General features: G+C 47.1%; 1 protein-coding gene across 1 annotated transcript; it reads left to right on the top strand.

Moving 5' to 3' along the window:
- The first annotated feature begins 5,673 nt into the window (after positions 1–5,673).
- On the top strand, positions 5,674–113,665 carry DTD1 (D-aminoacyl-tRNA deacylase 1). Its single transcript, XM_032606629.1, has 6 exons — positions 5,674–5,806; positions 11,027–11,117; positions 12,836–13,071; positions 31,443–31,549; positions 104,615–104,782; positions 113,093–113,665. Exons 1-5 carry the CDS (start codon positions 5,764–5,766, stop codon positions 104,765–104,767), a joined length of 630 nt encoding a protein of 209 aa, XP_032462520.1. The 5' UTR covers positions 5,674–5,763; the 3' UTR covers positions 104,768–104,782; positions 113,093–113,665.
- Positions 113,666–121,896: the final 8,231 nt, after the last annotated feature.

The following is a 121,896-nucleotide window of genomic DNA, read 5'->3' as shown; positions in this document are numbered from 1 at the left end:
AATCTTGGCTTAAATAGGCCTTTGTGGACTAATCTAACAACCAAAATATAATTTAAAGTGTTCTTCTGGGAGAAGGTTTTCAGAATTCCAAACGTCTATCTTGCAGGTGCAGTTGGAACACGGTCTGTTCAGAAGTTGGAAATCACCCATTGAAGGAGAGTTTGTAGGATTGGAAATAAGTTTCCCGAAATTCTGAGGTCTGGTAGTATTTAGAGGGAGTGGGTTTTCTTTTTCTTTTTTTTAAGATGTATGTATCTCCGGGGCGTGCGCCCCCTTCCTGACATCCGTCCAGCTGGAGGAGCCATTGGGGACCATTCAGATGAAAAGGACTCCTGAGGGATAGTGGAGCAACAAGAGAAGAGGAATTGGGTTTTCCGGCCCTGTGGAGTACCACACAGCCCAGGACTTTAGAGAGAAAGAATCAACTTCTAAGTAGTTTAAGCCATTGTGACTTTGGGTCTCTGCTACGGTTGATGTAACCCTAAGCAAATCACATCTCCCTATTAATTTCTTTATAAAAGTGGTACCTAACTTTTCATGATAGAAAAATCCCCTGTGTTTTCTGAGCTTTGGTTTCTTTTGAAGAAGAGGTATAATATCTAGCCTGTCTACTAATAGGGTTGTGACTGTCAAGTGAGAAAGTGTTTGTGCACACATGATTATTCTTAGGAATAGAATGTCTTAGCTACTCCTGGAAACGAGGCGTGGAAGGCCTTCTTTCTGGTGATAAATGCAGTCTGCTTCTGTCGTCCTCCAGCTGCTTTGCTTTCTTCCCTGTGGCTCTCCAGGGAGTTACCTCGTCACAACTGGCCTGTCCTCTGAAAACAGGGCTTCCATGGGTAGCAACTTGCTTCTTCAGCACAGCAGGTTAGCAGCGTGTATCAACATGGAAAATGGCACATCCTTTGATCCGGCAATCTCACTTTCAAGAATTTGGGAGATTCCTGAAAAGATTTAGGAAGATGCCTCTTCAACATCACTTGTTCAGCATGGCCTCGAGCTGAAACAACCTCTTGGTCGACCGTGCCGATTGCCTTCCCAGCACCCACTGATCCCACTCCTCTTTTATAACAGACCCTGAGCTCACCCCGTCAGGTGCTCCAGGGGGACTGGCCCAGGTCCTGATTGGTTCAAGTCAGTGTTTCTCCAGGGGGCGCTGCAGCCTCCGTGGGTGTGACAGTCCATTTTGTGGGCTGCCCCAGGTGTTGCAAGAGCTTTAGCATTTCAAGTTCCTTGGGCACTAAATGCCTGTAACAATCTTCACACCTTGTGACAGCTTCAGACACCCCTCCCCACACACATTTCCAGTAACCCCTGGGGGGCTCTATGCCCCAGGTGAGAACCTCTTATCTGAGCCAGTCAGGAGGAGTAGGTCCCATCTCCCTTGCTAGTGATTGGGTTAAGCATGGTCATGTGATCTCACTCTGGCTAGTGAAACTCGAGGGGCTTCTGGGCAGGGTGTCCCAGCCTCAGAGGAAGCACTAGGAGGAGATAGTCTCCTGTACTTCTGAACATTGTGTCTGGATAGGATGCCCGGGACAGCCACAGCCATACTGTAAATCTATGACCCCCTGTTAGTCAAAGAATCAAGTTCACACCTGTATTCATTCAGCAATGTTATCTGAGCTTCAGGCAGTGTGCTAGATGCTTAGGATAGAATGGTAAGCACGAGACACTAATAGAGCAAATTATGGGGCACTGGAGTGATTGGAAGTTGCCAGGAAAAAAAAAAAGTCGCCAGAAGATTATGAGGGAAAAACCATAGGATAGCGATGGAGAATAATGGGGAACCAGGACTCTTAACTTTGTGTGGTCAGAGAAGTTCTCTCCGATGAGGAGGCGTTTAAGCTGAAAATGAAAGGAAGGAGGGGAGCGAGATGGACAAAGAATGGGGGAAGAGCATTCCAGGTGGAGGACCAGCAGATGCTGAGGTCCCGAGGTAGCAACAAGTGGATTACCTGAGCAATTTAAAGAAGATCAGAGTCTGGAACGTGAAGACTTTATATTCCAGAAACCACTTTTACGTCTTATGGAGAATGGATTGGGTGAAGACAAAAGTGGCAGTAAGGAGACCACTGAGCAGCTGTAGTAGATGCAGGTGAGAGATGACGGGCCATGGAGCGGGATGGCACTGGGGCTGGAGAGAAGAGGGCACGTGGGGTTCGTTTGGGGGAGTCAGGAGGTTTGTTGATGGACTAGTTACTCAGGGAGAGGGAAAGAGCAATCATGAGTCGCTTATGGCTGGAGGAAACAGTGGAGCCATTGATTTGAATCAGGGTGGCCCAGCTGGCGGAGTGTGGGGGGCTTGGGGGGATTGCACTTCAGTCCTGGCACTAACCACCCAGACTTAGCACAGACCCTGCAAGTCTAAGGGCACGTCCCCAAAAGGGCAGCCCTCAGTTCAGATGCCAGGTGCACCTTGGGGGTCGCCAAGCCACCTTTACTTCCGACCAACTGGCTACAAATTTGGGAGTTTTTTTATGACTCCTACAGGTTAGATAACTTACTGCAATGACTCACTGAACTCAAGAAAGCCTTATACTTACAGTTTTATTATAAAGGATACAAATCAGGACTAGCCAAACGAAGGAACACATCAGGCAAGGTCTGTGAAGGTCCACAACAGAGAGCTTCACTGCTCTCTCGGTGGAACCAGGGTGCAGGTTCCTCATCTGTGTGTTCACCAGCCAGGACGCTCTGCTAAGGTTCAGTGTCCACAGCTTTTATTGGGGTTCCATCTCATATGCACAACTGATGGACTCATCTGCTGTGTGACTGAACTCAATCTCCAGCCGCATCCCACCGCCCCTCCTCAAAGTCCCACCCTCTAACCACATGATTGGTCTTTCTGGTGACCGGCTCCCACCCTGAAATGTTTCATTAGGAACTCCTATCCCTTGGGAAATTCCAAGGATCTTAGAAGCTCCATGCCAGAAACCCAGAACAAACACCAAATTCTTTTTTATACGGCAGGGGTGGAAAGCCTGAATCCCATTTTCAGCCTGTTAATTTGGTTCGTGGAAGTGGAGAGGTCAAGAAGGCATTTGGAAGCACAAGCACAGAGGATGTGTTGGGAATGGAAATGAAAATGTGTGAGTCAATAGCACAAGGTGGAATTCAAAAACGTGAGGAGAGTGGTGATTTAGAGGGCAAAGGAGAGCGTGCAGAGGGAAGGAGGCACCGCAAGAGGGGCTGCTGGATGCTTCTGCCTCCTGATACTGACCTTTTCGAGCTCAATAAATATGTAAAAAGAATCCTGGTATTTTGGTATATTTTTAAAACGTTTTATTTTGAAATAAGTTACCTTCACTTATAGCCCAAGTGGTCAACATTTTACTTTGCTCTATCACTCTCTTTATTTTCTCTGTATATATCATTCTTCACCAGAACTGAAAGTTGCAGATATGTTGTCCCTTTACCCCTAAGTACATGTGTGTATTTCCTAAAAACGAGGATGTTCTCTTACATAAAAATCAGGAAATTAATATTGGTTCAATGCCATTATCAACTCCAGCAGTTCTCAAAGCGTTCTCTGAGATCCTCCTTAGAGGAGCTGAGATTTCCACCTATTTTTATAATAACAAATAGACAATATTTGACTTTTTCATTCCTATTCTTTCAAGAGTGTACAATGGGGTTTTCAGAGGCTTCATGGTAAGTCATGATCTCATTGCTCTAATGTCAGTATATAATGGATTTATTATTGTCATTTAAAAAATTATCATAAGTCAATATTTAACAATTTTTCTAGGTTGTAATTTCTAGTACAAGTAAAAATCTTAAGATATAAGCTATTTGGGGTGTTCAATAATTTTTAAGAATGTAAAGGGGTCTTGAGATCAAAATGTTTTGAGATATGTTGATTTGATGCAAAATTAAACAAAAATATTTACCAATTGTCCCAATATGCACTTCTTTCTTTTTATTTTTTTCTGGCTAGGATAAAACTCAGTTCCTGTATCACGTTTAGTTTTCCTGTCTCTTTAAAAGTCCCCTTTAATTTGGAACAGTTCTTCAGACTTCCTTTTTCTTGACATTTTTGAAGGATCCTTCTAGTTATTTTGTAGAGTGTTCCTTAATTTAGGCTTGTCTGATGTTTCTTCATGATTGGATTCAGATTCTACATTTTTGGCAGAAATACCACAAAAGTGACATGGTGTCTTTCTTGGTGCAATATCAGAAGTATATGATGTTTGTTTATCTCATTACTGGTGATGCTATCTTTGGCAATTTAGTGTGCAGTATTTAACACTCAAGTATATTAGTATAGTCTTTTCTGGCCAAATGACTGTTCCTTGTTCTCCATTTGAAGCTTTTTCTTGTAGGAGAGGAAAAAGGTTTTCTCACTCTCTTGAGGTCCCTGGCTGGGTCTGAAAATTAGAGTGACAAAGACAGATGAACAAGAGAAAAGCATACAAATTTATTTAAGTTTTACATGACGTGAGAGCCTTCATAAGGAGATGAAGACCCAAAGAAACAGACCTGTGTAATTTTTGTTGTTAGGTTTGACGAAGCATGAGTAGTCATGGAGGAACACGATAGGTTAAGGAATATGAGGTAGGCAGAGTAAACTGGGGGAAATTTAGCAAGGCCTGTTGGTTCAGATTCTTCTTGGTGTGCTTTTGTCTTTGGAGATAAGGCTGCTCCCTCCCTCCCAGTATAGATAGGGCACCTCTCACATTTATGACCTGTTTCAGGAGAGAAGCGTGGGGACCTGGGACCCTCTACCTGAGCACTTGCACCTGGACAAACATTTCCTACAGCAACCGATACAAAGAAACTATTAAGAGACTGCAGATAACTGCACCCATGCACAGTCACAGGGGCAGTTATGAACAATAAGACACAAAAAGGCCACAAACCAACTGCCACTTCTGAGGTGCCAGGAGGAAAAGCAGGGTAGAGCAGACCCAAGTTTGGTTCGGGAACATCCTCAACTCCCTCCCTCTACACCCACCAGCACTATTAGGCTGTAAGAAGAAGACACACTGAGAAGGGCTTGTTTTTATCAGTGATAATAATTTGTTAGGGTAATACTTGTACAGTCCTTTGCAGATTTCTAACACTTTTGCACAGTATATATTATTCAAATCTTCTAACAAGTCTGGGAGAGGGGCCAAGTATCAGTATTAGAGGAGGAATTACAGTTACAGAATCACGTATCTGCGCACTGCTGGGACGCGGCTAGGTCAAATGAATACCTAAACAGTTAAATGGCTATTTTAGGCAGCAGATACTCTCCTGTCTGGTTTCTGAGGAGTTACAGAGGCAGGAAAACAAGGGAAAAAGAATTTGGGAGAATCTGGGGGCAGAAGGGTGGAAACATGGAAGGAGGCACACGATTAGGATTAGTATTCAGGACAAAGCTGGGATTCAGGGATGACTGTCTCTCAGGCCGGGGTTTGTGAAAAGAAACCGGGGCAGAAACTACTGTCTGGGCACCAGTGAGTCGGGCTGGGGTGTGGGGACGGGGAAGGGGGTTGCGGGACTCCAGCGTCCGGGCGGGGCTCATCTAGCTGTACGAGGGACAGGACCAAGAGTGGGCGGGGCCTCTCGCGGGGGCGGGGCCACACGGAGAGCTCAGATGGGCGGGGCCAACCAGTGGTGGGCGTGGCCGACGTGGGCGGGCCGTCGACTCGCGGGTTCAGGGGGTCGGGGCGCGCTTCCAGGTGTCCCCGGCAGAGGGCGCGGGGAGCTGCGCAGCCCGCGGAGTCCCGAGGCCGGAAGCCGCGCGGCGCCGCCCCGCTCGCCCCAGCCGTCGCCATGAAGGCCGTGGTGCAGCGCGTCACCCGGGCCAGCGTCACAGGTCAGTCGGGCGGGGCCGGGCCGGGCTGGTCGCCCCCGGGCCGCCGCCGGCCGCGCGCGAGCCCGGCCCCCGCCGCCCCGAGTCCCCGCCGTCCCGGGGCGCCGTCCACGGGCTGCAGGGTCTCCGCTTAGTGTCGCGGTGACCGCGCCTCGTCGTCTTCTGCAGCGTTTCCTTTAGTCCGGAGCGCAGGTGGCCTCCTGCATCCCCCGACCGTCCCCCGAGCATCCCCCGGCTCGCCCTTCCACGCGGTGTTAAACAGACGACGCGTGGGAGCGTTTCCGGGGCACACACCCCTTCCCCAGCCTTCTGCCCCGCGTCTCCCTTTCTTGCCGGTTTTCTCCGTGTCCCGGTTCACCTGGAGCTTGACTCCCCTAAGGTGCCCGCTCGTGACAGGTGCTCGTAGGGGTGGGTTCTGACCGTGTCTGCCCACGTGACCCGGGTGGGAACCCAGAGGATCCAGGATGAGATGCTTCTCTTTTCCACCAGTTTCATGTGAACCGAGCCACGCAACCATCAGTCATGGCTTGAACTCTGCGGTCTAGTCTGAACATCAGGGGTCCGGATGATTAATAGGTAGAAGGAAGTCCTTTTAAAAACTCAAGCCAAGATAAGCAGAAATAGAGACACAGAAGTAGAGAACAAACGAATGGACACCAAGGGGGAAGGGGTGGGTGGGATGGATTGGGAGATGGGGATTGACATATATACACCTACACTATTGATACTATGTATAAAATAGATAACTAATGAGAGCCTACTGTACAGCACAGGGAACTCTACTCAATGCTCTGTGGTGACCTAAATGGGAAGGAAATCTAAAAAAGAGGGGATATATATATACACATATAGCTGATTCACTTTGCTGTACAGCAGAAACTAACACAACATTGTAAAGCAACTATACTCCAATTTAAAAAAAAACCTCGAGTGAAGATAGTATAGATGTTAAAATTTTTTTGAATGATTAACTTTACATTGTCTTCTAGTCTTTCCTATTTTTATTGGCAGAATTCTAATATTGTTTCAGTTCAAGTAGTTCTAGATATCCTTTCCTTCAAGCCTATACCAAATGTGTGTTTCTATGTCCAGGAGAGTATAAATCTAAGAACGAAACAACAAAATCCCCTAAAGAAACAATCAGACTCAGTAAAACCATATATTTAGATCCGAGATTCTACTTTTCAGTCCTGGCTAATGATTTCTAAGCTGTTCTGATAAGTGATTTGGGATATCGTCCTGGAGTAATAGGGAATAGTATAGCTCTGGAATTTATGAAATTTTAAAACAAAGTGGGCTTTTTTTTTTTTTAGTATTTTAGTTAATATGTAACTTCACTAAAACTGGGAAAATTCATAGATGAAAAGAATTTCTTGCTTTTTTTGAGAAGAATCTTGCAGCCTGCCCTATGTGGTCATGATGGCCAGTGAACAGACTTTGGAGAATGTAAATTTTGATCAGAATGGAGAACTCTCCATTGTGCTGATCTGGAATATCAAAAACACATTTCTGTGAGATTAGCTGAATAGTTTGAATGATCTTACTTTAGTTTGAATGAACTTACTTTAAGTTGTATGCTTTTAGTTAAAAACAACAAATTAACTGTCTGAAGGTGTTAATAAGATGGAATTCTCTCACAGTGCTGGAGGAAACTTTGAGTAGCCTTGCCTTCTACTTGCATTGTAATGGGGAGAGGTTTTCTGATTCCTTTAGAATGTGACTGACAGGCTTCACTTCCATGTGGCCTTTCTCGAATGGCATTTTATTTCAAAGGTTCTAAAATGTCACTTCCAGTTTTATAGGTGGGACAGAGTATTAAGAGTCACATATTACGTGGCAGGCTCGCTTTATGAGCTTGGTCAAGCACATTTGATGCCTTAGCATGGTTATTGTGATAATCTAATTTTAAAAGCTTTTTGACAGAACACTTCAAACATATTCATGTGGTTACACACATGGAATAGTACAATAACCCCCATGTCCATCACTCAGCTTTATAAGCCGAAATCTGAATAGAATCATAGAATGTTGGGAAGAGATTGGTTGGGTTTGAATGCGTTAATTTGCGAGCTGGTGAATTCTTCTCAAAGAGGAAGTCTTGGGTGATGCCACTATACGTGGCATCAAATAAACGTTGACCAAATAGCTCAGGTCTCTTCTAGCCCTGTGACCTTTTGTCTAAAATGGTGATTCTCAAGTTTTTCCCCTTGGAAATCCGTTTGTCTATAATAAAACATCTCTTTAACCTCCTAATTCTTCTGCCTGAAGGAGGGACAAAACTTCTCCAAAATAAGAGAGCGAATTGTGTCATCTCAAGGCTTTGGTGCATAATTCATTTCTTATTAGGATAATACCACATTATAAAAATATTGAAACTGTTCAAATAGTGATTTGAATCACTTCAAATAGTGATTCTATTTTTGAGAATCTATTCTAAGAAGATAATCCTAATTATAGAAGAAGCTTTAGAGGGGTGAACAGGTGGAGCACAGAGGATCCTTAGGGCAGTGAAACTACTCTGTACGATACTGTCATGGTGGATACATGTCATTACATTTGTCCAAACCGATAGAATGTCCAACACCAAGAGTGAGCCCTCATGTAAACTGTGGACTTGGAGTGATAATGAGGTGTCAGTGTAGGTTCATCATTTGGAACAAATGTACCATCTGGAGGGGGATGTTGATAGTGGGGAGACTGCATGTGGGGCTGGGGTATATGGGAAATCTCTGTGCCCTCTGTTCAGTTTTGCTGTGAACCTAAAACTACTCTATACACGAAAGTATATTTTAAAAACCCCAAAACTTTAGTGTATAAAGATTTTCACCACAGTGTTACTTATTGAAGTGAAAAAATTTAAAACAAGCCATTTATCCAGCCAAATAGGATGGTTAGTCCATCCATGGATGGAATGCAAATGTTCCACTGGATGGGCTGCAACTATTAAAAGATGCTTAGGAAAAGCTCATAATGTGGAAAAATCCTTATGAGATGTTAAAAGATGAGACACAAAAATTTATACACAATATTACTATGGTAGTTGAGAACAAATATGAAGTAAAATCTGTGAATAGAGGAAATATCAAAAGGAAATCAGTAATATCAAAAGGAAATCAGTAACATACTAAAGTGCTTGTCTTCGGTGGTTCTTTTTGCTTTCCTGTTTCTTTTATTTTTTAAAGTTTTTCTGTACTGCATGTGCATTACTTTTAATGGTGGACATAGTTCAACCATCATTCTTTTTTAAGTTTTTAAAATATACTCTGGGGAAAATTTTAAAAATATCTTGATACTGTAAGAAAATAATATTGACTTACTTAAAGAACAAATAAAGCCACAGTTTTCTAAAGCACTGCAAACAGGCAAGCAAGCCCAGCTGTTTACTGCTTATGTCAGGATAGCTGATTTCTGTTTCAGATTTTTGAGTCAGTGGCTCAAAGGACAGTAAATCACTCATAGTCCATTATAAAAAAAGCAGCACAGAAGAAAATATTAAAATATTTGTGTTTTCTTAATCATAAAACTAAGAGAAGTTAAGCTTTAATAAGAATTATTTCAGGGACTCCCCTGGTGGTCTAGCGATTAAGACTCCGTGGTCCCAGTGCAGGGGGCTTGGGTTTGATCCATGGTCAGGGAACTAGATCCCGCATGGCGCAACTAAGATCCTGCGTGCCGCAACTAAGACCGGCTCAGCCAGAATAAATAAATCAGTAAATATTCTTTAAAAAAGAGTTATTTCAGGAACAAACTGATGCTCGTGCTCCCCTCGTGTCTGTCAGATGGTCCCTTGTCAGACACCTGCAGGGAGAGGGTTTCTCCCTCTTCCCTTAGCTTGCAGGATGTGGCAACATGGTACCGTCTGTGATGCCTTGTCGGGTATATTTGTAAATATTATTATCTAGCAGAAGCAAATAACAAGAAAATGGCAGAGTTGACCTTTCTCCTGATTGGAACATTAGGTCAGTATACGATAAAATAACCAAGCGTCAATAATCTAATGAGCTTTGGCAAAAAGTTGGCCAAAAAAATTGAAAATCATGAAGATCAACATTTGAAATATGGATTTAGTTTCATCACCATAATGATGTGTCTTGACCTAAGTACTGTGCCAGCACTGAGATACTGTCTAGTGGTAGTAGAGTGTACGTTTGATGCTAAATACATATGCAGATGTTTGGAATAGGAATCTATGTTCAAAGAATATTTTTTATGCATGGGGTGCATCACTCAAGATGATTTGGAGGGCATTGGCTTAGGATGCAACCTTAGTAATAAACTGGGAAATAATAGAAGTTTGCTGACTTGAAGCTTAACTTTTATTTCTTTAAAAGTTTATTCATTTATTTTAAATTAATTAATTAATATTTTATTTTTGGCCGCGCTGGGTCTTTGTTGCTGTGTGAGGGCTTTCTCTAGTTGCAGCAAGCGGGAGCTACTCTTCGTTGCGGTGCGTGGTCTTCTCATTGCGGTGGCTTCTGTTGCCGAGCATGGGCTCTAGGCGTGCAGGCTCAGTAGCTGTGGCTCACGGGCTCTAGAGCACAGGTTCAGTAGTCGTGGCGCACAGGCTTAGTTGTTCCGTGGCACGTGGGATCTTCCCGGACTAGGGCTCAAACCCGTGTACCCTGGTTTGGCAGGCGGATTCTTAACCACTGTGCCACCAGGAAAGCCCGTGGAAGCTTAAGTTTTAAACTGTGTTTTTTATGTATGATATATTTATCTTTTCTGCAGTAAGTAGAGAAATCATTTCTTTATTTTTATGACATAAATGTTTTCCATTGTGCGTTGTTTATTACGTTATCAGGTTTGCTGCTTTCCAAGAAGAGCAGGCATCTCCTTTTTGAGAATTACCATAGCTGAGCTGGATTCTCTGGGGAGAAAAACTTTTGTTGTTACAGACTGGCAAACTCATAGAAAGTTTCAGGGGTCTCAACCAAGGTAGCACAGATGAAAACGTGGCCTGAAAATCCCACGTAATGGTTGTTCACTTCACAACTCATTCATTCCAAACGTAAAGTCAGAATGGACAAAGTATGACTATCATACTGCATCGACGTAACCCCTTTCACGTTTCAGTACCTACTGACTTTGGCAAAGAAGTTACGAGAAGTATGTGTGATGTTCAGACTTTCCTGTGGATGCTCAGATGTGCTTCACGGCACCTGTTTGGTTTTCCCTTTTGTTTCATTTCCCTTTTGTCTCTTTTCCCTTTTGTTTCCTTTCCAGTTGGTGGAGAACAGATAAGTGCCATCGGACGGGGCATCTGTGTGTTGTTGGGTATTTCCCTGGAAGATACGCAGAAGGAACTGGAGCACATGTAAGAGGCGGATTTCCACGTCACTGCCTTTCTAGTGGGACATGTGCTGGTCATCTAGCTGGCTGGCTAGCTATTTAAATAAATTATATATGTATATATATATATATATATATATATATGGAACTTCCATAGTATTTTGCTCCTATAAAGTGAGACTCTGTCAGTTTTACCCATGTCTCTTTTGATGCAGTGTGGTTATTTCTGTGTCACAGATGGGGAGAGCGAGGAAGAGCCGTCACCCAGTAAGTCAGCGACAGGGCAGGACCACAACTTAGCCTCTGTCCCTATTTGCTGCTGCAGCCTTGAACCATTCCCTTGGTGTGAAAACCAAGCCTCTTTTCATAGGAATGTTTTATGTTTTCAGTTTGAGCAGTATGATCTGGGCACTGTTTACACATGTTAAGAATGCCCAGTTGTTCACCGTTCACAATAGGATGTGGAGCTCAGAGAGGTTACATTACCTGCCGGAGGTCATGAACACGTCCTTAGCAAAAAGCCTGACTCCAGGTTAGAACCTAGGCCACCTGGCCTGGAAGCCAGTGCTCTTTTTACTAAGGTGGGAGGTTTGTCATTGCTCTTGGCCCTTAGTACAGGCAGCCTCCCCTCCTCATGTTCACTCTCGCCCGCACCACTTCGCACATGTACTTCAGATGCTTGGATCCATTTTCTCTGCCCCTGGTGCCCAGAGCCTACATGTGACGGTTGCTCAGTTGTCCCTTTTGTATTAGGTTGAAAACCAGGCTTGGAACCAAGCTCCCGCTGAGGTGTTGATGACTAGTTCAATAACACTCACGGATGTTGGTATTTTAAAAGCTGTCCCCTGGATTTGCAAAGAGGGAGCGAAGTGGTGTAGTGGTTAAAAGCCGGGGGACTGGTCTGAATCTCTCCGTGGCTCTGACGAAATGGAGAGCTAGTACCTAACTTGGTTAAGAGCAGTGACTCAACATAAGGCAGACCCCGCTGTGGAGAAGGGGTGATGAATAGCGCCCACCGCAGAGGGTGCCCATGTAAGGTGTCAGCGAATGAGTATTTGTTCAGGCTTTGAACATGTCTTCAACGTCATCCAGAAAGGTGGCTTCAAATGGTGGAATTGCACCTTTCACGGAGGTAGTTCTTTGTCATTCGTCTCAAGTCTGACCTTATAAATGCTACCTGGTCCTCCTCCTTGCCAGGGTGGCCATCCTTTGTCATCCATGTGTATAGGGAAAGCCCCACTGGGGCGTAAGGAGCATGTGACATAATTGTCAAGGTGTCTTTCCCCAGATCGTTTTGCATTTCTGCAATGACCATGAGTTTTCTCCAGGGTATTTGCTGAATTGTTCATTTTGAGAAGTTCCAAGAAAGGGTGTAAAAGCGGGGCATCATTTATTCCAGTGTAAAGATGGAATTCTGTAAAAATTCAGAATTGAGCCCATGTTTTGACACATCCGGTTCCCACCGGAAGCTGCTGTGAATTGGAGGGGCTGACAAAAAAAAAAAAAAAAAAAAGCAAATCACCAATCAACGCTAAGAGGTAGGAAGGACTATTATTACCCCTATTACAGATGCAGAAACTGAGGCACAGAGTAGAAAGTAACTTGCCTATGGTCACCCCTGCTGTAAGTGATGGAGCCAGCACAGTGTCCCTAGTCAGCAGGGTGCTTGTGACATTTGGGGGTGTGGGTGTGTCTGGGGGGCTTATGATTCTTCAGGTAGCGCTCACCCCTGTTTTCCCCCAGGGTCCGGAAGATCTTAAACCTGCGTGTGTTTGAGGATGAAGGTGGGAAACACTGGTCGAAGAGCGTGATGGACAAACAGTACGAGGTGCTGTGCATCAGCCAGTTCACCCTGCAGTGCGTCCTCAAGGGGAACAAGCCCGATTTCCACCTGGCGATGCCCTCAGAGCAGGCGGAGGGCTTCTACAACGGCTTCCTGGAGCAGCTACGCAAGGCATACCGGCCAGAGCTTGTCAAAGGTAGGGGGGAGCCCAGCGCTCAGGAGGGCGTCCCCTGGACACTTCCTGGCAGGGGAAAGGCAATCTGCAGATGCAACATTTCCTTTTCCAGAAAGTTCACTGTTTACGCTTATTACTTTCTTAAAACAGCATAAGGGCCGCTGCCGCCGCCGCTCTTGTGCATGTCCTCTGAATGCCCCAGTACCGTTTACCCTTCTTTATTCTTCTGTCCACATTTGGAATGTTTAGCAACCCAGCAGTGTGCTTGATATAGTGGTGGTTCATTTCGGTTGCTTATCGTGCCCAACAGAGAAATACACCTGCCAGACGCCGATGGGAGCCATGTGTCATTTTAAATTTCTAGGAGCCATATTAAAAAAAAGAAAAAGAAACAAGTGAAATTGATTTTAAAACTGTAATTCATTTAGCCCAGGATATCCACAGTATTCTGATTTCACCCTGTTGTCAATGTAGAGTTATTGATGAGATAACTCACGTTCCTTCTTCCTACTGAGGTCTTTCATTCTCACAGTGCATCTCGATTCAGACCAGCCACATGTCCAGCGCCTGGTGGCCGTGTGTGGCCCTCGGCTGTCATTTGCACAGAGCAGGCTTAACGGCTTGTCGTGGGGACTGCCAGCCTAGCCTGACTGATCAAGATTAAGCCTAGAAAACGCCTGAGAAGAGTGGGCCTGGTTTGTGGGAGGATTATGAATCGGAACTTACGAATCTTCTTAAGAGGGGGTGTTTCTCGTCTGTTTTCATGTTCCTAGTGTGCTTTTCCTTCAGAGCTACTGGGAAGCGTATTTAGCCTCCTTTGGTGACGCACCTCAGGGTGAGAACTCGCTCAGCAGGGTGTCTTCTTCCGAGTCTGCCTGCAGCTGCTCCTGCTGCTGTCGGACTCTCGTAGCTGTTGAGTAGTTGTTAGTAGTTGACTCTGTAGTGCTTCCTACACTTTAACTTTCTCTCAGTGGGTTAGACAAACCCAGGTCCCTTTGTTATCGGGCCTGTTTTCAACCGTAAGTAATAAAAGTCACGACATGACTTTGGAGCTCTGTAGCAGAGCCCCGCATCTCTGAGGGTCGTCAGCTCCTCAGGTGGCTCTGTGTTCTGAGGAGTGATGTTCCAGCCCCTCACTGGTATTTCCTTTCATTTTAATTCTCCTCTTACTTGTGTCAGGTGTCCATTTGCCAACAGGACAGATGGATTCTATGTGATCAGGACCCTCCTGCCTTAAATCAAATCCTGCTCTTTACTTGGGTCCTGGTAGAGCAGAATATATTCGCTTCTTCTGGGAGCATCCAAGTTTAGAACTCTATTGACACGTCCGATCGTGGATGTCCACTGGGGTCCTCTGTCTGTCGTGGATTTGCTGCAAACAAGGTTCTTCCCAGAATTAGCAATTAAGTCAAGTGCTTTGAATAATAATTTTTCTTGGCTGAGACAAGGATTAATGCTGCCAGCATTGTCTTCTCTGCTTGATGTTTATAGAATCATCCCATTTCTGAGTAATCTCAGACGTATTTGGGGATGCATTGAAGTCCTTTGAAGGATGAGCAGAAGGAATATCATGAAAGGCTTCCCTGGTGGTGCAGTGGTTAAGAATCCACCTGCCAGTGCAGGGGACACGGGTTCGAGCCCAGGTCCGGGAAGATCCCACATGCCGCAGAGCAACTAAGCCCATGTGCCACAACTACTGAGCCTGTGCTCTAGAGCCCACGTGCCGGAACTACTGAAGCCTTCACGCCTAGAGCCCGTGCTCTGCAACAAGAGAAGCCACCGCAATGAGAAGCCCGCACACCACAACGAAGAGTAGCCCCTGCTTGCCGCAACTAGAGAAAGCCTGCGTGCAGCAACGAAGACCCAACACAGCCAAAAATAAATCAATTTATGTATAAAAAAAGGAATATCATGAAAGCACAGGTGAGGGCCCTTTCCATGGGAGAACAATGATGGTCGTGAAGGAATGCTTGAGTGAAAACAAAACCACTTTCGTCTAAAGCCTTAAAGAGGAGCATTTTATTATGCAGTGCTTTGTGTTCCTAAAAACACCTTTTACGTTTTGAAAAAAATCTGTATTCCATCCAGGTAATTATATGAAGTGCCTGAAGCAATGTACTGTAAACAGTATAATTTTATAATGGGAAGCAATGTACTGTAAACAGTATAATTTTATAATGGATCAGAATTTAAGCTCATGGGATATGATGCCTCTGGTCATGTTGATGAAAAATCAACATGAATTATGCCACGGGTTTTCATCAGAATTTATTTTCTGCTCCTTTGGGCTTTCAGAGGCACTGCAGTGATTTCCCAGGGCCTCACTCACTCTTCGCCTTTTGTCTCCTTTATGGTCTCTAGTGGAACCAAGTGCAGGGAGCGTGTTTTACGTGCTTGCTGTCTTTTGGTAAATTTTGAGATTCTGGCTTCCAGCTCCGGTACGGAAAGGCCTCTGTGACCTGGAGGGAAGATGGAACACAGACTGCTAAATACGTTTTCTTTCTTTTAGGATTTTCAGGACCTCTTTAGTGACTTTAAGACTTAAAGGAGTTTAATTCGAAAATTAAAACATTTAACCCTAACCCTAAAAAATTTTAAAAACTTTCCAGTTTTATTGAGGTATAATTGACCTCTAACACTCCATTAGTTTTAGTTGTACAACATGGTGATTTGATATACACATATATTGTGAAATGATCACCACGATAAGTTAACAGCCATCACCTCACATGGGTTGACAGTTAAGGTAAGGATGCTGTACCTCACATCCCCAGAACTTAGTTATCTTCTAATTGGAAGTTTGTACCTTTTGACCACCTGCACCCTCCAACTTTGGCAACCACCAGTCTCTTCTCTGTATTTATGGGTTTGTTTTTTTTTAGGTTTCGTAATATAAGTAAGATCAGACAGTGTCTTTCTTTGTCTAACTTTTTTCACTCAGTGTAAAGCCCTCATGGTCCATCCATGTCGTCACGAATGGCAGGATCTCCTCCTTTTGTGGCTGACTGGTATCCCACTGTGTGGCTAGACCACATCTTCTTTATCCCTTCATCACCAGTGGACATTTAGGTTGCTTCCATGTTTTGGCTGTTAGTTTAATTAGACATTAATTTTCACTCCCTTCCTCTTTAATGACTGAAACTTTAATTTCAAATGCGTATTTAATTTGCTTCTCTTACTTGTTGTTAAGGGCTGGATGGAGGGTGTAAACTCTTCCTATTTCCCCTGCTGAAAGATTCAGACTTTTCTTTTTATCCTGAGTTATTTCAAGTCTTTGGACAGTGACAACAGTGAAAGGATTTTCTTTCCGCCTATACCTGTATCTTCTTTATTATTATTATTATTTTTGCGGTACGCGGGCCTCTCACTGTTGTGGCCTCTCCCGTTGTGGAGCACAGGCTCCGGACGCGCAGGCTTAGCAGCATGGCTCACGGGCCTAGCCGCTCCACGGCATGTGGGATCTTCCCGGACCAGGGCACAAACCCGCGTCCCCTGCATCGGCAGGCGGACTCTCAACCACTGTGCCACCAGGGAAGCCCACCCCTAGCTATTCTTAATTGTTATTCTTCTATATGCATTTTAAAATCAGCTTGTCTAGTTCCAGAAAATAATCTCTTATTTTTATTTGATTTGCATTAAATTTATAAATTCATAATTCCTTTGTTTCATGATAATAATTACTCTTAGCATATTTCCTTACCTCCCTTAACTGTTTTTTGGGACAAACTGCAGCCCTGGCAGGACGCCAGCCTCAGCCTAACCTGGGCCCGTGCAGCTGAATGTGGCTGGAGACAACGTCCAAATCAACTGGTCTCACGGTTATGACCTTGACCTGCAAGGTGGCTCAGCAATTGTGATACATCGGCCTGTTCATTCACTCGACTGTTCTCTCTCCTGAAAGCTCCATCCTCACCTTAGCTATTGACCTTACTTCCCATTTTCCTGAGAAAACGGAAGCACTCAGAACTTCCAGAATTCCGTCTGCTCCACCTGCTGGCACCTGCACCAGGAACCAGCCTGCCTTCCTTCGAGGTGGCTGACCCCATGCTCTCACCTGTGCAGGGACTGAGCAGGGACGTTCTTCTGCCCCCTCTTCTGTCTCTGAGTCAGTTTTGCTCCCCCATGCCCAGACCATGCCCACCAGCTTGCAGATCTGCTGTTGGTCCTCCCATTGTGGAGACAGCCTGTCAGCCCCACCTCCAGCTCCTGCCCCAGTTCTCTGCTCCACTTGACTGTGTGGCCTGTGGAGGGCTGTCTGCCCCCATCCCACTCCAGTCTGCCTTTGCTCCTCTCACCGCTGTAGCTGCTCTTGGCAAGGCACCATGCCCCCCACTTGGTCAGGTTAGTTCTCATCCTCAGCTCAGCGGCCCATCAGCAGGTTTAGTCCTGTTGCTTCCTCCATCCTCTGTGGGACAGTAGTCCTTCACTGGGCGTTTAGGACTCCGCACTCTCCTGCTTTTCCTCCTGCTTCACCGAGTGCCCCTTCTCAGTCCTTGGTTACTTCCTTCTACTTCCTCGGCTTTGTAACATTAGAGGGCTCTGGCCTTTGAACTTTTCTCATTTACACTGGGCCCTTGGGCATCTTGTCCAATGGCTTTTAAAAGCCATCTAGGGAATTCCCTGGTGTTCCAGGACTCCACACTTCCATTGCAGGGGGCACAGGTTTGATCTCTGGTCAGGGAATTAGGATCCTTCAAGCCGCATGGTGTGGCCAAAAAAATAAAATAAAAATTAAATTCCTAAAAGCCATCCATGTGCTGGTGACTCCTGAATTTCTCTTCCAGCCTGGACCTCCCCAGCCTTTTTGTTGCTTTTCTTTTTGCCATGCTGCACGGCTTGAGGGGGTCTTGGTTCCTAGGCTGGGGATTGGGCCTGAGCTCCTATACTGGGAGCACTGAGTCCAAACCTCTGGACTAACAGAGAACCTCAGACCCCAGAGAATCTTAATCGGTGTGAGCTCTCTCAGAGGTCCACATCTCGGCACCAAGACCTGGCTCTGCCCAACTGACTGCAAACACCACTGCTGGGTGCCTCAGGCCAAACAACCAACAACACAGGAACACAGCCCCACCCATCAAAAAAAATGAGATGACAAAAAATATGTTACAGGTGAAGGAGCAAAGTAAAAACCTACAAGATCAAATAAATGAAGAGGAAATAGGCAATCTACCTGAAAAATCAGAGTAAGGATAGTAGACAAGATCCAAAATCTCGGAAATAGAATGGGGGCATGGATCAAGAAAATACAAGAAATGTTTAACAGGGACCTAGAAGAACTAAAGAACAAACAAATAGTGATGAACAACACAATAACTGAAATGAAAAATACACTAGAAGGAATCAATAGCAGAATAACTGAGGCAGAAGGACGAATAAGTGAGCTGGAAGATAGAATGGTGGAAATAACTACTGAGGAGCAGAATAAAGAAGAAGAATGAAAAGAAATGAGGACAGTCTCAGAGACCTCTGGGACAACATTAAAAGCACCAACATTCAGATTATAGGGGTCCCAGAAGGAGAAGAGAAAGAGAAAGGGTCTGAGAAAATATTTGAAGGGATTACATTCATAAACCTAACATGGGACAGGAAATAGTCACCCACAAGTCCAGGAAGCTCAGAGAGGCCCATATTGGATAACCCTAAGGAGAAACATGCCGAGACACATATTAATCAAACTAACAAAAATTAAATTCAAAGAAAAAATATTAAAAGCAACAAAGGAGATAAGCCTCTTAGATAGCCTCATCCACCAGAGGGCAGACAGCAGAAGCAAGAAGAACTACAATCCTGCAGCCTGTGGAAAAAAAACCACATTCACAGAAAGATGGACAAAACGAAAAGGCAGAGGACTATGTACCAGATGAAGGAACAAGATAAAACCCCAGAAAAACAACTAAATGAAGGGGAGATAGGCAACCTTCCAGAAAAAGAATTCAGAATAATGAGAGTGAAGTTGATCTGGGACCTTGAGAAAAGAATGGAGGCAAAGATCGAGAAGATGCAAGAAATGTTTAACAAAGACCTAGAAGAATTAAAGAACAAACAAACAGAGATGAACAATACAATAACTGAAATGAAAACTACACTAGAAGGAATCAACAGCAGAATAACTGAGGCAGAAGAACAGATAAGTGACCTGGAAGACAGAATGGTGGAACTCACTGCTGGGGAACAGAATAAAGAAAAAAGAATGAAAAGAAATGAAGACAGCCTAAGAGACCTCTGGGACAACATTAAATGCAACAACATTCGCATTATAGGGGTCCCAGAAGGAGAAGAGAGAGAGAAAGCACCCGAGAAAATATTTGAAGAGATTATAGTTGAAAACTTCCCTAACACGGGAAAGGAAATAGCCACCCAAGTCCAGGAAGCGTAGCAAGTCCCATACAGGATAAACCCAAAGAGAAACACGCCAAGACACATAGTAATCAAATTGGAAAAAATTAAAGACAAAGAAAAATTATTGAAAGCAGCAAGGGAAAAATGAAAAATAACATACAAGGGAACTCCAATAAGGTTAACAGCTGATTTCTCAGCAGAAACTCTACAAGCCAGAAGGGAGTGGCATGATATACTTAAAGTGATGAAAGGGAAGAACCTACAACCAAGATTACTCTACCTGGCAAGGATCTCATTCAGATTCTATGGAGAAATCAAAAGCTTTACAGACAAGCAAAAGCTAAGAGAATTCAGCACCACCAAACCAGCTCTACAACAAATGCTAAAGGAACTTCTCTAAGTGGGAAACACAAGAGAAGAAAAGGACCTACAAAAACAAACCCAAAACAATTAAGAAAATGGTCATAGGAACATACATATCGATAATTAACTTAAACATGAATAGATTAAATGCTCCAACCAAAAGACACAGGCTTGCTGAGTGGATACAAAAACAAGACCCATATATATGCTGTCTACAAGAGACCCACTTCAGACCTAGGGACACATACAGACTGAAAGTGAGGGGATGGAAAAAGATACTCCATGCAAATGGAAATCAAAAGTAAGCTGGAGTAGCATACTCATATCAGATAAAATAGACTTTAAAATAAAGAATGTTACAAGAGACAAGGAAGGACACTACATAATGATCAACGGATCAATCCAATAAGAAGATATAACAATTATAAATATATATGCACCCAACATAGGAGCACCTCAATACATAAAGCACCTGCTAACTGCTCTAAAAGAGGAAATCGACAGTAACACAATAATAGTGGGGGACTTTAACACCTCACTTACACCAATGGACAGATCATCCAATATGAAAATAAATAAGGAAACAGAAGCTTTAAATGACACAATAGACCAGATAGATTTAATTGATATTTATAGGACATTCCATCCAAAAACAGCAGATTACACTTTCTTGTCAAGTGCTCACAGAACATTCTCCAGGATAGATCACATCTTGGGTCACAAATCAAGCCTCAGTAAATTTAAGAAAATTGAAATCATATCAAGCATCTTTTCTGACCACAACGCTATGAGATTAGAAATGAATTACAGGGAAAAAACCGTAAAAAACACAAACACATGGAGGCTAAACAATACATTACTAAATAACCAAGAGATCACTCAAGAAATCAAAGAGGAAATCAAAAAATACCTAGAGACAAATGACAATGAAAACACGATGATCCAAAACCTATGGGATGTAGCAAAAGCAGTTCTAAGAGGGAAGTTTATAGATATACAGGCCTACCTCAAGAAATGAGAAAAATCTCAAATAAACAATCTAACCTTACACCTAAAGGAACTAGAGAAAGAAGAACAAACAAAACCCAAGGTTAGCAGAAGGAAAAATCATAAAGGTCAGAGAAGAAATAAATGAAATAGAAACAAAGAAAACAATAGCAAAGATCAATAAAACTAAAAGCTGGTTCTTTGAAAAGATAAACAAAATTGATAAACCATTAGCCAGACTCATCAAGAAAAAGAGGGAGAGGACTCAAATCAATAAAATTAGGAATGAAAAAGGGGAAGTTACAACAGACACCGTAGAAATACAAAGCATCCTAAGAGACTACTACAAGCAATTGTATGCCACTAAAATGGACAACCTGGAATAAATGGACAAATTATTAGAAAGGTATAACCTTCCAAGACTGAACCAGGAAGAAATAGAAAATATGAACAGACCAATGACAAGTAATGAAATTGAAACTGTGATTAAAAATCTTCCAACAAACAAAAGTCCAGGACCAGATGGCTTCACAGGTGAATTCTATCAAACACTCAGAGAAGAGCTAACACCCATCCTTCTCAAACTCATCCAAGAAATTGCAGAGGAAGGAGCACTCCCAAACTCATTCTATGAGGCCACCATCACCCTGATACCAAAACCAGCCAAAGATACTGCAAAAAAAGAAAATTACAGACCAATATCACTGATGAATATAGATGCAAAAATCCTCAACAAAATACTAGCAAACAGAATCCAACAACACATTAAAAGGATCATACACCATGATCAAGTGGGATTTAACCCAGGGATGCAAGGATTCTTCAATATATGCAAATCAATCAATGTGATACACCATATTAACAAACTGAAGAATAAAAACCATATGACCATCTCAATAGATGCAGAAAAAGCTGTTGACAAAATTCAACACCCATTTATGATAAAAACTCTCCAGAAAGTGGGCATAGAGGGAACCTACCTCAACATAATAAAGGCCATATATGACAAACCCACAGCAGACATCATTCTCAATGGTGACAAACTGAAAGCACTTTCTCTAAGATCAGGAACAAGACAAGGATGTCCACTCCTACCACTATTATTCAACATAGTTTTGGAGGTCCTAGCCAGGGCAATCAGAGAAGAAAAAGAAATAAAAGGAATACAAATTGGAAAAGAAGAAATAAAACTGTCACTGTTTGTAGATGACATGATACTATACATAGAGAATCCTAAAAATGCCACGAGAAAACTACTAGAGCTAATCAGTGAATTTGGTAAAGTTGCAGGGTACAAAATTAATGCACAGAAATCTCTTGCATTCCTATACAGTAATGATGAAAAATCTGAAAGAGAAATTAAAGAAACACTCCCATTTACCATTGCAACAAAAAGAATAAAATACCTAGGAATAAACCTACCTAGGGAGACAAAAGACCTGTATGCAGAAAACTATAAGACACTGATGAAAGAAATTAAAGATGATACCAGCAGATGGAGAGATATACCATGTTCTTGGGTTGGAAAAATCAATATTGTGAAAATGACTATACTACCCAAAGCAATCTCCAAATTCAATGCAATCCCTATCAAATTACCAATGGCAGTTTTTACGGAACTAGAACAAAAAATCTTAAAATTTATATGGAGACAGACAAGACCCTGAATAGCCAAAGCGGTCTTGAGAGAAAAAAACAGAGCTGGAGGAATCAGATTCCCTGACTTCAGACTATACTACAAAGCTACAGTAATCAAGACAAAATGGTACTAGCACAAAAACAGAAACATAGATCAATGGAACAAGACAGTAAGCCCAGAGAGAAACCCACGCACCTATGGTCAACTAATCTATGACAAAGGAGGCAAGGATATACAATGGAGGAAAGACAGTCTCTTCAATAAATGGTGCTGGGAAAACTGGACAGCTGCATGTAAAAGAATGAAATTAGAGCACTCTGTAACACCATACACAAAAATAAACTCAAAGTGGATTCGAGACCTAAATGGTAAGACCGGACACAATAAAACTCTTAGAGGGAAACATAGGAAGAACACTCTTTGACATAAATCACAGCAAGATCTTTTTTGATCTGCCTCCTAGAGTAATGGAAATAAAAACAAAAATAAACAAATGGGACCTAATGAAACTTAAAAGCTTTTGCACAGCAAAGGAAACCATAAACGATGAAAAGACAACCCTCAGAATGGGAGAAAATATTTGCAAATGAAGCAACTGACAAAGGATTCATCTTCAAAATATACAAACAGCTCGGGCAGCTCAATATCAATAAAACAACTGAATTGAAAAATGGGCGGAAGACCTAAATAGACATTTCTTCAAAGAAGACATACAGATGGCCAAGAGGCACATGAAAAGATGCTCATCATCACTAATTATTAGAGAAATGCAGATCAAAACTATAATGAGGTATCACCTCACACCAGTCAGAATGGCTATCATCAGAAAATCTACAAACAATAAATCTGCAGAGGGTGTGGAGAAAAGGGAACCCTCCTACACTGTTGGTGGGAATGTAAATTGATACAGCTGTTATGGAGAACAGTATTGAGGTTCATTACAAAACTAAAAATAGAACTACCATATGACCCAGCAGTCCCATTACTGGGCATATACCCTGTGAAAACTATAATTCAAAAAGACACATGTACCCCAGTGTTCTTTGCAGCACTATTTACAATAGCCAGGACATGGAAGCAACCTAAATGTCCACCAACAGAGGAATGGATAAAGAAGGTGTGGTACATGTAATTGAGTTGGCCAAAAAGTTCATTTAGGTTTTTCCGTAAGATGTTATCAAGCCTGAACGAACTTTTTGGCCAACCCAATACAATGGAGTATTACTCAGCCATATAAAGGAACGAAATTGGGTCATTTGTAGAGATGTGGATAGACCTAGAGACTCATACAGAGTGAAGTTAGTCATAAAGAGAAAAACAAATATATTAACACATATATGTAGAATCTAGAAAAATGGTACAGATGAACCTATTCGTAGGGCAGGAATAGAGACGCAGACATAGAGAATGGAGATGTGGACGCAGAGGGGGAAGGGGAGGGTGGGACGAATTGGGAGATTAGGTTTGACATAAACACACTACCATGTGTAAAATAGCTAGTGGGAGCCTGCTGTATAGCACAGGGAACTCAGCTCGGTGCTCTGTGATGACCTAGATGGGTGGGATTCGGGGTGGGGGGTGGGAGGGAGGTCCAAGAGGGCGGGGATATTCACTTCATTGTACAGCAGAAACTAACACAACATTGTAAAGCAATTATACTCCACTTTAAAACAATAGTGTATTTCCTCCAGCTTCTATTGATAATATTTGACATGGCCACAGTGCACTTAATAAGACCAGGAAATTAACTTTGCTGAAGCACTGTCGAGTGAACTACAGACCTTGCTTGAATTCTGTCAGTGTTCCCACTGGCGTCGTTTTCCTGGTCCCAGGATCCAGTCCAGAACCCACGTTGCACTTGGTCGTTGCGTCTCTTCCTTAATCTCTTCCAGGGGGTGACGGTTCCTGGGTCCTTCCTTGTCTTGTGGCCACTTCTGAAGGGTGACTTGTTTGGTCAGTTTGTCTGTCCGTGTTCCGCAGCATGTGTTTGCCTGAAGTCTTCTCGACGTTAGGTTCGGGTTGTGCGTTTTGGCAGGAACACCACAGAGGTGATCTTGTACATTAGATCCTGGGTACCTGCTGTCGATCAGTCTGCTTATTTGGCAGATTTCTCTCTGGTCAAGTTATTCTTTTCCTCTTTGTGTAAATATCCTGTGTGGAGATACTGTGAGACTGTGCCAATATCCTGATATCCAACACACCCCGCCCACTGATTTTATCTTCATCCCTGGTCTTTGCTGCAGCAGTTATCACTGAGGTGTTCGCCCAGTCGGTCCATCTTTTTAAGTGTCAGCTGTGCTGCCTGGGAGGCGGGGAAGGTCATCAGGGTGCCTTCGTTACCCGACTGTGAAAAAAGCAGGTCACCACATAGTCTTTCTCCAGTTCAAAGGAGCGAACTTCCCTTGCTAGCCAAGTGTTTCATTTTTAAAGGAAGGGGAGTTGAATTTTTTCCAGTGTCTTTTTCTCTAAGTGTTAACCTGGTGAATGCCCTTCCTAATCAGGAGCTGTGCTGACTCACCCTTCACTGGTCACTGCACCGTGTTCCTCTGGTGTGTGTGCCTGTGAGAAACTGCCCACACGTTCCTGTACAGTTTTTTGCCTCTGTATTCAAAGGGGAAAGTGGACTGCTTTTTTTTTTTGTATATCCAGTTTCTATATTAGGGTAATACTAGCCTTGCAGGATAAATTGGAAGGCTTGCAGGATAAATTGGAAGGCTTTTCATCGTTTTCCGTTCAACAGGAAGTATCTGTTTTTGTTTTTTTTTTCCCTCCGGTACGCGGGCCTCTCACTGTTGTGGCCTCTCCCATTGTGGAGCACAGGCTCCGGACGTGCAGGCTCAGTGGCCATGGCTTATGGGCCCAGCCGCTCCGCGGCATGTGGGATCTTCCCGGACCAGGGCACGAACCCGTGTCCCCCGCATCGGCAGGCGGACTCTCAACCACTGCGCCACCAGGGAAGCCCCGGAAGTATCTGTTTTAATAGATCTTGTTGGACCAGCCCTTTGGGTGGCCTTCCTTGATCACGGCCCTGGTCAGGATTCCCAGGACCCTTGAGCCCCTGTAGGCAGTTTGCCTGTGTCTCCTATCCGTCTGGAGTTTCAAATGCATCAGGAGGAAGCGTACAGATTTTTTTGCGGGGTGATTTAGAACGATCTCTGCATCTAGAATCATACCCTTTTCTCATTGTGGTTTGTTAGATGTATTTTCCCCCTTTGCTCTCTATCAGAGTTTTTAATATTTTTTCAGAAAACTAGCTCTTAATTTATCAAGTCTGGTTATATTTTTTTGTTTGATATTTTATTATTTTCCCTTAATCTTCACTTTCGAAATTCTGCATACCTTTTGTGTGTGTCGTTTATTTGGCTTCTTTTCCTGGTTCCGTATTTCACGTACTTTCAGTCTTCTTTCCTAACAGGCGCACTTAAGGCCCCAAACTTCACTTTTGCTTGGCTCCTCTTTCCCCCATCAGCAGCTCCCACAGGCCTGACCTTTGACATGCACACAGAATCCAGCAGCTACACACGGCGTCTGCGGCCCCCGGCCCGGCTGCCGCCTCTCCTCCCACCCAAATTGTCGCGACAGCTCCCTAGTGGGTCTTCCGCCTCCACAGCAGCCCGAGTGAGTCACTTCCCCATGGATGCTGATCCTTAGGTTAGAACAAGCTTTCAGGCTTGGGAAATGTTTTGGGATTCCCTCTGTCTTCTCAACAACAGATACAAGAACCATTACATATATAGGTGTCCATGGGGGTGGGGGGCTTGCCGGCCACTTGAGCCCTGGGGCTGTAGCCCAGGAGGTGGTGGGAGCTGATGGCAGGTGGTCCGGAGCAGAGGCTCCCTCTGGATGAGGGTCAGAGTTTACAGGCTCAGTCCTTTGAATCCATCTTTAAACACTGAGGCTGCTCCTGCTGTGTGTCTTTTGTCCCCAGAGCCCCTGAATTGGGTCAGAACCTTGCTGTGAAGCCCCTCCAGGGCCACTCTGCTCCCAAGGTGAAAGACTTCTTCCCTCGTCTGTGTCCTATACCGTGTCCAGCCTTGGCCCGGCCCAGCACACGAGAGGTTCTGCAGTGAGGTGAAGTGACGGTATTAATATATTCCAATAATAAATACATGAGAAACTCATAATAAAAAGCCAACGACATGGAGAGGACCTGAGCTTATCTATAAACCCTCGCCCATTATCACAGTCCCAGGGAAAAGTTACAAATCAAGTTTAAGTTCTGTGTCATATTCAAGTCTAAAGGAGTTAAAGTCTGAAATCAGACCCCGTGGCTGGACGAGCTCAGAAGCTGCCCTCCTTGGTTTCTCACTCAGCTGCTCTCGGTGGAGGGGAGTCTGCCTGGTGGAATAGGTTCTTTCAGAGCCCTGGCCTGGCTCTGTCACACACAGGTCCACTTGGGCCCTTCAGGGCCCCAGACACTGCATCGTTCTCTCACGCCTCAGTGAGGAGACCGGGCAGCCTTGGACACAAGTGTTCCAGGCAGCAGGACGCCGAGGACACTGGCAGAGCCCGGGTAAGTCTGAGCAAAGCTGGTGGTCAGGGATGACCTTGCCTTGAGCCTCCCTGTCGTGCAGGATGGGCGACATCAGAGCTTCAGCTAGGACGAGAATTTAACCTCCCAGCGAGGGGTTAATTTTGGTCCTAGACATTTACCATCTTAATGTCCGTTTCCACAGAAGCTGCCCCTGTAGGTCTGCGGTTTGGAATTGGGGACGCCCCTTTGGGGACAGGTGCCCTCACTTTCCATCCTGGGCCACAGGGCCAGTCCCCCAGTGTCTCTTGCTGTGGAGTCCTGGTCCCCGGATGCCTGCTGCCTAGAGTGGGTGTCTCCCTCCAAGGCCTGAACCACCGTAGAGCCAAGCAGAGACCGGCAGTTGGGAGGGACTTGGGCCCAGGGAGAAGCCTCAAGATTCTGGTCAAGGTTGCTGTTCTGCAGCCTCTGTGACCCTGAATGTGGCATGGAGTCAGGTGGTGGTTCTGACGTGCCCACCTGGGCCTGGCCCTCGTGCTCTGAGAAATCCAAAGGGCCTGGAATGCACCCTGTTTCTGACAACTGAGTATTTCCCCAGCCAAGGTACTTAGGAGATGCTGTTCCTTGAGCCCTGGTCTCTGCTCTCCAGGCCCCCTCGAGCTAGATCCTTACCCCAGTGGTGGTGCCCCCCTGGGCTGGGTTGAGCTCTCTGGGGAGCCGGGGGCCAGGAAGCAATCGGACTCTGTAGAACGGACAGAGCTGCCCTAGCGCCATGCGTCCCCCAGGGCCACACTCCCACGGGGACCAAACTCCTCCAGCCCCATGGCCCTAGCCTCACCACCTGCTTATTTTGAGCCCCCAATTCCATACGTTTGCTTGATTTCTTGGTCCCCAGCCTGTCACTCGATGTTGGGGTCCCCATCAGTAACCCCTCTCCCCTGCGTGCCCAGGCTCAGAACAGGTTGAAAGGAGAACAGAGAGGAAGACTGGGCGGTGAGGATGCATCCTGACGGCAGAGGGAGCCGCCTTTAGTGGGGAGCTTAGATGGGCGGGCCTGAGGCTCAGTGTCTGGTGCGGGTGTCCAGGACCGTCTGCGGAGGTGGGCCGAGCCCCAGTTGGAGAACAGAGAACACTTCTGTGCAGGGCCTTCTGCTCTCCCCAGTTTTCTTCAAAAGCATCTTCTTCAGTTGCGTTTTCTGCTATCCCCCCCCGGCCCCCCACCTTTTGTTCATATACTCCCCCCGCCCCCCCGCCCCTTGGCCCATATACCACATGGACAGTGGTAGGAGTGATAGCAGTGATAGGGACCAGGTTTCCTGCATGCTGACTGCTGGGCTCTGGGCCTGGTGCCCTGCCTGTACTAACTCACTTGCACCCTCCTTGTGGTGACCGGCCTGCTGTCATCCTGCAACAGACTGGGTCACAGAGAGGCAGCGCAGGGCTTCTCGTTGGGTGGTGGCAGGCAGTCAGCCTTTGCAGGTAAATGGGGCGCTCTGGTTTGGGGCTGGTAGAGCCCTTGGACCCTGCAGGGTTGGCCCCAGTGGGGAGTCTTCCTGCTGGAAACATGTGGGACTTATATTTAAGAGTGACTTGGTTATGTCATCACTGGAGCCTAGATGTAGTTTTGTAGATATGTTTCTGTCTTTTAAGATTATTTAAAACAATGTTTTTATTTTCCCTGGCCAATGTAATTTTTCTTGGGAGCTTTCCTCTTTGATGTGGACTGGAAAAGAATGTTACCATTTTAAGATCTCTCAAAACATCTCTCTTTGGATTTGTTGTCCATACAAATGGAAATTCAGATAATAGTTCTGTTCTTAACTGAAGAAAAACAGGAAAAGAAAATAAATTTCTTGCTACTTGGAATGATAAACACGGTGAAGCATATGCCGTATATCCTGACAACAGAAATTCAAGGTCGGAAATAATTCCTTTCCTCCTGAGTCTGCCTTCAGCTTCCCTGAGGAGTGCAGGAGCTGAAATTTGCTCCTAATTGTAGCCGTAATTTTAGCCTGCAATTAAACACATGATTTCATCCCAGCTGATGTCTTTTTAGCTCTTCTGACATGCATAACACGAAAGCTCTGTAGATTTGAGCGGCCACTTTAATCTGATGGGAGGTCACAGGAAGTCACCGTTATCTGAGCACGACTGGCTGCCCAGTGGGAACTAGATTCATCTTGCCTCTAAAAAGGGCACACAGCTCGTCTTCTCTCGGTTTCCAGGGCTACTGTCTGTGCCTGTTCTGCTGAGACCCTCTGTGAGGTCAAGGGTCATCAGAGCGAGTGCCAGCAGGTGAGGCGGTGTCGAGCTGGTGGGAGTCCCTTGCTGCTGCAGCGGGTCTGGTATCCAGAGCCCCGGAGCCGAGCTGCTCTGAGGAGGGAGCTGGAGGGGCTCCTGGTTCAGGCCCGTCCTGAGCTGCTCTTCTCGGCCTGTCCCCCAGAGATTGGCCTGTCCTCCGGAGGTTGGCCTGTCTCCTTGGAGGTCGGCCTGTCTGCCCAGGGGTCAGCCATCTCCCTGGAGGCCAGCCTGTCTCCCCAGGGGTCGGCCTGTCCCCCAGGGGTTGGCCTGTCTCCCCAGAGGTCGGCTCTCTCCTCAGAGGTGAGCCTGTCCCCCAGAGGTCGTCCACCCCATGAAGTGAGGGCTCCCTGCCCAGGGGAGCGTGGGGAGCACCAGAATGAAACAGGTTTCCCTCCTCCAGGTCCTGAGAGCCCATCCTTGCTGCGGTGCATGGTGACCCCCAGGGCCGGCATGCAGGCGTGGTCCCCGAGTGTGCTGCTGAGAGCAGACCCTGATTCTGCACAGGCACGTGCCGGCCGCGGCCCTGAGCGCTTCTGTGCTCGGTCTCCTTGAACTTTCACCATGACCCAGGGCTTCTCACTGGTCTCCCTGTGGTGCAGTGTGGTGCACTCGGAGCTGGTTGGGGGCTGGGTCCAAGTCTTGTTGCCCTTCACATCCTGAAGCCGGTGGAGCCTCCTCCAGGGAGCCCCTCTGCTTCCCTCCTCATCCCCTAAGGGGGGGGACTCTGACCTCCAGGGTCGGGATTCCTCAGGGTTGAACGGCGCCGCATCATCACCACCCTGCACCCACCTGTCGCCTGTGAGACCCTGGGCCATGAGTGCTGGGCTGTCCGCGCCCCTGAGCTGAGCAGGGTCTTCTGGTCTCCAGCAGTGAGCCTGGCGCTTCATTGCTGTGAGTTAATCTTCAGCGGGGCATGGATCTTGCCCTCTCTCTACTCCTTCATGGTGGGAGGTAGCAGAAGGGCTCACACTGTCTTTACGCTGTGGACCCGGCACCTTCTCCCTGTTGGGTTGATCAGGAGCGGTGTGCAGCCACTCGAGCAGGTGTCCGCATGTGTCATCGGCTGCGTTTGGACCCAGTGCACATCAGAAGTTCTCGGGTGGATGGAGGCAGCGTTCGGATGATTGCGTGGCACCAGCTCTCAGAGCATGTGCTGGGCTTTCTTTACAAACGTCGTTTGTGAAGAACGTCGTTCAGCATTCGGGGGTTGATTAGATACAGTTTGATTGATCGGACACAGTTGGCATGGGTTTGGGTTAGAAGGTTCGGAATAGGACATGGAGAGGCACTCATTTCTGGGGCGGTCCGTGGCCACTTTGAGGATGCACCCCGGGAAGCAGGATGGCTCTGCAGCCTCGCTGGGGTGTCCCCTCGGTTCTCTGGCCTGTGGGACCTTCTGTAGGCTGACCTGCCTTTTGGCCTCACAGTGAGGGACCCCCCTCCGCGTCTTACACAGAGGGGCCCGCCGGCCGCTCACAGGGCCGTGTATGAGGTTGTTCTGGGGGAGCCTCCTAAGCTCTTTGCCTACTGTGTTTGGTTTGTTTAAAAACATTCGTTAGGAAACATGCAGAGAACAGACACCGGGGGCTCACTGGCCAGGCAGTCTCGTGCTTCACGTGTCTCTCAACTGCCCTGCCCCCCCGCCCGTGTGGAGGTCGCTACCGCCCTGCCTTTGCTGTTCGTCTTCCTGCCGTTTCTTCATGCATCTCTCTCCACAAGTGATAGAATTTGTTTTGGTGTTTGAACATACCATCTAAATGGTGTTGCACTGATGTGTCCTTGCCACCGTTTAAAGATCACATTGTGGGTTTGAGATTTGCTGCGTTGACAGGTGTGGCCGCCGAATGGTATTCTGTGGGAGAATTCAGGCAGAGATTCTGCATTGGTTCCCCTCCAGGACAGTCACACTGGGTTCACTTTCTTATAAACACTGCCAGAGTGAACACCCTTGGCTGTCTCCTTTTGGATAAGAGATTCTAGAGCAGACGCCCCAAAGTGCAATTCCAGGCTTGTAGGGTTTGTTCAGCTTGAACTTGACCTCCACAGTGGTTGTACACTTTACCTTCTCAGTGTCTCACAGGCCTGTTAACCCACGTTTTCCCTGACCCTGCCCTCTTGCCAGGTCTGCAGAACATGCGGAGGCCCTCTGCCGTGTGGTTTTGTGTTTTCCTTACTTGGGGGCGCAGAGGGGGGAGTTGGGCGGTCCTGCTCCCGGGTTTCTGTTTACACTGATCGAGGTTAGCTTTAATCTGAGGTCTCCAACTCTTGTGACCGTTGGAATTGCTCTTACAGACGGCAAGTTCGGTGCCTACATGCAAGTTCACATTCAGAACGATGGGCCTGTGACCATTGAACTGGAATCTCCGGCTCCTGGTGCTGCTACCTCCGACCCAAAGCAGGTAAGCCCAGAGTCAAGGGTCGGGTCTGTCTCCTGGGAGCCGGTAACATCGTTTGACCTTGATTTATTTCCTGGAGCACTTCTGAGTCTGAGGTGGAGAAAACGCCTCATCGTAGTAACCTAGAGTTTATTCGCTACATCCCTTCCCGAGAACGCACCTGTCGCCCTGCGTCTTCGTACTGCGGCCTTGCCTCCACCTGACTCCATTCCAGAGCCCAGTCCTCCGCTAGGCTGGTCCTGGGCGAGGTGCCTGGGCGTGCACAGGCCACTGGGTGGCAGCAGAGGAGCGGCACGGCTCCCCTCGGCCGGACCCGGTTCCTGAGTGTGGAATGGTTGCGTGGAGTGGGTTTATCCCAGGTGTGGGTAGATGTGCCACCTGAGGGTCTTTGTAAATCCTTATTTTTCTAAAGCAACGTCTGACCTGGATTTGCTGCCAACTCTGTAAGCTTTCAGAAAAAATTTAATTAAACTAGAGAAAGGAAATCTGTGCTAGTCCTTGTGAGCTGTGTGCTTCTCATAGGTGCTTAGCACTTCTGAAGGCTTTAATTAATGCAGCTGCTCTGTGGCCTTTGAGAGGCAGGAGGGCAGGAGGAGTGAGAGCTGGGGGCGGGCAGCCCTGTTCTCCCCCTTCCCCCGCCTTCTGGGACACTGAAGTGGAAGGATGCAGGGGTGGCGGGGAGCATTATGTAAACGTAAAGCTCTGTGACCTGTTCAAAGTCATCATTTCCAAGGGGAACAGACCTTTTCTTTCATGTTACTGATTCTTTGGATGATAGAGAAGCAGGAACACATCTGGTGCAGTAGTGCTGGGCTTGAAAGGTGATAATTGAGCTTCCTGGAATTACTGATAACATGAAAGAAAATCACAAGTGAAAAGTCCACATGAAAAATTAAACTTTTTATTTTGATGTAACTTGAGACTTACAGGCAAGTTGAAAAGAGTCAGAGTTTCCATACGCCCTTTACCCGGTATCCCCTAAATTTCCCGTTTTATGTAATCACAGTCTGCTCATCAAAATGTTGACATTGATACAATACTGTTGGCGACGCTACAACCTTACTTAAGTTTCACTAGTTTTCTCTAGCGTCCTTCATCTGTTTCAGGATAATCTGGGATCCCATGTGGTGTTTACGGCCTTTCCCGGTCCTCGTGGCTTTGGTCTGCTGCTTCTGTAGAATGTTCCTCGGTTTCCTTCCCTGTGGTTACACTGAGGTTATGCATTTGACTGGTTCATCTTTACCTTGTTTTGCAGGATACCGGCCTGTCCCGGTTTCCTCTGCCCCTGGCTGTTCTCCCTCTGCTTTTATTTGATCACTGTTTCGTTGTTTTGATTTATTATTCTGCTTCAACTGTATTTGGAGAGAAAATTTAGTCAAGTTTTTTTCATTCTAAATATTTTTCTAGAAGTGATAGAATAATACATGAAATCTTTAGGCTCTTCAACCTTCTTGAGCAAGCACCCCCTCTTTTCTTCTTTACCATAAAGAAAAAGACAACTTTTTTTTTTTTTTTTTTTGTGGTACGCGGGCCTCTCACTGTTGTGGCCTCTCCCGTTGCAGAGCACAGGCTCCAGACGTGCAGGCTCAGCGGCCATGGCTCATGGGCTCAGCCGCTCTGCGGCATGTGGGATCCTCCCAGACCAGGGCACGAACCCGTGTTCCCTGCATCGGCAGGAGGACTCTCAAACAATGCGCCACCAGGGAAGCCCCTAGAGACAACATTTTTTAAATTTATTAACAGGCCATGCTAACTTGTTACAATAAGAAAGTTAGTTTCGTTAGTTCTGAATCTTTTAGGAGCTTTGTCTTCAAATGCAGGAGTGGTCCTGAGTCAATTTCAATTACTTGTTCTAGTTAATGGACTCCAGAAGCCTCAGACCCTATAAACTGCCCAGATCTCTGTCCCCGAGCTGTCAGGAGGTACTGGTAGGCAGGCACAGGGGGCTCTGGGGTGGCCTGTCTGCCTTCCCCCTTTCAGTAAGAACAGGCTTCCTCTTCGGGCTTATGGCTGAGTTGTTCACTTTTGTGTTGTGTTTTAAAATACAGGTTCTTTAAACCTGAACAAATGAGCAGTGTGTATGTGTGTGTGTGCTTTTTTTTTCCTAATTGAAGTATAGTTGATTTGCAATGTTGTGTTAGTTTCTGCCATACAGAAGAGTGATTCGGTTATACATATACATATATCTATTCTTTGTCATATTCTTTTCCATTATGGTTCATTATAGGATGTTGAATATAGCTCCCTGCTCTACAGTAGGTCCTTGTGTGTGTGTGTGTGTGTGTGTGTGTGTGTATGTGTGTGTGTATTTAGGCATCAGGGTCTTTTTAGTGTGTGACAGTGTGTTGGGGGAGGAGGAAGTGCCGTGACCCAGTCCCTGCTCCGGGGACAGATTCAGGGCAGCATAAACCAGGAAGGTTCTTGACAGTGACGGGGGTAAAGGACAGTGTCCGACAACTTGGGACACATCACAAGGATACCACTTCATGCTCCGCCTTAAACCCCTCAGTGCCTTCCAGAGACATCTGGGTTCCAACCTGAGCCACGTGCCTGGCTGCTGTGGCTCGTGGCCTGCTCTGCACTAGCCCCCTCAAGACCCCCACTTCCCCTGCCTCTGGACTCTGGTCTCAGTGTTTGTCTCCTCCTTGGAGGGTATCCTCTGACCCCTCAACCCCAGTGAGCCCCCGTCAGCCACTTGTCCTGTTGCTCTGAGTCTTTTTCACTGCCTGGGGCTGAGCCTGGGGTGCACTTTGTTCTGGAGTCGTGTGTCCTGGGCCCGTGAGCTGTGTGTCTGTGAATGTCCTTCTGGCACTGCCGTCGGCACAGAGCTGGCCTGGACTCCCAGGGGACTGGTGGTTTTGCTGACCTTTAAGGATGTGAGGTGGGGGGAGGAGGCATTCTAAGTTGTTGTTCCCAAACTTGCACTTGAAATAGGGCTAAATTCCTGTTTTTAAGAGTCCCAGAGCTCTATTTATGGGTCATGCAGCTACTGCTGGTGAAGACTGGGCTTGTAAAGGCAACTCGTTGTGTGCCTGCCTTAACCAGGTCTCTGCTTGGGTCTGGAAGTGGCAGCCCCTGCACATTTCCCATGGCTGCATGGGCACCACACCCAGCGCAGTAGGGGCTGCAGTGTGGGTCCCCTGATGTTCCTGATGGAGAGAAAGTGGAAGAAGAGGGGTAGTGCTCGCTCTGAGGGACATCCCTCAAAGAACAGGGGGTGGAAGCAGTAGCAGAGCCACCAGACAGAAGACAGAGGCTGTCTTCCCCATTGCACTTTTGTGGAAGAACATGGTTCTGGTAGGAACATCCTGATTATAACCTAGAGAAGGTCGCTAGTCCGTGAGTTCTTCTGTGGGTGGCTAGATACAGGGAAATTGCAACACCCTTGCCAGCCCGGCCTGTGGGGAGAAACTTACTGTTGCTCTTGTTTTCATCTTAATTGCTTTCCCTTGGTGGGGGGTGTTTTCCTGAGTCTCACATGGTTGGGGTTGCACGTAGTGAGAGCAGGTGGGGGCTCCCCCCTCCCCCACCCAGGAGGGCATTTCAGTAATTGGAGGGCTCTTTCCTGGGGCCCAGGGCTCACCTAGTTCACAGTGTTGCCATTAAGTATTTATATTTTCACTGATTTAGTGGGCTTGTAAACCTCACTAAATGAAAGGCTGGAATGAGCTGAAAAAATGAACTTTCAAATACACATCCTTGAGTTGGCTCATGGGTTTACTGACAGACCTCTGGGATAAGCTGACCAGTGAAGAATGGTGCCAGAGCTTTTCATTTCATGCTTCTCTGATTATCACCCTAACTTCACCTGTAACTTTCTCTGCACTCGTCTTATCAGCAAGCACCCATCCCTTTGCCCTGAAACCTTGGGACGTCGAGATTGAGACACTGGTGGCTTCTGTAGGGTCAGGAGGAAATGTGTGGGCTAGAAGGGGGGTGCGGAGGGAGCGCCGGTCAGCTTCATTTACCCGTACTTTTCAGTAACATGTGCTGCAGAATCCAGAAGGTGAAGCAGAGGACAGGCCAGGACACAGGTGGCAGCCCCCCTGCAGGTGCACAAAGGTGGGTCTGAGTTACCGCACAGTTCAGTATGAGGGACGGTCTAATGAGAAGTGTTCTGAATATAAGAAAGAGTTATACTGATGCCCATACGTTTGCATTTCTTCATGGAAGAACGTTTATTTAAATGTACGTACTCCCTTTTTCGTCCTGTTTCAGGCTTGAACTCTGGTGCGAACTCCCCGGTCTCTGTTGGTGTCAGTGTGAGGTTTTGCATGGCCTGAGCTAGGCCACAGAGCAAGCTTGTGGGTCTGGTTGCCACAGTGGCACTGGATCCTGTCCTTCACTCCAGTTGCTGGTTCATTGTGTCACATTGATTTATTGGACAAATGTTGACTGAGGGTCCCGCCTTGTTTATACTGAAGTGTAAGTAAGACAAAAGCGGGAACTTAGCAAGAGCTTCATCACGGAGTTTTTGTTGCTGCTCGTGTTCATCTTCGTCACCGTTTCACCGTGGGTGTGCTGGTGACCTTGGGTCCCGGGACCTCACCTTGTACGGAAGCCTTCCCGATGGGGCAGTGCTGGCACCTGCCAGACCGCTGGGGCTGCGGGCATGACTGCTGGTTTTCTCATCCGTTCAGCGCGAACATCCACTTTCCTGCATAACCATCTGGCCAAGGGTCGGGTTTGGAGGCTGGGGGACTTCTCTGCTCGAGCAGCCAGGGCCCCTGCTGAGTACCATCAGTGCATGGGCGCCCTGCCCGGGGCATGTGTGTCTGGCTGGTCGGAAGGGTTGGGAGCCTCATAGAAGTTTCCACCCAGGCTGGCTTCTTCTGAGTTGGGGAGCTGCAAGGGCTTGCTTTTGTTTTAGCATTTTAATTTGCTTTTATATAGATGGTTGTCCTAACTCAGTATATACCATAGAGTTAAAAAGAAGCCTTTCCCAGAGATACATGACTGGCTCTGCCTGGAGACCCACTGATGAACTGGCCAGTCGACAGAGCTTCATCTTTGCTTCTTCAGTCCATAATGGGTCACTGAAATGTGAAAACTGAAAAGAGTTTGTTTCCTGCTATTGGAATATGGCTGGTAAATTAAAAACTGCAATCTTCTCCTCTTCCACCTTTGATACACGCAACATTTCTTAATCTCCAACTAGAGAAAAACATCTGTTTTGCTTTAAATAACTCTCTGGGCACTAACGGGTTAGTACGTTTAAGGCTTACGGGTTTTGTTTGTTCCTGTGAATGTGTTTTGGGCAGATTCTTAGTTATTTTAATCTTCTAATCTCATTTGGGGATGCGCTAGAAAGACAAAACTCCTTACGTTACTGAGTTGGCCTACTGAAGATGAACTAGCGTCTTTCTTTATTCCCGAGGGAGGGAGGTAAAGTTTATCCTGCCGGGGATTATACATTGAGCACAGCAGTAATGTCATCATCCAGACTGAGGATTATCGTTGGGAATTCTTAGCTTTTTAGCTAAGTTATCCGGAGCTTCATAGTCTCGGGTAACTGTACAAAAATGTTCGGCCCGTCAGCAGTATTTTGTAGAAAGCCTTGTTCAAACATCTGCGTTACTAACAGAGAGAGAATGATCTGGAAATGAAGGAAATAAAAAGTGAAGCTCTTCCTATAAATTTTTAAAAATTATATCAAATAATTATTTAAAAAATTATAAAAATTTATAAAAATTATAAAAAATTTATAAAAATTATAAAAAATTATAAAAATTATATTTATTATATAATAAAAAATAATTATTTAAAAAATTATAAAATATAAATATAAAATATAAAATATATTATATTTATATAAAAAATTATATAAAATAAAAATAAATAAAACCCTTAACTACCCAGAGGTGTTTTGCCAACATTTGTCAGCCTGACTGACCAAGGGTTTATCTTTTTTTAAACCTGATTGCTCTTTAAGATAAGATATAAGGTCAAGATGGGAGGGTGGGGTGTGAATTGGGTCACGTGGGCTTTTAGGGGTTCATGAACCACCCTGGGCTCACCCAGGTTTTCTTAGTGCCTGTGCGCGCCAGTGCTTTTGCTGGGAGGTTCCAGGGCTTTCCTCAGACCCTCCGAAGGCCCCAAGGAAGTGAAGATGCTTGGGGGGTGCTGGGAGCAGTTGGGTTCAGGGATTACTGTTCTCTGTCCACCAGAGTCACTCAGGACCACCCACTGTAAGTGCTGAGGGTTTGTATTAAAGGGAGGAGTCTTGGACGCCACCCCACCCCACCCTCCGCCCCCAGGTTTTCTGAATCCGAGTTCCTGGCGTGTCTGGACGTGGAAGGCCGAAGAGTAGCAGGTTTGTGTTTTTATCCAGTTCTTCCTGTGCCCTCCAAGGACACTGATGTAGAAGAACTGCTGGGCCGGAGGCAACTGGACAGTCGGATGTTGCCATTTTAATCTGCTCCAGGCGTTGGTCTCTTCTGGACCACGCTTCATCCCCAGCTGAAATGTCTAAAAATACTTTACAACCTGTGTTACTGCAGCTGCCAGGAAACAGGCTGGCTGGGCTTGATTATTGAGGTCACATACGAGGCCGCTGGCATTCATCACCGCCCCTCAGTACCCATCCCCCACCCGCCCAGCGGTGATGGAAATATTCCCAGGGCACGGGGCCTTCTCGACGCAATTACAGATGTGTCAGGAAAAGTCGATAGAGCGACAGCAGCTCAGCACGTTAGTGACGTATGACAGGCCCTCTGCTGAGCGGCACTGAGGCCTGAGCTAGTGGAATAACTTGTTTCTTAAGAGAGATGAACCCGAAGCGTGGGCGTGATTGTAGTGCTGTAGCCTCTTAGAGTTTTTAGTTGAAAAGCAATTTATAGTTCTCTTGGCTTTTCGGGTACCAGACATGGAATGCCTTACTCACTGGTCGGCTTATTGATTAGACTAGAATAAAAACCGGGGATGATCAGCACCTCAGTCTGTGCTTGGAGAATTGCAGTTTAGTGAAATGCATGATGTTGAGGCTTCATGGGCAGTTGACTAATCACTTTTGTTTTAAACACATGTGGGACATTGTTAAACGTTCATCTTTTATGGTGCATTACTTGTTGGGTTTATGGTAAAGGCTTTTCGCATTGAGCTGTAGGACTCGTTTCCTGCAGGTTACTCACTGTTTCTTGAATGTTGTGTTTCTGTTCATCCCCCTGAAATGAATTCCCTCTCTCTTTACCTGTTGCTGTCCTCCCCATCTTTAAGGTCTGTTTCAGACAGTGCTTCATCCGAGGTGCTCACCTCAGTGCCATCCAGGCAAGGCCTTCCTGCCTTTGAGCCCTCACTGCGTGGTGTGGTCCACGGACTGAATACTCGCCATGTTTCTCCTTTGTTAGTTTGTTTGTTCATTTCTCCATCTATCCTTCCACCCTTGTGTCCATCCATCTGTCCAGTCCCCTACCTACCACCCACTCATCTGTCCACCCAGCAGGTATTCACAGGGTGCGCGCTGCTGCTGGCCTTGCATCGCGAACAGCGCTGGACCAAGTTGTGCACTCATGGTGCTTGCATTCTAGTGCGAAACATACACAAGCAAGTATAATTTAAAACTGTAATATTATAAAGAAATCAAAGCTGGGAGAAGTGTAGACAGGGCTGCTGGGAGGGGCCACCTCAGGCACAGGAGCTGGGGGGCCGCTACGTGGAGATGGGGAGGAATGTGCTGGACGGAGGGGCTGGCGGGTGCAGAGCCCTGGGGAGTGGTAGGGGGAGGTCGGGGGTGCAGGGAGAGAGTGGACACGAAGGCAGAGCCATGACCCCAGCCTCATGGCCAGGGTGAGTAGTGTGGGTTTTAGTGGCAGCGAGCTGGACGGTTACTAGAGGGTTACGTGTGTGTGTGTGTGTGTGTGTGTGTGTGTGTGTGTGTGTTCACAGAGCTGGCTGACACTGGATTGTAGAGCTGGCCGGGGCAGAGGTGGCGGGGGGCACTTAGGAGGTCCTACAGCAGGTGGCGAAGAGCTGTGGACAGGATCTGGATGGCCCTGGAGGGTCTCGGCCGCCCTGGTGCTCTGCTACCCCCAGCAGAGCTTCCCTAGAAAAGACTCGTGTTGGAAATCTTTTATCCCGTGGTATGAGCGTCAGGACACTCCGCAAAGTCCAGCCCCCACTGGTCACTACAGGAAGGACCCTATTCCTGCCTTCCGTGCAGGACGGTGAGGGGATTCCGAGCTTCTTTGAGTTTCTAGGTTAAGATCAGACATTTCGACATCAAGGGGTGTGACACTTGCCCTGGTCCTGAGTGACCCTGGGCACAGGCTGGATGCTAAACCAGAACCTCTTTTTGATGTGGTTCAAAAGGAGCAGATTTTAGGGATTCAGTTCCCTGTCTTCAGGTCAGCGTGATGCTTCTCTATGGCCCAGCTCTCCCCTTAATGCAAAAAACTTTAATTATAAGAAGAAATTGTGAAAATCCCAAGAATCAACATTTATATTGAATTTGATTTATATGTACCATTTTAGCTTATATTGTCAGGGCAGTTTCTAAGCGTTCAGGGCTTGTCAGGGAAAAGAAAGGATTTATTTTTGGAAGAGTGTGTCCCCTGGTGTTCACCGCTCTTAGGAATTATGGGGAGTAATTGTCAGGAGGGCGCAGCAGCTCCAGGGCTGGAGGAGGCTGGCGGCAGATCCAGAATCTCACAGCGGCTGCTTTTGCCTGCCTCGTTCCCCAGCCTTCGTTACTTTTGTCAGTATGAAACGCAGAAGAATAGCTCTTCCATGAAGATTCTTCACACAAAATGTATTCCTTTGACGACTTTCCATAGAATGTGAAGTCAGTTTCTTTTTCCATTTTTAACTGTGAAAGTGCAGCCTGCAGCTTCCGTTTCTGTGGGACAGGAAGAGCTGATTTGTGGCCTTGTTTGCATTTCCACCCTTCCTGCCCCGGGGGGTCGCGGTGCCCATGGCGGGGCCGAGCCAGAGTCTGTCAGGGAGCCAAGGCACTTTGACGACTCGGAGGGCAGAGGCCTCTGTTAACTGTCGATATCGTTGCTGGCTTATGAGACCTTGGGGGATAAGGACAGTTTCTATAAGATTCATTTCAAAGTCCAGACTTCATCTGGCCTTATGCCCTGTGGATTCTTTTTTTTTTTTCTTTTTCCATTTCATGTCGTCCCTTTGCCCTCTTCATTTTTCTACAGGGAAGAGTCTCTTATTGTCATTTTAAAAATTTCATGCCAGTAGTGTATTGACTGGAAAGTACCAGGTTAGAAATGTTATCATTATTATTTTTAAAAAATTTTATTATTTTTTATTTTTGGCTGCGTTGGGTCTTCATTGCTGTGCGCAGGCTTTCTCTAGTTGTGGCGAGCGGGGGCTACTAACAGACTTTTATTATTATTTTTTAAATTTGAAATATTTCAAACATGCTGAACATATGGAGAGTAATATAACAGTACTCAACTTCAGCCAGTGTGAATGTTGGGTCTAGAATCTTTAAGTTGGTAAAGTTGTCATCCCAGTCAGTAAATGGGAGTTTTACTGACACTTGCTCAACGTTACTGTCTCACTGAGTGAGAATTATTGTTAATGATGAAATTGTCTCAAAAGTGTGTAGCTTTAGGGACTTCTCTGGCGGTCCAGTGGTTAAGACTCTGAGCTTCCAGTGCAGGGGGTGCGGGTTCCATCCCTGGTTGGGGAACTAAGATCCCACATGCTGTGCAGTGCGGCCAAAAAAAAAAAAGTGTGTAGCTTTATTAAGAGAGAGGTATTTTGGGAAAACCAGTCAGACTTAAAAAGCAGAAAATGTGGGCCTACCACCCAGAAGTGAACTGGGAATAAACTACCACATAGGTGCAGCCAACTTTCCTTTTAGTCTTTCTTCATGTGTCTCTTAATAGAATTTAATGAAACAAGACAGGAGGAGGAATCACCGGAGGTTAAGGATAATGGACCTGAAAGACTTGCTTGGCCCCTGGGGAGACTCACGTCTCAGCTGGGCCCGTTCCTTGGCTGTGGCGTCAGGTGATGTGAAAAGTGCCTTCAGGAGTTCATTTCGAGCCTGCTTCAGGCCCCAGCATAGACCTGTGATAAATCAGCTCTGTGCTCACGCGTGACGTTTGGCAAATCAAGGGAAGGAGAGGGAGGGAATCAGGTCAGAGCCCAGCTGGCTTCACAAGCCACGGGAAACCGGATTCTCCGAAGACAAATAAGCCCATACATTCAGGGCTTAGAGGGACGCGGCAGCAATAGGCAGCCTCTTGAGTTTTGTTGAAGCGTCTCCTTTTTCACCTGTGGAAATGGAAGCACGCTGTCTCCTGGTCCCCACCCACACCTCCAGGGAGAGCTCTGAGGGCCACCCTGGACTGCAGAGTCCTCGACTGCTTACAGCCTCGGCCGGAAACAAGCGTGTGGCCGGCTGTGTCTTCCCACCAGGAGTGGAAAAGCGTGATCCACTCAGACACCAGCTCCTACAAGTTTAGGAGAGAGACATGGTCTCAGTACCTTAGAAGTGAAGTCTCTGTGTTCTGTCGGTGGGTGTTTCCTGGGTTTTGCTTTTAATGCTAAATAACATTCCTCCTGGCCTGTCTATTAATAGTGGAGTAAAGGGAACCACGGAGGTTTCCTAACATTTAAACTGCTTTGGACTCCTGTTCCTGGCTGAAGTTGTATTTGGTGGGAATGTGGCTTTCACTTTTTAAGTTCTGATACGTGGATTGTGGGTAGAAAAAGGAGGAAAAGGCGCACATCTGAAAGACAGTGGCAGCAACGGTAACCACAGCCAGGAAGCTCATTTGGGATTCTCGGGGATTCATTTTCCGTGCTGTTGGAAGTTCTGTGTCAGCATTTGCTACAATGCTGTCCACAGCAGAGTGGACATCACTTGTTTCAGTCATCACATGAGGATTCCGGTCCCGACGGTTTTTCCTGCATCCTTTCTAGGGATGCAGAGTGTTCGGCCTTTGAAGTGATGCCGTCTGGGACCTCAGGCTGCTGCTGCAGGTCTGTAGGCCGGGAAGTGCCAGTGTAATGGGTACCTACTCGCATGTGTCCCCAAGGCCCTGAAAGAGACCAGGGCGGAAGTGAGCCCTCTCTGGACAAGGGTGAGAGCAGAGTGGCCATGTCAGACCTTCACCTTAAACACCATTACCTGCTTTCTGCATTCAAAGCAAGTTCTGGTTCAGTAGGAATCGTGGCCTCTCTGGGCTGTCAGCACCCCGCTTCCTCAGTCCTGGACCTGACATGCTCACCTGACACCGTGTGCTCCAGGATGCTGTGTGCGGATGGGGCGGCAGACACACGTCGTGTGCACATCTGCCCTGCTCACACGCATGCTCCCTTGTCCCACTGGACTCTGCTGCAAAACACAAGAGTCGAAGATAAAATTATTAAGAATTTCACGATGGCAGTGGCAGAGCAGTGGGCCAAGTGCAGGTCCTCTGAGCACGAGGCCCCATGTGCCTGCTGTGATCACACGCCGGTGAAGTCAGCCCCACGCCCTCTGTCACATTGCAGTCTGCTCTTCTTCTTCCTCCCCGCAGCGCCCACACTCCTGGCCCAGCATCATACTGCAGCCTGCCCCTGACCCCAGCCTGCTCTGTTCTTCCAGGGCCTCCTACCTGCCCCACTTCTTTTTTTTTTTTTTCCCGGTATGTGGGCCTCTCACTGTTGTGGCCTCTCCCCTTGCGGAGCACAGGCTCTGGACGCACAGGCTCAGCGGCCATGGCTCACGGGCCCAGCCGCTCCGCGGCATGGGGGATCTTCCCGGACCGGGGCACGAACCCGTGTCCCCTGCATCGGCAGGCGGACTCTCAACCACTGCGCCACCAGGGAAGCCCTGCCCCACTTCTTGCTCTTTTTTTAAAGATTTATCACCTTCTAAAATATTATAACTGTAGCTTTTGGTTACCTAAAAAAATTATCGTTTATTTCCCCTGCTAGAATATAAGTTCCCAAAGGGCAGGGATCTTCCACCAAATAAGGGAAGGCAGTTCAGAATTGAATATTTGATATTTACTGTGCAAGAATATGATGTGTTATAAAGTAGGCATTACACATTAATGGCAGAGGAAGGATTTCACAATAAGCAGTAATTGGGCAACTGGTTGGCAATTATGGAAAAATTAATCATTTTACAGCCTTACTTTTTACTATACCTTAAAAAAATTCCAGTGGAATTAAAGAGATAAATGTAATTTAAAAAAATCTCACTGAGTGTACTGGCCTTCCTAGGTATAAAATGTATTACAGCATTATAGTTAATAAAAACAGATGGTGCTGGCTGAGCAAGAAACCTATCACCAAGGAGATGAGAGGCCTGAAAGGGAGACCGATTGTCTATGAGAAGTTTGGTTTGTGATAAAGATAGCGTTTCAGATCAGGGCAAGAGGTGGGTTTTCATCAAAGGTGTTATGACAACTGGCTGGTTCGTTTTAAAAATTGAACGCAGTAGCGATCTATGAACTTGTGTGAAAAACATAGCAGCTCTGTTATTGTATGAAGCTAGCACATCTCCAAAGAATACATGTAGTGTGATTCCAGTTATATAAAAGCAAAGACTATCTGTTGGTATGTAGTTCATTTATCTGCCTCCCACTCTCAGGGACCTGCCATCTCTCATACATTCTGGTAAAGAGAGGATTTATCTTTTAAAAAAAATTGAGATGTAATTGTCACATAACATTATATTAGTTTCAGATGTACAACATAATGATTCAGTATTTGTGTATATTGTGAAATGATCACAAGTCCAGTTAACATCCATTCCATATATAGTTACAAATTTCTTTTTTCTTGTGATAAGAACTCTTAAGGTGTGCTCTTAGCGACTTTCAAATATGCAGTACAATATTATTAACTATAGTCACCATGCTGTACGTTACATCCCAGGACTTATTTATTTTATTACCAAAAATGTGTACCTTTTTTTTTTTTTCTTTTTGGCGGTACACGGGCCCCTCACTGTTTTGGCCTCTCCCATTGCGGAGCACAGGCTCTGGACGCGCAGGCTCAGCGGCCGTGGCTCACGGGCCCAGCTGCTCCGCGGCATGGGGGATCTTCCCAGACCGGGGCACGAACTGGCATCCCCTGCATCGGCAGGCGGACTCCCAACCACTGCGCCACCAGGGAAGCCCTGAAAGTGTGTACCTTTTGACCCCTTTTACCCACTCTGCCCATCCCCCACCCCACGTTTCTGGCAGCCGCTAGTCTGTTAAGAGAGGATTTATCTTAAACCTCTCAAGACTGGTCCCCTTGAGAGTCTGCATCTTCTGGCCCTCCCTGCGGGGCTCCACTGACTGTATTCCTGGTTAGGTTGGAACTCCTAGGTCCTGGTATAGGGTGAGCCCTAGGCAGCCTGCCCCACCTGAGACAGGTCAGTGTGATGTTTCTGGGGGGTGATCTGAGCATCAGAGCTTCTCAAAGCTCCCCAGGAGATGCCAACATGCAGCTTATGCTGAAAACCACTGTTCTTGTTGGATCTGGTAAGAATTCCTCCTTTTGAGGCATAACAAGATCAAGGCCAAGAGCCGCCCCAAAGGGTTAGGGCATGGGGCTCAGCAGACTCTTACAGTTACACAGAGACAGAGGTGCATCTGCGATACTTCTGACCAGCCCACTTACTAAAGGGTGCAGAACGCCCTCCGGGGTTGTCTGTCCAGAGGTTGGAGATGGGGCCTTTAGCTACTGGTTCCCACCCCTGTTGGCTTTCCAGGCAGGCCAGCAGGCTCCCGTGACTTCTGAGAAGGCCCTGGGGCAAAAAGACCCTCAGTGCTTGCTTGAGGGAGGGAGTCCCGGCTGTCAGCTGAGCTGGAACTTGCAGCTGTGGCCAAGGGGACGGCGTGTAGGCACTCAGATAGAGTGATTCTGTGTTTAAGTCGTTGCATATCCTTATGCACCCCATCCTTAACATTAAGTGCACTTCCAGGCATTTTGGGGGTTCTCATTAAATGTTACCTGGAAAATTATAGTTGTAAGAGTGAAATATTCTTTAAAGCGGTGAGGGAAAAGTCTCATTTCTGTTTATGTTTTCAGTCTGGTAGAGGAGCTCCTAGGAAGAATAAGTCAATCAGATCCTTAGGCAACGCTTTTTCTTTCGTTCCTGCTTGGCTCCTGTTTGGGAACCAACGGGCTGAGCCTGGAGGGGCCCATCCAGCCTTTGGACCAAGCCAGGTGCAGCCTGGAGGCCTCGGCAGGTGGTGACTAGTGAGGGAACCCTTCTGGGGATGCATGCAGTGACTTCCTGGGTCCAGCTTTGTGAAATGTGTCGCTGTGTGGGTACCTCATCTTAGGTGTAGTCTTGAAGGACATGGGGTCAGGGATGCCACGTACAGGGCCCCTCACAGGGTCAACCTTCCCGGCCCCCTCGGGCACCTGGGTCTCTTTGGGGAGTGCGCTGGCCCCTTCAGCTGTGGGCACCCCCAGACGGGAGGGACGGTGGCACAGGAGTTGGAGGACAGGTGCTCGGAGCAGGTGTTGGCTGACTTGCTTTAGAAATGTAATTTTTAAAACCTTTTTATTTTATATTGGAGTATAGTTGATTAACAATGGTGTGTTAGTTTCAGGTGTACAGCAAAGTGAATCAGTTATACATATACATGTACCTATTCTTTTTCAAAGCCTTTTCGCATTTAGGTTGTTACAGAATATTGAGCAGAACTGTAACTTTTGCGGATGTGGCGTTTAACAAGTATATTGTGCCTGAGCACCATGTCACCTAATGTTAATTGAAGAATAGGGACCCGATGCATGAAGTATCTTTGCTTGAGCTTAAATGCTGATCTAATGGATACAAATATTTGAAAGTAGTAGTTGAGTTTGGTGCTTTGAGTATGGAATAAAAATATGCTAAAAAATGAAAGCAGCTTATGAAATACAAGTAATTTTACTTACCAGGGTCATATAATAATATGAGAGGTAAATCAGCTCAACAGACAGCCAGTCTGCTTGTTTACGAGTTAGCCAGACACAGATTCATCAACTTCTAAACTCTCTTCTCTCTTTGCATAGTAGCTCTGCTGTTCTTTCCAGAAATTTCTTTTTTTAAAAACGAAGTGTTGACCACATGTAAAACTGATAGCCAGTGGGAAGCAGCCGCATAGCACAGGGAGATCAGCTCGTTGCTATGTGACCACCTAGAGGGGTGGGGTAGGGAGGGTAGGAGGGAGGGAGACGCAAGAAGGAAGAGATATGGGGATATATGTATATGTATAGCTGATTCACTTTGTTATACAGCAGAAACTACCACGCCATTGTAAAGCAATTATACTCCAATAAAAATGTTAAAAAATAAATAAAATTTAAAAAATAAAATAAAATGCTTAAAAAAAAAAAGAAGTGTTGAACTATATCTAAAATAGATAACTAATAAGAACCTGCTGTATAGCACAGGGAACTCTACTCAATTCTCTGTAATAGCCCAATGGGAAAAGAATGTAAAAAAAAAAAAGAGTGGATATATGTATAAATGATTCACTTTGCTGTACACATGAAACTAACACAACATTGTAAATCAACTCTACTCCAATAAAAATTTTTTAAAAAGTGTTGCGAATGTTTTTTGGGGGGAGGGGTGGCGAAATGTATAACTCTAAAAGTAAACCTTGCTTTTGAAAAATGAAGTTGTTATACATGAAGGAGGATTATAATAAATAGCAGACTGTCATTGTTAATAAAAACAAAGTTGAGAACTAACAGTTTCTAAGCTTTGCATCCATGCGTGTGATCCTCACAACCACCGTGAGAGGGGAGAAGCGCAATTCTCTCCTTGATTAACTTGTTCAAGGTCCTGGGACGCGGCCACTAAGTGAGTGAGCTGCGTTCCAACAGAAGACAGTCTTTTAGATCATCCTGCCTCAGGCTTCTTCTGACTGAACTTCCTTAACTACCATCTTTCTGGTTTATAACATGGTCTGTTCAAAGACCAGTGGGTGACGTTTGGTCCTTCAGGAGTCAGCTGATCTAGAAGTGGATTCATGTCCTTGCCAGTGACCTTCAGTTCACTTGTAGTTGCACTGAGGTTTACAGGTCTGTGTGTTCCTTTTCTCCCCAAAAGTTGGATGGTATTGACCAGAATCCTCAGTAGCTGCTTGCAAAGACGTCTTTCAGGGCTTACTTATTCTGTTGTATTTCTCCAGGTTCTGGGAATCACTGGCTCATCTCCAGAGCCTCTGTATCTCACAGAAGTATTGTCTGTGTTTGATAGGCTGGAAACAATTTTGTTGAGTAAAAGTTTAGGTTAATAAGGGAATCATATGCAAATAAAAGTGCCTTACAAAGTTAAAAGAACCTCCTTTTTTGAGCACTAATCGGTATTAACAGTGTTCTTTTTGGTAAGATCACCTTTATCTATCTATCTGTTTTACTGAGGGATAGTTAACATGTAATACTATGTTAGTTTCAGGTATACAACATAGTGATTCGACGTTTAAATACATTACTAAATGATCATCGTGATAAGTCTAGTAACCATCTGTCACCATGCAAAATTACTATGGTATTATTGACTGTATTCCTTATGCTGTGTATTATGTTCCTGTAACTTATTTATTTTGTAAATGAAAGTTTGTACCTCAGTCTTACTCATCTTTTCCCAGCTCCCTCCCTCCTCAACTACCAGTTTGTTCTCTGTATCTATGAGTCTGTTTCTGTTTTGCTTTGTTTGTTTGTTTTCCACATGTCAGTTAAATCATATGGTATTTGTCTTTCTCTGCCTGACTTACTTCACTTAGCATGATACCGTCTAGATCCATCCATGTTGTTGCAAATGGCAAGATTTCATTCTTTTTTATGGTGGTTTAATATTCCATTTTGTGTGTGTGTGTGTGTGTGTATGTGTGTATATATATATATATATATATATATATATATATATATATACATACTATATCTTCTTTATCCATTCATATATTGATGGGCACTTGGGTTGCTTCCATATGTTGGCTATTATAAATAGTGCTGCAATGAACATAGGGGTGCATATATCTCTTTCAATTAGTGTTTTTGTTTTCTTTGGGTAAACACCCCGAAGTGGAATTGCTGCATCTTATGGTAATTCTAGTTTTAATTTTTTGAGGACTCTCCATACTGTTTTCCATAGTGGCTGCATCAGTTTACATTCCCACCAACAGTGCAGGAGGGTTCCCTTTTCTTCACACCCTGGCCACACTTGTATGGTCAGTTCATCTGTGACAAAGGAGGCAAGAATATACAGTGGGGGAAAGAGAGCCTCTTCAATAAATAGTATTAGGGAAACTGGACAGCTACATGTAAAAGAATGAAACTAGACCATTTTCTTACGCTATATACAAAAACAAACTCAAAATGGATTAAAGACTTAATCATAAACCATAAAACTAGAAGAAAATAGGCAGAACATGCTTTGACATTGATCTTAGCAGTATATTTTTGGATATGTCTCCTCAGGCAAGGGAACAAAAGCAAAAATAAACAAATTGGACTACATCAAACTAAAAAGCTTTCGCAGGGCTTCCCTGGTGGCTCAGTGGTTGAGAGTCCCCCTGCCGATGCAGGGCACACGGGTTCGTGCCCTGGTCCGGGAAGATCCCACATGCCGCGGAGCGGCTGGGCCCGTGAGCCATAGCCATTGAGCCTGTGCATCCGGAGCCTGTGCTCTACAACGGGAGAGGCCACAACAGTGAGAAAAAAAAAAAAGATTTTGCATAGTGAAGGAAACTATCAGCAAAATGAAAAGACCACCTACTGAATGGGAGAAGATATTTGCAAAGGATACATCTGATAATGGGTTAATATCCAGATTATATACAGAAACCATACAGCTCAGTATCAACAAGACAAACAATCCGATTAAAAAATGGGCAGAGACCCTGAATTGACATTTCTCCAAAGAAGACATATAAATGGCCAATAGGCGCATGAAAAGATGCTCAACATCACTAATCATCAGGGAAATGCAAATCAAAACCCCAATGAGACACCACCTCATACCTGTCAGAATGGCTGTCATCAAGAAGACAACAAATAACTAATTTTGGCACATTCTTATTTTAAAAGGTAATGATCATGAGTTGGAAAATGAATAAATGTTCATGGATCATGCTTGTGTATTTTATCTGTAAAATATAAAATTATTTCAAAGAGTGTTTTGGTTATTAATTTGTTTCACTATGTTTTGATATTCCATTTAAATTTAATTTCAGTAACAACAAAACAAGAACTGAATCTTAGGGTCTACAATATAGTCTGGAAAATGTGGGTCCGTTGGGAATGCTTCCTATTCAATATATTTGTTTTTCAAACAAGGTCATGAACTCTCTTAAGTTAACCTAGATCTAAATAGCTTCGATTACCACTGAATTTATGTGAGTGATTTTCATAGACTAATAAGTTAATCGGAAGCCCTTTCTAACCACTGAGGTACTAGAACAATTGCTTTAATCTGCCTGGGTTAGTTTTCTTGCCTCTTTTAGTGAACATAATCATTTCTGATTACTGCAAGGGTTAGTCAGCTTTAACTATGGCAGTTTTTCTAAAATTTACATTTTTAAAACTTTGTATTATAGAAAACTTTGAACTCACATAAATAGAGAGGATGGATAGTGTAACAAATCCCCATGTACTCAGCATCCTGTATCAGTGACTATCATCCATCACAGAAAATTCACATCCTATGCGTATCCCTGTGCGTGGCCCAGCTGTGGGCACTGCTGATTGAGTCTAGCAGAACACACATCAGGGGGGTGTGTGGGGACCACAGAGAATAGGTTGTTGAATGGCTGTATTCTTTCCCTGTTTGATGGGCATTTAGTTTAATTTTTTTTTTTTTTGCTAACACAGATAGGCAGTGTGGCAGTAAACATGCTTGTATGTAATTTTTTTCGTACTCATGTGAGTGTTTCTGTAGGATAATGGAGGAAACATCTACATATGAAGGAGGCTTGGATATTTTCATTCTTCCCTATGAAGATACTGTAACCTGCTAAATTTTAGCACTTTTGCTCTTTTCTTAGAAGTTCTAGGTTAATTATTCTCTGAATGGAAGTATCTTTATTGGGACTATCTTAAGAAATGCTAGCTGCCACAGCAGACACTCAGAAATCTCCATGGCTTAACACAACAAAAGTTAGTATCACCAAAGTACCGCCTGGGTTGGTAGGAGTCTGCTCCTGGCTCAGGGATCCAGGCTCCCTCCAGCTCATAACACTGGCCTCCCCGGCAGAAGGAGAGAGGGGTGGAGGCACCTTACCAGCTCTGACGCGTCATCTCTGTTCACGTTTCTGTCAGGGTCACTCACTTAATGGAGGGCGTGGGGGTGTGCTTGGATGTTGGGTAAGCACTGTGGCTGTGCCCATCCTCAGCTGGCAAAGAAGGGGATGTTGTATACTTGACCGCCCTTGACCTCCAGCCCCATGTTTGCCTGTCCAAACACTTAAAAGTCTTTGCCCCCCAAGGGAAAGGAGGTGTGAAATCAAGCTTAGACTCCTTGTGTCTCAGTCCCCTCCTTAACTATGGCTGTATTAGAATAGCCTTTCCAAGTGTATTCTGGAAAACTGGTATCTGAGCCCGAGGAATGGATTTAGTGTCATTTACGTTCTAATGGCAATATTCTTTTTTTTTGTTGCCTTAAATGTATTTTATTTTTTAAACTTTATCATCTTGAAAAGTTGCAAAAATAGTACCCAGGGGACCTGTATACCTTCACCCAGCTTCCCCTGGATAAATTCCAATCCACAGATCTTATTTGTATTTTGTCAAAGGAGATACTTTGACACATAAAGCCAGAGTTGCTCTCAGGTTACTGTTTGTACATCCCCATCACCGATGGATGGTCTCTCTTTGCTCACAGGTACTCCTTTTTTTTTTTTAATTTTAATTTTATTCTATTTTTTGGCCGTACTGCGTGCCTTGTGGCATCTTAGTTCCCCGACCAGGGATCGAACCTGTACCCCCTGCAGTGGAAGCATGGAGTCCTAACCACTGGACTGCCAGGGAATTCCAGGTACCCCTTCTTTACAAATGAACAGGATGAACTGAGAATCACCCAAAGACCCAGTCTGGGCCCCACACTGCTGACTAACCTGTAACCCAGTAGTTTATGCATTATTGCTCTATTGACAGGATGCCAGAAAAACAAGAAGGAAAGCCTTTCTTATTTATTAGACGATAACAAAGAACCTTCAATAGTCTTGGAGACTTTTAAGATAAATATGACCTAAAACTCTTCTTAGATCATCACTTTTCCATAGTCTCCTCCGAGGCCACAGAAAGCACTGCTAACTTTAATTAATTGAGTTATCCAAATATGGGCTTGGACACAAAGGATGAGAATGAGGGCGTCTAGATGAATCAGCAGAAAATCATTCTCACTGTTGCCTTAATTCAAGTCTACTGAATGCCTGGACTCCTGTAAAGAAATACAGGTATATTAGTCATCTATTGCTGTGTGACAAATTACCCAAACCTTAGTGGCTTAAAGCAACCATGAACTTGTATTATCTCATACATTTTCTGTGAGTCAGGAATTCATTAGTGGGCAGTTTTGATGTGGGGTCTCTTGTGAGGTTGTAGTTCGGATATGAATTGTGACTGGAAGATCTTTCTTTTATTATTATTATTTTAATTTAATTTTTATTTTACATTGGAGTCTAGTTGATGTATGATGCTATGTTAGTTTCAGGTGTACAGAGCAGAGTGACTCAGTTATCACTCAGTTATCAGAGGACCCACTTTCAAGACGGCCCGTGTGACTGGCCATTTGAGGCTGGCTGTTGGCAGGAGGCCTTGGCTCCTGTCCACACGGGCCTCCCCGTAGAGCTGCTTGACGTGACCGCTGGCTTCTCCGAGTGAGCCGCCCAAGAGAGCGAGGTGGAGGCCACAGTGTCCTTCAGGACCTGGCCTCTCAAGCCACCCAGCGCCGTTTCCTCAGGATCCCGTTGGTGATGCACGTTGACCCTAACCCGTCAGGGAGAGGGGTGGGCACACATGGCCTGAATTCCAGGAGGTGAGGCTCCCGGGCCGTCTTGGAGGCTGACGACCACGGTGGGAGATGGAGCAGAAGTGACAGGGCTCGGTGAGCCTGGACTAGCCGTTTACTGAAGAGGTCATCTTAGTTACAGTTCCCTCATAGTAGAGGTTGGGTAAACTCTACTGGATTTTAATGAAAAACAGAACAGAATCAAGAACCATCAGCAGAAGGTGGGCCTCGTTGCACCGAGGTTTGGTGGCGGAAGTGGAGCTGTGGTCAGAAGGCGTAGACCCAGCTCCGACCTCTGCTTCCTGTAGGGGCTCTGAGTCTCCTCAGACACGGTGGGGACGATCCCTGCCCTGCAGGTCTCACAGGCTGTCATGAAGGGTGAAGTCCAGTGCGAGGGGATGTGTGAATTGTATGACGTGTTGTCGGAATATTAATTATGATAATGAGGAAGATTTTAAAAATGCACTGAGAGGGACTTCCCTGCTGGTCCAGTGGGTAGGACTCCGTGCTCCCAATGCAGGGGGCCTGGGCTCAATCTCTGGTTGGGGAACTGGATCCCGCAGGCCACAACTAAGAGTCTGCATGCCACAACTAAGATCCTGCATGCTGCAACTAAAGATCCTGCATGCCGCAACTAAGACCAGAGCACCCTAAACAAACAAATTAAATAAATATTTAAAAAAAAATGCACTGAGATTTGTTCAGTACTTAAACCTGGAAGCAACTGATTATGTTGTTCACACCCAGTATCTTAGGATTATTATTATTTTTTTGTGTGCTGGATAAAAGCATTGGTGACTAAGTGTCTTTATTACAGGAGCTGTGAGGTGAAAGCCCTGGGTTGGTGGCAGGAGCCTTCCCGGTTCCGTAAGGAGGTCGAGACACAGGAGGCACCTGCGTCTGGGGTCTTCTCGCAGCCTTTCCGTCTGGGCCTTGGCCCTGTTGCCCTCTCCCTTTGGCCAGTCCTGAATTATTGCCTCAGCTCCTTGTCGTAGATGAGTATTTCAGTCTAAGGATCCCCTTCTGCCTCTCCCGTGGTGTGGATGTGAGAACTGACTCAGGGTCCTCAGCCTAATGGTTGTTTACGTGGTCTGAGGCTGGATCCCTGGACCATGAGCAGCAGACCTGGAGAAATGGCTACAAAGTGGCTTCATATCAGGCCACGATTTCTGAATATTCACTTTATAGGTGGGAAAAGCTTGGATTATCATAGGTATTTGATATCCATTATTTTGAAATAAGCTTTGTTCATTAGAATTATGTCTGTCTACACAAAGCTATTGAAGCAACCTAAATGTCCATCGACAGATGAATGGATAAAGAAGATGTGGTATGGGCTTCCCTGGTGGCGCAGTGGTTGAGAGTCCGCCTGCCGATGCAGGGGACGTGGGTTCGTGCCCCGGTCCGGGAAGATTCCACATGCCGCGGAGCGGCTGGGCCCGTGAGCTGTGGCCACTGGGCCTGCACGTCCGGAGCCTGTGCTGCACAGCGGGAGAGACCACAGCAGTGAGAGGCCTGCGTACCACACACACACACACACACACACACACACACACACACAAAAAGAAGATGTGGTACATATATATAATGGAGTATTACTCAGCCATAAAAAGAAATGAAATTGAGTTACTTGTAGTGAGGTGGATGGACCTAGAGACTGTCAAACAGAGTGAATTAAGTCAGAAAGAGAAAAACAAATATTGTATATTAACACATATATGTGGAATCTAGAAAAATGATACAAATGAACCAGTTTGCAGGGCAGAAATTGAGACACAGATGTAGAGCAGAAATTGAGACACAGATGTAGAGAACAAACGTATGGGCACCAAGGGGGGAAAGCGGGGGGTGGTGGGTGGTGGGATGAATTGGGAGATTAGGATTGACAAGTGTACACTAATATGTATAAAATAGATAACTAATGAGAACCTGCAAAAAAAATACATTTATTTAGAATAAAAAAGACTTAAATAGATGTAGTAGTTGCTCATTTTAGCAACTTAGAGAAAATTGAAAAATGTAAAAAAATTCAATAAATCCAGGAGACATTAAGAGAAAATTAAATTTGACTAGATAAAAATTAACCCTCCTATAACGTAAAGAAATTCAGAAGATAAATGTTAGACTAGGAGAAAATATTTTCAACTTTTTTTTTTTTTTTTTTGCGGTACGCGGGCCTCTCACTGTTGTGGCCTCTCCCATTGTGGAGCATAGGCTCCGGACATGCATGGCTCACGGGCCAAGCCGCTCCGCGGCATGTGGGATCCTCCTGACTGGGGCATGAACCCGTGTCCCCTGCATCGGCAGGCGGACTCTCAACCACTGCGCCACCAGGGGAAGCCCTTCTCAACATTTTTGATTGAGTTTTTTATTGAGGTAATTATAGGTTCACATGCGGTTGTAAGAAATAATAGTGAGATACTGTGTACCTTCACCCAGTTTCCCCTAATGGCAGAGCCTTGCAAAGTATGGTACAATCAGGACATTGAGACTGATGTAATCCATCCATCTTTAGGTAGTTCTTTTTTTGCCTATAGCTGGCTAGTAGATCCAGCGTCATTTGTTGAAAAGACTGTCTTTCCCCCATTTTTACGCTTTCGTCAAAAATCGGTTGGACTTATTTGTGTGGGTCTGTTTCTGGGGTCTCCATGTGTCTGCCGCTCCCCCATCAGCACAGTCTTCTTTTCTCTGGTGTTTATACAGTAAACCTTGATGTTGAGCACGGCGACTTCTCCCACTGTATTCTCCTTTGTCAGACTTGTTTTAGCTCTTCTAGACCCTGAGCCATTCCACATTAATTTTACAATAAACTTGTTATGTCTATGAAAACCATGCTGGTATTTGGATAGGAATTGCATTAACGCTCTGAATCAATTTGCAGAGACTTCTCTTTTTTACCGTGTTGTGGCATCTAATCCATAAACATGGTATGTCTCTGCGTTTATGAAACATTTTCTTTTTTAAAAATAAAGAACTAATTCTTAGAATCTATAAAGAGCACCTACAAATTAATAACAAACAAGAGGCCAAAACACATAGGAAACTGGGAAAAGGCTATTATTAGGCAGTTCCCAGAAAAAAGACAAATGGTAACCAAGGTTTGAATAGAGGCTTAATCTCACCCATGATGCAGGAAGTGCAGATTAGAAGATCCCTTTGTTTTGTCTGGTAAAAATTAAAAGTTGATGGCGTCATTTGATGAGAGTACAAGGAAGTGGGGCTGTGATACACTGCTGGTGGCAGCAAGCGGGTGAAGCATTTCAGAAGACACTTAGCAATGTTAATCAAAATTAGTAGCAGATAGAACTTGGCTGAGCAGTTCCACTGCTTTGAGCATCTCCTTCAGAAGTCTGTGCACCTGTGCACGAAGATATTGGTACAAGGATGCCCCATATAGTGTTACGGGAACAACCAAAATGCTAGTCAATAGAGGAAAGGCTGGACAAATTACCTCATTCATAGTGTAGGATACTGCGCACTAGTTAAAAGACTGAGGCCCACCTGTATGCACTGACGTCTCAAATTAGATAAGAATAGAGGTCAAATTAACCCCTCCCCCTTTTTTGGTTCTGCTTTCCTTTTAAACAGATATAAAACAGCCATCTGGTCACTACTGACTTTCTTGTCACATTGTTGAACAGATACAGCTGCTTCACATAATTCCATTGTGGCTCAGGGAGGCTAAATTACTGATAAATTAACTTTCTTTTTATGGCTCTTATTTCGAAATCATTTTTATTGCCTTCATTATGTACCAGGAATGGGGAATAAAGGTCCAGGGCTGGGGGGAGAGCTCGATCCCCGGCAGGAACAATGTGTCTCTGGCTTTGCCCAGTGGTCTGGCCCTCCCAGTTCCCTGGCCCCTTGTCATCCTACTTGGGTCAGAAGGGCATTGCTAACCCCTCTGAGAAATGGCTTTTCCTTTGACAAGGTCTTAGTAGGGCTGGTATCCTGAAGAACTCTTGTTTTCATGATCCAGTTTGGGAGAAAAGTTTCATAAAAAGTATTTGACAATAATTGACTAAGTACCTTGATTTATGCTCCTTTCAAAATGGATTGTGCATTTAATTTAGTAAATCAAAATATTTATGTTTTTCAAAGAAATTTCAGAACAGAATTGCTTCTCTGAGCCGAGCTCAGTTTCTGTACGTTGTTTTCCAAGTAAAAATACTTTACTGTGAATTATTTAAGACAAATAAGAAGGAGTAAGACAGTAGACACTGGTATATCCACTCCCCATCATAACAAAGTGTTCTTCTTACTTGTAGACTCTTTTTTTTTTTTTTTGGCCGCACCTCGTGGCATGTGGGATCTTAGTTCCCTGACCAGGGATTGAACCCGCGCTCCCTGCAGTGGAAGCATGGAGTCTTAACCACTGGACCACCAGGGAGGTCCTTACTTGTAGATTCTTGAAGACATTCCTGTGAACGGGGTGGGGGGGTGCTGGCCATTTTAATGCCCCTTGTGCTAACGCCTTCTGATTGAATATTGGTGTCTGGGGCCCAGCTCCTTGCTGCTTCTTGTACTGTCCCCTGTGATGGGAAATCCTCCAGCACAGCTCAGATTCTGCAGCAATGCAACACTGGGGGAGCAGACTCAGGAAATGGCTTCTTGTGATTTCTCTGTAGATGAATTTTAGTATTTAATACAGGGTTTATAGGAAGCTGTTCCCCTGCTCTTGCCAAGGCTATTGCAATACTGGCACTCCTGGGTGAGCTGGTGAGGCAGAGCAGGGGTCCAAATCTGGTCCCTTTCCCCCTCCTGCTTCACCACCTCCCCATCTGTCCATCTATCCATCCATCCATCCCTCCATCCCTCCACTCCTTCATCTGTTCATCCATCCATCCATCCTTCTTGGCAGTCCTTCATTGATTCAGTGTTCTTTGAGCATTTCCTGTCGTAGGGCTCTGTCCAGGGCATGGCCAGGCTGTTGAAGTCCTGCTTAGAGCAATAAGGGCAGCTTAGACCACCTTTGACCAGTCCTACCCATCATTCTGCATCTTCTTCTGGCCCTGCAGTGGCTTCAAGGTGGAGCCACCCTCCAAGCTGGTCCTGTACCTGGGGGTGGCTGTGACTGGGGGAGCTGATTTGATTGAGGATCTTGGGTCAGGCTCTGGACACCATTTTAAGCATTTTATATTTTATCTTCAAAGTCTTGGGGGGTCCTGGAAGTATTTTAAGCAGGGAAGTGACATGCTCAGCTGCTTTCTCTTTTTTTTTTTTTTTTTTTTTGTGGTTTGTGGGCCTCTCACTGTTGTGGCCTCTCCCATTGAGGAGCACAGGCTCTGGACGCGCAGGCTCAGCGGCCATGGCTCACGGGCCCGGCCGCTCCGCCGCATGTGGGATCTTCCCGGACCGGGGCACGAACCAGCGTCCCCTGCATCGGCAGGCAGACTCTCAACCACTGTGCCACCAGGGAAGCCCTCAGCTGCTTCCTCGTTCTACCTCTGGTAGTAGTGTGGAGTGCCTTGGGGTGAGAGGCAGGTGCGTGATCCAAGGCCTGCAGCTGGTCTGTTTGGAGGCCTGTGGGCCTCCCCCCGACAGGGCATCTGGAGCAGGGTTAGCGCCCCCACCAGCCTCACATCCCACCTCCTCCTTCCCCCTCCTTCAGGAGGGAGACTTGGACACACAGGCTGCAGGGACTACAGACTTAATACAACAGTGGTCTCCAGAGTGGGCTGTGGGGAAGAAAAGCCATTTGGAGAATGGGAAGTAAATATCACCACTCCTATTTATATGCATCTGATTTTTAGAACATTCTATTTTTAGGGCATTTATAATGTTCTTAGTGCGCGAGTTCCACAGAAGATGTATGTACGTTATACGTAAGTGAATGTGCGTCACTGGGGGCACACGCCCCGTGCCTTTTACCAGTGGGGTGGATGCTTCCCGAGGGTGGAGACCATTGCTGGGGTGTGCCGGTCCTTGGGGGGCTGGGGAAGGGTGTTGGCAGTTGTGCCCAGAGTCCCTTCCCGTGACTGGTTGCTCTACTAGGGCCCTGGCGTTGTCTGCAGCACGGTCCTCAGGAGGCCTGTGCTGGCAGGGTGTCCACTCAGCCCTCTGGTGGCGGCTGACCTGCCACGTGTGCACATGCAATGCACACGCGTGCGCACATGTGCACGCACATGTGCACACTTGCACGCACGTGCAAAGTTCCCCTTGACGAACTACAAAGACTAAGGCTCCAACATCCTTTGCTGCCCTTGTTTGCAAGGGTTACTTTGGAGTCTGAAGTCTAAAAACGAAGTGAATTTTCATAGTCTTTGCAGTACCCTTGGAATTTTCATAGTCTTTGCAGTACCCTTGGAATATCTTTACAAAAGAATGCATCTGATCTGCAGGGTTTATTTTTATAATCTCTTGCATGTTCCTTGCATAATATATCTTTTCAAGCTTTTTATTTTGAAATGATCTTAGACTTAGAGAAAAGTTGCCAAAATAGTAATAAGTTTCTTCATCAAGCTCCTTCTGTGTTGACATCTTACGTGAGCACAACAGGGTTATCAAAGTAAGGAATTAACATTGGTGCAATACGATTACTAATGCTCAACCCTTACGTGAATTTCTCCAGTTTCCCCACTTTTCCGTTCCAGGACCCATGTTGCATTTGTCATGTCTCTTTGGTTTCCTCCAATCTGGACACTGCCCCAGTCATGTTTATATTTATATCTTCATGTTATATTTTTGAAAATGTGTAAATCTGAGTTGGTAGAAATCCTTTGACCCTAATTTTGTTTTCTTCTCGAAGCCCCTGTGCCCCCAGCTATGACCTGGCGTTTTCTGCTGGGTCCCAGCGGTGTGTGCTGGCATGTAATAATGGCTCAGTAAACGGCAGCCATGGTCGGCATGTAAACGAGGCGTGGTCACTGCTGTGCCGCATTCCTCACTCCCTCATGGAGAAGCTGGTCATCAGTTTCCTTACCTGGCCCCTGTGGGCAAATGCTTTCAGTTTTCTCCAGTTCAGGTTTCCACGTGCAGGTGTGAGGTGGGCAAGTGCCCCAGGCTGTGTGCCAGGAGCGTCTGTTTCCAGTCAGGACGGCAGAGGCCATGGCGGGGCCAGCCCGCTTCTCTGTTACAGACATCCGTGCTCAGGCCAATGCAGGCCAAGCCCGAAAAAGCCCAGATCTCACTGTTCAGGTTCGTGCTCAGTAAACCACACTTCCTCTGGGTAGCAGACTGCTTATAGGGTGGCCTTTCCCAGGACTTTGGGGTGCTCTGGAAACTTCCCCGGGGCTGTGGAAGGATGTATACAAAGGTGGCTCTGTGTTTACAGACCAGGCGTGATATTGGGCACAAATCTGTTGTGGTGGTAGGTAGATGGCAGAGTGGAGGGAGGGCTGTTTTATTCTAGAGTTTTCTGTAAAAGTGAGTTACCTGGACTCTGGAGGTGTGCCCAGCTTTTTGTGTATTCAGTTCAAGAGTCCCTGTGTGTGTGTGTGTGTTTATGCGCACGTGTGCACGTGCGTGCAAGTGTGCACATGTGTTCGTGCACGCTGTGTGCGTGTACGGTTGCGTGTGGGTACATGTGTGCGTGCATGTATGCATGTGTGTGCGTGTGTGTACATGTGTGCACCTGTGTGTCTGTGTGTGCCTGTGCTTACGAGACAGACACATAGTCACACACACGCAGAGTCAGAGATCAAGAGGCCCGGGTTTGCCCAGCACTTAGGGCTTCTCTGGGACACGGGACTTGCAGCGTTGACTCTGGGACGGTCCCCGCAAACTGCAAAGGACCTGCTTGGGGCAGAAAGTGATAGGGATGGTGAGACCTGAGAGATCTCCTGTGTGAAGTTCCTAGTCATCATCTTCTGCCATTGGCTCATGTCCGTTTTTTTTGTTTTGTTTTTTTTTTTTTGCTGTACGCGGGCCTCTCACCGTTGTGGCCTCTCCCGTTGCGGAGCACAGGCTCCGGACGCGCAGGCTCAGCGGCCATGGCTCACGGGCCCAGCCGCTCCACGGCATGTGGGATCTTCCCGGACTGGGGCATGAACCTGTGTCCCCTGCATCAGCAGGCGGACTCTCAACCACTGCGCCACCAGGGAAGCCCCTCATGTCCCTTTTTAAAGAAATTCTTATTTAAAAAACTTTTTTTAAAAATTAAGATTATCAGCACTTAATTAGTCTTGTTTTATCAACTTCCTCCCTGTGTTTTGCTGGAGAATTTTGAAGCAGTTCCCTGCTACCCTTTCATTCCATTACATCTGATTTTTTTAAAGTAAAATTTTATTTTGGAGTAATTTTAGATTTACAGAAGTGTTGCCAGGAGCACAGAGTTCCCAGATACTTCCCACCCATGTATATCATTGTCACCTTCTTGCATTTCCACGGCACGTCTGTAAAAATTAGAAACTGACGTTAGTGAGTGACTGCTGATCAAGCTCCAGGCTTTGTTTGGATCTCACCCATCTTCCATTCACGCCCTCTCTCCGTTCTAGGACCCAGTCCAGGGCACCCCGTTACCTTTCCTTGTCTGGGACAGTTTCTCCATCTTTCTCAGTCAGAGAAAAAAAAAAGCAGCATTTTTCATGACCCTGAAGTCTTGAGGCATTCTGGCCAGGTACCCTGCAGAATGCCCCCACGTCTGGGTTTGTCCCACGTGTCTTGTGATTAGACTGGGGTTATGGGCTTTTAGAAGGAGCACCATTGACGTGAAGTGCCCTTTTGTGTCTCATTGTATCAGGGGTGTGTGACATCCACGTGACATGAGCCTTGGTCACCTGGCTGGTGTTGTCTTGGCTGGTCTCTCGGCTGCAGGGTTCCTGTTTTTCCATTTCCCTACTCTGTTTTTGGAAGTGAATCCCTAAGCACAGCCCACCTTGAAGGAGTTCAGGGAAGAGTGAGCTCCAACTCCTGGGGGCGGAAATATCTACATGTATTATTTGTAGAGTTGCAGGACACCCAGATGACTTTGATTGTTAGATAAACAGTGAATAACTTTTTGGTGTTAGTATGTCCCTTGTGATATCTGAACTTCAGATTTAACTGAGTGTCCTGTATTTTGTTAAATCTGGCAACCCTAATTATTTGGAATTCTTCTGTAAGAAAAATTGGTCTCTTCCTCCCTACATTTGATTTTTAGTTTCATTGCACCATCTTCCTATTATAGTTTTCTTCCCACTTTCTGTCATTCTTTAGCAGAGTTTGATGTATTTTAGTGATTACACTTTGTCTACTTAATTTTCTTTTAAAACAACATGGAAAATAGTTTTGTTTTGTTTGCCTCACAAGATGAATTAGCGTGAGTGTGTGTGTGTGTTTAATCAAAGGATTTTTCTCATTACATGAGCCAAAAAGCACATTAGTTTCCAGCCCCTATAAATGAAACCCAGAATCGAAGGAAACAAGATTTGTGCTGAATTTGCAAGTGTGGATTGTGGGCGGGGCAGGGGAGCAGGACGTCCATGCTCCTTAAGCAGCAGCGAGCATGTGGATTCCACTGGACTTGACCGTGAGGGCAGGTGTGGTTGCCTCAGCTCCCTGACCTCGGGCAGGTGTGGGAGAGTGCTCACTGAGAGGATGTGCAAGTGCGGAGGGCTGGGTGGGCGGGGACTTCCTGTTTCCTGGCAGTCACCTCACCCCTCAGCTGGTGCTGCGTTGCACTGAAGCCGCAGTTCTGCAGCGCCGTGGCCTTGGTGTTCTGTTCCCCCCAGCTGGTACCCATCAGATCAGGGCTGTCTTCTCCTCAGTAGCAGGTGTTCCAGGACGCAGCAGGGACTGCCTGTTCAAAGGTGCCCCAGCTCCCCCTGGACAGAAGGCTGCTGCGGTCCCAGGGCCCCAGGGGGGCCTCCTCAGAGCTGAAGTCCGAGGGGCAGGCAGAGGGGGAGGGGGTTCAGGGCTCTGTGAACGGGACATGGCTCCTCCCTGCCGACAGTTGCCTTCCTAGTTCATTGGAAAGGATGCGCTGGACTGGTTGAATGTCCCTTGGAGGTGAGAGCTGCCTGGCACATAGGAGGAGCTTTAGTAAATGTTGTCCATGGAATGAGGGCATCATTCTTTGCCCAGCCATGTTTTAGGGTCATCCTCAGTAATTGTGACAGGGATCTACCTGCCCTACCTAAACCGACTCCCTTTTCTGTGTTAACAATGCCGGTCACTTGTCTTTGCTTGACATCGGTTTTCTTGAACAATGGGGGCTGACTCCTGCCAGGTCTGCACAGAAAGCCTTCAGCAGTCCCGGGGCTCTGGTGCCCTTCAATCCGAGCGCCCTCCCCTTTTCCCTGCGAGGATGTGGCTGCCTGTACCTCTGCTTCTGGAGGGTCCCTTTGCTGCCTCGTCTCTGGCACCGGCCCAGTCCTTGACCCGCCCTCATCAGGCTGGGATTGCTTGCATGGCCCGAATGAGAAACGCTTACAGGTGCAAAGATGCACAGGGCAACTTATTAAAATACCTGCACATGCGTACAGGTAATAAATTTAGTCTGAGGCTGCCAATGCTTTTTTCATAAGGAAACAAGGAGCATCGTTTTTCATATAGCTTCCCGAAGGTGTTACACGTGTCTGTGTTCGGCTCTTGTAATCCTGTTGAACAGAGCAACATATGTTTGTCCATGTGTTTACGTTTTTTCAGATACCAGCTGTCTGTAGTACAAGTTTTTATTATCTATTTTTGAATTATGTTTTGAAACCAAAAAACACATTTTGGGATATTGCTGTGGAAAGGAGTGCTCCATGCTACCTGACTGTACGATTTGTTTTGGCAAGCTGTTTTGAGTTCTGAATTTTCTTGGATTTCTGTTTATGGGATGCCAGTGTGTTAAATACACAAATTGTAAAACAGTGAGGTCAGTTCCTAACCAGCTCTAAGAAAGAGCAGGCAGCTATGTTTTCGATGAGGACTCTGGAGTGAATGCGTAAGCCCTGGAGAGTGACAGCCACTTTCTGCATTATTTGGAGGTGAGGATGCCGGGGGCTGGGCCCTGGGACAGCGGCCCCTTTGTCAGGTCAAGTCAGCCTGATCCACACCTGTCGCAGGGACCCGTCCTGAGTGTGGCCCGGCAGGGAGTGCGTGGTATGAACGTGGTCACTGTCACAGAAACGAGCCCTCTCATGATTGTTATGAGGTGTGACTCCGGGTTGGTGTCCTTCTGGGTCTGGTACCATGGTGGAATTGACGAGTGAAGTGAGCGACACAGCTCTCATTTTCACACAGACCACGACCTCTTCTGAACCGCTCACTGTCCTTTTCTGAGGAAACTTAAATAGCTTTACTTGCCCTTTTCCAGATTTTTCTGTTTCTTTTTATAGCTGGAATATGAGGTCACCAGAAGGTTTTCTCTTCAGCTTTAATGTTACTGAATTGAACATTTTTGCAGCTGTGGTGCCTTGTTCTCAGATATTTGTTTCCCTTGGTTCTGGCTAACGAGCATCTCGGACATGGGGAGAGTCTCCCTAGAAGAGGGTTCTCTGTGGGGCGCAGCCCCCCGGTGTCTGGGCTCCATCCTCTTTAGCGGTTAGGGAAGGGGACACCATGGACCACTTGTTTGCAGACTGCCTTAGCGGGGACCCCTTTGTATACATATGATTGCATCCTCAAGACTTGTGGGGACTGGGCGAGAGCGAGCCCGCGGGGGCTTAGCGCTGCACCTGCAGGAGGCGGTGGGGAGCGCTGTCCCTGAGGCCACCTCCCAGGAGCCTCCCAGGCCACCTGGCACAGAAGCCGCCCCTCTGGACTCGGGCGTCCGTGGGCAGGGACGCCGCACTCCTCGGGGTCTGTCCTTGGTGCTGCTACCTCCTGCGGGCCAGCAGCTCCCTCTGACCTTTGGGCCAGACGGTCCTGCTCAGAAGCACGTCAGCCCCAGTGTTTCCTTGGCCGTGTCCCTTTTCCAGGTCACATTCAGCCTCTGTTGTCGGCCGGGCCCTTGGGACCTGCCCATCTTCCTTGGCCTCCTGCTTCTCATGGATAACCAGGGCCTGTTCGTCAGCATCTCAGGTGTAACTGTAACGGCACTAGTGGTGGTGATGGGGCCCTCGCTGTGTCTTCACCCTCACCAGGGTGACCCGTCCTTCCCGTGTCCTTGCTGAGCGTGCGGGCTGCTCACCACAGGCTGGAGCGGTTGTAATTGCCCCCAAGGGTCTGCACGAAGGGTTTCTGTGCCACGCCTCGCATCCCCGGCTTGCTTGGTCTTTCTCAGATCTTTGATCACAGCCATCCCGCCACATGTCTGCTGGCTCCCCTGCCCTCGGGGAAGATGGGACCTCGGCCCGTCCCCGCCTGGGTCACCGGGACCCGTCTCCCACGGCCTCCCTGTTGGGGCCGACAGCGTCAGCGGAAGCTCATTGGTTTCCTCACCCCCAGGATGGGGCTCGAGCCCCTTCCCCCCACTCGGCCGTGTGTCCGCTCTCGTTGCCCTGAGATGTACGTTATTTCCATCTGACTTCTCTAGAGCTCGTGCCCTGTTCTGCATTAAATTACAAACTCTCTTTCACAAGAGAACCAGAGCGCCCATCACCAATCACAGTCGACAAGCACTCACGGTCTGTTAGATCTGAAGACAGTCACTGCTCTGTGTCCCTGCATGCAGATGCGGGGTTCCTGGGCCCCCGCCTCGTTCTCCATCCGTCCACGGGGAGCTTCACGCCGAGCAGAACAAAGAAGACGGTGAGGTGAAACTCGCTCAGGTTTCTGTGCGTTGGGACCTCATCTCAGTGTTGTCCATTCACAGGCCGCTGTGAGTGTGGTGCCCTGGGAGGGCATCCACGTGCTCCTGGAGCTCAGGACTCGGCCTGGCTCCACGAGGCTCGGCTGCCCACGGTGACAACCTCTCGGAAGTGGGGACGAGAGTTGCTTTGTCCCTCCTTGGTCAGCCTTCTTCGAAACGTCTCCAAGGTGTAGATGGGCTTGAACCCGCGGAGCGTGGAGGGCCTGTGTCGTTGGCGGGCGGGAGGGGCCGCCCTGCGCGGCTATCCTCAGGCCGGCGGGCGGGGTTGGTTAGGGGGGCTCCTCTCTCCTGCAGTATTTATGTCATTCTGAGACTTTGGTCTGATTACAGTGTAAATTTTGTTCTCTTACTTTCGTGGCTTATTTAATTGAGAACATCTGATGAAAAAACGTTTAAAACATAGCAGTTGTAAAGGATCTGGGGTCCCACAGAGCTTTTAATTGATCCTTATGATGAATGAAAGAGTATCCTGTAAATGGCCTCCCTTCCATTATTTCCCAAGGCCTTCATCCCATCTCGATCAGCGCGGAGCAGCGTCGTGTTTTTGGCCCGTTGCACTGTGGGTTATACTCCTTTCAAAGCCTTGACTTCATAACCGAGAGGCTGCACCAGAGTAGCTGGACCCCTCACTCCAGTGCTGTGCGTTGCACCAGGCATTAAAAACGGCATCATTGTGGTCATCCGTTCTATTTTTTATAGACTCTGTCATCACTTTAATTGGTTGTTGTTAGAACAGATGTTTTAAAAGGAAGATTTTGGCATGACTGTATTTGCTTATTTAATTTCTGATGATTTGCAGGACATTTATTTCTACATTAAAAAAAAAAAGAGCTGTGGGCCATGGGAGCAGAGCAACCCGTTGGCCCTTTCCAAAACGGGTCCTGGAGAATAATGAGGTTGCTGGGGAGGAGGTTTGCGGGGAGAAAACGTAAACTTGAAGAGCTCGGCCAGCAGGCAGAAACCTCTCCATTTACAGTCAGTAGGACTTTCCAGAGCTATCCCAGTGCCAAACCACCTTGCAGGATGGCTTTTAAGAATGCAGAAGCCAAGTTACCACTCTTTTAACATCAGCAAACTTAAAACGAAAATCATCATCCTGTTTAGAGAGACCTTATTAGCCAGTTAAGGCTTTTGCAGCTTTGATCCCTTTGTAAAGTACCAAGCTGACTTCAGACTTGGACCTGACTTTGGTTTACATGCCACAGCTAAATAATCCAGTGATTATTTTTGGTTCTTTGAATCTGGGCGCTCATAGAAAAGCTTATCAATACTAACTTGCGAAAAAAAGATTTGCTTCCGTGTTTGTGCCAAAATATAGTTCCTAAACTAGTATTTCATAGCAATGTTTGTAAAATAATATTGTAACTCTGTGTTTTAAAGAATTTTACATTCAGAAAAAGCCTCTCAGGATAAAAGAATTCTTTTCAGGGTTCTTTATTCTTTTATATTATTTGAATCGTCTTCCCTGCCTTTAAAAATTTTGGGGTAGCTGGGGGAACTTGTTGCTTAAACCTAGTAAGTCAGCATCGCGTCACCAGTGGAAGTGGTCCTGGTGAGTCCTGTGGTCTGGCGGTTTCCATCTGGCTAATCGACACATTGGCTGATTTGGGGCTGTGTGGTTACGATTGTACAGAAAATGTCTCTTATGGGAAGACAGGCAGATGCTGCTCAACCCATCATCAGGCTTCCTCGGTGTAGACGGACGTCTCCTGCTTCTGAGCCACGGGGTGAGCATCTGCTGTCATCCAGCTTGGTCCTGTCTTACTCACTCAGTAACTGCTTGTCTGATGAATGAATTGCCACAGAGTGTACAAGTGACCAGATGTCATTTGTCCCTAGGGAGTAGCTTGTTGGTGGAGTGCCACCTGGTCTCCATGGTGTTGTCATTATCTGTGAGTGTTAATTGATAACTACGCTGATTAATCTGCCCAGTATATTAAAGTCTTAAATTGAAATTCTGAGGTTTTCTTGGATGTTAGTGTGATGTTTGTTTTTATATGATGTTTTAAACCATTTGAGATCAATTGATCAACTTTTTTTTTTTTTTTTTGAACTCACCTAAGCACCTTATGGTTAATAAAACATCAAACCTGTTCTGGTGTGAAAAATGCTACAAATCAAAGCGAACATGGTAGAACATGTCTATGAGTCATATTTTATTTTGGGGTTGTTATTCATTTATTGGGGAAGGGAGTAGGAGGGACTTAACTCTTTGCATGTTCCTACTCTTATGTGATAAAAAGGGAAAGGTCTAGAGTGATGAAAATGATTCTTGTCAAGTTTATGATTCTTGCCCTTTACAGAATAATGTCTGTGCCAGTTGATGAGGAAGGTGGGAGTGCAGTTTCTTTGAAATACCGTCACTCATCGTCCTCAGAAGAACTTCAGCTCTTTAAAACCTGGGTCACGTCTAAATTGACACTAAAAGCCTCACTTCTACAGGGTAGGAGAAGTGGCATTTCTAGCTTATGCCTGGGGAAGCAAGCACAGGAGTCTTTGATGGCTGAGTGGGCTTGAGTATTTTTCAGCCAAGTGTCCTGCTAACCTGTTCTGGCAACATTTATCTGATCCTTATTCTCCAAAAAAACAAAGTATCCAAAACGAAATAAAACCCTACATTGAGATAGTTTTCTGTTTAGAATTCACAGTTAAAACATTTTGTTACATTCTATTCTGATAACCAACCATTTCAGAATCACTTTTTCAAAAATATTGGTAATAAAGGGGGGAAGATGCCTCTTTTCTTAAGTTACCAAATTAAATTTCTCAAGTTTACATTTCCCCCTGTATTTGCATTGCTCAATTTATTTTTCCACGTAGATTTATATCAGGGGTACTTCTCTCCTACTTTCTTTCTTTTTTTTTCCAATTTACTGATTTGATGATATAAATATACATGGAAACTGTTGCAATTGAACTATTCTGAGCAATAATAGTTTTATGGACTTGGAAACCTGAGTTGTCTTGATTTCCAGTGTTTGTTTGCATTGCAGTGTTTAAAGTAACTGACAACCCTGAGAACCTTACCAAAAATTTGTGACAAAGAAAAGAAAAAAAAAAAGGAAGGGGTAGGGTGGGGAATGGAAAAAATGCTGTTTAAATTACAAACTGCTTGTAGCAGTTACATAGGAGGGTAGTTAACCCCTGTCACTTAAAATATGGTCATAACATTGAGAGTTAAAAATAATTTTGATTGTAGAGGAACTAGGAGCAGAAATCAAAAAGTCCAGATGAGTTAAAAGTTCATCAGAGACACTTTTGGGCGGTGGGCACCATTTCGAGTGTTTCTTTGTAGAAGGTCATCCGTGCTGTGGGCTGGCCTGCAGTTTGGGGCCACACGTGTGATCTTATGACCCCAGGTTGATTCAGAGCACTGTCTGTTGATAAGCTCAGGTGCTGTCTCCTCTGGGGGGGTTGGTGCCCCTCCGCTGCTGTCCCATTGAGAGTGTTCACCAAGCACTGCTGGAAAGCTAGCTGGCCTCCCAGCTGTCACCGGAGGAGCCCTGGACTGCAGTGACAGAAACGCATCCCCGCCCCTGTTCCCTGGGGAGCTCCCTGCAGAGCCGCCGCCTGTGCAGAGACCTCCCTGCAGCCACGTGGGTGAGGACCCCCTGCCCCTGAGAAGTGAAGCCTGCCTGGGGCATGTGGGTCGTGCTTTAAGTCAGACCATCTGTTAGTTACCTAGCACTGTGTAGCCACTACCTCAAACTGAGCGGCTCAGCACAATAGTAAACGTTTTTCACACAGTTTCTGTGGGTCAGGAATTTGGACCGTGTAGCTGGGTGGTTCTACCAGGGAGGGATCTCCTGTTAAGTTACAGTCACCATGTTGGCAGGGCCTGTTTCCTGTGTGGCCCTCGGGGCTGGTGAGCTGGTACTGGCTGTTGGCAGGAGGCCTCAGTTTCTTGCCACGGGGACTTTGCCACAGGGCTGCTCCGGTGTCCTCCCAACATGACAGCTGGTTTTCCCTAGAGCCCTCCCTCTGAATCACACGCTGTCATCTGTGCAGTGTCCTGTGGGTACACTGGCCAGCCCTGTGCAGTGTGGCTACACAGGGTCACAAGGTCCTGAAGAATCTTGAAGACTGGCTGCTACACCATCCCAAATGTACCTTCCAGTCAGTAAAATCCATCCTGTCTCCTCATCATGAACTTAAAGATGAACAGAATGCTTACTGAGTGTGGGTACCATATAATGAATCATAACCTGGAAGCTTGCAGGGTGGCTGCCCAGACATAATAGAGGAAAGCTTCATCCTTGCTGAGTGTGTGGCAGAAGCATTTTATTCAAACATTGTTCTTTTAAAATCAGTGATAATAGTTAATCTTGTCTTTACAAAGAAGAAAATAAAATCACCTTTTAATTCTACCCTCCACAGCATCAAAATATACTTTTAGTCTGTTTTCTGTGTAGTGCTTTCCTACACGCCCTCTATTTTAATCCCAAATTTGCAAAATGGGATCACTCTGTACTGTTTTTTTGGTTTTGTTTTGTTTTGTTGCGGTACGCAGGCCTCTCACTGTTGTGGCCTCTCCCGTTGCAGAGCACAGGCTCCAGACACGCAGGCTCAGCGGCCATGGCTCACGGGCCCAGCCACTCCGTGGCATGTGGGATCTTCCCAGATCGGGGCACAAACCCGTATCCCCTGCATCGGCAGGCGGACTCTCAACCACTGCGCCACCAGGGAAGCCCCTGTACTGTTTTATAACCTAATTTTTCCACTGATGATATCGTGGACATTTTCGCACATCTTCAAATAATCTTTTCAACCTCAGTTTTAATGGGTGCCTACTATCCTGCCATGAGATGAATCCTAGTCTCTTTAACTAACTCACACTTGTTGGACATTTAAGTTATGTACTAGCCTCTCCTCTTAGGGGCGGTGCTGCGGTGAGGTGCATCGTGTCCTGAGTCTTGCCCCGCACCCAGGGTTGATTCTTGGCATAGTTCCCAGACTTGCAACCACTGGACACACACTCAGGGTGTGATTCTTTTATCAAGAGCCTCCTCCCTCATGTCTTTAGTAGGCGCCCCTTCCTGAGCATTGGGTTCTTCACATCAATGTGAATTTTTGCCAATTTGATAGGTTAAAAAGTGGAAAAAGACAGAAATGTTGTTTATTCGGAGTATGACTCACTTAAAAAAATGTCAGTTAATTCCTAATTGCCCAAAGAAGTCGTGCTGAGGCAGCAGAGGGAGGGGAGGAGCCTGGCCGCGTGGAAGGAACGGCCATGCCGTTCAAGCAGAAACCCACGCAGCCTCCCCTGTGAGAAGCCAACTCCTCCACCAACGATGGAGCCAAGAAATTGGAAAACTGACCGTTACGTTTCATCCCTCATTTCTCTCTGCCCACCCCAACCTGCAGGTTCTGTCCAGCTGAAGAGCAGAGAGCACAGCACGGGGGTGCCCATCCCCAGGGTGATGGGTGTAGCTTCAGAGCATGGGGGGCAGCGACATCCCGTACCCCTTTGCTGGCTCCTCGGAGGGCATTTTGGTCACACCTGCTCTCGGCTTCTGTGCTGTGTGACTTAGGGCTCAGGGATGGGCAGACCTTTGGATCCCAGCCTGGTGCCCAATGCTCGTGTGTCCTGGACAGAGACCTGCTGGTCCTTTGAAGAATTCCGGCCCAGGCCCCGAAGGAGCAGGACTCGGAAGGCGCCGGGAACTGCCATTTATTCAACTCCAGCTCCTCTTTCCCAGCGTATTTGTCTTGCTCTTATTCCTACTAACTGCCCCTCCCCTCTCCAAGAAAGGAGCGGAAACAGGCATTTCATATACATTCTTTTATTCAGGCGACCAAGTAGTTAATCCCAGTCATAAATAATGTACAACTTAAAAATTTCTCTTGCACGTGAACTTTATGGGGGAGTAAATATTTTCTTCTTCGGGGCTTGTTTTCTCTGCCTGGGTTCAAGAACTTTACAACCCTTTCCAGCCTGTGTGCGTTTACATGTTTGCAGCTTCAGTGTGCTGTTTCTGTCACCCTAAAGAAAACACACACAGCTCTTTCCACTGAGGAGGTGAGAAGGGGCTGCATTTTTTGTGACCCGGAGCCCTGACTTTTGAACCTGATGCTGAAGAACCCGTGTTGTCTCTGCAGCACTGATGACTCAGGGAACATTTCAGTGAAGAGTCACTCCTGGTTTATTTCACTGTTTTGTTTTGTTTTTCTCTGGGGAGCTGTTTTCTATCATCCAGGATCCTGGACACAGTGAGTTGGGGCGGGAGGCTGAGACTGGCTCCGTGGCCCCCAGTGTCTGCCCTGTGCTCCAGGTGTTCAGCCAGCACCGCTTAACGAAGACGTCTTACTTCCCCAAATGTCAGAACCTTCCGCAGAAACACATCCCCACAGCTCAAAGGAGACCTGCTTCAGCTTTCCTGCGGGGAGGGCAGAGAACTGTGGGGCTGAGTCTGGTGAGAACTAGACCCCAGATGCCCTATTTTCCTCCCTTTCCTTGACTTTTGCTAAACTCTTATCCAGATACATCCACAAACAAAGGCACAATTCAGGAGCATCTGCTCTACCAAAGTCTTAAGCAGTGATCTGAGAAATAGAGTTGCTTCTTTTTAAAAATTAAGCCTCTACTCTCCGTACTGGACACACAAGTGTGATCTTCCTAAAACATGGGTGGTGAGAGGGCAGAGAGGGGCTTGATTCTACAACACTGTATCCTTGATGCTCTGGTCTCTTGGGTAGTAAGTGCTAAATGCAGGTTTTCCCGAGTTTTCGAGATGATAGGAGAGCCTTATGGGTGGAAATATAAAAGGCATAGAAAGGAATTTGAAACCAAGAGGCCGTCAAGACCCAAATGTCCGTGGCGCCGAGATAGGGCAGCAAAGGAGGCAGTAGAGAGAGAGATTGCTTGTGCATGGGAGGAATCTGGCGCTGACGGCCTCGGGTCGGAGGGGGTCTTGGGACGGCCGGGAGCCCCACCTCGGCCAGCATCTGCAGGTGCCCCAAGCCCAGTCACCTGATGGGAGGAACTAGAGCTGATTGTAAGAGGTTCCCAGGTGCGGGGTGGACTGTTAACACTCCCACTGGTAATTCAGCTTTACTGCCTGGAAATTGTTCTTTCTTTGGAACTGAGTCTTCCTAGTTTAACCCGCTGCCTGCCTCTCACCAACTCTCTCTGGAGATGCGGTGTCTCTGCAGTTCTGATAACTTGCTGGCCATTTTCTGCACAATCATGGTAATACACTTCAAGGAATTCGTATTTTGAAACTTGATTACAGGTGAAGCCATATTGTAACTGTGATCTGTTGTGAAAGAAGAGATCTGAAAAGTGTGTGAAACTTTCAGGATTTAAAATGAAATTGTCTAAGTGCTTGATGTTGAGATGAACCATTTACCATCCAGGAAGACAACATTTTACCTTTTTGGTGTCATGCTCATTTTCTGTCTCAACCTCTCTCTGTCCTGCCCCTTGTCACCTCCCCAGGCTCCCCACTTGCGTCATCCCGTCCCTCCCCTGCTCACCCCGGGTCCCCATAGAGAATTGATTTCATTTCTTTCCAGTGTACTTTGGACTTAGAATCAGTAAACTCTTCCAGACACAGGTCTTCTTGCTATCCTGTCCCTTGACTTTCTAGGAGAGTGCTTTTCTCCATGTTTGGCTTCACCATCCGTAGGATGGCTCATGAGGAATGGAAGGAAATGCTGGCGAGACCCCAGGCTTTTAAGTCATTTGAATATTAAATGTCAAATTTTCTGTCAGAGTTAAACTCATAATGAGCCACGTCCTCCTGAAGTCAATCCAAGAGTGAGCCTGGTTTTCCTGAGGCCACACTTTTGAGTTTTGAAAGCTTTCCTGATTTACATTTTCTTTGATTGCAACTGCAAAGGCCTGTTGGCCTGACAACAGTTGCTATGGCGATGATACTTGTGGTTAGTGCTGTTGGGCAGGTGCCTCTTTGTTCACAGTGTGGAACGAGGTCCTGTTACACAGTGCCTGACAGTGACTCATCCCCGCCTTGCTCTGCTCTCTGATGATACTCTGGGAGCCGTGTGACGCACATCCCATCTGTGGTAGTGATTGCCATTGGCCTCTGCTGTCTGTAATTTTCTAGGGAGTCTGAAACTTGAGGTCTGTTTTTTGAAGAACAGATATTACAGATGAGATTTTTAAATAATTACCCTCTGATTTATATGTGACACTGACCTGTCTGATGGACAGGAGGGAAGATGGATAAACCGCTGCTGGGAACTGACCTAATCAACCTGGCCATGGCAACGCTCATATTCTTTTTGGTGGGTAATAATCACTACCAGAATGTTTGAGGTGGGTGAGGGTTAGTTATTTCCCCCATAACCTCTCTGCAAGATGAGATGGAAACAGTCATCAAACCAAATTCTCCACAGGATTGATTAGAGACATGTGTTAAGCAGGTACGAAGCAGCTTCTCCCCCTGTCCTGTCAGCTTGCTGAAGCCCCCGTGCTCAAGTAGGGGCTGCATCTTCTAGAGTTAGAGGCAGGAACTGTTACCTGTAGGGTCTGCACTGGGTCCCTGGGTCTGCATTAGGATCCTGGTGCAGGACCAGAGTACGTAGCATTGCTCATGGGCGAAGGAACCTGGGGCACCTTTCCCAGGCATGGAGAACTACATACCTAGGTGGATTCTTACACTATTTATGCAGGGTCGGGGAGTTTGCCTCAAATATTGTAGCCACTCCACATTTCATGAACACCATTTATGTCACTGGTGAGAAGCTGTTATGCAGATTAACAAATCACGAATTAGCTACTGAGCGCCCACTCTTAAAAATTTTTTTAATTTATAATTTGTTTTTGGCTGTGTTGGGTCTTCGTTGCTGTGTGCAGGCTTTCTCTAGTTGCGGCGAGCGGGGGCTACTCTTCGTTGCAGTGCGCGGGCTTCTCGTTGCGGTGGCTTCTCTCGTTGCGGAGCACGGGCTCTAGGCAGGCAGGCTTCAGTAGTTGTGGCTCACAGGGTCAGTAGTTGTGGCTTGCAGGCTCTAGAGCTCAGGCTCAGTAGTTGTGATGCACAGGCTTCGTTGCTCCGCGGCATGTGGGATCTTCCCAGACCAGGGCTTGAACCCGTGCCCCCTGCATTGGCAGGCGGATTCTTTTTTTTTTTTTTTTTTTTTTTTTTAAACATCTTTATTGGGGTATAATTGCTTTACAATGGTGTGTTAGTTTCTGCTTTACAACAAAGTGAATCAGCTATACATATACATATGTTCCCATATGTCTTCCCTCTTGCGTCTCCCTCCCTCCCACTCTCCCCATCCCACCCTTCCAGGCTGTCACAAAGCACCGAGCTAATATCCCTGTGCCTTGCGGCTGCTTCCCCCCAGCTATCTACCTTACTACGTTTGTTAGTGTGTATATGTCCATGACTCTCTCTCGGGCAGGCGGATTCTTAACCACTGTGCCACCAGGGAAGTCCCCTGAGCACCTACTTCTGACATTCATTTGTTGGAGCACGGCCCGTTGCCAAGGGGTGGATAACGAAGTCCCTGGCACCACTGCCTCTGGAACTGGGTCCTGATTAGAACACAGGCCGCCCCTCCTGCTGTGTCGGTTCCTGACAGGCCATGTGGCCAAGGCCTCAGGCTTGGGGAGACAGCAGAGCAACCACGCTTTCTGCAGCAGAGACAGTGGCCTTTCACAAGGCAGCCTGGAGCAAGTGGGAGCCCGCCCTGCAGGGGCTCAAAGTATAGAGTGAATCCCGTTCAGAGTGGATGATGGGTTAAACTTTGGCAACATCATCTTTTTTTTTTTTTTGGCTGCGTGGTACAAAAGCGCAGAGTCCTAACCACTGGATGGCCAGGGAATTCCTGGCAACATCATCTTAAAATGGTTCCCTGAATTAGTGAGTTGATCACAAGGACAGTTTTCTACACTATAAAAATCTCCCAGTTGGTTCCTTATCCCTAAAAACACCATGGATAGGCTTCTGTTTTGAATGTGTATCAGTAATTTATTGGGCTCATATAGTTGTTTTTTTTTTTTTTTTTTTTTTTTTTTTTTTGCCGTACGCGGGCCTCTTACTGCTGTGGCCTCTCCCGTTTTGGAGCACAGGCTCTGGACGCGCAGGCCCAGCGGCCATGGCTCACGGGCCCAGCCGCTCCGCGGCACGTGGGATCTTCCCTGACCGGGGCACGAACCCGTGTCCTCTGCATCGGCAGGCGGACTCCCAACCACTGCGCCACCAGGGAAGCCCCCCATATAGTTTTTAACCATTGTTCCCGTGAAGTTGACAAATAGCCTGCTACAAGAAGTAAGCATTCTCTGCTCTTTATCCCAGTGATTTTTTTTTTTTTCGGTCTGGCACGTGCTTGGTGGTTAAGTGATCCTGAGTCCCGAGCCACACACCATCCCACAGGAGCCTCCTGAGGGGGATGGGAGTTCGTTATCTCTGGGTCAGGTACCAGCTGGACATACTGAGCTATGTGTCAGTTTGGGGCATCTTATCAGCAATCAGATTCATTTACAGCCCGGTTTGCTTGCAAGGCGTGGAGTTCTTTTAAGCATTACAATGCAACAGTCAGGTGAGGCCTTTCACAGATGCTTTTATGACGGAGGTCATCTACTTGAGCCCCATTAATTTGCCTGGATTGCACATATTGTTCAAGGTTTACCTCACTGGGAATTTTATGGGCTCCATCAGAGGGTGTCTGTTTTTGGAGGAAGGTGTTTTACTGGAAGGTTTTCAATATGGAAACAAAACATCGCTACCTAGAGAGGAATAAGGATAGGAATTAGAGGGGCTTCTTGTCAGAAACCATGCACGCAAGAAGAGAGTAGAGAAAAATATTTCAAGTGGTGAAAGAGAATCCCACCAATCTAGAATTCTACATTCAGTGAAGTTACCCTTCAAAAGTAAAGGCAGGGCTTCCCTGGTGGCACAGTGGTTGGGAGTCCGCCTGCCGATGCAGGGGACACGGGTTCGTGCCCCGGTCCGGGAAGATCCCACATGCCGCGGAGCGGCTGGGCCCGTGAGCCATGGCCACTGGGCCTGCGCGTCTGGAGCCTGTGCTCCGCAACGGGAGAGGCCACAACAGTGAGAGGCCCGCGTACCGCAAAAAAAAAAAGTAAAGGCAAAATAAGAACTTTCTCAGACAAACAAAAAGTGAGACCGTTCATCACCAGCAGACTTGTGTTGCAGGAAACGTTGAAAGAAGTTGTTGAGGGCAGAAGGAAAATGATACAGGTCAGAAACTTGGATCTCCATAAAGAAGAGTATCAGAGAAGGAATACAGTAAGGCGAGATAAATTTTTTTATTCTTAATTGATCCAAAAGTTAGCTGTGTATTTAAATTTGTAATAGTAATTTTGCCCTGGGTGTTGCTAGCATGTGGGTGGGTGAGCTGCAGGGAAGCCGTGTCACCAGGGATGGGAAGGAGGAATTGGCATGGCCTTACATGGGACCTGCACTCCAGGCGTTAACGCTGCAGTGTCATTTGAAGGTGGACTTAGATTAGCTACAAAATGCATATCGTAAGCTCTAGGGTGGTCACAAAAAGTTTTAAAAAGAACTGTAGTTGGCCCGCGGAGAGATTGAGCACACGTTCGTGGAGACGTGTTTATCTCCTCTTATGTTAGATAGGATGTTTCAGTTGCCCATTTCAATCCTTGATCAGACTCCTCCTCTGAGGGTGGTGTGTGATACGTGTGTCTGTTTGATGTGATGTGTCTTTGCCCATTGTTGGACACTACATGCTGTAGCGTGACCATCTTTGGGGTAGTTTTATGGTTTGGAGCTAGCGGTGTCCCTAGATGTGGGATATATGTCCCCCAAACCTGAGCAACCTGACCAGGTGCTGTGCCTCCCGCTTGGTTCCCAGGGTCGGCAAGGACGGCTGTTTACTTTAGTTGCCTGAGGAATAGCACGGGCGGCTCCTGCCCAGTTTCCTCCTAAGAGCTTGACTGTTCCTTTGGGCCCTTGAGCACTTGCTGGGTTTATCAGCCAGACTCTGTGAGTCATGTGTGTCACCACTGCCTTACTCAGGCCTAGCTTGCGCTTCAGTTTCTGATAATATATCATCAACGTGGAGTGTTGTCACACTCAGGACCTGCACTCGGTACAGACCCTTCCTAACCAGATTACAGCAGTAGCTGGTGAATTCAAATAACTGTGGCAACACAGTAGATGTGAATTGGGATTCTTTCCATGTGAAGGCGAAGCACAGTTGACTCTTTTGGGGTAAGTATTGAGAAAAATGCAATTTACAAGATCAGTGACCGAATGTCTCCTGTAGTTTGCACTTTTTCTTTGTCAGAATCCTGTCAGACTGCTGATGCTGTAAGCGTTACTACTTTATTCAAGCCTTGATCCCCTGCAGTTCATCGCCATGAGCCACCCGCGTCTTTCTCAGGCCACACAGGGCTGTCACACAGAGAACATGCTGGTACTTCTAACGTGTCGTTAATTAAGGTGGTGATTTCTTTTTGTCCACCAGGTATTCTGTGTTGTTTCACATTAATGGTACGAGGTAGGCAACGTGTCCCCGGTCAGATAGTATCCACCTCCACAGTACGTTCAGGTAAGGGGGGTGTGGCCAGTTCACATGAAGTCTGTCCAGACATTCTACTTCTCACCCAGACTGCATCCCTGTATCCTCCCAGTCAGGGCCTCACCAGTGGGTCCTGGAGTCACAGGGCACTGGGCTCCATATCAGGGGGCCTCAGAAAAGCTTCTTCACTCGCAGGCCCTTTACCCACCCACGTGCGTGTGGCCTTGGGTCCTCAGCCGGGGTCAGGCTGAGAGACTGGCTCCGTCATCAACTCTCCTCCTGACTAATCGGTCATAATATCACCCCGGTGATCGGGGGTCAACCTTCTCATCGCCATCCTTGCCTTCTGGCTTTTACAATTCCTCCAGGCTGTAGGAAGCAGAGCGGATTTGTTTGGGTCCTGTCAGTATCGGAGGCCCAGGGGGAGCGTCCGTCTGTTGAGCTGCCATCGGTAACGTCATATTGAGACCTTTGCATCGATGCCGTCAATGTCCAGCTTACTCACCTATTTCTTAATAACCATTTAGAGACTCTATGCTGTTGGGAGGGTCTCTTGGCCACCCCCTTAGTCTTTCCCTGTTATCTTGTGAATCGCTCTAATACTTTTTAGCATCTTAACCACCCTTAAGAGGAAGCTGAGACAGCAGATCTGATACAGTGTCTCAAACTGTTCTCAACTTTGTAGCAGTGAGCTTACATGGGCCCCAGGTTAAGGGACCTTTTCATCACAGCAGTTTTCACAACCTCAGGAAAGGGCACACATGTGGATGTACATCCCAGTTATCATACTGCCAGTCCAGAACGGCTTCACATGCAGTATATCAGCCACTTCATCTGGGGTGTCCTATTTTGCGTTTAAAGGAGGGACAGGGTAATTCTCCTTCTTCTTGTCAGCAAACTTTACAGTGGCCCTAGTCCAGTCTGTCAGGCTGGCTGTCCCCTTGGGAGCAGGCCGCTGTGTGTTTACGTCATGTCAGAGCACCACTGATTATTCAGTCGTGAGCTGTGGGCCCAGCAGTGACCCAGACATGCACCTCTGCTCTGCAGTATTCAGAACCAAGGGGCAACTGATTTTAGCTAAATTCTTCAGGAATCTGGCAATATTGACCTGTAAGATGAGATAGGTCCTTCACTGTACACCCCTTGGTTTCAGTTGCAGTAGTTTTCTTGGTTTTGCCCTGACCCCTGGCCACTTGGACTACCTTCTTGGTGACTGACCGCAAGTCACAGAGGTGCTATCTGTTATTCCGGCACAATTTTTCCATTTGGTAGTGACCATGAGGCTAGTGGCCATAGCTCAGACTGCCTGAAATCCAAGCTTGATGCAGGGCTGGGATCTGAGCCAGCACTGTCCGTTACTTTCATTTTAGTTATCCCAGCTAACGGTAATCAAAGGATTGTTCACGTAGGCTGTTTCTCATTATCTTACATTGTTTATGCGTCCAGTGAGCCAATTCCTTGGGAGTTAGATCCATCATTTCTAAATTCCAGTGGTAACTCACCCCCAGCAGTGATCACAGCACAGCTGCCGTCTGTACCGCGATGACTCATTAGCCACCAGACATCAAAGGTTCAGTGAGTCAGTTGTTTTAGGGAATCCCACTTCTGACACGTCTCACTTCTGTCTTGGGGTCTCCAGGACCACCCTCAGGCTCAGTGATTTGCTAGGTGGACCCTGAGGGCTCAGAAGTTGTTATACTTGTGGTTATGGTTTATTACAGTGAAACGATACAGAGTAAAATCAGGAAACCAGGTGCAAGCCTCCAGATGTCCCCCAGGTGCTTCATTCCCCAGGGACGATGTGTGACCATACGTGTAAAATGCTGCCAACCGGGGAACTCTGCTCCGTCCTGAGTGGCCCGGCTTTGTCCTGCAGGTGGGTCACGTGGGCACAGGTACCTGCATGGCTGACCTCAGTTACTGAAGCTCCAGCTGTTCCCCACAATCACCTTGTTAAGTAAACTGTCTGGACAGAGTGACACAGGGCCTCAAGCTGGCAGAACTCTTCATGGTTCAGAAGGTTCCAAGGGCTCAGTTCCCCAGAGCCTCCCCAGGCCAGTCATGAAAATGGGCCTTTCTCAGATGTGTGCCGGGTTTGAGCAGCCCAGGCCTGCACACCTTGTAACTTTTTGTTGAAGGCCAGGTGTGTTGATGAAGGCATAGATGCTGAGGTCGAGAGACCCTGGACATGAGGATTAATGTTCATGAGCCTGAAATAGTCTCTGCGAAACAGTTGCTGTAGCTGGAGGCGCCAGAGGCTCCCGTCCCGAGGTGTCCCTTCTCCTCCTTGGAGAAGGTCCGTCTCCAGCCCTTGGCTCTGTGAGCCGTCGTGGTTGCTGGAGCCCCTGCCGGGTGGTGAGGGGTGAGTGCAAGGGAGTATCCTGCCGTCTCCCCGTGAGTGTCATCCCCTCAGCGAGCCAGTGTCTTGGGCTGTGGCACCGCTTCCCCCTCCACCCCCCGGCTCCCTTCCCCACCGCCTCCTTCCTGGTCTGTTTCCCTGAAGCCCTGACCCCTGCGGCACTGTTTTTCGGCCTCACTTAGACGGGGAGCCTGGAGAGGCTGGAGTGGGAGCAGTTCCCTTTCCAGATCTGCGGTCAGGCTCTGCAGGGCCGGCTACCCCGGGAGGAGGAGGCTTTGCTGTGGGCGGGGTCTTCCCCGTGGAGGCCGGCGCAGCGCCTGGTGGTCAGTCACATGGAAATGTGAGGACCCCAGCGCGCGCCGGGCTCCGCGCGCCGGGCTCCACGCTCCGTGCCCAGCAGCCCGTCGGCGCCCCCGGCGCCCCCGGTCCTGTGTCTCCTGCTTCCGCAGGCAGGCCTCGTTGTGTCTGTCTCCGGGCGCCTGTCTCTCATGTCGCGGGTGGTGATTCACTCTGCGACCTTGGTTCAACCAGAGTGGTTGGTTTTCAGTGCTTTCTCTCTTTTGATGGGAGTGATGCCCAGGGCCTGCACGTGTCGGAGCTGAAGCCGGAGTCTCTCAAACCCCTAAGTGATGGGTCCTGAGAACGGGTTCCCACAGAGGCTTCTGGAAGGAGGGAGGGGGTCTAGATGGAGGGCAGCTGAGGGCCAGAGCCAGTACCCGCCTCGGGGCACGGAAGGAGGGGAAGGGGGGCGGGGCGAAGGCGCTGGAAGCTGGGGGCGCTGGGGGCGGTAGGGGTCCGCGGAGCGTGGGAGAGAGACAGCGGTTCCTGCTGTGGGTCCGTGGCCTCGGGTGACAGGGGACGGTGCAGGGGCAGAGGGGCTGTCGGGGACAGGCGGCTGCCTCCTCCGGCCTGGATGACCATGGCTCGAGGGCGCGTGGCGCCTGTGGTGGCCGCACTCACCCCCGTTCACTTAGCAAATTTAGAGGACGGAGAAACAGGGTAGTTCATACCTAGTGCTTTGCTTTGGTTTTTCTCAAAGCTACATAAGAGCTTGTGCTTTGATACCGCGTCACTGACTGATGGGGGCGCCGGGTGATGCCGCCGGGAGTGTGGGGCAGGGACACTGACACTGGGGGCAGGCGATGCAGCAGAGCCTGGCAGAGGAGCCGCCGCTTCCCCCGCTCAGGTCGCCCTGGGCCCCATCCTCCCAGCAAAGCCCCGCGGCCTCTGGGGGCTCCTGGTAACCAGGAGCCTGCTGGGCGCTTCTGGGTCTCACCTCCTCTCTCTGGGGCTGCACTTCTGCCACCTGGGCATGTACCTCCCGAGCACAGGGTCAGCATCGTGCGGGGCGCGGGGACCAAGTCTGAGACACGTAGTTACATGTATAAATTACATGTTATTTATCTGTATCAAGATAACAGAGTAGCCATAGTTTGTGTTCCGTGCATGCTCAGTTATTATATAAACATGTCCCCATTTTAACTATTCCTCTTTATCGTGATTGTAAATGGCCACAGAGTAGTCCATGATGTGAATATAGCAACTTAAAAAAATATATTGTTGGGTATTAAGTTGTTTCCTTTCTGGGGGGACAGGGGGGTGCAGTGCTGTAGTGTGTGTCTGTACGTATATTTCTGCATACACCTCTGGTACTTTCTGTAGGGTAAAGTTCTAGAAGTGGAATTTCTATTATATTTCCTTATATATTTTTGTTAGATGTTACCATTTGGCCCTCAGAAGGCTTATAATTTACATTCCTAACAGCAGGGTGTTCTTGCCAATATTTGTGTATGCTTTTAAAATCTTTGTCAATTTTGTAGGTGATAAGTGATCTAGGTGTAACTTACATATCTTTTTTATACATGAGATTGACTCTTTTAAAATATCTACCAGGGATTTCCCTGGTGGTCCAGTGGTTAAGAATCCACCTTCCAGTGCAGGGGATGCGGGTTCAGTCCCCGGCGGGGGAACTAAGATCTCACATGCCGCGGGGCAGCTAAGCCTGCGCGCCACATCTAGAGAAAAGCCTGCGTGCTGCAACGAAGAGCCCGCATGCCTCAACTAAGACCCGATGCAGCCAAATAAATAAATGGATAAACAAATATTTTAAAAAATACATTTACTAGCTATCTGTATTTTGTGTGTGTGTGTGAATTGCCTGTTTCTTATTTCTTCTTTTTTTAAAATCAAGGTGTTCTTTTTCCTAGTGATTTTGTCTTGCCTTTTCTCCAGCCTGTCTTTCCTTGCAGGGGGCGGTGGCTTGGACTACTCATAGACCAGGTTGCAGCAGAGGTTCTTGTGAAAGAGATTTCATGAGAAGCTGACTCTCTCAGTTTTTCTACAGATATTTATCCAGCACCTGCTTTGTGCCAGGTGCCTCTAGACACTGCGATATGACAGTGAGCAAAACAGGATATGCACAGAGTACGTATCATGCATGGTGTGTTGGGGGGTGTGTGTGGAGCTCTGGGAAACAGTACACACATAGACAGGTGTGTCAGGTGGTGACGAATGTGATGGAGGAGAGTAAGGCCGGGAAGGACGGGGTGGGGGAGGTCTGGTGGGCCATGTTTTGAGGGAACCGTTTGCATCAAGGCCTGAGGGAGGGAGGAGCAGTGTCTTGGGAAAGGCGTTCCAGGTGGAGGGAACAGCCAGTGTGAGTCCCAGAGAGGGGCAGTGCTGGGTGGGTTTGAGAAACAGCCAAAGAAAAGTGTGTCTAGCAGGGCATGCGGGATGTGAGGGTGGTGGTGCTGGTGGGAAGGAGGTGAGGGGTGCCAGGCCGGGGACGTGAGGCCTCAAATCCGAACTGCTTTAGAATTTAGGACTGTGGATTATTACAGAAGGAGCTTCTGTTGAGGAAGCAAGCACTTCCCAATGCTGGCAACCCAGGCCGGACTCAGTGAAATAGAGAAGAAAAAGGAGGTTCATTATGTTTGTAGTAAATAAATATAGTGTTTTGAGTGATGGGTTCACAGTCTTTTGACAGCAACGAAGAAGGCAGTTTTCTAGAATTTGAGAAAACTTGTCTGCAGAAGACTGTTTAATCTTAACTCCTCCTTAATCTTTATGCAAGTCTTCCGGACCTCCTCTTCTCCTACTTCTGAGGTCGTTCAGTTAGTCGTTTCTACTTTTAGGCAGGGGGCCATTTCCCAAAAGAGCAGTCTTGTGCCAGGGGCTGGTTATCTCTCTGAGTTAGTAAAACCCATACCCCCGCCATCTGTGTTTGAAGCTGAAGTTGCATCTCAGGACAAGAACACATTTCCTTGACTCTCAAAAGATATTTGTTCATTCAGTAGTTGATTTGTTCGTCTTTCAAATGTTTATTGATTGATTACCTGCTGTCCCATGCATGGTACTGGGACAAAACAGAGCCATTCCTCACTGTTGGTTCAGACTTGTGGGGGTGAGGGAGGCGTTCTCCAAATAGTCCTACAAATAAGTACGTAATTGTCAACTGCGGTAAATGCCATGCGGTGTAAATACAAGGGGTCATGTGAGTGTGGATCTGGGGTCCTGGACTCAACAGGGTGTCAGGAAAGCTTCCCTGAGGAAGTAGAGTTGAGCTAAAGAATGAGGAGCATTGAATGAGGTGAAGTGGGATGGGAAGAGCATCCCGCGGGGGGCAGGAGCCACGTGTGCAAAGGCCCCAAGAAAGAGAGCAGGTGACTCTGGGGTGTTCTTCTGAAATGGCAGGGAAATACATCACAGGTTTTTTTTTTTTTTTTTTGGCGGTACGCGGGCCTCTCAGTGTTGTGGCCTCTCCCATTGCAGAGCACAGGCCGCAGACGCGCAGGCTCAGCGGCCATGGCTCACGGGCCCAGCTGCTCCGCGGCATGTGGGATCCTCCCGGACCGGGGCACGAACCCGTGTCCCCAGCATCAGCAGGCGGACTCTCAACCACTGCGCCACCAGGGAAGCCCCATCACAGTTTTTAGATGCATTTAAATACACTCAGGGTGTAAACAGTCACCCTTTGAGCATCTGGAAGGACCCTTTTCCGGAACAGTTTACTTTCCTAGAATAGGTAGCTGAATGCTATTTTTGTTGTCTGCTCTCATTTTATTTCCTAGTGTTTGGACTTCTAGCTACGATGCATTCACAGAAATTCCCTGAGCAAAGACTTCCTTCTTGGGGAAGCAGTGCTGGATCATGCAGAGCCCTGTGCTGGGCAGCTCGGAAGTCCTGGCCCCCTGCTCACCCACGATGGGGGTGGGGGAGGGAGATGGAGCCCTAGTGGCCAGCAGGGGAGGACTGAAGGAGAAATCAAAAATGCAGAACCCTCTGAAAGCATTACAGACCATCATGGGTTGAAATTAGAAGCAGTGTGTGCATTTTTAATATTCTGCTAGGAAAAGGCCTGTAGCCCATCAATGTTTGATGCCTGGATCATAATAGAAAGCTGAGCAGCTCTCCCTGGCCCCGTGGGTTCCAGCCTGGTCCAGAGGAAAGAAGTCGGGTTCTATTTTAGGCCTGTCTTTGGGACCTGGATCCCACCGTGTAGTGAGACCCTTGAGATCTGAGTTGCCTTTGCTCTCCCCTATGAATAGGTCCATCTGATAGAAGAAAAGTAGTTTGCTCTCTGTTATCCACCCCCCCCTTGTATATATGCTATGTGCCGTTTTCAGGGGTTATACACAATTCGGTGTTTATAACTTTTTTTACCAGTTTTCTCTCCAGATTTTTGTAGAATCAGTTGTAGACTTTCTTTAGGGTAGTTCTGTTAGGGACAGAAAAAGGGGGTAGAATACACATTAGCTGTCCCCCCCCCCCTTTTTAGCATTCATGTGAGCAGTGATGCGTTGAGATTTTCGTTTGCTTGTGGATGCGTGACCCCCTATCCCCAGGGAGATTTATTTGGACAGCGGCGTGTGCGGGGGCGTCGGGGGGACAGGGAAGAGTCTTTCATCACTGATAGTGTTTACAGCTGCCAGTGCATGTTGACAGTAAAGACCAGGGTGACTTTTAGTCAGGGTTTTTTTTTTGCGGTACACGGGCCTCTCACTGTTGTGGCCTCTCCTGTTGCGGAGCACAGGCTCCGGACGCGCAGGCTCAGCGGCCTTGGCTTACGGGCCCAGCAGCTCCACGGCATGTGGGATCTTCCCGGACCGGGGCACGAACCCGTGTCCCCTGCATCGGCAGGCGGACTCTCAACCACTGCGCCACCAGGGAAGCCCTAGTCAGTTTTATGATTGTTTAAAACCATCTAGACTAGCACCGTCCAGTAGAGTTTTCTGTGATGTTGGGAGTGTATCGCGTCTGCTCTGTCCAGCATGTTAGCCGCCAGCAACTTGTTACTAGTGAGCACTTCCGATGTGGCTGGTGTGAGTGAGGAGCTCGACATTTAATTTCACTAAGTTTCGATTTAAATAGCCCTGTGTGGCTGGTGGTGACCGTCGTGGACGAGTGCAGGGCGAGGCAGTGCCCACCTGTTGCCTGCACCCTTGGCCCTACTGCTTGGAGGACCTCATGCCTGGTGACCATCAAGCCAGCTCTCAGGCTGCCCCTCACCTTTTGGTGTTGGTGCCACGCATAGAGGCAGAAGACGAAGGGTGCCCGTGACAAACATGACCATCTCGCTTGCAACTTAAGGTGCAGTGCTGAGTGTATAAAAGAGCATACTCTTATTGAGTGCCTACTGTCTTCCAAAGATGTGTGCGCCATATCGGAACCGTGCCCTTCTCTGTAGTTTATTCCTCACTCGGCGTGCCCATGGCCAGTGCAAGGACTGAATGGAGGTTCCCCTCTTCCGTGTGTCGTTAGATAGTAACATGATGTTTGCAGATTGGAGGCTTTCTTTGTCAGAGATGGAGGTAATGAAATGGTTTCTGACTTCGTAGGGGTAAGTCTCTGGCATGTGGTGTGTTGGTATTAATATCAGCTACATGATCTCTGTATCTTTGCTTCCTCTGGCTGTTTTCCAGTGGGAATGCCATGCATCTGGGGCACTTGGGGTGTCTGGGGCTCGTGAAGGAAGAAGAGGTCATCTCCTCTGCCTTTGTCACAAAGTTGACTGATTTCGCCAGAGCAAGGACTAGCCCGACTAGTAGATAGGGTCGTTGAGGGAAGAGGACAGGTGCTCTGCCAGCCATTGATCTGGTTGTCTGTGAGGCCAGTGGCCTCAAGGGACGTCCTGGAGGCAGGCTCATCAGGCTGGAAGAGAGAACTGTGGCTCCAAACTGGGGTCGTAGCAGCTGACACCACCAGCGTAGGAGTTCCACTTACTTTTATAAAATCTGCCTGATGGTCTCTCTGCCAACAGGATAGAGCTGCAGATGAATTAATCAGCCCTCCTTCTTAAAATACCTCATACCTTGAACTCTTTTAATTTGATATATGCTGCTTGTACATTTGCACATTTTCTGGAAACATGACATGGATATAGATTCGTCTTTTCTGCTTTTAATTGGCACCTGAGTAACCATGTCTCAAATTTTTGATAACTGGTAAATTTGGTAACAGAATTATTCTCTGCTTTTCTTCCTGACCTTCTGTGCCTCTTCCTTGTGGTAGTTAGGGGTGGGTGGGAGGGGAGGGGCTATTTGTTCTCAAGATCCACTTATATCAACGAAGAGAAAGTGGTCGGTAAATAATGTTGTTTTCTACCAGCTTTTGTCCAAAAACTGCATCTTCAGCATGAGTCATGCTTATGTCCTGTAGCTTTTCTTCTAGCTCCTTAAATAAACACCTTGAAGGTACCAACCTTCACACCCACTGTGTGTTCAGTGCCAGTGTGGTGTCCACATGGGAGTGGACTTGTGCAGGGTGATGTGAGAGCAGAGGTCTGCAGCGTCGTTGGGAAGGCACGGCGCTGCGTTAAAACAGGATAGGTTAGACCGAGCTGACCAGGGGGCAGGCACCGGCCACATCTGGCTGTGGAAGTTTAAATTCACCAAAAGTAAATAAAATAAAAACACTTTCCTTCTTTATGGCTGAGTAGTATTCCATTGTATATATGTGTGTGTGTGTGTGTGTGTGTGTGTGTATGTGTGTATACACACACCACATCTTCCTTATCCAGTCATCTGATGATGGGCACTCAGGTTGTTTCCATATCTTGGCTATTGTAAATGATGCTGCAGTGAACAGGGGGGTGCAGTTAGTCTTTTTGTATTCTTTGGGTAAATACTCAGAAGTGGGATGGCTGGATCATATGGTAGTCCTGTTCTTAATTTTTTGAGGAATCTCCTTACTGGTTTCCATAGTGTTGGTGAGTATGCTGTAGGGTGTATAGAAGTGGAAATATAATGTTGTTTACGTGAAACTTATATAATGTTATAAACCAATGTTACTTCAATTTAAAAATAAAATTAAATGAGGATGGTAGTACAACAAATGTTTTTTCCTTAGCCCCACAGTCCACATTTCAAGTGCTCAGTGGCTACATGTGTCTAGTGGCTGCCGTATTAGCGGAGACCAGGACATTTCTGTCACAGAGCAAGTACTGGCGGAAGGGCTGTGGAAGGCATTTTGGGGATGAGCTTTATTTATCCAGCCAGCAGGTACTGCTGAGCGTCTCCTTGTCAGGCCCTGTTCTGACCGAAGGGCCACCGTGAGAAACAGGGAAGGCCTGGCACTCACGGAAACCCCCGCATAATAAACATCAGGACATCTGTGCCCACTGCTGCCTGGGGCCCCGGGTGCTCCTGGGGACTGTTCCTCTTGTACAGGGACAGCATGTTTTACCAAAGGGGAGAGTGGCCAGTGCTGCAGAGAAACAGCCCAGCACATCCTTGGCATCAGTTTCGTCAGTGTTCTGAGCTCCATTTTCTTCCATCTGGAGAGAGGGGCTTTCAGTACCTGTCCTGTGGAGCAGCGGTAGAGGTGCAGAGAAAAGAGGTATTTGTAAAACCCAGTGCTCAGCACTCAGCATTAGATAGAGACTCTTATTACTCTAATCTTTTCCATCACAGAAATGGTTTAGAAGCTTGAAAAGCAACTTCAGCTGGAGGCAGGGGGAGGCGTGGCCTTTTCCAGGAACAGGAACTGCAGGGTCAGGTGCAGCTGCCTCACTCCATCCCAGCATCCGCGAGGGACGCCGCTCGGCTGAGAGGATGCTCCCAGTGAATCCCTGGTGTAAAGGGCGTGCGTTGCGGACTCCTGTTCTCTCCGTGTTTTTATAGATGTTTTGTTGTTTATACCCAGGCTCCGTCGGCCTCTGTGTAAAGAGCACATCTTCACTCATGAGCCTCTCTTAGAATTCTCCAGGGGAGCAGAATGTGGGCTTCGCTCCCAGCCCTGGTGCGTTTCCCCAGGCTCAGGACTGCAAGTGTTTGAGCGGGTCAGCTGGGACTGCTGGGACAACCCCCTCGTCGGGGCAGGGGACAACAGCCTCTTGCCAAGATTAGACTGGTTGGCCAGGTGACACCTGCAGTTTCCACATCTTTCTCCCAGATCTTGTCTGGTCTCCCCAACCCTTCAGGTCATGCTGACCCCAGGGGCCTGCCCTAGATTTGAGGGTCCTGTGTGGGTGACTGAAATGCACGTTAGTGAGGAAATTCTCGGGACTGAATGGCATATTCCAGCAGTCTAGAAAAGAGTTACTGTGCTTGTAGGTGACTGTAGTTTTTTCTTGTTTTTCATTAAGAAAAAAACTGAGAAACTAGAGGAAAATGTTGTACTCAAGACAGAGCACATCTTTTAAAAATGATTAAACATTACAAAAAAGCCATTGAACCAGTGTACTCTTGTTAATGCAACAATTTTAATTTCTTCTTTATAGTCTTTCCCAAATATTCACATAATCTTTGTTAACTTCTTCCAGTTAAATCTTTTCTTAGATGTCTTCAGTGAGGATGACTGATTTTTATATTTAGCATTTTTGTGTTTGTATATTAGTTATTAAGTCAGTCTACTATAACTTACTAACTTTCCTTTATGGTTGGACCTCTAGATTATTTTTAATTTTTTCACAATTGTAAGTAATGCCAAAGTGAACATCTTTATTCTGATAATTTTTTTTTTTTATGTAAGAGAAATTCTAAGAAATGGGTATGAACACATTAATGGCTCATATATATAAGCAAGTCAGTAAAACTTTTATCACAGCACACATTGAATTTTACTGTTCTGTTAGGCTTTTCTAGAATCTGCCGATGTATTTGTTTTTCTTTCTTTTTTTTTTTTTGCGGTACGCGGGCCTCTCACTGTTGTGGCCTCTCCCGTTGCGGAGCACAGGCTCCGGACGCACAGGCTCAGCGGCCATGGCTCACGGGCCCAGCCGCTCCACGGCATATGGGATCTTCCCGGACCAGGGCATGAACCCGTGGTCCCCTGTATCGGCAGGCGGACTCTCAACCACTGTGCCACCAGGGAAGCCCCCGATGTATTTGTTTTTAACAATAGCTACATAGCTCAGTTCTGTATTGTTAATGAGAAATGACCTTAACTTTTTATTGTGGAAACATCTCAACAGTTTAGAGAAATATAGCATATAGAACCCAATGGACCCAGCGTCCAGGTCATCATCACCCAGTTATGGCACCTCTGATATCATTAACCCTCCCACATTTGGTTTTATTTTGAAGCAAATCTCAGTACTCGCTTCAGAATTGTTTTATCTCATTGATAGCTCATTGTGGTTTTGATTTGCATTTCCCTGAGGATTAGTGATGTTGAGCATCTTTTCACATGCCTGTTGGCCATCTGTATGTCTTCTTTAGAAAAATGGCTCTTTAGGTCCTCTGGGGGGTATCGTATCTTCTTAACGCTTTCTGAAGATTCTGATTGGATTTTTAAATGTTCATTTCTATTTGCCGAATTATCTCTGCTCAGAGTCAGTTGTTCTGTTTACTCTACGTGATCCTTCTCTTTTGAGCTGTGGATGCTCCGTCAAGTATCTGGATGTTTTTGGCTGTCTGTCCGCACCTAAGAATGCTGACCGGGGTAGGTTAGGTAGTTGGTAGGTAGGTAGTTGTATAGGTTGGTCATTTTGGTCTCCAGTGGGTCTCTTCCTACCGGGGCACTCAGCCTACCTGCATATGTGGGCAGGAACCTCAGGAAAACAGTGCAGGAGCCCTGCTTGACTCAGGTTTTGAAAGGGTCTGTGCAAGAAGTGGAAAAAAGGGCACTTAACCAACGGCAAATATGAGAGACTTACAGCAATTCTAAGAATGGCGTTTTTGTTCTTATTTGTTTGTGTTTGTTTTTAAAAGTTATTTTTATTTCTCAACCATTTTGCACCCCAAGGACATTTGGCAGTGTCTGGAGACATATTTGGTTGTCACAGCTGGGGGAGGGGAGGTGCCACTGGCTTCTAGTGAGTAGAGGCCAGGGATGCTGCTGAACACCCTGAAGTCCACAGAACGGTCCTCACAGCAAAGCATTCATCTGGCTTCAAATCTCACTACTGCCGAGATCAAGAAACACTGATCACGGAGAGTGTAGCCCTTTCAAAGGGCAGTCAGGGCAGGGTGAAGGATGGACCTTCTTCACATAAGAACCTTGACAGCAGTGCCCATTTGGGGTGAAACGGGTCTTTCTCATGGTGCAGGGCAGTGCTGATGTGTTAGGAAAAGCACCTGCACTGTTCCTGGGTCTGTCCAGAAATATGTGTATTTTGAGGAAGGAGAATCTTGAAAGTAAGGTGGCTCTGAGCATTACTTCTGTTCTCTGATTTCATTGTTAGCAAACTGCCTCGCAGAAGGCGAGACTTCCTGGTGGCTTCCTGTAAAGGGACTTGTGGCTGATGACAAGGGTATCTCTGGGCGGGGTGGAGCAGCGTTTATACAAAACTATAGTGGGCGCTTTTATAAATGTGTTTTCTCCCACACAAATGGCATTCATAAAGAAAACAGTATTGCTCCAGCCCTGCTCCGGGCGCCTGGAGCCAGGGTTTCAGTTGAATTCCCAGAAGTGCCATTTTTCTCTGACAGGCTGCGTACTCGAGAAGTTTGTGCTCAGTAGTGTTTTCTCCTTGCCTGTTCTGTTTGGAGGCCAGTCAGGTTGTTGGAGCCGCTTGGGCAGAGCAGTGGCTGAAGATGAGGTGCTGTCACTCGTGTGTGTTCTAGAAACATTTATTGCATAATCTGTGGTCACTGAAAAAGGACTTATGTAACGTGCATGTGTACAAAGCCTACCGTTAGGGTGACTGCCCCCCACTTTCAGATGGGAGCCCCAGCCGCTGCCACCCAGGGCTGTCCCAGGCCCTCCCCTCACAACCCCTTGCCTCCCCATGAGACACCCCGGTGCTGTGTTTTGTGCTGGTCCCCCCACCCCTTTGTCCCGAGCGGCTTCAGCCCACGTGTGTGTCCCTGGCTTTCTTGTTGGGGCTTGTCTGCTGCATGTCGTTCTTTTCTGTCGGGCTCAGCCTAGTGGTGGGACCCTCGTGTTTCAACACCCTCCGCCACCAGACAGGCCCTCGGAGCTGAATTTGTACTGTTCTCAAAGAGCTGCTTTTTTTTTTAATTGGTGAAGAGAGGGGAATTCTAGGGTTTGATGGCTGCAGCCATAAATTTTCCATAGCAACACCTCAAATGGTAAATCAGTCTGTACAGAATGTCTCATAATTTATTTAAATCCTCTTTCTGTGGGCATTTAGATTGCTCCACAGTTTTTACTGTTGTAAAAAGCAGTTCAGTGAACACCCTTTTGGATGTATCTTTGTGCACGAAGCCACTTATTTTCCACGAGATAAATTCCAGGAGGTGAAATTATTGGGTCAAAATGTGCAGACACTTAGTGTTTGAGATGTGTGTTGCCAAATTGCGCCCCTAAGGTCCACATGTACTCTCCATCACCAGCATTCAGTGTTCCTTTCCTCAAACCCTTGCGAAGGCTGGTTTATCATTGCTTAATTATCATTGTTTAATTATTATTATAATTAATAATATATTATTATCATTGATTATCATTGTTTAATCCTTGTCAACTTGATGACTCATAAATTATCTCATTGTTTTTATTTGCATCAATTACTAGTGAAATGGCACTCTTTCTCATAAGCTTATTAGGCATTTGCGTTTCATCCCATTTAAGAAGTTGCTTGTGAATCTGAATTTTAGATCCCGATAAGTTTAATTTCTCATTTACATTTTATATTTTCTTCTTCACCAGTTAGTTTTGGGACTTGTCGCTCAATTTTATTGGTTATATTACTTAATACTATTCCCTTATTACTCTCTCAAGAGGCTGGAGTTCTTCTGTAATTTATTTATGCATTTATTTTTTAAGGGTGGGAATGGCCATAAAACATTCTGGATACTTGCAGGTTTGGGAACGTCCTGATTGATCCGGGAATGCTTGGGTCGCCAGCTTTTACCTTCAGGTTCTACAGGTGTCGCCCTGATGGTTGGTTGGCCTCCTTCCTTCCCTCTGTCTACGCATCTGTCTGTCATCATGCAGTCATCCTTTTGTTCATCCAACACACGTGTCACCAGTGTTTTACTGCATCCTGGCTCCCTGCTGGCATTTAGTGGTGTGCCCTCTGTGTGGATTTCTCTACCTAAATTTCCCTGACTGTTGGTGCCTCCAGGATATACTGGAGCCCATGGGATGTTCTGTAATGTCTTTGCTTATTGCTTTTTTGGTATCTGCTCTGATCTCTCCTTTTCTCCCGTCCTACGTATATGACTTACAAGTTTCTGTTGTCTTTTCCTCTGAGTATTGGAAGGATTGCATGAATTGATTTTTCTGAGTCATTAATTTTTCTCCATAGTCTTGGATCTGTTGTTAACTATATCTACTGTATGAGTTTTCTTTCTTAAACAAATTTTAAATTGCTTATTAAAGCAATTATGTGCATAACTGAAAATCATTTAGTACATAAAGGCTTGTAATGAAAAATAACCTTTTCTGCCTGTTTTCCCTCGGCCTTGTCCTCTTCCCCACAAGCAAGTGCCTTTAACATATTTTAAGCTATTTCTTTGGGTGCTTCCCCCTCTGTCCCTAAATAATAAACTTTTACTGTTTCTTTTTTTTTTTAACTAAATTTATTTATTTTATTTATTTATTTTTGGTTGCTTTGGTTCTTCGTTGCTGCGTGCGGCTTTCTCTAGTTGTGGCGAGCAGGGGCTGCTCTTCATTGCAGTGCGTGGGCTTCCCATTGCAGTGGCTTCTATTGTTGCGGAGCAGGGGCTCTAGGCGCACGGGCTTCAGTAGATGTGGCATGTGGGCTCAGTAGTTGTGGCTCGCGGGCTCTAGAGCGCAGGCTCGGTAGTTGTGGCACACAGGCTTAGTTGCTCCGTGGCATGTGGGATCTTCCCGGGCCAGGGTTCAAACCCATGTCCCCTGCATTGACAGGCGGATTCTTAACCACTGCACCACCAGGGAAGCCCAAACTCCTACTGTTTCTTGATATATTAAGTTCTGACATCATTTATTTCATGCTACTGTAGAGGGGGAGCCAGCACTGCTCATGCCGTACACCCTCCCATCTTTCCAGCATTTTGATATCATTTTAATGGAATCCAAAAATGGTGTTTATGTTGCCATGACCCTGTGACTGTGGGTCACCACAGGGCCCAAGTCGTACTCTATCGTTTTTTTCCTTGTTCAGCCCTTTGCTTTTCTGGGAGTATGTACTTGTCCTTCTTCTCTTGAAATCTTGTTTGAAGCACTGTATTTTCTGCTCCTGCTCCCAGACCTCTGAGCCCAGGCGTTCTCTTTCAAGGCCCTTCCTGCGGGAGCCCCGTCCCCCAGAGCACTTGCCCCACTCCCCTGCCCTGTGGACAGGTGGCCACCCCCTGCCCCTCACCCCGGCCCGGCTGCCGAGCACCCTGACCTTGACTTCTCTTCAGGTTGTGGGCACTGTTATTCTGGGTCCCACGTCTTCATTATTTTGCACAATAATTCTTCATCGTTCCAAATCTGTTCTGTTGGCATTTGTACATGTAAGACCCAGTGGGGCAGAGAAAAGGTCTCCCCTCTTTTTTAAGACTCTTGCAAATTGAAGAAACATTTTGAATCATTTAAGGAACACTACTAGTTTAAAATGCTCGTGAACAGTTTTCTGGTACCAATTATGCATTGGAATACCAAAGCTGAAATTGTTTTAGTGTCTCCTGAAACTTCGCTACAGCCCGTGATTATTAACCAGACACGTGCCAAGAGAGACTCCAGCCTGAGGCAGGTGGTTTTTTGGTTTTTTTTTTTTTTTTTTGAATTTTATTTATTTTTTTATACAGCAGGTTCTTATTAGTTATCTATTTTATACATATGAGTGTGTATATGTCAATCCCAATCTCCCACTTCATCCCACCACCCTCCCCCCCGCCGCCACTTTCCCCCCTTGGTGTCCATACGTTTGTTCTCTACATCTGTGTCTCTATTTCTGCCCTGCAAACCGGTTCATCTGTACCATTTTTCTAGGGTCCACATATATGCGTTAATAATGTTAACACAGATGTTGATGAAGTAGGTGCCAGTTGTTTCTGCCTGCGAAGAGCAGCGGCCTAGAGAGGAGGGGGAGCTGATAGCTCAGCCGTGGGCTGCGAGAAGCCGGCCTCTGGCCTCCGAGTGCCACAGCCACTGCTGCTTCCTCAGCGGCGGGGAAATAGTTAACTTCTTGCCCATTACTCTCGAAATTTTATAATTAGCCCCCATCGAAGGAAGAGGCCAGGCCACAGGAGTGGGTTGTGTCGTGTTAGAAGTGCAGTTGATACCTTGTCCCCAGTGGGGTTAGGGAATGGAGGGCAACATAATAAAAATCCTGGCTGCTAGAATATATTGTTTGCCATGTATATGGGTGACCAGTTTTCAGAGAATTCACGTATATAGTGAGATGTCACAGGACTGTACTGCATCCCTCAGCGCCTTCAGTGGGGGTGGAATCCTCATCACCCCCATGGCCCTCCTGTGTCTGGGGTGCCCACCAGTGGAGAACACTGGTTAACACGGGGCCTGTAACACATAACAAATGATCACGTTAAAATGTGGCTCATTTAAAAGCATGTAAAATGCTTCTGGTTTGGGTGCCCCCCGAAGTGAAAGGCTTGCGGTACAGGTCTTCCCGGTACAGGAAGCATGGTGAAGGGTGGAAGCGAGATGGGGAGGGGGACCTGCGCGTTGGTGACCCCTGGGCACCTCCTGGGGGGCCGCATGGAACACATCTCAGGGTGGGTGCCGTGCGGCCTGAGGGGGCTGGAGGAGGACCCCTAGCACTCGTTTCCCCCTGGCCGAGATCACGTCCAGGAGTGCTTGCCTCCAGACATGTCTGCTGCCCACACTCAGGCCAGGTGCCCCCCTGGGCCCGGGGGCATCTTCAGGCCGAAGGTGCAGGTGCTCAGGCTGGAGGAGGTCAGAAGTCGTGGGCTGACACTGCAGGGACCTCTGGGCTGGGGGACATGCAGGCCCTGGAAGCCTCTGCCGCGGTGATAGAGAAACCCACGCCTTTGCTGACCTCGATCCCATGATGGCCTGAAACAAGCCGCCCCGGGTCCTGAAGGCTGGAGCCACCCCAGCGTGGACGTGGACGGGAGGAGAAGAGAGTAAGAATAATGCGAAAGACAGCCGGGCACCCCGCCCTCACTGCCACTTCGCATACCTAAGAGGGTTTTTGTAAACAACGGGGGATTAGAAAATAAGATTAGATTGCATGATTTCAGATGGGAACGGATGCCTCCTTGCCTGACTTTTTTCCTTTTTTAATTCCCACGAAAACCTCAAGCAGAGTTAATAATGTATGAAAATTAGGTACCATGTGTGCACATTGCTTTGTAATGTTTTTATTAAGCAGCCAGTTGATTTAAAAATAACACAACATGACAGTTGACATAATGGCAGATACTTCAGAGTGTATGGAAACATCCTCTTTGAGTGTTCTGTCAGATTTTCCATTACACAAGGACATTTTAAAAAAAGAAGCTTTCAGAATTATCACATAATATGAAATTATATCAAGTTACAATTCGATAAAGCAAAGTTGCCCAAATATAAATTCCAATTGCTTTTTAAAAAATGGCTCAGTCAACTAGAGCTAATCTGTGGAAGTAGGTTTCTACAGATTGTTTAAAATTCCACAGTAGATTCACACTTCTGTCTTCTCGGAGTTTTGCGAGTCTCATAGGCTGATGGGAATTTGCCTTTTCTTCTTCCCCCTTCCCACTCTCTGCCCTCTGGCCTGTAGGCAGCGGAAAGAAACAGGGAGAAGCAAAAGGTCATGGACCCAGGGGTGTCCAGTAGCTCAGGAGATGTCCCGCCCATGGCACATGGGCATCGGGCTTGGGTGGAGGCGCCCTTTCCTGGCCTTGAGCGCCGTCCTCCGTCATTCCCTGAAGGGTCCACCCCGAAGGGGTGCCCGCCTGACGTGGAGGGACTGTGGGCTGCTCTGGTCGCTGTGTGGGGCCTCTTGGGCTTTCCTGCATCTCTAGGCGGTGCTGGCAGGCCGCCTCTGGTGTGTGTGGTCGAGGGGAGCCCCGGGATTCCACCTGACCCCAGGAGGCCCGTGGAGGTAGAGTATTGCTCCACTCCACAGTTCGTCTTGCTTACTGCCTCGAACGTGTTAGTTATTCAGCAAAACAATTCTCTGGTGTCAGCGTGCTCTGCAGGGTGAGAGAATGGTCAACACACTGGTTTCAATGACTCGGCACAGTCAGGGCATCTTTTCCTGGCGGTGGGAGTTGGTGGACACAGGAAAGACAGCAAACCTCGTGGAGTGAAGGTTCTAGCGCTGTTGAAAAGGGTTCACGGGCTGGTAGGTTTGGGGCATTTTGTCCTTTAGCTCCTGTCCTTCTAAGGGGACGTGCCAGCCATGTCCTTCTTCTGCAGCTTCCTGTGGTCGCCCGCTCGTGCCTTCTGACATCAGCGGGGCCACAGGTGTGGGCCAGCGCCCGCGGAGCCATCATACCTTGTGATATTTTACAACGTAATTGCAGAGGGGACATTTGATCTTTATGACTTTCTTGGAATCTTTGCAAGGGGGTTGGTTGGAACAGAACCTTTCTATCTACATCACGGTCTATAAAAATCCCAGTAACGGACTTCATGGGGCTCGCGCTTTTCTTTTGTTACTTTCTTCACTCTCTAATTAGATTTTGCTCGTTCACGGGACAGAACAGTCTGGCCGGAAATGACCAGCATTAAAATAACTCAAAGGCAGGGCTGTACCTGGCATCGCCCTAGCAAGATCAGAGCAGGGTTGGCTGCCCCAGACCTGGGGCTAACCTCAGAAGCCCCTGTCCAGGTGAGCTTCGGCCTCAAAGGAGCCAGGTTGACTGGGGGTTCGGCTGGGAGTCTGGTGGCCTGAGGCTCCTCCCAGCCTGGCCACTGCCTGGCCATGGCCTTGAACTTTCTCTCTCAACTGACTCCACTTCCCGTGCGCTCAGAAGCAACCTGGGAGTCATAATACCTGCTCTTGACTCCTCGGAATGCTCAACGTGACAAATTGGTTGTCAAAATCTAAGGGGCCATTTATTTCCCTAGTGTGAAGACAGACTTTAAAGGGATGAAATTAAAATCTCAGGTTATACTCGTGGGCCCTTTGAGGAAGGAGTTGCCCCTTTTAGTCAACTGTAGTCTAAAAAAGAAGAAGAGGAAGACCTGAAATAGTTTTTGTGGGACTTATGTGAACGTACAAAAGCATCTACAAGAAGCTGTAATTTTTCACATCATTTCCCCAAATCGTGTTGGAAGCAAGTCTGAGACATCGTCTCGCTCGGAGAATTATCCTTCCATCAGGGGTTCCTGGGCACCTGTTTTGTTTGGAAACGACTTGCAAAGAAACCGTCTCTCTTGAACCCCTCCAAAACCGCTTCTAGTGCCTGTCAGCTGTGTGGTTTGGACGTTCCTGAAAGAGGCAGGCGGGTGGTGGCAACTGCAGACACAGATCTCTCTGCCAGCTCCTTTGAACCCTCCCAGCCTGGATTGGTGTCCGCAGCTGTAGAGCAGAGCCCTTGGCTGAGCTTCCCCTGCACACGTGGAATCTCGGGGGCGCCCGGAGTCTGACTGTATGCAGAGTGCGTCCTGGGAGCTTGTGGTGTCCGCGGCAGCCTGGAGGGGCTCCTTCATTTAATGTTCTATGCCATCGTCCACTGGATCAGCCCACAGGGTGAAGGGATCTGCCTTTGGAGATGCTTCAGCAGCGCTGTTCTATGAGAAAGACCCGGGCAGGTAGGAGTAGCTCACACGTCTCAGAGCCCGTCCTCCGGTGCCCAGGGCAGGCGGCCTGGCAGTAGAGGCACAGAGGGCAAACGGCCAGCCCGAGGGTCTCCGCTTCTCCCCTTCCAGTGGTCTGCTGTCCGCCCCCTGCCCCGGGAGGGGTCCCTCCTCTGGAGCCCACACGGCACCCTGCTCTGTGGGTCCCACGTGTTTCCTTCTCTTGTGCTGCTGAAGAGCATTAGTTACGCCGCCGACAGGGGCTCGAGCCGGAGCCTCCCGTCCCCCGGAGGCCATCACCTGGTCACTCCCCGCCCCCGTGCTCATTTGTCCAGTGTCTCATGCACACTGCGGACTGCCCATCACCACGGCCGTGGTCATCAATGGAGACTCAGGGCTCTCCCACACCTATCCCCCCAGCCGACCAGCATCCCGTTTGTGCCCCAGTCCTGGGTGACAGTGACCCCACAGTGCGCTGACCCCATGCGCTCCCAGCCGGACGCCCCCCTTACCATGGGTGCTGCGCCCCGGGCAGGACTCAACCCCCTCCCCCGCTTCTCCTGGTGGCCTTGACCTCACTCGGCCCCTCGCTCCTCAGCCTGTCTCGTGCAGCCCTTGATGTCCAGTTCAGTCACCTCTGTGTCATCACCCTGTGCCCGGGGGGCCTGCAGCGTGGCTGGTGGTGAAGCGTGAACAGAGTCCCGTGCTGGTCCTGGGAGGCCTTCTCCTCCCGCCTCCAGGGACTCCTGTCCCGCCCTCAGCCCTGCTTCCGTCAGCCCTCCCTGAACTTGGGGGCCTGCCCGCCACCCTCCGCGAGCCCTCCACATGCTGGCCGCCCTGTGTTCCCTGCTATGCTGCTCTGATGCTCACCGCTTTCCGGGGCTGCCCCGTATCAGTGGCCGGCCTGGGCCAGACTGGTCTCCGTCACCCTGGTCCTCCTCTCCCGCTGCCACTGACGGGCCCCACTGCAGGGCCTTTCCTTAGGTCAGGATCAGGGCCCCTGGAGAGCTCCCTCTGGGCCCTCGTGGCTTTGGGGGCTTCCCCATCCTGCTTCCTCCTCCAGCCTCGTTTCCGGCTCACTCATCTTAGGTTTGCGCCTTCTGATTCTTCAGCCACAGGGTGGAAACACACAGTCACGTTGAGGTCCTACAGCGGCTTGCTGCTGAACCACCGCGAAGCAGGATCTGCGTTAGGGCGATTTCTCTTTAATAGGCAAAGGGAGTAGGCTGGGGTCCCTGCGTGTTCTCCACCAGCGAGGACAAGTGCTTCAGGCAGGATGCTGGGGGCGCCGGCACCCTCGGCTTCACTTCAGAGTAGGGATGGTGATGGTGCCCTTGTGCATGCCGAGGGCTGAGAACAGAGCCTGGCAGTGGGAGCTGCCAGTTACTTATGTGATGGGCAGTCGGCCCCAGGAAAGCCAGCGCTCTGCTTGGTTCTCCTCTGTGTCCCTGGCACCTAGGGCAGGGCATGATGTGTAGCCCAGTGCTCAATAAATATCTCTGAAATGAAGTTCATAGATTAAGGAAGAGGGGCCGTGTGATGCCCTGGAAAGAATACGGAGTTTGGCGTCTAGAGGCCTGGTCCCATCTCTGCCTTTTGCACACTGTGCATGACACCTGAGCAAGCCCCCCACCCTTTTGAAGGCCCGTTTCTCCTTTACTTCTATGAGCGTGTGATGAGATGCTTTGCTTTCAGCTGCACATGCTCCAAACCTGGCCGAGTGTGGCTGAAACAGGGGGGAGCTTAGTGACGCCCCCCGACCCCAAGAGGGTGGCTGATTCCTCCGGCTCGGCTCCACCCCTCCCTGGAGGTGTCTCTGTACCCCTGGACACCCCATCTCGTTCCAAGAGCTGCCACCACTCCAGAGGTCTTTGTCCGTCCCCAGGTCTCCATGCACCTTTGTTTATTTGGGAGAGAAACCTTTCTCTGAAGCCCCCTGGTGGTCCCTCAGGTCCTGGTGGCTGTGAATGCTGTCCCCTGACCATGTGACAGCAGGCTCAGACAGTGCTGCTTCTGAGCAGAAGGCTGCTCACGCCAGCAGGGAGAGAGGAGGGAGCTGGAGGATGACTAGAGCGTAGGCTGCCGACAGTGGCTTCTCCAGGGGACGCTGATGAGAATACAACTGTTACGGGGTTGTTCGGAGAAGCCGAGATCAGGTGGGCGGAGGTGCAAAGCGGGGTACCTATGGGGGGCTCTATCTACCCCATTTACTTTATACCTTTGTGCAGATGCTTGTTTAAAAAGAAAATGTGAATGCCCTGGTAGGGCTTGTGGGTGGGTGGGTGGGTGGGGCTTGTCCTCTGCAGTGTGGCCGCAGTCTCCATCCTGCCCTAAAGTCTTATAGCTACTTCACTCATTTTGCTTCTACCTGGTCCCTCAGGGCATTATTACATTTGCAGGCCCCGTGATAGAGCGTTGTTCAACTAGTTTATTTGTACACGAGGCAATCAGAGCATGGTCATCTTAATTAAAAAGAAAGTTCTTTATTTTCTCAGTGGATTTAGGCGTGAGTCAGGGAGGTTTGGGTCTAGATATTCCAGCCCGCCCTCACTGGCCCCCCTCTTCAGAGATCCACCGTGAGAGGCATGGGCTGGCCTTGGGACAGTTACCTGGCCCCTGGCCGTGTCTTGTGCCTGGAGTTGCCTTTGGAAGGTTTGGGTTTCTCTTTAAGGCGCTAGAGCCTGTATGGTTTGGACACTGTCTCCTTTGCAATATGGACACTCTCAGATGATTAAAAAGCAAACAAACAAAGAAACAAAAGTCCTCCATTTTGGTGTCTAGGTCCTGTGTTCACTGGCCTGTGCGGTTTTTATTCTCCTTGACGTAAGTGTGCTCGTTAACCTGAAAGCCGTGGACATGCTACAGGAGTCCGTGTGCAGCACCAATTTCTTTTCTTCTTTTTCTTTCTTTCTCATTTGTTTCCTCAAAAAAAAAAAAAAAATCCAATTGCTTTCTTGCCTTAAGATGTAAATTCCACATTTTGGCTGCATTGGATTCCAAGTTTTCTGAGAAAAGGCTCAAATTTATTAGGTTAGTTCACAATGTTCCCTCAGAGAACTTTTACTTTGAGGCGTGGAGCCATATGTGGTTGGGTTGTTTTAAGATAAATAATGAAAGACAATCAGCATTACATCGTTTACAGAAACTCGGGCTGTGCCTGTCCCTTCGGTAATTGTCACTCGTGATTCAGTGATTCACAAGCTTGGTCCAGGGTGGTAGGGATGGAGCTGGGGTGTAAGGTCGCGCTGATGTTTCTGCAGTTTGGCTCAACGTTGATGGCGCCTCTGGGCCAGTGCAGAGTCAGACGGTGCCGTGGGGCCCTGAGCAGCCTCTGGGAAGCCTGCTTCCATTGGGAATTATTCCCCATCACCCTGCCAGGATCTGGCTTCTCCGCAGCATTAAAGAGTAGAAAGCGAATAACAGGTTGGATCACAAACAAGCCTTTGCATGAGATGGAATCTCAGCAGTGCGGGAGCCTTGGTTTGGTTGTGTCACTGGCAATAGTCAACATTTTTTTATATTTACCTCTGAAGAGGGGAAACAAAACTGAGAGGGCCTCTTCTGGAAATAAAAATCATGCTTTCTCTGTGTCCAACTTGGAACATGTTCACGGTTACATATGTGCATTCGTAGATGTATCCATCCACCTACAGATATGTACACATATAACACACACGTGTAAACACACATACAGACACTGATGTGAATGTAGACTGCTGACAGCAGAAGGCGATTATCACAGTTCACTGCCGAACACCGATTCCCAGATGTTTGGATTTCATGAACTAGGGACATGAAATATAAAAAAGGAAGGGGGCCAGCACGAATTGCCAACTTCATGGTTTCTAAGGTCATTAAGAAATTGTTTTGGTGGTAGACGCTAACTAGACTTATGGTGGTGGTCATTTTGCAGTATGTACAGCTATGGAATTGTTATGTTGTACACCTGTGACTAATATAATGTTATATGTCAATTATATCACTATAAAAAATTTTTTTAGTTGTAAAATACACATAACATAAAATGTACCATCCCACCCATTTTTAATTGTACAGCTCAGTACGGTTAAGTACATTCATGTTGTGCATCCAAGATCATTTTGCAAGAAAAAGAGCAAGACAGAAGGGCACCCATTTACCATCCTCATCATTTCTTAGAAGCAAGAGCATTTAACACCAAAAGGGAAACAAACAAGAAAGGAAGGCTGGCATCTTGATGAAGGAAATTCCTCCCACATCTGCGGTAGAATGGCACAGAGAAAAATAATCGTTCATGGAAAAATAATAGCACAGAGGGAAATATATAGCAAAGAGCTCTGTGTAGCCATTACTCAGATTTTTAAAACGCTGACCTTTTGGTTTAGCAGTGTATACAAGTGTCGAATCATTACATTGTACACCTGAAACTAATATAATGTTTTCTGTCAATTTTATCTCAATTAAAAAGTGCTGGGGCTTCCCTGGTGGCACAGTGGTTGAGAGTCCGCCTGCCGATGCAGGGGACATGGGTTCGTGCCCCGGTCTGGGGAGATCCCACATGCCGTGGAGCAAAAAAAAAAAAAAAAAAGTGCTAGCCTGTTGTCATGTTTGCTCAAGATCATCCTATTCACCGTGCCTGTACCTGAGCTGTTTTTTACCAGGCCATGGCCAGAGGAGCTCAGCTTTGCCACTAAGTGCACAGTTTAGCAGTGATACTTTTTCACAGCAAGACTTTGTTGACGAAGGAAGCTGTGTGTTGGTTTACATCCTGGCACGAGTCTTACCGTCAGTGGTCCGAGGGCCAGTAGCAAGCAGTCCACATCTGACAGCGGTCAGCAGCTCTGTTCTAGAGCTGGTTTTGTTGTTATAGGAGTGAAAGCTGACAGCTACAGTTGGAGCCCATGTATATTCATCCCACTATGATCCTGTTCTCTTCTCTTTCTCCCCAAAGTTAACTGGACTTGCTTGTATGCTCCCCCCAGTCCATCCTCCATCTGCCCGTTAGTGGCACGTAGTGCTTTGTGAAAATGGGATCCTACTGTTCTGGCCTCTGAAGCTTACATCGGTTTGTCTAACGTGGGTTTAGAGACATATCTGTTTTGTTTTGTGTTGTTTTGTTTTTTGCGGTACGCGGGCCTCTCGCTCTTGCGGCCTCTCCCATTTGCGGAGCACAGGCTCAGCAGCCACGGCTCACGGGCCCAGCCGCTGCGCGGCACGTGGGATCCTCCCGGACCGGGGCACGAACCCGTGCCCCCTGCATCGGCAGGCGGAGTCTCAACCACTGCGCCACCAGGGAAGCCCTAGAGACGTATCTGTTTTGATACGTGTCCATCTGCTCTAGATATCGCTCTGTGGGACTGTGCCACATTCTAGTTACCTGTCCTCCTACAGTGGACTCTCAGGCTGTTTCTAGGTTCTTGCTAAATACAAGCAATACCACGGTGCACATTCATGGGAGCTTTTCCTGCAACACGAGAGGGAATTTATCCAGGTGAGCTTTCTGGGAAGGGAGTCCTGGGTCAAAGGGGAAGTGAAGCCTTCATTCACAAAATGGAATTAGCTTGTTACCCAAGCCAGTTGTTTACTACAGCTGTTCAGGCACCTGGGGTTGGGAGGTGGGGGAGATAATATCATAAGTCCACCATTAATAAACTCGGTTTTCTGGACCAAATTGAGAACTGCTGATTGTTGATCTACGTAAAGGTTTAATTCAGAGTCTGAGAATAATAAAGCGATGATCTGGCAGGTTGGTTACAGTAACTTTCCTTTGCGTCTTCATGGGGCAGAGACCAGCGGGGAGCACCTGGCCCTTCCCTGTTCCCCCCTTTCCACGTGAATGGGAAAATGTTTGCAGACTTGACCTGGGAGGCCCATGAACCTGGGTGTTGCCGTGTCTCAAGCTTTGTCACAGATGGTTTTTATGGTCCGAGAAAATCCCATGGCCATGGCTTGGCCCGTCTCCTTGGATGAGTTTCTTGGCAGGTCTTTCTGGGGTGGCCGAACCGTTGTGCAGAGTGTCAGCGGATCTGTCTTTCCACTGTCCGGTCTGTGGTCTCTGAACAAGCTGGGGAGACACCCAGGGCAGAAGTGGCCCAGGGTGGCCTGTGGGACATGTGCCCTGTGGCAGCGTCCCCGTGTAGCCACCACACAGCCCGCCGGGAGCACCCAGGGTTTGGGCTGTGGACGAGTCACGCTTCAGTCTCAGGACAAACCGAGGGCCCAGATGATGTCTCATGTGTCTGATGTACTTTATCACAGCCTTCTCTCACCTTCAGCAAATGGTGGAGAAAACAGTGAGTGGGAAGACAAAGTGGTGAGAAAAAAGCTATAGAGACATCAAAGAAAAAAATAACAGACTAAAAGCCTTTTCATTTACAGTCTCTGCTCAGCCTGTCAAAGAAGGCTGTTAGTGGCCCCTCCCCCAAACCCCAAGACAGGCAGAGTGGTGGGGAAATCTGATGGACGTCATACGTCTGATGTGTCTGTATTAAGGATGCTGGTGTCTGACAGACAGACACTTGGTGTGGGATCTGGCACGTCGGAGCCACTGCGATGCCCCATGTTATCAGACAGAAATCGTTTTTAGTGGTTGCTGCCTGTGAAGTAATTGGTGCTTTGGACGTACAGGCACGAGTTTACATTTGTAAAATAATTCTCTTTCTCTTTCATAACCAGCTGTCGAAGCTTGAAAAGCAACAGCAGAGGAAAGAAAAAACCAGAGCCAAAGGGCCTTCTGAATCAAGCAAGGAAAGAAGCGCTCCTCGCAAGGAAGACCGCAGCGCCAGCAGCGGGGCCGAGGGGGACGTGTCCTCGGAGCGGGAGCCGTAGGGGGCCGGGGCGCAGGTAGGGCTCCCCCCGGAGCTGCATCGGCGCCTCACGTCGGGGGCACCAGTCAGGGGTAGAGGACAGGGTGGCTTTGGAGGCAGAGCTTGTTTTATGGCGGTTCCTTGTGGCTTCCTGAGATCTGCTGCCTCCAGGGCAGAGAGAAGAGTTGAAACGTGCGCGCGTCAGGCAACGACTGCAGCTCCTGGCGCTTCTAGTGTTGCAGATGGGAGCTCCTGCCTCTGCGCTCTCCTCTCAGCAGCTGCGGGAGGCCTCCCCTCACAGCCTGCGGCCTTCACGTCCCCTGCGCAGCGCTGCCTGTTCACTTTCCCGAGAGGGGAGTGCCTCACGGTTCCCTGTAGCTTGGGTCCACCTCCCTGCCTGGAGGTCACAGGCCTCTGGAGCTTGTCCCAGCCGCCAGATGGCCCTCGGCTCAAGTTCATTCCCCGTGAACACATCACATGGCGGCGTTCACAGGAGCAGGGAGCAGCGAGGAGACAGTCCCGCCAGAGTACCGGTCAGTGCACCGGTGCCAGGACCGCGGGCCAGGTGGACAGGGACGTGGCCGTGGCTCCAGGGAAGGGACATGGGGCTCTTTTGGGGAGCTTGTCTGAAGGCAGGGGTGGAGGAAGGGCCCGGGCCATACAGGGTCCGGTTTTGGAGAAATGTGGGGTTTGTCCTGGGATCATGGCGAACCTTTTGAAAGCTGTCAAGTGCACAAGTGATACAGTCAGATCCCGAGTTTCGAAAGGTGACCCCAGCAGCCGTGGGGAGCAGGCTGGAGGCGACAGGCCAGTGACAGGCCAGTTGCAGAAACCAAAGGAGCCAGGCCGGGCGTGCAGTCTGGAGCCTTCGGGTTGTGGACTGTGGTTCAAATCAAGTCAGCCTTGGGTTCACCCTGGAGATGCCACATGGCGAGAGGGAACACTTGTGAGATGGCTTGTGCCTTCTGAAGGGGCTGGGGACCAGGAGTCTCCTGCGGAGTGTCCCCAGGATGTCCGCTGCCGGGGCTGGGAAGATTTGCCGAGCCCACGGCGGACCGGCCGGCAGGCGTTAGTAGAGCAGACGGGTGGGGTGGAGATCTTGGAAAGGAGGGGTTGCTGAATCATAGTTATGGGGGGCCATGTGGGATTGTCAGTCCTGTAAGGCCCTGTTGACTTTCCCCAGTCACCATGTTCTGTCCAAGTGTAACTCCAGGGAGGTGAAAACCATGCTCGCGGGTCTGGGCTCACGTGTGTCACACACTCAGGTGAGCAAGAAGCCGGAGTCACAGGGGAGCCTTTCACACTCGGCCTCATTTGTCTCCCCACCTTGTTCACAAGCCCCACCTTGTTCTGGATCTTGATGCTGTGGCCTCAAGCCGTTGGTTTTTATTTGTGAACTGAAACAGTTGTTATAAGTTAGGGAGAATCTTCTGAATGTGGAATTTGGTGTATAAAGTTAAATATTCATGAACACACAGTAACCTTTTTTTTTTTTTTTTTTTGCGGTACGTGGGCCTCCCACCGCTACAGCCTCCCCCGCCGCGGAGCACAGGCTCCGGACGCGCAGGCTCAGCGGCCATGGCCCACGCTGCCCAGCCGCTCTGCGGCATGTGGGATCCCCCCAAACGGGGGCACTGACCCATGTCCCCTGCACCGGCAGGCAGACTCCCAACCACTGCGCCACCAGGGAAGCCCCACACAGTAACCTTTTATGTGGTATTTATGTTACATAAAACTTCCCCTCCAAGATGATGAGGATTTTCTCATCATTGACATGGTCAGTTTTGTTGTCAGAAATACCAGCAGTGCTTCTGATTTACGGTCCCTCCAGAAATCCGAAATCTGGGGGTGAAACGTGCCACATAAAGACAGTGCACAGGGCTGCTCTTTAGGTTAGTTTTCTAATTGTGCTAATTAATAAAGTGGGTCCAGCAGTGATTCAGAACCTCGTCAGGTGCTTATTTGCATCCTACCAATTTCTCTGTGACAGTGAGTAAGTTATGTAATTTCTGCTTCTTTGGTTTTTCTTCTGTGAACTTAGTGAGTGAAGCTCATCCCTTCAGCGACGTGGGGAGATGCAGGCGGGTACGAGCCACCATGCCCAGCAGAGCACCCGGGTTTTAGCCACGCTCCCGGATTTGCAGACCTTAAAGGGGTTAGGCTAAGCGACAGCTGGTATTCCATGGATATATTGGGGGGTTTGCTGCCCGTGGACTTTTGTTGCCCCTTCTTCTGGACTTTGTCATCCCAGTCGACCCCCAAAACCACCACCCAGTATTCAGATGTCTGTAAGAGCTCAGTTACATGGTGACAGACAGAAGGTAACCTTGGCATTGGCCCTGTTCCACTGAAAAACAGCAGCCCCCCCGCCCCCAGTGAGGGGAGCTGCAGTTTTCATTTGCTGCAGGTTTCATTTACTTTTCTTTAAAAACGGAAAGAGCCCTGGGGAGCCTCACAGGCCCGAAGGGGAGCAGCTTTGAGTTTCCAGGCATGAGGGAGAAAAAAAGAGGCCAGAGAAAATGGAATGAGAACCTGCATGATCTTGGGTGTATGTTTCTTTGAAAATGAGCTCAAACCTACTTGGTTTGGAGGACCTCCCCAGGGTGCCGCCATCTCTCTGTCACATTGCAGACATTTCTTATTTTACCAAATGGAGGTGAAACTGCTAAAATTAACTTCTCTTTTGTCCTCTGTCTCATTCCTTCGGGCTCTCCTCTTGCTGGGAGGATTCACGGTTTCCTGTGAGGCTGCAGCTCAGTTTTCCCCCCTTTGTGTCCCACAGCTAAAGGAACGAGGGCTACTTCTCATGAAGAGTGTGGTTTCTGCCTGTGATCACAGGCTGCAGTATCCACTCGTTTGAGTATTGACTTAACTGCCGTCATGAGTGTGTGCACGAGAGGGGCACACTTCGGGCCAGCAACCCGTGTTTCTGTCCTCAGATGTCAGCCCTCGAAACCAAGCAAGGAAAAGGTTTTGGAAGCTGCCGTCTGTTTGCTTTTCCAACTTGACCTTTGTCTGTATAGTGAGACGTGTCCTGGCCAAGTACGTTTCTTCCTGATGAGCTAGAGCAGGTGTGTGTGTGTGTGTGTGTGTGTGTGTGTGTGTGCGCGCGCGCGCGCGCGCTCTGTAAAAGGCTATTCCATCACTTTTCACTGTTTTTTTCCCTTGTAGAAGGTGGGATCTTTTATTCCCAGAGCTTCACTTTGCTTCCCTGTGTCAACATTCATACCACTTTCCAAGTCCCTGTGCATTTCATGGTATAAAGATACACTATGCCTCTGAGGTAGTGTTTTTATTTTTTTTAACTTTAAACAACCTTTTCTCAGTGGCTGCCCTAGAGTTTGCAGTATACATTTTTTTTCTTCTTTCATAGGCATAAGCTAATACTAAAATCCCCAAAACACTTATGGTGTTACTTCATGATATTGAAGGAACATACAATAAGATTTTCAAAGAACACATTGACAAAATATTATTTAATCCAAATTCACTGTTATATGGGCCTATGCTGGTTTTTTTTCTTTTTTTTTTTTGCTGTACGCGGGCCTCTCACTGTTGTGGCCTCTCCCGTTGCGGAGCACAGGCTCCGGACGCGCAGGCTCAGCAGCCATGGCTCACGGGCCCAGCCGCTCCACGGCATGTGGGATCTTCCCGGACCGGGGCACGAACCCGTGTCCCCTTCATTGGCAGGCGGACTCTCAACCACTACACCACCAGGGAAGCCCGGGCCTAAGCTTTTTAAAATCCATGATGTTTATATTTACTAAGATCTGGAATATTTGAAAAATAATGTGAGGATAATGGGAAATTTTTACAGAATTCTAGGATGCCCAATAATGCCTGGATAGCATATGCAATTAGTGGAAAACAATAATCTATCTTATGTGACATATCAATCAAAGAGAAATGATACCTTCCATTGTGAGGTTAATGAGTTATTCACAATTATGTCATTTATAGGATATAACAGAGTTTGTGGTATACATTTTTAACAAATCTGAGCCCACCTGCAAACAGCCTGGCCTCCTTACCTGTGCAGGTGCCTCATGGCAGCATCTCCCAGTCCCTCCCTTAGGTTCCTCGTGACCTGTGTCACTCACGCCACTTTCATGTGTTCCACAACCCAGTGCATTGTTACTGTTATCATTTCATAAGTAGTTTTTTAGATGAACTAAGAATAAGGAAAAGAACAGATGTTATTTTACCTTAATTTCATCTCTGATGCTGTCCCTTTCGTTATGTCAGTCCAAGTTTCAGAGCTGTATTGTGTTCCTTCTGCCTGAAGAACTTCTTTGAGCATTTCTTGCAGATCAAAGAGAGTCTTTGTTTCTCCTTCACTTTTGAGGGATAGTTTTGCTGGTATAGAATTCTGGTTTGGTGGTTTCTTTGGTTGAACACTTTAAATATTTTATTCCACTCTCCCCTTGCTGGCATAGTTTCTTCTGAGATGTCCTCTGTAATCCGCAGCCATGTGCCCCCTCCTCCTACTCCGCCTTCAGCTTCTTTCAAGATTTTCTCTTTGCTTTTTTGCAGTTTGCATAGGATTTGCCTAGGTGTGGTTGCTGGTTGGTGTTCTCTGCTTCATGGATCTGTGATTCAGTGTCTCCTGTCATTAAGTTTGGGCCATTCTTGGCCATTGTTACTTCTCTGTTCTCTCTGCCTTCTCCTTCTGGTGTGTGTATGTTACCCCTTTTGCAACTGCCCCACAGTTCTTGGATGGTCTATTCCTTTTTCCGTTCCTTCCTCTCTTTGCAGTTCGGTTTGGGAAGTTTATAGTGACCTGTCTTCAGGCCCACTGATTCCTCCCTTGGCTGATGAGCCTGTCGAAAGCACTCTGCATTTCCTTTTGATTCTTTCTGGAGCTTCCATGTCTCCACTTACATAACCCATCTGTTCTCGCACGTTGTCTACTTTTCCCAGTAGAGCCCTTAACATATTAATCATAGTTATTCTTCCTTGTCTGATAATTCCAGCGTCTGCGTTAAACATCTAAGTCTCATTCTGATGATTGCTTTGGGTTTTCTGAGCTTCTGGAATCTATAAATGTATGTCTTTCAATACATTGGGGGAATTTTAAGCAGTATTTCTTCCGACGTTATTTTTTGCCCTGTTTTCCCTCGTCTTACTGGGAGGAGATTACTGTTCCCAAACCGAAAGTGTTGTTCTGGCCTTTGTTATACAGGGTGTTGTTTGCCGGCTCGCTGGTACGGAGCAGGCATATTATGTCGCTCTACTGGCAGGGAGGTTGGATTTACTTCATGCCCAGGCTTGCTCCTCAGTTGCCTTATTTATGAGAAATAAACTGGCAAGAATCTGGCCATAATAATTGATTCTGTTTATTGCTCAAGTGCAGGGCTAAGCTCGGTGCTAACCTAGAGTGTGCTAATAAAGTAGGCACTACCTGTGTGTGGATATTTAAATGTAAATTAATTAAATAAAGTTTAATTTCCTTAGTCACAGTAGCCACATTTCAAGTGCCCAGTAGCCACGTATGGCTGGTGGCTGCTGTGTGGCACCGAGCTGGTACGGGACAGTCAGTCACTGCAGAGAGTTTGCTTGGGCGGCACCAGCCTAGAGGGATCCAAGTAAAGTTTGAGACTGTCATCTGAACCACTGTAAGTTCGGTAAGACGGACATGGTTAAATATATACAAATATACGTTACAAATTCTACATGGGGTAGAATTTAATCCAAAAAACAAAAACTAACTGCTGTCAGAGTTTGTTCCTTCCACAATCAGGCGACATCAGTTGGTTTTTTGGTTTTTTGCTTTTTCCTGCTTGCTTTATTAGTTCACACCAAGTTTTCCTTTTGCAGTTAAAAATGGCATCACTGTCCCCATGTTCTCACCGCCAAGTTAGGACCCGCATGCAGCACTCACGCGCCAGAGGAGTGTCTGCTCTGACAGTTCGGTGGAGGCTTCACTGGGGTTCCTAACTTGCTACAAGGGCTGTGTGAGTCCTTCATTGATAACATCGAATTCCCAGCAACTCATGTTTTTCCATGGAACAGCCTGCCTTTTCTGTGTAAACGAGCTCATATTAGATTCCCAGCTGTGACTGGAAGTAAATAAATAAATAAAACGTGGGTTGGGTTCTTTTGACTGTGGTTTGGAGAGCCAGTCTGTGGTGTGTGCGTATCCTGACTAGCACTCACGTCTTCTGGTTGCTTGAATGGCCTGAAGCCAGAAACAGATCAGCTGGGAGTCAGCATCTTTGAGAGACTCTGTGTTTAAACAAGCTGTTGAGGGATCCCTTGCTCCTGATCCTGGTCTATTCCCTGCTGCCTCCAACAGTTGAATGCAGTGAAAGAACCACTCCAGCAGCTTCTTTCATAAGGCCATGAAATGGTGGTGCCAGGCTATTAGACACTTCTTAATGCATTTATAACATTTTCTCTAAGCAGGTGATTCTATGTCTCTCTAATTTTACAAAGTTAGAGACATACTGTCTGCATAAAGGTACCTGCTTTTGTCATAGAACATACTATCATGGACATCTTCTCGATCGTTCATTCTTTTGTAGTAAACCTTACCATCTCCATCTGCACGGCAAACATTTGAAGCATAAGTTTACTACCGCGGTTCATGAAAACATGTAGAGTATTTAACTGGTGCAAATGTAAAAGAATACTATATTCAAGCAGGATCCCAAAGCTCATTTTAAGTTCAAAAGCAAAGGTTTTAATCTGTGCTAAGAAGATAGAGTTCCCCAAAGGTGGAATGTGGGAACTCATTTCAGGATTGCGGTTACTAGTATTGCAGGTGAGGAAAGAGGTATTAAAAGGCCCCAGATTCTTAAGTTTGGGTTAACATCTTGATTAAAATATAGGAGCAAGTGGGTTGCTTTTCTTGACTTTAAAACGGGAGTATTAAGGTCTCCAGGAATGAGGTTGTGTATTCCCCTTGTGGTTTTTTAGATATCTCCTAGGAAGTAGTGTTGTACTTTGGCAGCCAGGGTTCAGAGCACGAGGGTAGGCCTGGGGGAAATTTTGATCCCTTGTGTGGGTCCAGATAGACCTGAAGAACATGGACAAGCTGCAGTTCCAACCAGCCTTTCCCGTGTGGGCCTGTGAGCCTCGGTGTCAAGCTGGGCTCAAGAATGGAAGGCTGGTCATTCCATGGAGGCGTCTGCCCATAACGTGACCCTTTCTTGAGAATGTGACCTGTGTTGAGTACATCTGGAAGCATGTTCACAGATGTGGCATCACTGCGTGCAAATGACTGTAATCTTTTGAGTTTACTGGAGTTCATCCAGTTAGAGTTTAGGTCTGAGGGAATAGAAACTGCTGTGTGAAGTTTGGGATTTAGTTAAACTTGGATGACAAACGCCTGCCACACAAATCTTGGCACAGCCAGCTGGATTTTGTTGTGGGTTCAGAATTGCAAAAGGAAACGCAGGACGCTTGGACATTTTATACCGAAGAACCTGCCCTCCTTTGAGCAGTATTAAAGATATTCCAAGAGCAAGCATTTAGTTTGTACACTGTCCCTATGCTTTCTTTAGGCTCTCCACCCCTCTGCCTCCCTCATTGTTAAAAGGATGTGGAAATGAGACTTTTGTTTTTTTTTTTCAAGGGATTTGTCCATCTTATCCATGTCTAATTTGTGGGCATAAAGTTGTGATATACCCTTTTTATTCTAATGTATGTAAAAATCTGTATTGACGTTGTCTCTTTGATCCCTAATATTCCTAACTTGTTTTTTCTCTTTTTTCTTGGTAAGTCTGACAAGAAGTGTATCAATTTTATTGACCTTTTCATTTATTTTCTCTCTTGTTTTTCTGTTTGAAACTTCATTCCTTCCTGCTCTTGTTATTCCCCTCCTCCTGCTTGTTTTGGGTTTACTTTGCTTTTATTCTTTTAATTCCTTAAGGTGGAAACTCAGATTATTGACTTAAAAGCTTTCTTATTTTCTAATGTACGCACTTAGAGCTATGAATTTTCCTCTAAGCACTGCTATAGGCGAATGTCACAAATTTTGATTGTTGTATTTCAATTTTCATTCACCTTAAAATATTTTCTAATTTGCCATGTGACTTCTTTTTGATGCAAAGTCCATTTAGAAGTGTGTTGTTTAATTCCCAGATATTTGGTTGGTGGCTTTTTGAGCTCTAAGGGTGAAGTTCTAATAAATTGGCATCTCTTTGGTGAGAAGGTATTTGGATTTATACGTGAAAACACAGCAGATTTTTCACAGTAAAGTGAAACACTGTCATTCTCTTGTCGTTATAAGAACTGAAAGGATATCTCCAGCTATTTTGTTATGCTTGGTCATGTATTTTAATGTGAATTGAAGGCAAATTTTGGGACTCTTCTGAGTAATGTGTCTTATCTTTGTTCTTTTCAGTACATTATCACTGGGCAGAACTGGATCCTGAAAAATTCATGAAAGATGCTAGGCACCTACTACTTTAAGGATTTGGAACTGAATCCTAAAAAGGAAGATGGAAATAAGAAACTGGGAACCTGAATAGCCCTGCAAAAACAAAAACAAAACAAAATGAACCCACCAAAGTAGCGTTACTGTTTTCTGTTGCTGCTGTGATTTAGTAGAGGAGGGGGTGCTGCCAGTGTGGGGAAGGCGCCCCATGCACAGGGCAGGCAAAGAATACACCCAAGCGTCCCCCTCAGAATGGCTGTGTTGGTCCCTCTGATGTCTCAGCTTGCTCTCGGAACAGGCTGGCCCAACATCACTTGTCATCGAGTACCCCTTTCACACTGTGGTGTATTTCCGCGTGTCCATGGTGGGTCCCAAACGCACTCCTGCTGTCTGTGTTTTTCCCATCACTGGCTGAGCCAGGGCTCCTGTTAGGGTGTAAAGAGAATAGTCATCAGTGATAATGTATTATGTGAGACCTTTGCATCTTGTAAATTTTATCTGTTTTTTCTAAACAGAAATAAACTCCAAAGCTCAACAGACTACTTTATTCTTAAACAAATCCTGTAATCCTGCTATGTTTCTTTTTAAGGATTTTGTCTGTAGAGATACAGTGTGTCTGACCCTTCTCTGTATGTATGTACTTCTTTTCAAATAATTCTTATGCAAGAGGCCTTCCCTGAGTGGTGCACACAGGCCCCTGGTTCTGTGGTGAGAGCCTGTCTGTGGTGATGTATAGCTGATGCTCTTTTCCTTGGACACAAGACAGCAGGAACGGGGAGTGTACGTGGGAAGGGAATCCTGTTTCAGAAAGGCCAGATGACTGATACCACGTGCGTGTGGCTCAACATCTGATTTATCTACCTTTGGGACGTGGGGGAGAGGCTTCACCATGTCGGACCACACAGCTGCCCTTTTTCCAGGAGCTGCGTGGTTGTCCGTGTATCCAAGTCCCCACAGTAACATGAAGAAAGAACCACATTCTAGCAAAGAGTTTTCTCAGTTAGTTTTGATCTAGTGGTACAACGATAGTGATCATTTTTAGACTTTATGGGATGTCAATAGTAATATATCTATTGCCATACATAATATAACATATCTATAATATACTAACGCTTATATAGTTATCCTCTCTTGAAGTACTTCTTGTCTAACTATAGAAGAGACGTCCTTATTTGGCATTTTGGTAATGCTGAAACTTTTTTTAAAGCCTACAGCACCGGCTATTCCCAGGCAGTCTCCCATATAAGTACTAACCAGGCCCGACCCTGCTTAGCTTCTGAGACCAGACAAGGTGGGGTGTGTTCAGGGTGGCAATGCTGACACTTGATCTGTGACATTGTAATAACGTCTGAGTCCCTCTATTCTGACCCAGTTGTCTGCTTCAGATAAGAACATAGCTAAAAAATATGAGGGGAAAAAAGCTTTAATCACATCTCCAGTGTACATTCAAGTACTTGGAACATAGAGCTGGAAAGGGGTTTGCCAAATTGCCTTATTCTGACCCGATGCAGATGGTCCAGTAGAATCCTCGATGGCGTAAACCTCTCCGTGTGAAATCACGCCGTCCCGGATGCAGAGCCTGGCCAGCTCCCCCAGCTCACAGGCACTCAGGTCCGGGGAGCTCTCCCATTTCCGTGGTCTATGTTGGCTTTTACAGAGTGAATTCAGATTCACGCTAAAGTTACTTGAATCTCCAGTGTTGTAAACTCAGCTGTAGGGTGGTGGACTTGCTGAACAGATTTGTCAGACGTTTTCCTGCCACAGCGTTTGATCGCCAGCGGCTCATGCGCAGTGAGCAGATGCAGCCTGTCGTGGGGTGATGGGCGAGAGGACCGCACAGAGAGAAGAGCCCGCGTGCTCAACGTGTGGACGGTGGTGAAACACAACCCTCGTCGCTCACACCCCGGCTCACGAATCCCACTTCAGGGGGACTCAGACACGTCGGAGTGTGAGTAGCAGCGTGTGGTCAACTTGCTGAAAGGTCCGAAAAAGGTAAAGGGAGACAAGGGGAAAAAACCAGAACTCTGAAGGTCTGAAGGACGTGGAGGAGACGCTGGGTTAGAAACAAAGCTGGGAGCAATGGGTGTAGGTGTCATTAACACAGATGCTGTCTTGATAAATGAAACAACACAATTCAACAGGGGGTGACGATGTTGAGAGCATTGGAGCAGAAGTTCTGAGCCTACTTATGTGTGGCGGGAGTTTTTATTTATTTTCATCGGTGTTCCATGACCCCCTGCACACACCAAAGTTCGCAGGTGCTCAAGTCCTTTATGTAAAATGATGTGGGACACTCAGCCCTCTGTATCGGCAGGTTCGCGTCCGCGGGTATGGAGGGCTGACTGTATTTTAAAAACCTTCCCTCCCTCACAGTATGCAGGGAAGATGGTAGATGTCTACTTTTGTAGCATGGGATGGAAGGAGGCTTTTGCATCATCCTGAAGGTCACTTTCAACTCCTAGCCACAGAGAAGCAGCGTGTACACACTAAAGACCGGCTGGCGAGGGTCAGATCTAACCACAAGGCAAGGTTATGAAGGAAAAAATGAAAGCTCAGGAAGAAACCCCATGACATCCACAGCTGCGTCAAAGAGGTCCTTAATTTCTCCCTTCCCCCAGCTCCCTTCACTCTCCTTCTGAAGATCATTTCCAACTCTTGCTGTGGGACAAATGGCTAAAATTAGATTTGGGGTGTAGTTCTGCTTGCAGAGTGTAGAACTCCCAGTCTTCACGTCCCTCCCAACATCTCCAACTCCTCCTTTCTGCTTATTTATAAAGCTTGCTGTTTATTGTCCATTAAAACATCGCTTGAATGAGGATGGGAGAGAATCGTACCATGTATGGCTTTCCTGAGAGGTCTTGGCAGACCTCAGGCCTGGGGACTTTAAACAGAGCACTGCCGGACGACACTGGCTGGCAGGGGCTGTTTAATCTTGCGTTTTGTGGTTTACTTTAGAGGAGACCAAGCTCTTCTGGTGACACAAAACATAGACCAAATAAAGGCGCCTTCCAGGGCCGGACACTCCACAGTATCACCGCACCTCGGTGGTCCTCGCAAAGGCATCTTCTCTGCCGGGTGGCATCCGAGTGGAGGTGGTTGCCAACTGGCAGAGAGAACAGAGAAGCCATGCCGAGGTCACGCGGAGGTCAGCAGCGCAGCCGGGACTCCACCCCAGGTCCGCTGAGACCAGCTGCCCAGAGACCTTGTCTCCCCAGTGGGCAGAGCTGCACTCACTATCAAGGTCACTCTCAAGGCCACATTGTGCGAGAAACTGCTGAAGAACTAGAACAGATCGTCCTGGAGAAGATGGACAGTGATGAGGCCTGAACGTGTGGCAGTGGCTGGCTCACCTGCCCCCGAGGGGGTCTGTTTCCGCTCAGCCTTCTTCTGCCTGTGCCCTGCCCCTCATGCCCCCTCCCCGAGTCCAGGCTGCCCACCTGCTGATGGTGGTTTGGACCTCCCCTGCTCTCCCCCTCCCCCTGGCCAGCCCCACCTCGTCCTGAGGGTCTCAGCTCCTCTGGAAGGTGGGCCAAGCCCACCTCCCTGCTGCGGAGGAGCTGTTAGCTGCAGCCCCTCCAACAGACACCCCAGTACAATGCCAGCTTCATGGTGGAGCCTCTAACCCACCACCCCTCGGACAAGAGTCAAAAACAGAAAAGTTATTTTAAGGCCCCCTACAAGTATGGAATATATTATCAAAAATGAGTTTAACAAATCTGAAATACCATCACTAGAAGATATTTTGCTAATGAGAATTTAAGGTTCTGTTTACCACAACCTCTAAAAATTTAACACACTAGCCTCTATACCCCAGGAGAGAACAAGAACATGAATGGCAGCGGCCGGAGACCGACTCCCTTCAAAACTGATTTTCCGTCTTCATCTCTGATACCCTCAATGGAGGGCTCTACCTTTGATATTTAGTCCATGTCTTCTGAGATGAGGTGCTTTAACTCTATTTTTTAAAAGACCTAAATCAGCAATGAATCGCAACTTTAAGAATTCCGAAAGTGCGGGGCTGAAAAAGGGCAGAAGTCTGACAAATCAGAAAGCTCACCTCTCTGGTTTTGGGGTTACACGTGATTTGTTCTCTGAGCTTCATCCCCCATCTGTCCACTTGGCGCATGGCTGTAGGGTTAAAGGAGAGAGTACGCCGGGCGCTCAGCACAGGGCCTCCCGGTGGCGCCCCCAGGCACACCAGGCAGGTCTTGGAGATGACTCAGCCCCACGTGATGGAAGCTGCTTTCTCGCAGTGGCTGCATCCCTTCTTTGGCTCACACCAGGCCTGCAGACGACTAAAACCCCACGTGTATCCCATGTAATCACTGTCTGGCCGGTGAAAGATCCCCAGTGAAGAACTTAATTGTATTCCTGTTGGGTGCAGGCCTCTTGGGCCCCAGTGTCATCCCGGCTATTCCTCCAGCTTTGCTTCACCTTCAGATGAGTTTTCTGTCCTTATCCAGGTCTCGGCTAAATGCTCTGCATAGCACGGAGTTGGCACCCCGTTCGAGATCTTCTTACAGATATCAATAGATGCATCAGTTATGTTCTCACTCACCCCACGCTCCTCCTCCCCACGTCGCCACTCTTGCCGAAATCAAGCTACACTATTTTCACAGTACTTTGGTGATTAATCCAATGATCCTGTCAAAAAATAATAGTACAGCACAACCTACTTGTGAACTCATGCTGTCTTCCGATGATCGCTGTGTTCTTTTCCACTGGGTCCCAGACGATCTATTTCATCATCGGTTCTAGAATGTTTTCAGGAGTATACATCTAACTGGCCTGATGTGTCTGGAATCCATCTTTTTGAAACTGGGATTTTGGACATGTTTGGTTTTCTGTCCCCTCTCTTCTTTTCAGAATCTTTTCCAAAGTTATCAGTGGTAAGTCTGTTCCTTAATTGCATATTTAACTTGTTTCAGAATTTTGAAACTTCATTTCATTCAGAGAACCTAGTCTGTGTCTCAACCTACCGCAGGGCCCCATATCCCCTTTTCCGATGTTCATTTTGCCTTTTTTGAGTTTGAAACAAATAACTAACTTAAATGACCAAAGCTATTCTAAGCCCTTCATGTGTCACCCCTTGTGATCACCAGAGCCCTTTATTTTCCCATTTTACAGATGAGCAGACAGGCTTGGAGAGGCGAGGTAGCTGGCCAGAGCTGTGAAGGGTATAGATCTCACCCCATTTACAGTAAAAAGCGAGCAGTAGTGGCAGCTGGCGTCAGCCTCTGCCGGCCCCTGAACCCCATCCCCAGGTGACCCACCGGGCCTGGTGACGCCTCCAAGACAGACGGCCTCCGTGCCCTCTCTGCTCTGTCCACCCTGCTCTTCCCGGAGGCTGACTGCTGTTGGGTTTGGACAAAGGAGGTGTCTGTGGGTGGTCTGAGGACCCGGTGACGAGGGCAGGTGTGAGTCCCCCTCACTGTGGCTCTGGGTGCTTCTCCCCCCACCCCTGGCCCACTCCTCCTAATCTCCACAGCCTAATGGTGACCAGCAGTGGGAGGCAGAAGTCATGAGGACCGTGGCCTGCTCCCAGTTAATTTCCTTGGAAAATTATGGGGCTGCTGCTTCTATATTCTTTCTGTGTCATATCCGTTGTGTCACAGCTTTCTCTGGCCCCATGCCCCCCTTTACCTTAAAGTCCCGGGTAGAGGTCCCATGGTCCCAGCCGTGCAGTCCTAATGTTGCAGGCTGGAGCCCAGGGCTGCCTTCCTCTCCCAAAGAGTACCTTCAACTAAAGGAAGAGATAGCAATGCCAAGTCTCTTGGTGTCCCCAAGTCTCTTGGTTTCTACCCAGAGTGTCAGAACTTTAGAACTGCACTGTCCTATACAGTGACCACCTGGCCACATGTACCGAATTAATTCAAATACAAATCCAGGCCCTCGTTCAGCAGCCACATTTCAGTAGCCGCGTGTGCCTGGTGGCAGCTGTATCGGCAGGGCCCTTAGAGGGCATTTCCATCATTGCAGGAAGTTCTAAGGACAGCACTGATCTACAGATGCGTTCCAGGCTTCCTTCACAGGAAGGAACCCTGGGCCTCAGGAGCAGGCAGGGCAAGTGGAGGCTTGGTCGGCCTGTGTCTCGGCGGGCTCGCTCCCCCAGCTCAGCGGTGCCAGCCTTGGGAGGACAGCAGGCACTTAGCAAGCCCATCACCTCCATAGCCACATCGTCACCTCTGCTCCTTTAGCAGATGACTGTCCTCCTGGGGGCTATCACAGCCATTGTTCCCTCTGCTGCCTCCGTTTTATGTGTCTATGTGCGCACCGCTGTGCATGCATTGCTGTTGGGGCCCCGGGTTTGAGCTCACTGAGGCCTGGAGGAGACGTCTGCCTGTTGAGCATCACACAGTGGCACCAGGACCTTCTCTTTCTCTTACTTCTGTTGCTTGCAACTCTGGTTCCCTTCTCCTCCACCATCTCATGTAGGTACCATCTTTTTTTTTTTTTTTTTTTTTTTTTTGGTAAGAATGCTTCTACTCTTAGAAAATTTCACATACGTGATACAAAATTATTAACTATAGTCACCACCCTGTACGTTAGATCCCCAGAACTTATTCATCTCATAACTGAAGGCTTGTACACTTCTTAAAAAATTGTATGTTTCAGGTGTCCAGCATTACAATTCGACATCTGCATACTCTGCAAAGTGGTCACCACTGCAAGTCTAGTGACTGCCCATCACCATCCAGTTGCCCCTTCACCCATTTCACCCAACTGCCAACCTTTTTCCCCTCTAGTAACCACTGATCTGATCTCTGTACCTATGAGTTTGTTTTTGTTTTATTTTGATTGTTCTGTCTTTTTAGATTCCACATATTGTGAAATCACGTATCAAGAATATGTGCTTTCTCTGTCTGACTCACTTCACTTAGCACAATACTTTCAGGGTCCATCCATGTTGTTGCAAATGGTAGGATTTCCTTCTCTTTCATGGCCGAGTAGTGTTCCCTTGTGTGTGTGTGTGTGTGTGTGTGTGTGTGTGTACCACATTATGTATATATATCACATCTTCTTTTATTATTTATTTTAACATCTTTATAAGAGTGTAATTGCTTCACAATGTTGTGTTAGTTTCTGCTCTATAACAAAGTGAATCAGCTATATGTATACATATATCTCCATATCCCCTCCCTCCCGCATCTCCCTCCCACCCTCCCTATCCCATCCCTCTAGGTCATCACAGAGCACTGAGCTCATCTCCCTGTGCAATGCAGCTGCTTCCCACTAGCTAGCTATTTTACATTTGATAGTGTATATGTCAATGCTACTCTCTCACTTCGTCCCAGCTTACCCTTCCCCCTCCCTGTGTCCTCAAGTCCATTCTGTTTGGTATGTCTGTGTCTTTATTATTCCTGTCCTGCCCCTAGGTTCATGAGAACCATTTATTTTTAGATTCCATATATATGTGTTAGCATACGGTATTTGTTTTTCTCTTTCTGACCTACTTCACTCTGTATGACAGACTCTAGGTCCATCTACCTCACTACAAATAACTCAATTTCATTTCTTTATATATATATATATATGTATATGTATATGTGTATATATATATGTATATGTGTATATATATGTATATGTGTATATATATGTATATGTGTATATATATGTATATGTGTGTATATATATGTATATGTGTGTATATATATGTATATGTATATATATGTATATGTGTATATATATATGTATATGTGTATATATATATGTATCTGTGTATATATGTATATGTGTATATATATATGTATATGTGTATATATGTATATGTGTATATATATGTATGTGTGTATATATATGTATATGTGTGTATATATATATGTATGTGTGTATATATATATGTATATGTGTATATATATGTATATGTGTGTATATATATATGTATGTGTGTATATATATATGTATGTGTGTATATATATGTATATGTGTATATATATGTATATGTGTATATATGTGTATATGTGTATATATATGTATATGTGTGTATATATGTATATGTGTGTATATATATGTATATGTGTGTATATATATGTATATGTGTGTATATATATGTGTATGTGTGTATATATATATGTGTATGTGTGTATATATATGTGTATGTGTGTATATATATGTGTATGTGTGTATATATATGTGTATGTGTGTGTATATATATGTCTATGTGTGTGTATATATATGTCTATGTGTATATATATGTCTATGTGTATATATATATGTCTATGTGTGTATATATATGTCTATGTGTGTATATATATGTCTATGTGTATATATATGTATATGTGTGTATATATATGTATATGTGTGTATATATATGTATATGTGTATATATATGTATATGTGTGTATATATATGTATATGTGTGTATATATATGTATATGTGTGTATATATATGTGTATATGTGTGTATATATATGTATATGTGTGTATATATATGTATATATATATATGTATATGTGTGTATATATGTATATGTGTGTGTATATATGTATATGTGTGTGTATATATGTATATGTGTGTATATATATGTATATGTGTATATATGTATATGTGTGTATATATATGTATATGTGTGTGTATATATATGTGTGTGTATATATATATGTATATGTGTGTATATATATGTATATGTGTGTATATATATGTATATGTGTGTATATATATATGTATATGTGTGTATATATATATGTATATGTGTGTATATATATGTATATGTGTGTATATATGTATATGTGTGTATATATATGTATATGTATGTGTGTGTATATATATGT

This window comes from Phocoena sinus, chromosome 15, assembly GCF_008692025.1.
Source record: "Phocoena sinus isolate mPhoSin1 chromosome 15, mPhoSin1.pri, whole genome shotgun sequence".
Classification (NCBI taxonomy): Eukaryota; Metazoa; Chordata; class Mammalia; order Artiodactyla; family Phocoenidae; genus Phocoena; species Phocoena sinus.
This window is presented reverse-complemented; position numbering and strand designations above follow the sequence as displayed.

What these genes read in the sequence shown, in the direction of transcription:
- DTD1 (XM_032606629.1), top strand. Translation starts at nt 5,764, where the DNA reads ATGAAGGCCGTGGTGCAGCGCGTCACCCGGGCCAGCGTCACAG. An exon ending in CACCCGGGCCAGCGTCACAG is followed by an intron (nt 5,807 to 11,026) that starts GTCAGTCGGGCG and finishes TTTCCTTTCCAG; the next exon opens with TTGGTGGAGAACAGATAAGT. An exon ending in CCGGCCAGAGCTTGTCAAAG is followed by an intron (nt 13,072 to 31,442) that starts GTAGGGGGGAGC and finishes TTGCTCTTACAG; the next exon opens with ACGGCAAGTTCGGTGCCTAC.